At 34.0% G+C, this 126164-nt stretch overlaps 2 protein-coding genes across 13 annotated transcripts; both read left to right on the plus strand.

The window, feature by feature from the left end:
• Window positions 1-3538: 3538 nt before the first annotated feature.
• Window positions 3539-11950, plus strand: LOC143228131 (prohormone-1-like). Its single transcript, XM_076459447.1, has 3 exons — window positions 3539-3604; window positions 7883-8006; window positions 11635-11950. The coding sequence occupies exons 1-3, from the start codon at window positions 3555-3557 to the stop codon at window positions 11800-11802; spliced, it is 342 nt and encodes a 113-aa protein (XP_076315562.1). The 5' UTR covers window positions 3539-3554; the 3' UTR covers window positions 11803-11950.
• Window positions 11951-42865: 30915 nt separating this feature from the next.
• LOC143229669 (metabotropic glutamate receptor 3-like) lies at window positions 42866-105840 on the plus strand. Of its 12 annotated transcripts, none has more exons than XM_076462314.1 (10): window positions 42866-43061; window positions 71493-71570; window positions 79185-79392; window positions 79846-80172; window positions 81298-81410; window positions 84449-84645; window positions 85383-85919; window positions 89663-89782; window positions 92481-93659; window positions 101065-105840. In XM_076462314.1, the coding sequence occupies exons 3-10, from the start codon at window positions 79210-79212 to the stop codon at window positions 101283-101285; spliced, it is 2877 nt and encodes a 958-aa protein (XP_076318429.1). In that variant the 5' UTR covers window positions 42866-43061; window positions 71493-71570; window positions 79185-79209; the 3' UTR covers window positions 101286-105840. The 12 variants fall into 12 exon arrangements, with proteins under 12 accessions (XP_076318429.1, XP_076318432.1, XP_076318434.1 ...); XM_076462315.1 differs by lacking the exon at window positions 42866-43061 and adding an exon at window positions 43086-43228; XM_076462313.1 differs by lacking the exon at window positions 42866-43061 and adding an exon at window positions 55998-56120.
• Window positions 105841-126164: the final 20324 nt, after the last annotated feature.

Consider the following 126164-nt stretch of genomic DNA (forward strand, 5'->3'; position numbering starts at 1 on the left):
CGGTGGACACAGCAGATAGCATGATGTGGCTTTGCTATAAGAAAAACACAAACAAAGAAACACCCACTATTTCATTAAAGACTGAACGCTGCTTCGGCGCACTCGAAGAGATGTTGTTCTTAGTGCGCGGGAAAGGAGTGCAAAGAATGCTTATAACCTTCAGTACGTCTACTTTCTTTTTATCAAAGTGTCAATTAAGATCGCAAATGAAATATACTCGGGTGTAATGGAAAAGCATTTGGTGCTATTTGTATGAAAAGCCTCAGTATTGTGTATTTAATTAAAAACGCTTAGGTCCCGATTTTATAAAGAAATGTTTCGATAAAAAATGCAGGTATGGTAACAAAGAATGTTAATATCAACTCGATATAGTTATTTTCAATAGTTTTAGTTAAACGCTGTGACCATTCAGTTTCTTGTTATTACATAAGTTGAAACACAGTCTCATAATTCTCATCCATGTTTGTTTGTTTTGACTTTTGCCAAAAGCTATTCTAGTCATTTCTGTACTTTTCATTCTTAATTTTAAAGTTATAGGCGCGAGAGAAGGCAGTTGGTCAACACAATTCACCATCAACACTAGATCTACTTTAATCGAACAGTGGGATATGACTGCCACCGTAGTAACGTATTCATGGCTCCAAATTGTAGACCACGATTTTGTTTTTGTCGATATACTGGGGCTCCACGTAACCCCAGGTCTTCAGCCCAGAAAGTCAACCCTTGGGTCGCTCCTGGCCTTCTTACACGTCGACTAATTACAGAAAGAATTTGGTGTTTTGGGCCTAAGTATTACTTTATGCAACACATGAGCTAAGTCATAACGTCAAAGGCCTCAGTTGAAAAAATAGGTAACCCTAAGTTAGTGCTACTGCCCAGAAGGAAGACATCCACTCTCTAGGGAACTTCAGCTTACACTACTGCTTTTAATCGAATAGCGAGGTCTGAATGCTGCAGATATTGAGCGACCGTGCTTAGCCATCTCAACGTTACCTTGAATCTTTTGATTCGCAGCTTGGCACGCTACTTACATAGTCACATTTAGCTCGTTGACAATATAAATATTGTCCTGACCACTTTGTTTGTCTATTGTATCCCGGCTATCCTGAAGAGTCCTGATATTTGGCGACAGGCCTAGCCGGCTCTGATTATAGAATATATAGTGTGGGTGACATTTTCTTTATACATTCCTTTTAATTTCACTACAAAGTTCTGAGAAATCTTAATGTAGTCTTCTCGTGATGGAATTGCAGTTGTTTTTTTCTGTTTAGCAACAATAAAGCTTGTGGTTCGCAGGTTCTTCTAATGAGTTAATTAATTACAGTAGAAAATAACAGTAATAAATATTTAGTGTTAACATAAATAAATTGTATTGTGTTATTAATTCTTACCTTAATTCTAATTTGTAAACGACTCGTATAAAGTTGATAAAATCACAAGTTATTAACTCAACCCAGTTCACAGAGTAACTGTTGTTCGTATAATTTGCTAATGTAAATATCTTTGCAAGCACAATATTCCGCCCAGCCTGATGAGCCTGTAAGTGAGCGAAAGTTTGTTTTTCAGTAGTAGATATAGTTAATTTTGTGCGTTTGGCAAATTGTTATACATTTTTTTTACATTCACTCTCAAGTTCTTAAAATCTCATGGGCGTGTGATTTTGGCACTCTACTCTCAATTTGGGGCTCGAATATTCGAATACCATCATAGAACATGCTCGTCTTGGGATCGTTATAATGTGACGGTTTGTTTTATGAATTTTGCGCAAAGCTACACGCGGGATATCTGTGTTAGCCGTCCCTAATTTAGCAGTGTAAGACTAGAGGGAAGGCAGCTAGTCATCACCACCCACCGGGCTACTCTTTTACCAACGAATAGTGGGATTGACCGAAACTTTATAACGCCCCCACGGCTGAAAGGGCGAGCATGTTTGATGTGACGGGGATTCGAACCCGCAATCCTCGGATTACGAGTCGAGTGTCTTAATCACTTGCTCATGCCGGGCCATAATGTGACGGTACATTACATTTTTCGTTGTTAAATAATAGTTCATGATTTGGTAAAATGTTTTTTTGACTAACTGCCTTTTCTTTAAGCTACCAGATCCGGCATGGCCAAGCGTGTTAAGGCGTTCGATTTGTAATCCGAGGGTCGCGAGTTCGAATCCCGATCGCACCAAACATGTTCGCCCTTTCAGCCGTGGGGGCGTTATAATGTGACGGTCAATCCCTCTATTCGTTGGTAAAAAAGTAGCCCAAGAGTTGGCGGTGGGTGGTGATGACTAGCTGCTATATTAGGGACGTCTAGCGCAGATATCCCTCGAGTAGCTTTGCGTGAAATTTAAAACAAACAAACAAAACTCTAATCTACCACTTCAAAATTAAGGACGGCTATTGCAGACATTCCTCAAGTAGCTTTGAGTGAAATTTAGAATTTGTATTTCAGTTTTTTTAGTAATTAGTATAGAATATACCAGAAAATATAAACACAACATGTAAGAATTCTCAAAATAAAGCACATCTTTTTCCTACTGTAATAAACGTATTAAACACATTTACTAAACCGTTTTCTAATTTAGACAAAAAGTTACAGCAATAGTTACTTGCACTTCAAGATACATAGTTGTTCATTTTGCTTTGGGCCAAAACATCGTTAAAATAACTAATATACGTTTTGTTTGGGCAAAGTTAACCGCTTTTAGTTTAATTTTCTACTTCTTTTCTATTAATTTATTCTCCCAAAAGATTTATTTTCGAATCTAAAAGAAAAATAAATTGTAAATATTGGAAGTCAATATTTTACGTTGATAAAAATGGCTACAGTTTTTCTTAGTAGTCTTACACAGGCTATGTATATATATATATATATATACCTACACATGAAGTTATGTCTTATTAGCTTTCACCGAACGTAGTTTTCCTCTCTGACAGATTTCATAAATAGTAAAAGAGCAGATTTGGGATTTTGCAGAAAGTTTGTTCGCTTGTTGTTTTTTCTCAGCCTGTGACTTATATTCATCTCAGTCGCTGTGTTTATGTATTAATCGTAATGAATATTTTAGTGTAAACGAAACATTAGAACGGCTTTCTTTTACGACAACTTCCATTACGAACAACGTGACAGAAAAAGTTTTCCATAGATTCTGTTTCCTGGGTTTGTAGCATTTTCAGTAAGGCAAAAAGAATGAATAAAACTAGAGTATTATATCTTATCTTTAGGATATCTGTATAAGCTCAGACAATGAGGGTCTCCTTACAATAGTATACATGCTGCAAATGGTACCTGTACAAAAATCCTTGCACGGAAAGTTTGACTAGTTTAGACATTCCTACCACCAAGACGTTGGCTGCAGAAATATATCTACGTATCCTGACAACAAGTTGTAGGTTGTCAAGTGAATCTTACTGCGGCTGCGCAACACATTAAATCTGCAACAAATCATTTGCAAATGTCAGTAAATTCTTAAAGTGCTCGGTCACGTGACCACTTTATCTATCAGAGCATGCGTATTGCAGGAATTTGTTGTTCTAGTCAACTATTTAAACGTTGAATTCATGACAGTTCTCAAGATTGGAGATCGCGAAGTCACTAAAGAATTCTACAGGTAAGTTCTACATGTCTTTAAAAGTCATGTCTGTATTTTAAATACTTACAAGAGTAAGTCTCGACGTTGCAGTTATGTGTCATTCCTACTATAAAATTGTCTTAATTGATAAATATAGAACATTTGTAAAGAGAATGGTCATTTTTCCCTCAAAGCTTTTTTTCAAAGCGAGAAAATAAACGGTACACCATATTCCTTCTTCACACATAAAATTAGTTAATTAACATCGAACATAAGCTTACCATAAAATAACGAACCTATGCCAAGATAAAAAATTTGTTACTGATGAAGTTGTCAAAGAATACGAAATGATAAACGCTAACGAATTTATTCAATCTTTCATTTAATTTTATAACAAATAACAGCATTTTCTCAAAAATCTTTAGTTTAAAATACGTGCAAATTTAAATTATTAACATGACGTAAACTTAATAATTTTTCAAGATAAAACTTTGTAATTAAAATTTACTTTTAGAGGTTTTGATTTATCATGTATTTTAATGACATCTTGTATTTTAACACATGCCCCACAGTATTTTATCATTAAATTGGAAACACATATATTCCTTTAACCTGGAGATCTAAACCTAGTAGTAGAATTAAGGGGAAAAAACAGTTTAATTGATAATAATGGAAACTAAACGCTGTGATTTTGTAAAATAGTTTTATAAGATATCTTTCATTTTATTAAAAGAAAACTCAAGCATATTTTAAAAGATAAAAACAAACTATTAGGTTATTTATCCATAGGATCTTTTGTCCGTTTTAATTGACAAATTTTGGTATTAAACGAAAGACATGTTGAGTATTTACATGATTTTAATCAGAAATGGACAAATTAATAGTAACAAGAAAAAAAATCTGCAGTTTACATAATTCTTATGAGATATTTGACAGAATCATAACGATTTTTTTCCACTAAAATGCAGAATTTTTGAATACTTCCATACACGAGGAACAAATAAAGGAAATTAATTTAATATTGTTTAACATGCACAAGTTTTTATCTGAACAATAACGACACTATAAGATAATAAACGGTGTACCAATCCAATAACGCCACAGTTACGCAGCCGCGAGAGACTAAAACTCTAATGTCTAAAAATTATTTTTATTGGCTAAAATAATTAAACTTGTAAGTATTATTTTGTCGAAACTGTATCAGATATTTATCGGTGTGATCTTCAGGTAATAAACAGAGAAAAATTGCATGTGTAAAACATCTTAGCTCATTTAAACACTGTATTTTTGAGAATTAATATTAACCGAAACACAGACGTTTTCGACTGGGTTTTAATAGTAGCAAATTTCTAGCATAGTTTTGTTGCAGGTTTCTTCTGTTTACACAACATAATTTATTTTTCGTTTATAAGAACATTAGTTTAATTAAACGTGAACGAACGAAAACTAATTCTGAACAGTAGATGTTTAACATTATTTGTCAGTTTTCTCTATTTTTTCAGACTCAACTTTCAAAAATATTAATATGTTTCTATTTACAAATTTTGTTACTTCCAAGTTTGACCGTTCTATGGCAGGCTCAATACGGTTAATAAAGAGACAGATAAACATCAAAAACTACAACTAGCCTATTCAGTTAATTAATTACTATATGTCATTACAATCCAAGTAAAGTTCTTCGATTTTCGTGAACTTGCTGTCATACCATACTGAAGACACCAACTTGCTCTATGATTAATGCTTCTCAGGTTTAATGTCAAAACATGTTAGATATAACAAGCCATAATAAATACCTTTTGTCTACGAATTGCTTACAGTGACACTACCTGAAACAATAACCCACACTGTCTCTATTCTACGCTACAGATCTGGTTTTGACAGCTTTAGAAGACAAATCTGTTTACATTTGAAGCTAACTGATTTTGTGACGTTTTTTCGTGTGGTTACAAGTGGTAATAAATACAGATATAGAATGTCCGCTTTTGTTTGGTTTAGCTACGTACGATGTATATTACAGTAAACACCCGTACAAATTAGATTAAGAACTTAGAGTAAAACAAGTTTTGTAATGCAAGTAAATAACGGATTTGAAAAATAAATGTTTTTAAACGCTGAATAGTTTCAATTGGCTTTTCAGAAAGATTTCATAACGTGGGTTTAGAAATTCATCGACTAAAACTCTGTTAACTGGTTGTAACTGCGATATTGCTTTAATTAGTATGGTGAACTGTGATCTATGTTTTCTGATATAAAAAGAGCTTTGAAATGAAAACCATTTTACAGGGGACACTTTACATGCCTAGTATCACAAAACGTATATCGTAAAATAGTAAAGCCAGCAGTACTTTTCTTTGTTTTTAGTTCTAACTAAATAAAATACATTAACTGCTTGTTTTAAGTAAATAGAACCATAACGAATAGCGTCAGAAGAAAAATATAAATAAAAAGTACACGCTATTCTATGTAACGTTGCGAGTTTTTAGTGTGGAATTATTTTTATGAATTAAAGTTTCACTACTGCAGTAAATGTCCATTTTTATTCACTTTTCCAACTTTTATTCACACGAGATTCTTAAAATACACATTTTTCTTTATGCTTTAGAAGTAATTGTGGTACATTTCAACATTACATTATAAACAATCGAAGGTAAAACTCATTCCGACACAATATACGTATATATATATACATTCATTTATTATGAAAATATAAAACTATTTCTTTTCAGTACTGTTAACTACAATGAACATGCTTTGACATTACGTTAATCTGTGAATTTATTATTTTTTCTGGATGCCAGATTTGTGAACATATTTTTTCAACACATAAATCGACCTTTTTTTAAAATTAATAGTTCATATCAAAATTTATTGAAAGCTAAAATGAGAACTCTTTCTAGTAAGTTTTCTATAAACTATAAGTCCTTAAACTCGCTACTTATAAGTCAGCTGTGGATTTTAGTTTTCATTTTGCAAAAAGAACTGTGACCTTTTGATAAATTCACACACGTTTAAGTTATCAGTAAACGAGTACCTTTACGTTTCACTCATGGATTATCATCTTGCTGGTTAAGGGTTTCTCTTTGAGAGGTCAGTTTCTTGTTTAAAGTGTTAAAGAGTACTTATACGGCTACTAAAGTTCTCTCTATGAAAATTATCAAATTTGTGTTGCTTTGAAGTGATGTTTGTGGAGTACGAGTTTTGCTCGATAAAACTAATCTGTCAAACAATACACTTCATATGATTTACCAGTTTTAACTTATTATTGAGTGGACGGAAGCTGAGGATCGAATAAGTATTTACTAACTTGTTATGAATTTCAGTATTTAAATACTTAGAAAGAACCATTTTTCAGTTTATAAATCACAGGTGACATGCACCATTTTATTATCCCCTGTGAGTTAACACGAAACAGTCATTACGAGTTATTGAACATGAACTAGCCTATTAATCACTACCGGCTGTTTAACATGAAAAGTTTATCATCTGTTATAAGTTGTTTAACATGAAAATATCATTAACCACTTTAAGTTGTTTAACATGAAACTGTTTATAAACCACTACTGGTTCTTTACGTGGACCAGTTTATTAATCACTGCGGGTTTCAGCGTGAACCAATTTATTAACTACTACGGGTTGTTTAACATAAACCAGTTTACTAAAATCACTACGGAGACAAAAGCTTAACTGATAAGTCGAGAATAATAAATTGTTTTTAAGTTTAATACACTTCGAATTGCCATAAAAGTTTATGTAATTAGTATGCAAAACAAATGAGAGTTCAAAGCACGAATAAAATACATTGAACAAAGTAGAATGGAATGTGGTGCTAGTAGTAACAAAATGTAAAACAATACTTTATATCTGTTTATTAAGGAACACCAGCATTTTCGACAGTCTTTACTTGCCAGATGATCATCGTGTTTTAAGAAGAAACTTAAATGTGCTAGAACAATTACACTGCATTAGCTGCTCTCAGTTAGCTTTCCATTGAAGTGAGAAAGCCACTTTATCTCGTTGTCTTTGTCCACAAAATAGTTCAACAATGGGGAAGCTTATTGTTATAGCATTAACGCATGAACTGAATATAAACATATTTGTAGAATAAATCAATTAAGGGTTAAAATGTCAAAATCTCTAAAAGTAACAGATCAAGTATTTAACGAAGAAGATGATATTTTGTTGGTTTTGTAGTGGTTTAAAAAAAACCCAACTAAGTAACAGTTTGCGATCTGAGGAAGAGTAAACATATTTTTATTTAAACTTCTCAAACGTGAAACTTTTTATAGATATTTCAAAGAAACTTATCTGGTTTTACAGGTCAATTTTAGCAGACATGTTGAAAACAAATATTTTGTTCTTCTTGGCATTTTTACTTGTGGCTGTCTGCTCTGCCAAAACCCTGGAAGAAACGGAAAGACAGCTGTATCCTTCAGATCTTGATGTGAGATATGTTTTTACATTTGTTGCATTTGACTTATCTAGAATAATTGTGTATTTGTGAACAAATAGACAATAACTACACAGAACTTATGAAGTGCTTAACTGTAAGAAAAGGTTTTAGTGATATTTCAATGAATCATAAGGGCGTTTAAAAAATACAATTTGCGTTTTATTTTTTATTTTATTATAAACTAGTTTCGTGTAAGCAAACCACGAAATTGCATTTAACATACTGTAAATATGAAGGTTAACTATGATGGATGTTTGAAAACATATTACATTTGCATATGAAAATAATGTTAAAAATACAAATTTTAATTAGACGTAGTAATTATCTAATATAAGCCTTTATCATTAGCCAGTAAACAACATTTAGAAATTAAGAAAATCCTTACTTTCTAATAATGTTATGCTGTAATGCAACTAACTGAGTAATTCTTTACCAATATGCGTAACTTAAATAGAAAGTTATGTGTGGTGTTGAACAAAGTTTTTAAATCTAAGCATACACTAAAATATCAACTCTGATAGATGTAATGTAATACATTTTTGATTTTTAGATTTTATACCAGTTATGAAAATTAACAAGCTCTACTATTATATGTTGAACTAGGCTTTCATCAGCCTAGTCATTTGTTAGTCATATACAGCTGGTATCTCTGAATACAAGAGCTAAAAGATCAACTTGTAAATAGAAAAAGTTAATAAAAATCATTGAGGTACAAGTCATGTACTTCAGGCCCAGCATGGCCAGGTGGTTTAGGCGCTTCACTCGTAATCTGAGGGTCGTGGATTCGACTCTCCGTCACACTAAACATGCTTGCCCTTTCAACCGTGGGGTCGTTATGATGTGACGGTTAATCCAATTATTCTTTGGTAAAATAGTAGCCAAAGATTTGGCTGTGTGTGATGATGACTAGCCGCATTTTCTTTAGTCTTACACTGCTAAATTAGGGATGGTTAACGCAGATAGCTCTCGTGTAGCTTTGCGCGAAATTCAAAATAAACCAAACCCTGCAACGACGTGATTATCCAGTCTTCGTGCTGTTAAGTTTCATCAGTTTATCAAAGTCTGTTCATGAGTTACATACAAGCTTTATTAATTCCTACTTTTCGTTTTGTTCAGATATACATTTGTATTCTAAAACCGAACATCTTACGGTTGCATAGCTCAATGGTTCGATTAAAGAACCTTGGGTTCAGGAACAGCTGCCTTTAAATTAAAGTTCTTGACCAAAGGGAAAGAAGCAGCAACTGATGTCATAAGATCTTTGTTGGACTCTGAACCGAATAATTTGTCCGCATGTCACAGTTGAAAATGCAGAGTGTGTTAATGCAATGTGTCGCAATTCTTGGAGCTGCTTATCCGCAACATGAGACGCTAAACGCAATATCGCGTTCTGCCCACTTTTATTTACGAATAGCTAGAGAAGGTGATTTTTTTTCCTGCAGTGACAATATCCTGACAGGATACAGTCAAGATCTTTCATTTTGCGTCGTTTTTTGACGTAGTTTACATCATTCTAGTAATTTAAGACACATGAAACACGTTTAGATAATTGGTTGTTGTTGTTGTTTTTTAACTTTCCCAGCGAAATCTAAAATCATTTGTGATTAGCTCAAATGTAACGTTAGTATATATGTTTCTACTGGCCTTTTTAAAAGTAGGTTTTGTAATGTAACTTTAGTTTAAACTGAAACTTGGTGATCGTAGTGGACGTTTTAAGGATTGTTTTTGTACTTCAGTTTTAAACTGATATTTCACAATTCCGATGTTCACACTTACGTTTTGTAATGTAACTTTAGTTTAAACTGAAACTTAGTGATCGTAGTGGACGTTTTAAGGATTGTTTTTGTACTTCAGTTTTAAACTGATATTTCACAATTCCGATGTTCACACTTACGTTTTGTAATGTAACTTTAGTTTAAACTGAAACTTAGTGATCGTAGTGGACGTTTTAAGGATTGTTTTTGTACTTCAGTTTTAAACTGATATTTCACAATTCCAATGTTCACACTTACGTTTTGTAATGGATTTCTTTATATTAATAAGCTTGACGTGGTATATCGGTTAGTATGTTTGTACTGCACCAACTGCCGCAAAAACAACAACAAACAAAGAAACAAAAACTACGGTACTATTCTGTCAGACAAGTACTATTCTGTCAGACAAGAGCTATTCTGTCAGACAAGAGCTATTCTGTCAGATAAGAGTCGAACAGTAAGCGCTTGGTGCTGTTGAGTTAGATACATTAGGTTCTCTATTTGAAATTTAGAAAATATTATGCAGTAAAAGCTGTTTTTGTAACTTATGGCAAAAAAGTCTAAAAACAAAAGCAACTTCCATTAAAATATTTCACAAACAGATAAATAATAGAGGGGCGGAAATTTTACATTAATTAGAATGTTTCTAAATGATCTCTGACTTGTAGTTTTATATCTAATTTTTGAACTTGCTACCTTGGAGAATGGAAGAAGAAAAAGAGAATTATGGGATAATTAAACCTTAAATGTGACAGTTTACATTTACTATCTTAGATAAGTAATATTCTGTTAGTAAGGAAGCGAAACGATAGCCCTGGTGTGCTGATTAATTACAAATTCCTACTTAATCTACAATATATATATGTATAAACTATTATGCCGCTTAGAAAGTTAATATGGACGCATAAGGTTAAATGGAATTATATAAGTTCTAATCAGTTTATATAAATTAAAATGAAAAGCTATTAAAATATAAAATATCAAGTTATATTGCTTATTTTTTAACCTGCCTTGCTAATTTAAGCTTAATGTTCAATGTTTGACGTACCAGCTAGTGGTGGTTAATAGATTGCAGTGTAACTCTGTAAAGAACAAAACGAATTATTGCGTACATAATTGTAAGTAACAAACTTTTGGATTTCTGTAACAATTACTATTTAATTTTATTTGGATATCAACTTAATGAAATTGTTGTTACAAGCGCCTTAAAATGACGTGCGATAAAGTTAATTGAAGGAATGTCATTACGTAGATTTGATGGTTTAAGACAAAAATTACCATAGTGTTTTTAACAATAGCATCACTTTTAAATATCTGGAAGATCCTAGAAAGAAGGAAATAAACAAAAGGCTGTTTATTTATCATTCTCTAACATGTAATCAGAAACACAGCGTGATGTCCACAAGACGCACAGTTTGTTTCACAGTTGGTGCTTTTACAATTATCGTAGGTTGTTACTAATCTAGATAATACAAGGACGTAAAAAGAACTAATGTCAAAGCGGCATCGTAGTCTTAACAGAATTTATTTGGTCTATTTTTTTTGTTAGAGTTGTCAGTATTCATATAACATGTCTATAGCTGTAATAGGAATTCTATAAAGTTATTTAAGCTATGAAATGCTACATCTGCTCATGTAACCACACTTGGACATGAATGCTTGTTTTCTGAATCTTGAAAGTTTATAATTAAAATTCGAGGTTTGATGCCTTGTTGCGGACATAAATAAAATATGAAAAAAACACAACATTAATGTATGACTTACATAATTATTTCTCAACATTTAATGTGATTATATTATATTATATTTTTTCAGTCTTTGTATATAATTACACACTCAGTACACGAATATTTTTTTCTCAGTAGATGATGGAAGACGATGGCTCAGTGGACGCAGCACTCCTGAATTATCTGTTTGCTCGCCAGATGGTACATCGATTGCGAAATAATTTGGACGTCAGGGACCTCCAGAGAAAACGTTCTTATTGGAAACAGTGTGCTTTCAACGCTGTCTCCTGCTTTGGACGGAAATAATGCTGTTATGATACCGTTTTTCGTAACATTAGCTAGTTTTCAGGCACTAAGCCTACTGTATCACACTTTTCAATTGTATTCTTCTTTCGGTTAATTATGTAACTAACGTGGTTTAAAATTCAAATGTAGAATAAAGTTCTAAACTATACACTACTGTGTTTTCAAATTAATTTTTATTTTAATCACAACGATGCCATAATTAACTAAAACGATAAGTTTTCTTTTTTTACTTGGTTGCACAGTCTGACGAAAATGGAAAAAAATACATAAATATTTCCAATAATTGAGAAAATATTCGACAATTGTTTTTTATCTAATATATCTATGACATTTTGAACAGATTTACGTATATTAACGTAATAATTTGAACTCGTAAAGATGTTTCTCTCATAGAATTGTATGTTTTTATAGTACAATTGTGTATTTACTAACTAGAAGAATGGTACTTATCGATCATAGTTTTGTGGTCAAACTAAGGGAGGTCTTAAAATTATTGATACCTTGCTATACACAACAAAAAATGTTTAACTATTGTTCACTTTCTACTATGCAGTATAAAGGTATAAAAACTATTGACACTTTACTGTAGATGGTAAAAAAACTGTTTTTCTGAGCATGCATGATAAAGAACGTTTAAAACATTGTTGATACGTCATTCTACGTGGATAAAGAATGATTATAGTTTTTGTGAATGTAATATAGATGTGAGGCATGATTTTAAAAACATGGATGTTAATTCTTCCTTATTATAATCTTTATTACATTGTTATTAACCTGTTGACTGCCAACATTTCAGCTGCTACAATAAAACTCTAATGCTTCTTCATTTAGTAACTTTTTCGTGACGCCATTTTGGATCGAAAGTGAAACAATTTGTAAGTAGGTCAAATGCATGTATGGTGCTGACATCTAGCGTTGAAGTTATATATTATTGAGAACAAATTAACTCGTCCGTGGCACTGTGTTACCGATCAGCTTGGACGAATTATCTCGTCTACGGTTCTGAACAAGTTAAGAATAATAGGACCTTACCATATAAAATTACTAATTACTACAGGCTTAAATATATCAAATGAATATGTTATATTGAAAGTCTTAATCGTAAAAAATGTAAAGTATTCATTGGCAAAGACACTTCAGGGCTCTCCAGTGGCAGAGTGTTGTGTCTGTGGAGTTACAACCCTAGAAACCGTTTCCATACTTATGGTGGTCGGTGTATAAATATCCCACTTTCTAGTTTCGTGCTTAATTACAAACAAGGAAATTTATGTGTTTAGAACATTTGTTATTCACGTGTATATATATATATATATATAAACTAAATTTATACCGGGCCAGCAACATATACCACAGTATAAAACCTTATTATGAAAAATACAACTGCGTATGAGAGGTTTCTGCATTGTACTTCACAGATAATTTTGGGTGTCAAAATAATTTTGAAATGGTTTTACAAATACTTTAGTCTTGTTGTTGTTTGTAATTAAATACAAAGCTACACAATGGGCTATTTGTGCTCTGCCCACCACGGGTATCGAAACCCGATTTTTAGTTAACATGGTAGTGTTTTTAAAAATGGTTCTATACACTAACAACTTTACTGGTAATTCAGTAAAATTAAAGTATATATATATATATATATATTTATTTATTTTTATAGTATTTTTCACGTCAGACTTTGTAAGTTGAGTCATGATTATATTATAAGAGTTGCTACCAAATCCCAAGTATTCTATTAAAGTAAAACAAGAATTAGTCTAGTTACTTACGACACTTTCAGAGACTCAGTTGGTACTTTATAGTTAGAGACTGTTGAAGCCTATATGGATGAAGCGTCAATTACTTGTATATTCAAAAATTTAGGCCCCGCATGGCCAAGCGTGTTAAGGCGTGCGACTCGTAATCTGAGGGTCGCGGGTTCGCATCCCTGTCGCGCCAAACATGCTCGCCCTTTCAGCCCTGGGGGCGTTATAATGTTACGATCAATCCCACAATTCGTTGGTAAAAGAGTAGCTCAAAAGTTGGCGGTGGGTGGTGATAACTAGCTGCCTTCCCTCTAGTCTTACACTACTAAATTAGGGACGGCTAGCACAGATAGCCCTTGAGTAGCTTTGTGCGAATTTCAAAAACAAAAAATATTCAAGAATTTGGGTAGCACTATTGTTTGACATTCAATTTTTACAGACCGTTGGTCTTTTTATTTCTATTTAAGGTTTTACTTGCTTTTGGAGCTTTATTTTATTTTTAACTTGATTTATTTTAACCTGTTAAAGAATTTTACTTGTAGTTTTTATCAGTTGCTTTGCGCCAATCAGCCCTTTATTATTTGACTTGTCATCACAAATTCTTTATTCAACATGGATAACACTGCAACTGGGTGATTGGTTAAAAACATTAACAGCTTACAAGAACGTCTTACTATTACTTGTATAAACATTATATGACCTATTGAAATAACATTCAGACACGTTGTTGCCTTGGAGAAATTGCCTACAAAATTAAAATTTATTGAAATAAAAAGCACAGCTATCCCATGTACAGAGAAATATGAGATATCAAGTTGCATTTTAGCGAAATAAGGATGATGAATAGTTCTGTAGGTTTATACTACTAACTCTAAAATCAATAGGTTCACAAGAGTGCTCTCCCACTAGTACAGCGGTAAGTCTACGGATTTATATTGCTAAAATCAGGGGTTCGATTCCCCGAGGTGGGCTCATTAGATAGCCCGATGTGGCTTTGCTGTAAGAAAAGATATATTTCACCAGAGCTTAAAACTTTAAAGAATTTAACACAGACTCTAAGGCAAAGTTGAGGAAAGTTAAAAATGAGTGGGTCTATTTTTTTTACCTTTAATGGTCATCTTGAAACAATATTAAATATGTAGTAGTATTTTTCACTTCACTTGCATACTTTTAAATACTTAAAGGTTTGGTTTTAACGCTGAAAAATAACGGTTAATTGCAAGTATTTTTACGTATTTTTTACAGTGTATAAACTAGTAGTCAAAAAATTAGATGAAACAGATTTAAGTTCTTTACTTTGCGTTTCTTAGTGTTACATATAAAAAAAGAGTAAAAATTCACTACTTTCAACACTGTATGAAAGTGTAACGTTTAGGTCTCAGAAATACAACAAATTGTCAAAAAGATGAGTGCTTACAAAAAAAAATAAGGTGGAAATTTAAAATGTGTTGTTAGTAGCAGAAATTTCAAACTTGACATCCTGATTAAACAAAGAACAGCAAAATTAAAATCGAAATCTAGTAATCACTGAAATACAGAAGTAACACTTAGTTACTGCTTTAGACACCACAGTGGGACCTAATGACACAGGTATATAACAGGTAAAAGGAAATTTTCAGGACCTATAACAGTAAAATTTAGTAATAGTTCACGTCGTGAAAAATTGCTTCAAGACATGAACAAGAAGAAAATTTAAGGACGAAAGAAACAGAGTTTGCTAATGAAGAACATAATATATATGTAGATGAGCATTTATCACCGGTTTTAAAAGATTTATTTAATAAAGCGAGGATTATTAAAAATAAAACTGTATATTTTTATGATTTTATATAAATACAAGAGTATAATGACATTTCAGAGTAGATGAAATCTGATTTTCCTTGTTTAGTGGTTGCAGAAATATGTCTTACAAATGATGATTTAATATTTGATATTCAATGTTAATCTGCTTATGTTTTCATATAGGCAAGACAGAAAAGGCGAAGTCATTAGAATATATTAAAGAGGAAATATGTCAAAGTTTATTGATTTTAAATTGTGATGAAAAATTTATACTATTAAGAATAATTAACTGCAATTACGCTGTTTCTATAGACTCCAGTAGCACAGCGGTGCATCTGCGGACTTGCAACGCTAGAAACCTGGTTTTGATACCCGTGGTGGGTAGAGTACAGATAATTTATTGTGAAGCTTTGTGCTTGACTATAAACAAACACTTTTGGTACGACTAATGTTTTTATTATATGTTATTATATATATGATTTGTTATTTAATACAAAGCCGATTTTATATTCACAGATGCTACAGGTTTAGCTCATAATAATGAGGGTCTTAGATGAAATAATTAGCTTGTTATTACATGTGCTAAATTATTGGCTTAATGAAAGAGATTTGTTTCAAAAGACTAAATCCATACACAGTGATTAGCGATCTGGTACATGGATTCAAGGGCCCTGATTAGAATTCCCACGCCGAAAAAGTCATGTTTTGAATTTTAAAGCCATGACTGCGTTACAAGAGTGACTGCCAAATCACAACTATTTGATTAGAGTAATCCAAGAGTTAGTGGCGGTGTGATATTGAATAGGAGCTATCTTTTTAATCTGTTAGTTTGGTCTCAGAGAAAGCTAGTGTAGATATCTTTTGTGTAACTTTGCATGAATTTTCGAAATAATAAAACAAACGAACTTAATGTTATTATTCGCCATACTATTTCTTGTACAAATAAATTACTCAGAAAATGGTGGTATTTTTTACCAACATATATGTGGATACCGTAGTTTGGTTTTGTTGTTTGTTTAATTTTTTACGTTTCGCGCAAAGCTACACGAAGGCTATCTGCGCTAGCCGTCCCTAATTTACCAGTGTAAGATCAGAGAGAAAGTAGCTAGTCATCAGCATCCACTGCCAACTCTTGAGCTACTTTTTTTTACCAACGAATAGTGGGATTGACCGTCACATTATAGACCAGGCATGGCCAGATAATTAAGGCACTCATACGCCTAGAGTCGCGAGTTCGCATCAACGTAATGCCAAACATGCTCGCCCTTTCAGCCGTGGAGGCATTATAATGTCACGGTAAATCCTATTATTCGTTGGTAAAAGAATAGCACAAGAGAAGGCGGTAGGTGGTGATGACTAGTCGCCTTTCTTCTAGCCTTACACTGCTAAATTAGGGACGGCTAGCGCAGATAGCCATCGTGTAGCTTTGCGCGAAATTCAAAATCATATAAAACAAGCTAATAAGTCTCAAGGGTAAACAGGTATTGAACAAAATCCACCGTTAACTCCTGTGTTACTCTTATCATAAATAACGAGTTTTTAACGTCAGTCTTATAAAGAACCCACGGCCATTAAGTACTGAGCGCGTTTTTGCTACAAGGAGTTAACTACACATTCTCGAATTCGCAGTCCAGGCACGTTAACCACTAGGCTATGCCTGGCTCACAGAAACTAACAGTTATTCACTGAATCAGAGTTCTCATGCCTTTTTAGTCTGAGACCCCTTTTGTGAGGATGAACATTCAACTCCTTCCATTTGTCAGATTATTAAAAACCAACAAAATATAATTACCGTTATGATAAAAAAAAACAGAAGGCCGATACCGTAATACTATTCTAAAGATACTGCTTTGGTTTAGATTATTTCATGACTTTATAATAGTAAGCCACAGAAATATGTAGAATTCTAAAACAAAAGGAAGGCTGGCAGAGTAGTTAATGTGGCCACTCTCTTTGCGCTCCGTTTCCACAAAATATGCGCTCCGTAATTCTGGGTAGAGGATGCACTATAATTTAAGCGACAATCAAACCACGCTATTCTGCCAGACAATGTAAAGGTGTAACTACATTATATTAAAACGATGTTGAAGGTACTTCTCAGTAAGTCACATGAAAACATAGCTGATATAAAGTTGTGGTGGAACGGGCTGTATCAGAACAGCATTTCTTGCCATTTCTAAGTAGTACGGTGCCACTAAAAAATTGTTACTTTTAGTGAAAATACTTAAATATTTTCTAACACGCTTTCCAGTAGCTTAGCGATAAGTCAGAAGTCTTAGAACGCTGAAAAACTGGGTTTCGATACTCGTTGTGGGCACTGTATAACTAGTCTGTTGTGTTAACTTTGTACTTAGCAACAAACCTTTTTAGTGCAAAATATTTATACGCTCAAACTGTGAAGATGTGTTCGTATCAAGGTTATAGCATTTCCTAGTCACACAGGCACATCTAAAGTGTTCTCTTTAACTATTTAACTCAGATCCGTGTGGCAGGATGTCTCTTTCCATAAACGGGATTTTATTATTCTTGATACCAAGAGTATCAACCAGTTGCATTCCCAGTTCTGGTGACGAGTTTATAGGCTACAGTCAGCACGTGAAATCAATCAGTTCCTGGACACAGTTGATGTGCTGGTGTGCAGTAAGTGATGAATTCGCCTAAACTTTGGTGATGGATTTAAGGTCATGTGTGCAATGATGTTTCACAAAATATTTTATGCGTCGTGTAGACAGAAGAGTAACTAACTTTGGTCAGAATAATGAATGTTCTACAGCAGCGCCACCATGATCTTCCATTTCTTTAGTTTACCATTCAGTGTGAATTATGGTTCGAGAAGATGTATCATCGTGATTCCAACTAACTGCCGACCTAAATATATTTATATATATATATAACTCAAGAAGTGATGTACCGTGGGATCTCCAGCTTTATACTATGAGGGTACATGTCTGTTAGTAACTGACTGTGTGATATCTCAGAAGTTTGGAAACATAGTGTAAAGCTCAACTGTCAAAATAACATTTAATATCCGTCATTGTAACACTGAAATTCAATTTCAACTAACTATGTATTAAAGAGGCCCAGCATGGCCAGGTGGTTAATGAACTCGACTCGTAACCTGAGAGTCGCGGCCTCGAATTCCCGTTACGCTAAATATGCTCGCCCTTTCAGTCGTGGGGGCATTATAATGTGACGGCCAATCCCACTACTCGTTGGTAAAAGAATAGCCCAAGAGTTGGCGGTGGGTGGTGATGACTAACTGCCTTCCCTCTAGTCTTACATTGCTAAATTAGGGACAGGTAGCGCAGACAGCCCTCGTGCAGCTTCGCGCAAAATTCAAAACAAGCCAAACAAACCTCACCCTGCATATACAACTATTTTACGATTACAGTTTAGCTTGCCTATCTTATGAGTTTGTGGCATTATAATTTATTAGGTTGGAACTGTTTTTCGTCTTACTATCTCCAACACAGTTACACATATTTACACATAGATATACACATTCTGTGTGTGCATGTATGTGTATTGAAACACCAAAAAAATACATCACTCTTGTCCATCCCGTAAATAATTTTTATATCATATCACTAAAAGTACTTGGTTAAAATGTTTGTTTTTCAGACAACTCTCATGACCAGCAGAACGACTCAAACCACATGTTACTCATTCAGCTGACATATTATTGAGAGTTTCAGTTTAAAACATTTGCATGAAAGATACCTGAGAATAATTAACTACAAAATAAAGAACACTCAGTGTGTTTGATATAATAATTTCTCACGTATTATGTAATAAGAATTTTGAATTTTTTCGATGAAGGTTCACATTTCCTGTATTTTCTTTTCAACTGGGTTTTCTTAATAATATGAATAACTCTTTTTAAAATGTAGTCGAATTCCTGGCTTTGACTACTGTATATTTAATAAAGATCGTTGATACAGATTTGAGCCAGGTAACGTATACGTACCAGTCATAAAAACAGGCCTGTAAAGCCTGTGCAAACGAAATGAAATATTGGGCACAATCAATTACTAATTCCATATGAGCCAATTAAAAATGTGAGCTACATTGAAATTCCTCCATTACACGGTGTCATGAACAGGAAATTATTACCGGCCACAAGTACACAAGCAATAATATCTACTAGGGTGAACTAAAGTTAGCCATTTCGAAAAAAAAAATTCTACATTAAAAAAAGAAGAAAGAAAGCGAGGGAAAAAGTGAAATCTCGAGATAAGGTACAGATTAAATATTAACAGGCAGGATCTGATCGAAAATAAATTATATTACTTATTAATTTGAATTATATTAAACGACTGAGTGATTTTTGAAAAGGTTTTACGATACATATTATTTTCCAAAAAAAGAAACACCAATAAAAACACATTATTTATTGTAACGAAACTCACGATTTCGGTGCTCCTAAGCAAGATTGATTTATTCTCTCTATCGCCATCTTTAATATCAAGTCTCATTCTTAAGTACATAATAGCAGCTAATTTTTGAGTAACATGAAATCGATAATCTTAGAGTAAACATGGTTGCGTTTTCTAGACTCGAGGTGAACTTGTTTGCTTGTTTTTGAATTTCGCGCAAAGTTACTCTAGGGCTATCTGCACTAGCCGTCCTTAATTTACCAGTGAAAGACGAGAGGGAAGGCAGCTAGTCATCACTAACCACCGCCAACTCTTGGGCTACTTTTTTACCAACGAATAGTGGGATTACCGTTACATTATAATGCCCCCACGGCTGAAAGGGCGAGCATGTTTGGTGCGACCGGGATTCGAACCCGCGACTCTCGCATTACGAGTCGAACGCCTTAACACACTTGGCCATGCCAGGAAGCCGAGATGAAATAAAAAAGAAAAACGTAGTAAAAAATTGTAAATAGTCGTTGTTTATAAACGGTAAAACTAATTAGAATAAAATTATAAAATCAGTAGCATGCAAAATAATTAAAAAATCGATATTGTAACTTTTCTGTTATTTTACTTTCTTTGACACTATAGAATATATATCCATAAGTATTAAGAAATTAATAAGAAATTAATTATTAGTGTCTAATATTGTTGTTGTTTTAAGCACAAAGCTACACAATGGGCCATCTTTGCTCTGCCCACTACGGGTATCGAAAACTGGTTTTTAGCGTTGTAAGTCCGCAGACATACCTCTGAGCCACTGGGGTCATTACTACGAAAAGTTTCTATTGTGAGTTAGCGATAACTTCATGGACTTTCGACGCTAAAAAAACACACTGTTAGTAAACTGCTGTTAACCAATGAGTTACTTCGTTAAGAACTGAGGCTTTCAAATGAACACAATATCTTCTATTCACTTATCTAACCTCGATTTCTTAAAAAAACAAAGATTTAGTGAAAAGTCATTTTTAATAAAAAAAAGTATGTTATGGGCACATAATATATAAAATTGACTCATGACTTGAACAGAAATGTATCGATATGTTAGTGGAATGTTTAAACTTTTCGGATGCTCCAAGAAGAAAAAATGGATTCAAAATAGAATGACTTTAGTGCGTTGTTTATTTGTAAACAGATCTTAAACAGAAAACATGGATTTCCTAGTTTGTTATCTTTCTCACGTAAATGCTAAATTTGGTATAACTGTTGTGTTTTGTTCAACATAATAGTAGAGAATAAATAAGTGTGTGTGTGTTTTCTTATAGCAAAGCCAGAGCGGGCTATCTGCTGAATCCACCGAGGGGAATAAAGCCCCTGATTTTAGCGATGTAAATCGGTAGACTTACTGCTGTATCAGTGGGAGAGAATGAATAAGTATAATTAGTGCATATAAATCTCCATTCTCTCGTAACCTGCTTAATCTAGAGAAAGGTTGTAGCCATAAATATTGTTGTCTTCATATCAGACAATGAAAATGTTTTAAGTATTCATTTGAGTGCTGGTGCTATCTTTATATAAAACGTAACGAGCTTTCCTAGAAAACTCGTGTGTTCTTATCGTCAGATACCTTTTATATTTGTTTTGTTTGTTTATTTTGTTTTTTGAATTTCGCATAAAGCTACTCGAGGGCTATCTGTACTAACCGTCCCTAATTTAGCAGTGTAAGACTAGAGGGAAGGCAGCTAGTCATCACCACCCACCGCCAATTCTTGGGCTACTCTTTTACCAACGAATAGTGGGATTGACCGTCATATTATAACGCCCCCACGACTGAAAGGGCGAGCATGTTTGGCGCGACGGGGATGCGAACCCGCGACCCTCAGATTATGAGTCGCACGCCATAACACGCTTCGCCATGCCGGGCCATTTGTTTTGTTTCTGTCATCTGTATGTAGCTGGCTTCACGTGATGACCATTAGTGTTAACTCATCTTCTTTTAGCACTCCCACATCCCCTGGGTGTCAACCCACTAGAGATACATATGTTGACCCCTATCTCGTCAGACACACAAGAGGAAGTAATAATTTATTTTCGTTTTCAAGACGTTAGCATGGTTATCGCCATTCGCCATTGCTACTCTATCGACTCTGAAAAAGTCATCTCTGTATACCTACAAAAAGTGTCATTAGGGTTCAATACAATTTCGGAAGCTAAAGTTTCGACATCGTGTTCACGTGAGATTTGCTGAACAGCAGTCAACAATCCTTAAAGGCGGTGAAAATGTAAGACTGTTTAGGATCTCTTTGTTTGTTACTTTTCATTATTGGCACATTAGTATTTGGTTACCTAGTAACTGTACACACAGCGTTGTTGACACACACCCAACCATAGAGTCAAAGTAATAACTCCGGGTCTTCAGGTCTTCGCAGATTACCCCAGAGCGTCAATTTTCCTGCAATGCGTAATTTCAAATTACTTTGAATTTCTTTTTTCCTTTATTTGCACAGTTGCTCAACGCTATTTGTATTTATTTCATCAAAACGCTATATTAAAAGTGTTCCATAAAAAACACGTTTGTTCACTTTATTCTTTTCACACAAAGTTATAATTTATAAATCAGACTTATTTAAACAAAGTTATTTATCAAATGACAAAAAAAATCCTTAATTTGACGAATATGCTGCACATTATAAAATAAAAACACAAATACAAAAGAAATAAATGATTTTGAGAGTGTTTTTAAAATAAGGGTTTTAAATAAACGAACAAGAGCATTAAATTGTAATACCTCTAGTCCTCTTGAAGGGTTCGAAAGTAAATGGTTTAAACTTCAGTCATGTTCACAATACAAAGTACTTGGATCAGAAATTTTAGAAAAAGAAATGACATTTTCACATTGTTTTGATTTCTTTTGCGATGTTTAATATTCAACATATTTATATCGGTGAAGGTAAGCGTCAAGTTCTGGATATTAATTTAGTTGGCTCGAGCTTTAACGACGACAAAAGCAACAAAAACGGAATACTAGCTGAACCAGTTCGTGTTGGAATATTGTTAGGGCATTTAAGTAAAAATTTCCCTCCAGAAAAAAAAAAAACTGAAGCATTTTAGCTTTTTGATATTGTAAAAAAAAAAAAAAAAAAAGGAACGCAAGCGTGATTGGTCAATAATTTATGGTAAAGTACGAACACGTGAAGGTGCCATCTGCTACGGAAACACGAAATGAGTTATTTGCGAAACTGTAATGAGATTTTCACATTCTGTATAACTTAGGGGTGTGTGTGGAACAACTTAATATATATTATACATTCTATATCGTTGTTCATAGCAACAGACAGAAAGTTCTGGCTTAGCCCTCTATGTTTGTCATCTCTCCTGGTATTAGAAAAAAGCAAGTCGTTCGTGACGGAATGTTATAAAAAGCCTGGAGCAAATTAAATGGTAATACAACTGATGCGCTTCACAACTTTTGGATGAACGTAGTCACGTGGGACAGATTCAGTTTCAACGAAATAAGTTTCTCATTTGTATACTGCGCTAGTTATGTCAACTAACTACAGATATACTTGATATTAGTCCATATACACTGCACAAATATGGTTTTGTTCTAATCGAAGAAGTATCTGATATTAGTTCATACACACTGTATACACATGGCTTTGTTCTAATCGAAGAAGTATCTGATATTAGTTCATATACACTGTATACACATGGCTTTGTTCTAATCGAAGAAGTATCTGATATTAGTCCGTACACACTCTACAGATATGACTTCAACATAAATAAGGAAAGTACCTGATATTAGTATATACACTCTTTACAAATACTGCTTCAACTGGATCAGGTATTAGAGTATACATACTGTGGAGATATGATTTCAAATGCATCAGTAAAGTGTCTGATATTAGTCCATATATACTCCACAGATATGACATCAAATGAATCGGTAAAGTATCTGATATTAGTTCAAACACACTCTACAGATATGACATCAAATGAATCAAAGTATTTACTATTAGTCCAATGTGACATTAACCACAAATACTCCACGAATCAATATAACATCAACAATCCCGAACGTCTGTCTTATTTTAAAATTCAAATGAAATGTTTCATAGTTAACATTTTCTTTAGTCTGATATGTTCAGTATAGTTAAACAAAACCTTTACTGTTATAATATGCTGTTTATTTTCATTTTGAGTGAAATAATTATATAAAAATGGTCAAACAATTTGACGTATTTTGTAAACCATATGCCTTCGTCGTGATTTAAAACATATGCATCCAGCTGTGCATATGAAATCCTTATAGCGGTCGGTTCTCCTCATTAGCTTCCCACCCTTTAGTCTACATACTGATATACATCAAACAGTTACTGGAACAAGTTTCCTGTGGTCTGATGACGTTTCAGGATTCTGGATATAGTACATTGGGGATATCCTACTTTTCTGTCAAAACGCTTTGCTTCATACTACTTTTGAACACCCTATAACTTGACGACGCACGACTCTACACCATGCTTCATACTACTTTTGAACAGTCAAATGGTTTGACACCCTATAACTTGACGACGCATGGCTCTACATCATGCTTCATACTACTTTGGAACAGTCAAATGGTTTGACACCCTATAACTTGACGACGCACGACTCTACACCAAGTACAGAGTCTGAAGAAACCTTGATATTTTTCGAAAAGATTCATGCCAAAAACCCAACTTTTTATACAAGACGGGTTTGTATGTGTTCTTCAGCAAATAAATTCCCAAACTAATTTACACAGAGCAATATAATAATAAACTCATGTTTGTCTGAATATATCAAGTCACTTTTTAACTTGTAAGTAGTCAAATTCATATACAGGTGACTTCATTTGTCTCTTTGTATACGTGCTGTATATAATATCTTTCCGTATTAGTATACGTGCCAATGTATCATATCTTAAAATAGTTTAGCTTCATGTTTTTCTTTTTTTATTTATTGCCTCATTTTCTAATAAGCATTGTTAAGATGGATTACAAATACACTTAGTGCTGTCAAATTGATTAACTCATGTTACATTAAACATCTACATATGTAATTTGTATAACGAAATGAACATCATGGACAATTTACTAGAACAGTAAACAATTTTATCATATGCCTTTAGAAAGTTTGTGTAATTCAGTATTTCATCTGTCACAAGAGGACCAAAACATATAAAATGACAGATTATCACATCAAAGTATTATAAGTAGTGTCTGTAACCTTATATCTTTTTGTATTATACATTCACTGGTTCTCCTTGTACTCTATTAACTTCCGCAAAGAAACGTGGCATATTATTGATGAGGTTATTCATGTAGTCTACCATGATTTCATCTAAATTTGTCTCTAGAAGGCGCTGCACCTCAGCTACAGTAGATGATTTAGGGTCGTGATGAGTAATTTTTCCACTTATTTCTGCCCAACAATTATCAATGGGATTACAATCTGGAGATTTTAGTGACCATACCAATCTTGTAATGCCTCCTTGTCGCGACAATCCTCTGCAATATGTACATTATAGACAGTGGCATTGTAATCCTGAAACAAAGTTATTGCCAAACATTGTCCTAGCATATATCAGAAATTTCATCTCTATGTGATGCCTGAAAGAGGTGCCATTGGCATCTTCGTGGAGAATATAAAGGGCAGTTTTTCCACCATAATGAATAGCTGCCCAAACACGTACTGTACCACCTTCTGTGTGTTGTCTATGGGACAGACAGTCTTACCTCATCTGTTCTACAGACAAACAACGGACACAAAACTTAACACTAGTTATAACAAAGCGAAAACAGAATTCATCTGCAAATATGACATGTCGTCAGTGTCCAAGCTGTAAGTTAGTACGCTGTCAGGTAACGGCACTGAATTGTGGTTAATATCGCTTTTTCATATAACCCTTTTTGATAAATTTCCTTATTTGGTGAGTAACCTATTCACTGTTCTTGTGGATATCCTGAAATTAACTTATTCGCGCCATAAAATGTTGCACGACTCTTTCGACCTTGACGTGTTATCCTGATCAAAACACGGCTATCTCGGGTAGTAGTTTTTCGGCGTCTACCAGTAGACTTTCCTGGAACAAGTTTCCTGCGGTGCAATGACGTTTCAGGATTCTGGATACAGATAGTACTTTGGGGATATTATACTTTTCTGTCAATGCGTTTTGCTTCATACCACTTTTGGACAGTCAAATGGTTTAATACCCTATAACGTCTAGTACGTGACGACGCATGGCTCTTCGCAAAGTACAGAGCCTGAAGAAACTGTTGATCTTTTTCGAAAAGATTTATACCAAAAACCCAACCTTTTAAACAAGACAGGTTTATATGTGTTTTTAAGTGAACAAATTCTCAAACCAATTTACACAGAGCAGAGTAATAATTCGTATGTGTTTGTCTGATTATACGCTACCATTTATGCTACTCCTCGACTATTTAATCAATAATCTAGTCTTATTTATTTCCCTCCAGTCTGCCCCCCAGTGGCAAAGCGGTATGTCTGCGGACCTAATTCTAGAAACAAAGCTTTGATACCCGTGGTGGGCAGAGCACAGATAGCCTATTGTGTAGTTTTGTGCTTAATTTTAAACAAACAAAAAAAATAGAATCTCTAGTCTATCAGTTCAAAAATTAAAAACGTTTAGTACAGATAGCCCATATGCTTATTTGTTTGTTTTTGAGTTTTGCGTAAGCTATTTGCGCTAGCCGTCCCTAATTTTGCAGTGTAAGAAGGCAGCTAGTCATCACCACCTACCGCCAACTATTGGGCTACTCCCTTACGAACGAATAGTAAAATTGACCGTAACTTTATAACGCCCCCACAGTTGAAAGGCCTGACAGGGATTCGAACCCGGGAACCTGAGATTACGAGCTGAGTGCCTTAACCACCTGGCCATGCCGAGCCAGCCCATATGCATCTATAGTTCTATATTCTTAGAAATTAATATACAATTTCGTATACCCTACTTTTAAAAGTTTTTTCTTGTCTAAGGGTTTGAGGAATTGTTTTCTATCAAACCAAAAAAAAATCAGTCTTTACTTTGTTCCACGAGTCTTTGTTTAATAGATGTAAATCTCTGAAACATCATCATAATTGTGTTCTCTTTAAACTAATAAGTAAACATGAGCTTTCGATTATAGGAACGATAACAAGCAAGACAATTAAAAGAAGGATCAAATGAAAAAAGATTTAGATATTTTTGTCTCGTTAGTATAAAATATAAGAGAAATACTTACATGTTTACAAGTACCATACTTCTAGCGTAAATTTGAATGTATCAGATGTTAAAATAGTTTAACTTCATCTCTTTGTTGTTGTTTTTTCACCTCTTTCTCAGTGCTAGTAAATTTACGGACATACAAAGGTTAAATTTGTGGTTTGAATCCTCATGGTGGGCAGGGTGCTGATAGGACTACAATTTACCCTCCCACTACAATCAAGAAAACTCTAACACCCTTCCTCTACATACAATTTTGTTTTGTGTTGTTTTTACTGACCTACGTAAATATATTTGTCAATTAGCAAAATCATATTTTTGTGCTCATTTTATGAGATAAATTAACTTAAATAATACATTTACACTCACTCTTTGAAGACTATTTTAAGCTATTTGAAGCATCTACTTTGTCTCTCAGAACTTGAGTTTTGTTCTTGTTAAAATGCGATTTTTATTATATTAGTTTATTTTTTGCACTGGTTCGACATTAAAGAACGATATGTTAATACTGTTTCTTTGTTTATTTAATTATAAAGCTGCATTATGGGATACCTGTAGTATACTCACTACAGAAATCGAAACGTAAAATATAGCATTATAAAATGATCCACCGGGAGGGTAAGTTGTTACAGAATAAATAGCGATAGTTTTTATACTAACACAAATTAATCGATTTGTGGGATCCTAGTTATATTTAATAACATTAAAACACTAGTAGCTGGACTTTGATTTTCTTTAAAAGGTTAATATTTATATCGGCCTGGCATGGTCAGGTGGTTAAGGCACTCGATTCGTAATTCGAGAGTTGCGGGTTTGAATCCCCGTTACACCAAACATGCCCGCCCTTTTAACCGTGGGGGCATTATAATGTTACGGTCAATCCCACTATTCGTTGGTAAAAGAGTAGCCCAAGAGTTGGCAGTAGGTGGTGATGACTAGCTGCCTTCCATTTAGTCTTACACTGCTAAAGTAGGGACAACCAGCGTAGATAGCTCTCGTGTAGGTTTGCGCGAAATTCAAAACAAACCAAACCAATTTAGGTCAAACTTTGTCTTTAACTAATGCAACCAAATGCTCCTGTGTATCCATACTGATTAAGCTGTCTGTATAAACTCCACGCTTTAAGAAAATGTTTGACCTTATCGTAACAAAAATTGATTGGAAGTCTTATTTTCTGGTTCTCATAGTAACACTTAATAAATTCATTCATGCTTAAATTTAAGATCACTTTACATCAGTTTTAAGCTATATGACAATACATCTTCCTAATAATTTCTTATTTAATTTGGTCCGGTATATCCAGGTGGGTAAGGCGTTTGACTCGTAATTTTAGAGTCGCGGGTTCGAATCCCCGTCGCTTTTCAGGCATCAGGGCATTATAATGTGACGGTTAATTTCACTATTCTTTGGTAAAAGAGTAGCCCAATCTTACACAGCAAATTAGGGATGGCTAGCGCAGATAGCCCTTGCGTAGTTTTGCGCAATATTCAAAATAAGCCTATTTAATTTAGGTTGGAGCCTTTTCATAGGGTATTTCCTTGAAGGATGAACTACTCAATAGTTTTAAGATACATTCAATATTTATATCCTAGAATTTTTTTTTATCGTTAAGCACAAAGTTTTACAATAAGCCACCTGTGCTGTACTCACTACGGGTACTGAAACCTTGGTTTTCAGCGTTATAAGTCTTTGGAGTTACCTGTGAGTCATTATGGGACATGTACTAAAGATCGTGACTGCTTTAAGAAATCAAGTTATGATAAAAAAGATCGTTATACATGAATGATAAAACCCACCTAATTAAAAATAATCTCTGAAAATTCGTTAATTGTTCAAATTGTAACCCATCAATAACAACTACAAATTCAAATCTAGTTTTTCTGTTCGCAACCTGCATAGATAAATTTGTCTAAGTGTTTAAAATGTCGAAGTAAAATATTTTGCAGTCTTTTCTTTGACTTAAAAACATATCTGAACAAAAATGCATTAAACCGAAAACGGTACACTGATTGAAAAGGTTTCAGGGTACAAACTGTAATATGGAATTATTAAATGTACCCTAGGTTTTAGGGGCTGACTGCGGAAGTAGGACCCACATTGCGGTGGGGATATAACGTCTATCAGACATAATCTCTATTCGTCAGTCTCAAATAAATAAAGAGTAGCAATAGATATAGAAATGGTAGTACTTTATTTTCTTATTTCAATTAATTTTTCTTTTACTTTGGAAAGCAGTCACCTTCCCCAACTGTCTGCAAACAGTGAAGGGTGATATAGATGTGCAACGTTGTGGGCTTGAGCATCTACATCTCGCATTTCCTAATTTTTAATTTTCTTATGTAAGACAAGCGAATTGGAGGTTAACACTGATAGACGGTGTATCCCCACCGCAATCTTCGTCCTTATTCTTCAGATACCTCCAAAACCTAGGATACATTTTATAATCCCACGTTGTAGTTTGCACCCTAGGATCCTTTTTTAAAATATGCAGAGTATTTTGTTTCATGTTAATGTGTTTTGTTTGTGGGTTAAAATATATGGTTATAATATATATATACATTTATTGTAGAAGGAGAAATGTGTGACTGAAACTTTTTCATCTTCAGTGTAAAAAGAACGTGTTGCACCTCGACACTAATACTGCAAACACACTGCAACACTTGGAACAAGATAAGAAAATCAGAATCATGTGATTAACATAGAATAACACATAATTGCCAAGTTCAGAAGAGACATTGTGAAAATACTGCATTAAAACGGAAAAGCTGACAAAAGAAATGTTTCTTTTTTTCTTTTCAAGAACCATTTGATGAAGAAGACTCACGATAAAGTGAGTTTAATAATCAACTGGAATCATTTATATGAAAACAATTGTGCAACTTGCACTTTAGCATCTGATAACGGTGAAATAGTAAAAACAATTTTGAGTGTTGGTTTGCTTGTTTAGCACACAGATATATTATGGACACTATGTGCTCTTCCATCTTAAGTATCGAAACTCGATATTTGACCTAAAAAAGCCTTCCGGCTTATTGCTAAACCACCAAGAACGAGATTTGCAGTTTCTCCATTTTGGAGGCACGGCATGGCCAGGTGGTTAGGATGCTTGACGCGCAATCTGGGGTCACGAGTTCGAATCCCAAACATGCTCCCCTTTCAGTTGTGGGAGCGTTATAATGTGACTGTCAGTAGCACCATTCGCAGGTAAAAGAGTAGTTGACGGTGGGTGGTGATGACTAGCTGCCTTCCCTCTAGTCTTACACTGATAAATTAGGGACAGCTAGCGCAGATAACCTTCGTGTAGCTTTGCGCGAAATTCAAAAACAAACAAACAATTCTCCATTTTGAGTACAAGAAATAATGCTCAAATAATATAAACTCTCAAGAATTACGTTTCTAAAATAAAGAACTGTTAAACGAAAAGGTCGTAGATACAAAACTTAGTAAGGAAAAATAAATCGTTCACCCCAGCTCAATCTGTTTCAGAAAATACCCTTTCTTTGTATTCAGGTATTGACAGAAGAATAGCTTAAGGATGATCACTCGTAGAGTACGAACTTTTAGTTAAATTAATTTAAAAATCCAATAATATTAACCAAATAAACGTCCGGTAAAATCCGGTTTTTTAGTATGCAAGAGTATTAAAACCGAACTTATAAGATTAGATTAGGTAAATTTTTCCATTAAAATATAACAAAAACAAATATTTTATATTCACTAAGTAATGGAACCTCATGCATGAGTTAATTCAATTTGCTATGATTTGGATTTTTTTTTATTACCATTTGCATTTCTATGTATCCAATCATGTGTAAAATTAAGGTTACTAAAGCTTTCAAATTTAAGTGAGAAAGTATTGCCCCCCAGTGGCACAGCGGCATGTATGCGGACTCAAACCGCTAGAAACCGACTTTCGATACCCGTGATGAGCAGAGAACCCATTGTGTAGTTTTGTGCTTAGTTACAAACAAAGGAAAAACATTATATGTTAATTGAAATAACCATACGAAGCTAAAACCAAAATTATTCGAATGCTATATGTTAAAAAATCAAATATTAAACGGTTGACGTGATGTAAATATAAAAATTGCATTAAATTCAAAATTGCTTCAAGAACTCACATGGCGCATCATTCTTGTATCGGCAGTTGTTATTTATTCTCTTTTTTTTGGTATAAAAAAAGATCAACTCTGTTGTGTTCTAAAAATGTATGTGTTCATGAACATGTTTATGATATTTTAACCCCTTTTTTTCGACTGAGTGAACGTTGAAGAACTATTGAATATAAGCAGTCATATCGAATAGTAATGTAATAAAATACATACGGAATAGCAAGGTAATAAAATACATACGGAATAGCAAGGTAATAAAATACATATCGAATAGTAAGGTAATAAAATACATGCCGAATAGTAAGGTAATAAAATACATACCGAATAGTAAGGTAATAAAATATATATCGAATAGTAAGGTAATAAAATACATGCCGAATAGTAAGGTAATAAAATACATACCGAATAGTAAGGTAATAAAATACATGCCGAATAGTAAGGTAATAAAATACATGCCGAATAGTAAGGTAATAAAATACATACCGAATAGTAAGGTAATACAATACATGCCGAATAGTAAGGTAATATAATACATACCGAATAGTAAGGTAATAAAATACATGCCGAATAGTAAGGTAATAAAATACATACCGAATAGTAAGGTGATAAAATACATGCCGAATAGTAAGGTAATAAAATACATATCGAATAGTAAGGTTATAAAATACATATCGAATAATAAGATAATGAAATATACATCAGGGGGCACAGAAAGTACACTTTTATTTCGTTTGTTTGAGGAAAACATTTCTAAATAGATCTCAGCTCTTGTTTCATTATTCTATAATACTTTTAATAAAATTTGATGGTGGAATTTTTCTAAATACTTCCTTGACAAGCAGTATTCAGTACAAAATAGATTACAATAATATTTCAATTAATGGTTTTATGAAACTAGCTGAATATTTCGTCGAATGAATATTTATGTAAGTTACATATAGAAATAAAATGTAGTTATCTAAATGTTTAATAAATACATATCTGTAGAAGGTAAGGAGGGAGAAGAAATGTAAATACTACAAATTTTGCATTTATAATGACATTCATTTTCAGGTTATCCAACGACTTATTTCGTTAAGCCTAATTTCTTGGGATATACCAGTGAGGTTAGTGTTCTACATGACTATTGGCCCCCTAGGGGCACAGCGATATATCTGCGGACTTACAAAGTTTTGATAGTTATGGTGGGCAGAACACAGATAACCCATTGTGTAGCTTTGTTCTGTTAACTAACTAGCTACCTTTCCTCTTGAGTATTACCTTAAAGTTATGCTCAGATAGCTCTAAAACCAAGCAAACGATTTCAGTTTTACCTTATATATAAGATATTCATATTAAATTGTAAGCTCCTAATTTTTACAGTAATGCATTAATAAATTATACTGTGTGTATGGAAGTGAATACAGTTAGTTCATAAATAAAAGTTACTGTTCATTATACCAGGTGTTAGTAACCTTGATATAGTGGCGTCATCTATTGGAACATATTGAAGACCTTTTGCTTTTTGGCTGGAACGATTGTTAGTTTGGTTGTTTTTTGAATTTCGCGCAAAGCTACTCGAGGGCTATCGGCGCTAGACGTCCCTAATTTAGCAGTGTAAGACTAGAGGGAAGACAGCTAGTCATCACAACCCACCGCCAACTCTTGGGCTACTCTTTTACCAACGAAGAGTGAATTGATCGTCATATTATAACGCCTCCACGGTTGAAAGAGCAAGTATGTTTGGTGTGACGGGAATTCGAACCCGCAACCCTCGGATTACGAGTCGAGAGCCGTAACACGCTTGGCTATGCTGGACCTGGCTGGAACGAAATTAATTCCGTAATAAACACTTGAAGAAACGGATAATAAAGAGAATATGAATATCAACTGATATAATGTTTTTTAAATATATTTATAATATAAAATGCAAAATAAATAAAAAATCAAATCAAATAATTAATAATAATTTTAAAGAATATTTAAAATAATCGTTGATATTTACGTACATTAATAGCATATTTTTAACTTGTGAATAAGAATTTATCTTGAGCTTATAAGAATTATTTTGCGAAAATCACAAGTTTTTATTAATCTCGGAAAGAAATTAATTGTAATAATTACAAGGACTACTCGTGATTAATTTCAAGTAAAAAAAAAAATTGTTAACCCAAAACAAACTGAGAAAACATGTGTTGCTTGAAGTGCAGCATAACATTTGATATTTTACTACAAGATTTAAACGCATGTTTATTTAATTTAAGTTTGCATTTAATATTCCATAAAATGCAAGTGAAATCTATTTTCGAATAGATTTATATAGACGAAGAAATAAAAATATCAAAAACCTTGAATAGATGGAGCCACTTTGTTTTAGAGCTATTTATTATTTATTTATTTCGTTTGAAGTTAAGCACAAAGTTATACAATGTGTTTCCTGTGTTCTGTCCACTACGGTTATCGAAACCCAGATTTTAGCGTTGTAAGTCCACAGACATACAGCTGTACTACTGGGAGTATTTTTCTACAATAATTAATGTTTTCTTTTAAGAGAATAGAACGTTATTTACAATTATATTTAATATATATGTAAAAACTGCTCGTTTGGGTTGAGAAAATATTTTACCATGAGGAGCAAACAACGTTTCGACCTTCTTCTCAACCCAAACGAGCCGTTTTTACATATATATTTCTCTACAAGTGGGTTTTCTCGACATCACTGATAATTATATTTAATGTTTTATAACTTACAAAAGTACATTAGTTTTCGAGTAAATTACCTGTGAATAATTAATAAAGCCAAAACAAGGAATACCAATACCTCTTGAGAAATTTCTATTTAATTTTTTATCCAGGTGAGAACTAACTATAAATTCCTGCAATAAATCAGAAAGTAGATATCAAGTACAGGCTTGGCATGGCTTAGCGCGTTAAGGCGTGCGCTTCGTAATCTGAGGGTCGCGGGTTCGCGCCCGAGTCGCGCCAAAACATGCTCGCCCTCCCATCCGTGGGGACGTTATAATGTGCGGTCAATCCCACTATTCGTTGGGAAAAGAGTAGCCCAAAAGTTGGCGGTGGATGGTGAGACTAGCTGCCTTTCCTCTAGTCTTACACTGCTAAATTAGGTACGGCTAGCACAGATAGCCCTCGAGTTGCTTTGTGCGAAATTTCAAAAAACAAACAAACAGATATCAAGTATTTAAAAAAAAAAAACGAATTCACGAGTCTATAAAATGTTTTTATTGGAAAGGAGTGTTTGGACATTTGTAAGATTTGTAGTAATGTCTATCAGTGGCATATTATTGTGTTTGTAGAGATTTATGCTAACATTTACAAACATGTAAAGCTCTTTGGGCGGTGTGTTGCCAAATTCTGTCCAAATTCTTACCCTTTGGTTGTAACGCACATTTGTGCAACGCAGACAATTCTAAAACATATAAATCATTCTCTGCTACTTTCTCGTAAATCGGAATGATCGTTAAATTATTTTATTTTCATTGTGATTAATTTAACTTTAGAAATAATGTTTTGTTTGTTTTTTTTAATTTCGCGCAAAGCTACACGAGGGCTACCTGCGCTAGTCGTTAGTTGGATTGACCGTAACATTATCAACCCCCGCCAACTCTTGGCTACTCTTTACCAACGGGAGGGCGGCTGGGAGGGCGAACATGTTTGGTGCGACGGGGATTCGAAACCCCAACCCTTGGATTACGAGTCGAAATCCTTAACTCACTTGGCCATGCCGGGGCTAAAACTAGTGGAAATTAAAAGACAATTCTTAATGTAGATGCGTGTTTGTTCGTTTTGCTGTATTTTTATTTAGTAAAACCATATCAGGCTATCTGCTGTGTCCACAGAGGGAATTGAGCCATGCATTTTAGCATTGCAAATCCGTAAATTTCTTACTGTTCCAGAAGGGAGATGGGAGCAAATTGTGTGAAATTATATATATTGGTATTATAGTTACCTTAGAGCTGTATAGTTTGCCATAGATTTTTGTTCGAGTTTCAGCAAATTATTCCTTGAAGTAATACATATGCTTCAGTCCTCACTCACAAGTTATTATGTTTAAGTAAATATTATGAATATTTTGTCAAATTCTTTTGGCCCGGCATGATCAAGTGTGTTAAGGCGTTCGACTCGTAACCCGAGGGTTGCGGGTTCGAATCCCGGTCGCACCAAACATGCTCGCCCATTCAGCCGTGGGGGCGTTATAATGTTCGGTCAATCCCACTATTCGCTGGTAAAAGAGTAGCCCAAAAGTTGGCGGTGGGTGGTGAGACTAGCTGCCTCTCCTCTAGTCTTACACTGCTAAATTAGGGACGGCTAGCGCAGATAGCCTTCGAGTAGCTTTGCGCGAAATTCAAAAAAAAGATTAACTGTATTTTTGTAAAGACACATGTGGATCACGTTTCTGGAAATAAAAATTTGATACGAAGAGAAAACATGCAGACAGTTTAAAATATTTATATTAACTGCAAACCTATAACAATAATTATCACAAGTCATTACAGCTTGTACTACAAGATATATTACAAAAGACGATTCATCTTGTGGCTGATGTGTAACAGGGTTGTCCAAATGACCTTCGAGGCACAGTTCCAAACCTTTCAGAACTGGCTATCTAACTTTCTGGACAATAGAACGTGTAAAGTAGATGTGAATGGGGCCCATTCAGGGTCTTTTTACCTGAGGTAGGAGTCCCGCAGGGAGGGGTAGTTAGCCCTATATTATTTATCATGTATGTGAGTAATATGCCACTGTCGGACCTTAATTTTGGTTTTGCATCACAATTTGCTGACGATGTCGCGGTCTGGAAAAGCGCCCCCACTCCTTCAATAGCAGCAACAAACCTCCAACCAATCCTGAATAATTTAGAAGAAAACTGTCAAAAATATAGAATAAAAATAAATATTCCGAAAACCCAAGTAATATTATTCAGCAGATTAAATAAACTGAAAAAAGATCCACCAAAGTTATACATGAATGGATCACTTTTACAGACTGCTACTTCGGCTAAATTTCTAGGATTAACTTGTGATACCAAATTAACGTGGATACAGCATACAAACAATATCCTCATTGGAATCTGGAAAAGAGCAAATTATGCAAAAAGTCTGTTAGGAAAAAAGAAGGAAAATCACCCGATAATATAATTAATAAAAATCTACAAAACATACATTAGACCTATAATAGAATACGCATGTTCTACCTGGATAAGCATAACAAAAAAAACAATTACACAAACTACAAAAAATACAAAATTCAATTCTAACTTCAGTTTATAAAGTACCACTTAGTACTTCATGCACAAGTATGCAAACATAGAGACAATATCTGAAAGACTCTTGCATAATGCACTAAATTATTTTAATAAGGATTGGCATAAAAATGATTTAATGTGTGATCTCGACAGATCTACGTACATGATGAACATAGTCCTAAGTACCTCTCTCCTATGAAATATAAAACAAGCTGGCCACCAGACACTTAGAACTGGTATAATATTCGGAACTTTTTCTTCTTTTCTCCCGTTAAATATATAAAAATAGATTTAAAAAATATAAATAAAAATAGTAATGAAAAATAGAAGAAAATAAAAAGCATAAACCAAAAAATATATATAAAAGAAAAAATAAAAACATTTTAGAAAAGGCACATCAAGACAATACATGGACATTGTCCTGAAAAGGGCCGGAGTACTGTGGGTCACTCTGGCCCTAAAGCACTACAGCTACAACATAGTAGTAGCCGACATAAAAGTTAGAAGTGGAGGAAGAAGTCTCGTGCACCTGACCATCCTGGGTATCTAATATCCAACATACCCAAATACCCACAAAGAAGAAGCGATTACTCAGGCAGAAATAACATTGAGCTCGAACAAAATGTTGTTTGAATTTTAAAAATATAGCATCAAATTGGTAATAAGGTAAATATCTTGAATAACATGGTAAATATCTGATACTGAAGATATTTGAAGATACTGATACTCAAAAAGATCGTTATTGCAACAGACAAAAAATAATCTGTTTAATATCACAGAGAAAAATGTGACAAAATCTTATTGTTTAAATTTGGCTGAAAGTTTAAAACAGTACTGCGGATACTTCAAAGCATGAACTCTAACATTTGTGAAACTAATTAGATCTTATAACAATAAGAGTTATAAATTATGAACGAACTTGTTTTCTTCTCTTACGTTGTATATGATAAATAAACTGTGAACACAATATTACTGTGTTAATATGTCAGTATCATGGTGGTGGCAACGTTTTTTTTTTGCTTATGTTTTTTTTCTTTGTATTACAAAAACTGATCTATAATCAAAATGATTGCAAGTGTCTTTGATTTTAAACAGCCTACTGTAGTCTGGTTTGTTTCAGCCAGCTTGTGTCAGAGCTATCGGCTGTGTTCATCGAGGAGAATCGAACCCAGATTTTAGCGTCGTAAGTCCATAAAATTATTGCTGTCACACTAGGGGGAATTTGTTTCGGATAGGTATGCGTAGCTACATAAGGATTATCTTCACCAGTCGTAGCTAATTTTTAACTAATATCTAGAGTGAAAGTTGTTTGTCACCATTAAGATTTAACCATTATTCTCACAGCACAGTAACAGCCTCACTGTAGTAGGTACATTTTTACGGCAATCGGGCTCCAACCACGGACCATCGAATCCAAAGTCCCACAGGCTAACCATATGACCACTCTCGTTTGTCAACGTATTCCAACTGAACTTTAAACAATAAAAAGTGGAAACAATGACGTATGCATATATCAGAACGTGTATTGTATCGATTCGTTATTTTTAATCTTTTCAATCGTAGCCTAGATAAAGTCTATGCATACATCAGAACGTGTATTGTATCGAGTCGTTATGTTTAATCTTTTCAATCGTAGTCTAGATAAAGTCTACATGAAATAATTCAAAAAAGCTAAACAAATCTTTCAAATAATAGATTTTGTGATGTTTACAAACAAATTTTGACATCTGATGTTAAACGTTACAAACCTTAAACATCTCATGATGCATGTTAAGTTTAGATCTGTCCATTTGTTTGTTTGCAAGCGCAAACTGCAAAATGGATCATTTGTGATCTACCTACCACAGGTATCGAAACCCGTTTTTAGACCTTGCCGCTGAGTCACCAGAGGGCACTAAGTTTAAAAAGTTTGGATAAAACAAGTTTGCATCTTTCTAGTTAATCTTAACATACAATCTACTAAATCAAATATAACCTGTGTATTTGCTGAATCGAGTGTTCTGTTGTTGTTTTTTAGTTACAAATAATTCTCTTCGACATGGTTTTACCTGAAAAAAAACAAACCATTGAAGACAGCTACGTTTTATTTTACTTTTTGGAAAACCCAGCAGGAAGTGATGTGATACATTTGTGTTTCAGTGTAAGAAGAACAGACAAGCAAACAAAGAAGCACTGAGGAAGCCGCTGATTGGTTAATGTGATGCAATGGTCATCTGCACAAATACCATTTGAGAAAATAACCCTCATTTCTTCATAATCTTCTATTCACTAGGAAACATGTTGGTACTGCCGATCACAGACCAAGGTCTATTGATAGCACAACCTGTGGCTTCCTATTCACATCATTTTTAGACTCTTAACGATGAAGCTTTTCAACCTTAATACGTCATTTCAAGTGAAGCCTTTTAGTAGCAGTGAAAAGATACAAAGTGTCACGTGAACCGCAAAATTTTCAAATGATTTTACACAAACAGAACTTTTGGTTGTATACGTATGTGTAAATATCTATACCTTAAGAGCGCAGATATAAGAGAACCTACATAAACCCACATGTTTAAATACTGTGTCTTGCGTTTTTGGTTCAACTTGCGGCATATGCTCTAATAAGATTATTCGGTAGTTTAAGAGTTTCAAAGTAAATTTCGTAATTATACAGTAAGAGTAAAACAATTTTATGCGTAAAAGAAAAGCACAAAAAAACAACAACTAATATATAGAGAATACTCCGTAAAAGATACTGTTGAATAAACGTACACACAGAGCATTTTATAGTGAAATGTAATATTTATGAACGATATAATTGAATTGTAAATATAATAATTGTGGATATAATACATTATGTTCTGCAATTCAAATTCACTTTCAACATAATTCTTATGGAAAATAATACTAAATATCAAAATACTTATGCATATTTTCTGTGAGAAATGTTACATTTACTTACAAAATAGCCCATTATTTATCAATTACTTCTTCAAGACTCGTATCATACTCTAAAACTAACAGAATCAACAGAAAAAATCATCGGAAAATAAACCCTGTAACCCTTAATAAGTATGCAACTATTTCTGTTCTCATAGAACACCAAGAATACAGAAGGAAAGAAACTATTTCGTAAACTATCAAAAGATTTCGTTAGAAACCCTGCTTTGTTAAATATCGAAAGGTTGTTTTTTATAATGATACTTGTCATGGTTGTATTTTTTATCAGAAGCTCGAGCTCACCTGTCACCACACTCGCATAAAATAACTTATTCCTTATATTTTCGCGACTCAAAAGTATATGTGATGAACAATTTGACTTTAATGAAAAAACAGATTAAAGTAATATGTTCCTCAGATCTTTGCAGAAGAAAACCTGAACACTGTAGACGACACATCATACCCAATAATAATATCTTTAAACTTTACTTTAGGTATAAGTGGTTAAAGATTATTTCTTTCTCAGACAATATAATCAAGAACTGTTACTGCCTTGAAACCAATCAATTAACGAACATTTCATTCACAAAACCCCCAAGAAATCGTACATATTAAAGTCATTCCAGCACGAAAAGTTAAGAGAAAATATATCAGAGCCCGAGACACCCACAAGTCTTATTAACGCTTTCATTGTATCTTATTTGCAAACTCTTATAGACTGTCAAAAGTTCTAAGCTTCACCCTCGAAACAAACCAACCAAACAGTAGTGTAGAATATTTCATTTTCATTTCCAAATGCGTCATTTCCGATATTGTCTGCTTGAAGTGCAATGAACTCGAGACCGTTGTATTAAAACCGTAAGATCTCAGATGGACTCCTCAACTCTGCAGAAATTAAATGACACCAGCTATGATCTTGTCACGAAATACTTAACATTTTAAAACAGCGAGGTTTCAGATTTAAAAATAGTTTTGTTAATACGTCTCCCACACAAATGAATATAAAGAGAACGCGAGTAGTGACGTTTGAATCTTAAAGCACAAAATGTTTTATTCAGTATTTTCAACGTTAACGGTACTTTATGGATTGCAAGAGTTAGACGGCTACGTAAAAAAAAAAAAAAAAAAAGCACACAGAACGTAAACAATCGTTTCTAATTTTAAAGTGCTGTACAAACAAACCTCACTTACATGGGCTGATCTTAACCAATTTGTTGGATTTTATAGAATATTTTATACAGGAAATTTCCTGGTGTGCCGCTAGACCGCTCGCGAGATGAAGTGTAATTTTGCTTTTTGAATTACAGAAACAAATTGTAAGAAAGTCAAAATCTAAGAGAATATTTTTTGCTCATAGCAACTGAAAACTACGTTATGTTTCTTTCCAGATAGATGTGACGCAATCGTCGATAAACCGGCTGAGAACAGGTTTTTACTGCGAAAAGAACTATCCTTTTAATTCTATGTAAACTGCACAATGCACATGTTGTACTTTCATAGACTGAAACTTACATAAAGTTAATAATTACAGTGGCTTCATAATACTAGGTAAGACGAAACTGAAACAGACTGCATACGTCGTGTTGGTTTTCAATTATTAAATATCATTTTTTATCAACATAGAAAACCTGGCTTGTTCTTCTTCCCCAGCCAACTCCCAACCCACACGCATACACAATTTCTAAGGAAACCGATGACTATATACATAATGCTAACTAGGGCAAAACAAAGTTAGCGTACATAATTTCGTATTGGCATTAAATTCTTAAATGTAATCTCCATCAGAGTAGGAAATATTTAGTCCACTTTCTAGCTCTCCTCACAAAACAGGAGAAACCTCCTTCTGGACCGATGTAAAGTTTTTCAGGGCCAATTTTAGGGTATCAAGATATCCCTGTCGATAAACGAAACTGTAGGTTACTTTCATGGGCATATCGTGGGCATGGGCATAAAATACAGCCCGTCCCGCAAGTTTTCAAATACTTATAACGTTGTTATTTCATTCTGAAAAAAAAAGATATATTTTTTGTTATAACGAACTGTAATAACCAACGTGATTCTTTTCCTGTTTTTATTACATCATACGATGTGTATTTTGAATGTTTATGACAATTATTAGAGTATTATATATGTGTTTCAATTCGTTAGATTATCTGTAATTCGTATTCTGCTGAGAATGCCATGAAAATGAAGTACATGTATATTTCTCTTTTGATTTTTTTTCTAAATCAGTTTCTTCTAACTGATCAAAATTAATTAATCAATACAGAAATACTTACGTTAGGAGAGTATAACTGAAAGTAATACAAGAATACAATAAAAATGCCTAAATGGTGGCAACAAACATCACATGGAAAGAAACTTTATGTTAGTAAGAAACATTATTCGCCGTATATAAGTACGTTAACACGCATAAATAAACAAATACACTGTATAACATGAAAAGTAAATACAATCTTACTGAAGCTTACACAAAATGATGGATACGCAAGAAATGTGTTCACGAAAAAGTTAGAGTTTATTTTGAGGTGATTGGACTTTCTCGATTACAGTTAATAACCTATCAACAATTAACTTTTGTAATTATTAAATATACTTTCTCGACGTAACCTCATAAACATACAATGTATTTGTCGACATACTCTCTTCTTTGTATAACGTATTTCATTCATCTTTCCGTAAACTTCACCATAACAGTTTTGTAAAAGTAAGACGTAGCGTTACGAATTTAACTACTGACAACTACTCAAAATACATCAGATATCTGAAAAGCCGTCCACGATGACTGTCCGTGTGGTGAAGGTCAGTTCATTATGTTTAGTAAGAGGAATGTTTGTTTGTTTGGAATTAAACACCAGGCTATACAATGGGCTATCTGTGCTTTGCCCATCACGGGTATTGAAACAACTAAATAAATATACATCACATTGTTCTAAACCAGTTTTATTTGCAATTACCATTATTTAGCTATGTTGCGTCTTACCTATTGGAATTTATAACATATGCTTTTACAGTGGATAGGACATAACTTATGTCTAATTAGCTAACGTGTGCTCCACACAGTAGCTTAGCGAGAAGAAAGCTTCGTTCGATTGAGAACATTCATTGCATTAAGTGGTAGACTTCTAGTTAATTTTTATATTTATTGCCCATACAAATAATTCATAAAACGAATTAAGTGAAAACTTTTACGGTATATAATTTATTACGGTTGAAGGAAATTGCTTAGAAGGACTGAACTTATGGACTCAAGCAACAGTTTAAAAGATGAAACTTATAAATAATGAATCATTATTGAGTTAAGTACTCAACTGTCTACGATTTGAACACACAAGGCTTGAGGGCTACTCTACATAGTTGTTGGTATTTAGGTACACCGATGTCAAACAGATAAACCATTGTGTAGCTTTGTGCTTAATTCAAAAAAACAACAACAGATAAACCAAATTACACAAAAGGGTAGATTCAGAACTGCTAAGCACAGACTAAACAGACTACAAAGAAAGTGTATCTAATTATCTTTTACTTTCGTGGTAATCGGAAGATATTTGTACCGGATAGACTGTGACGCAATCATGAGAACAGTGGTCGATACCCATGTTTTAGTGCGATAAGAACATTCGTTTTAATTCTGAGTAAGTTACACAGTAATGATGTTGTAACTACAAAAAGTAAACGTAGGAGACATGATTATTATAATCTTATATAATGCTAACAAAGTCAAAACCCAGATACAGTGTATACTCTCTTACCAGGAATGCGCCAAGACCCTGTTTAAAGTATGAAACCCTGCAAGAAATAAGACGAAACATACATACTAGCTTCAGGCCAGGGGCGTATACAGGATGGCACGTAAGCATATCTCCCTATCCGTAACTCTATGCATAAATCCGGATTTGGACATATTCAGTTGAATATCTTGCTGTTTATTTATATAGCATGAATGTTTAACGTGCCCCTTGCAATAGTAGCCCAGTTTAAGTTCCCGTGCTGCTTGAGGCTTAAGAACAAAAGTTAAAGTAAGTAGGCTTTACCCCTCTAAAACAGTTATCATAACTTTACGACTTTAAGACATTCATATCGTTATTAGCCGAACATAAATGTAGAAAATAAAATTACTTGAATATGTCTGTGTAAAGATAAATGTTCAATACCAGTTACGAAAAGATGAAATACATCGCTATTTAAATTATTACATAGTCAATAAATAGTATGCAAACATTATTATACTTCATGCATTAAATAAAACACATTTTTGCCCTGTCACGTTGCGCATGCGTGCAGTCACCTTTCTCTCTAGTTTCTTCCATACTGTACGACATCGAGTTGAAATATTCCATTATTTTATCATACTTTTGCGCCCCCGCTAGTACAGCGGTATGTCTCCGGATTTGCAACGCTAAAATCAGGGGTTCGATTCCCCTCGGTGGGCTGAGCAGATAGCCCGATGTGGCTTTGCTATAAGAAAAACACACACACATCATAGTATTTTAGCAAACTATTCAGATAGTTGTAAAATATCATTAAACGGCTCGAAAATACTGTTTGTTTGTTTTTTGCCAATTTAAATCCTGTAGCATCACATGATTTATACTGTCAATCGTAAAATGTTATCTATGGTCAATGTTTTTTTTTTCTTAAATACGAACGAGTTTATCGCAAAAATCAAGTTATTCCAGTACCGAAACGGCTAAAACGTGAAAGGTGTCGAGCATTGCCAGTTAGAGAATTACTTGTTTGGTTCTAGAGAACTGTCTTTAGCGGTAATCTAAGTTGTTGACAAAGAAGCTTCAATACCAGTTTATTAGTCAAATGATTTAAGCGTCCATGAAAACGTCATCATCTTACAAGTATAACATTACATTTTGTTTTACTATATTTCAACTTACTACATGCTCACTTTGAATGGATCCCAAAACCAGGCCCAGCATGGCCAGGGATATAAGGCGCTTGACTCATGGTTTGAGGGTCGCGGATTAGAATCCCCGTCGCACCAAACATACTAACCTTTTCAGCCATGGGGGCGTTATAATGTGACGGTCAATCAATGAGTAGCCCAATAGTTGGCGATGGGTGATGATGATTAGCTGCCTTCCCTCTAGTCTTACACTGCTAAATTAGGGACGGCTAGTGCAAATAGCCCTCGTGTAGCTTTGCGCGAAATTCAAAAACAAACAAACAGGTAAACCAACGCCGCCAAAATGTTAAGATGCCCAATTTCTTATTAGAGGTTAATCTACAAACTAGAAATGTGTATTGAGTGAGATATGATTAAAATTCATTATGAAAGAGTGTATTTGTGTGTATTTTCTTATATCAAAGCCACATCGGTTTATCTGCTTAGTCCACCGGAAAGAGGAAGAAGGTAAAGTATTTGAAACCATAATTTGCGCATCCCGTTAATTGATACGTTCTGTAACGATTTTGTCACTTCATCGCAAATATTTTCGTTTCACAGAAATTTTTAACAAATCATTAACAAGTTAAATACAAGCCAACAAAGTCAACTTGATATCAGATAAGTGAAACCGAAGATGGAACAAGACGGTTAAGATGATCAGTGATTAGACGTAATACGGTCGAAAATGATTACCTTTTATTCATTTTGTACATTCTATATCCCACTTATGTTACTTTAATAAACGTGACATAGTATTTTACCTGTTTAATTATTAAAAAACAAACTCGTTTTCTTTCGAAGTTTTGGAAAAATACACGCTATGGGAAAGCATTTATTTGTTTTTATTCTTATAATTAATTTTTCAACCTAATATTGAACATATAAAGTGCCAGACAATAAGGCTACCTATTCCTATTTGCCAACGTCTTTAATTTAAAAAAAACGAAAATAAAATAAAAAAATACATCGTAGAATGAACGAATTCCGCAGCTTGTACTCTAGTCGCGTTCATAAAATAGTATAATAAAACAGAGTCACTGTCGCTAAACTATGGTCGTACGGGTACAAAAAAACAGATAACATTGTTCTTAATTCACCTGACCTAGTTAACACATTTTTAAAGCTTGAATTAAAATTGACCTGAAATTGTTCATTGTCTTGCCACCAGGTTCGTTGCTAAATTAGTGAATATGCCGAAAGGATGATCATAGCTTGTATTACTTTGACTATGACAATAAAAATAATCGCTACTAGAAGAAAAAAAAACCTTTCCTCTCTGAATAATAATACCAACATGTTACTTCATCCAACGCTTTGCCGTGTGAAAACATACGTGATGTTTTTAAACCGCTTTGGGCGTTGTGTTGCTTGCGCTATGGAAATGCGCTTTTAACTGTGTATAGAATATTATTGTCGGTTCATAATATGTGTACTATTATCACATAGTTATAATACTATACTATTATTTGACATATGTTACTTGAGTGAAATATAAATTAAAGAAAAAATACAGCTTACGCTTTACCACAAAATAAGTAAAATAAATTACACCTTCTGTTCATAAACTATAATATTGTAAGTTCCATTTATTCTTACCGTTTAATTTCTTACCGTATAATAGCGTATTTGGAAGAACGTGAGCTGCATTGACTCATTTGTGGAATTATAACACTAAAAACAGGGTTTCGATACTCGTGGTGAGTACAGCAGAGGTGGCCTATTGTGTAACTTTGTGTTCAACTACAAATAAGTAAAAATATTATATTTACTACAAATATTATAAAAAAATTACTCAATTACTTGTTAAGCACGCTGTTTCTCAAATCTCTAGACTTTTCTTTCTTTGCAATAATTTTTAAAAAAGTAGAGGAAACTCACTGTTCAGTTAATATAAGACAGCCTGTTAAACATACGATAATTAATCATTTTTTCTCGAAGTAATATCAGACAATACGTAACCTAGATGTAAGATTATGACAATTCGGCTGATCAGAAATAAAGCCTGTAATTACTTAATATTCGATTCTTACAGTGGTTTGGCGAAAAGTTTTACTGCTTATAATGCTTAAATTCAGGGTTCGATTTCTGCGATAAGCAAAATAAAATATAGTTAACCCATTGTACCTAAAAACAAACAAACTTCCAGTGGAAGTTTTTTAGCATTCAGTTCTCTTTTGCTAAACAACAATTAGCTGCACATATTTATCCGATAACTATATAAATAGCAAAATTCGTTTTGTGCAGTTTTGGAGACAAATAAAAGAAAAAAGAACATCAAAAATTAACACAAATACAAAATCCTAGTTTTAATCAGAGTTACATTCATGTTTTGATACACGTAGGCCTGTTGTCGTAAGTCATATATATATAAATTATGTCAATACACAACACCCACCCATACACATTATATACGTAGAAATAAACAGCTTGCATTGACCAAAATGATCTGGTCTTTATATACAGAGTTACTGGGAAGAGTGGGGGGGGGATGCCACTTGCTTACCCTTCTACTTCCCTGTCTTCTTCCATGTATTAAGTATTATCAGCATATTTCCATTTTTAGATAAAATTATTTCTTTCAAAAATAAATTATTTTTAAAGTGTGATCGATATATATTTATATATGTTGCAATTATTTATTTTGGTATTTTGTTTTAATTTTTAAGGCAGAGAAAAAGTAATTCAGGCTTTACTTTACAGCTATCAGTGAGAAAATGAAACTTTTTTTAACTTTTAAAATAAAATTCTGGGTTCCTCCAATTTAACGAGACCCATACTTATAACTTTAATTTAAACTGACCTGTACGTGTTCACTGTTCTGTAACCAGGTTCATGTTTGTTTTTTGTTTTGAATTTCGCGCAACACGGGACCGTGGTCCATGTATTGGATAGGCATGGGTATGACGTCATTAGAGGACACGGATTTAGTTACAGTGTCAGCTAGCTCGTTCCTGTGAATACTGATGTGGCTAGGTATCTAGGAAAATTGGATAGCAATAAAAGATAGATAAAATGGTCCAGCTCTTGTTCAATATTGACGCGAACAGGGTAAGAACTATCGTGAAGCGATTCTAGGGCTTCCAGAGAGCTAATAGTCTGTGTAAATAGTACAGTTGGTGTACTGCATAGGTTCTACGTGATCCAGGACAAGAGAAATGGCATACGACTCGGCAGTGTTGTTTTGAATTAAGCACAAAACTACACAAAGAGCTATCTGTGCTCTGACTACCACGGGTATCGAAACCCGGTTTTAGCGTTTTAAGTCCGCAGACATACAGCTGAGCCACTGGTGGGTACTCGGCAGTGAATACATAAACTATAAATAGGATCCCGTAAGCAATCACCAAATGACAACATGTCATGGTAGACCCACGGAGTCACCTGATTTCGAACCATCCATATATTCTGGAATAAAAGAATGGTTCGAAAGAGGTTGGGTAAAAAAAAAAGGTGTTACTTCCAATTGGGAGTGTCACCTTCTTTATATGACTTAAGAAAATATCACATTTGAAGATGGTAATAAATTATGGTGGAATGAGCAAATTACTGGGGAAAGCTGCGTTATCCAAGGATAGACCCAATTCATCAGTTGTGCCTTGATACAAAGGTCAAAAGAAGGAATTGCAGACAATCCATTCTGAAAGATCATGGTCCGCTGGTAAAAATCGAAGTTTGATAGCGTATTTATAGTGAAAGTTGCTAAAGGCGGGGAGGGTTATGGGACTCAGAGCACAAACTCTGGACTGGAAAAGTGCTGAAAGCCCCGGAAGGTAAATGGGTCCAACATTTTCAAGGCCAAGGTTCTGGCAGATTCATAGTACAGTTTGAATTGATTGAAGGCACGATGAATTTTGAGCGTAAAACAATGAACTGCTCCCTAAAAGGTAGAACAGAGGACACGGGTGATGTTCAGTGCTTTGACACGTATCTGATTTATGTGAGGAATGAAAGTAAGCCTATGGTGAAAAATAAACCCCAAGAACTTCGCCGCGAGGACAAAAGTAAGAACAATATCATTAAGATGGAATTCAGGATGGGGGATGTAGACCCCGTTAGTAGCAAGAAAAAAAGCTGAAAGTCTCCGCCCAAGACTTGATGGCTAAGAAAGCAAGGGTAGAGACAGAAATGCTGAAGAGATGAACAAAGTTCCCGCCGAGAGTATTGGCGATGCTCTATACATAAACAACTTTCTGGCCAATGAAGAGCAACATGGAAAGGGAATGGGAAGCATACCTCCTATTGATTTTCTAAATATTGTTCCATAAAAACAGCTTTCATAAAGACCCTTACTTGTGCTCGACAGGATTAATTTCACAACTAACGTCTCTTCTATCACCAGTTCAAGAAATACTAGTTGTGAGCTGAATCAAAAATTCCTTTTTTTTTATGTTTGACTTGTCAAGCACGGGCACGGGATCTCGGGAAAGAAATGAGGTTAGAAATAGTGAGATACCTGCTAAAGGTATCCCAGGCCTGTTTCTGAATCTTCTGTGCCAGATGGCAGGCTAGAGACTATAATAAACGAGGATACCGTGGGAAACGTTTCTAGATTTTAGGCAAAGAACAAACATCTGTTTGAACAATGCAAACGGTTACTGCTTCCATATAGTTAATAACAGATGATAAACTAATGACAACAGGATTAATTTCCAAGAGAAAAGTGAAAAAGAGCCTCTCGGCTTGGTCCAGCTTCCACCATGACACTCAGGTCAGCTGACATCGACCATGCTCAATCTCCCTCAAAACTGTAGGAAAATGATCTGCCTCACAGGTCATTGTCAACCCTCCAAGAGAAACGAGAGAAAAAATGAAGGGGAACAGATAATATATTAGTAGTAGTAAAAGATTGACTAGGCACATGAAAGTAGAGAAACCAGAACTGAAAAGAGAAAGGTCGTGATATAACAAAACAACCCCTCTCATCCATATTAGCACTACTCCAGAGGGGATTGTGTTCATTAAAATCTTCCAAGATTAAAAAGAGAGACGGCAACTATTCTAGCAGAGCATTAAAGTCTGATTAATTGCAAGTCTCTCCAGGAGATAGGTAGAGAGAGCAAACAGGGATGGTATGACCTAAGGAAATATGGATGGTTACAGTCTTGAAGGATGTATCGAGAGGTACAGAGAGAATGGTCACGCACCTCTTGACTAACTTTGGAGAGCCAGCAATCTCCTCTAATTCCTTCCAGATAAAACAAAGGAGACATTTGCTTTAAACGTTGACAAAAATGCATTATAATAAAATGAGGTACAGGTGCAGCATGGTGTGAAGACTACTGTCCAGTGTTCTAAATGTGGTCGCTTACCTATGAGCTATTTTATATTATTTTATTTTCATTAAGATTTGGAGGATTTATAATATAAATAATATATTTTTATAAATATATTTATAAATATATATAATATCCAATGTCCATCCACTGACTCCACCCACCATGGAGTTCTGCAAAGGGACGCACTACAATGGCAAACAAGAACATCACGTCAATGCTAGGGCTTCGTGAGCATTATGTCAGAACGCAAGTATTAGGTACAATGTCCATAACACCCATTTAAAATGACCAACACTAGTACTCAGCTGACCCTAGCCCAACAGAACCAGCTAAATGACCATGGGAGTCCACCCCAATGCTTTCTGTCTACAGGAATTCAAGGCCAAAGGAGTGTGATGCAGTGCTCCAGACACCACTCAACTACCAGTTCCTTCTCTTTATGGTCGCTAAGCACAGTGAAAACGTGGGTTGATGTTTGAGTCCCAAAAGAGGTAAACTGAAAATACAGAACTTTCCCTGAGATGTCTTCTCACCACGTACAGCCTCAAGGAACATTAAGCACTGTAAAATATGTTATGAAGAAATTGAAAGTGTATCACACAACCTCAACGTTGTCTAGGTTAGGTTGTTATAGAAAAGTCTGTGCTTGAAGAAGCAGAAGAATCACCAGAGAATCGATTGTGAAGTCACCAGTGATACTGAAGGAACTGCAGACTTCAATAGCAGCATCTGAAGTTACTGTACACATCTTGACAATATTACGTACCTCACAATGGAGAAATCACTACTGACAAAGATGTATATTGGATTGCGAATGGCCTATGCCTCTAAACATTTCAATAACCCAACAACATTGTGGCAGAAAGTTGTATGGTCAGATGAGGCTAAAATATACTTGGGAGAGAGAGGGGTTAAATGACAAATAGTATGTATGGTGGAAACCCAACATTGCTCATGACCTGGCAATTAAAGACATAACTGTTAAGCATGTTGGTGAGCCCTTAATGATGTGGAGATGTCTTTCTGCAGCTGGCACTTGAGAACTTGTACTTATTCAAGGTATCAAGGAGAATGGAAAATATTCACAAATGTTGGAGGTAAAGCTGAAGAAGTCAGCTGAAAAACTAAAACTCCGTAGAAGGTTTACAGTTCAAGAAGACAATGATCTCAAACACAGATCAAAGACAAGACATGGATGGATTCGAAGAAACAAAATTAAAGTCTTTGACTGGCTAATCCAATGCCCAGACCTAAAGCCACTCGAAAATCTGTAGAAAGACTTGAAAATTGCTGTGCATCAAAGATTTAATTTGAACTTTCAAGAATTGAGAATATCTACAAGTAGTAATAGCCAAAATATCTCCAGCATACTGCCAAAGCCTCAATTAAGTATTAACTGAATAATTATGTTATAGGTGAATATTTTTACAACACGTGTTTTCAATACTTTTTGTGTTATACTACTGAAGTGAGTAACCATGCACCTTTTTATTATTTCTAATAATTAGATACTAGTCTGAAATTAATGTGATAAGTATTTTTGGGCCTTTAAATTATGTCTTTCACAAGAAAATAATTAAAATTAATTACCAGGCAGAAGAGTAAAGATTTTTATAATATGTATTAATTAAGGCTGAAAACGTTATACGACAGCAATGAAGTAAGTACAAACATGTCATTTACTTGGTGGAGTTTCTTTTTCTAACATTAATCTTACTTTTGGCAGAAATGTAAATATTTATGATACTCATTTAACTGACAAATATTTCTTAAACAAATTCACTCAAACAGATATAGTTAGAATATCTTGATTAATTAATGATATTAAAGAAAAATTACCTTGTGTTTATCTTAGACCTCATGAGAGTGAGAAATGAGTGAGGATGTCAAGACAGCATGCATGTTACATTATTCGCCTTGCAGGTTAATTGAATATGTTAGATTAGAGTTCTAGAAGTTTGTTTGTTTGGAATTAAGTACAAAGCTACACAATGGGCTATCTGTGCTTTGCCCACCAAGGGTATCAAAACCAGGTTTCTAGCGGTTGAATCCCGCAGACATACCGCTGTGCTACTAGAAGTAGACATTAAGGAAGTAACGGGGAGTATGGGTAAATGGAGTGTTGTTATGATCACAGAACACGAACCGTTCATTGGAAACAACTTTGTTACTCTCAACACCAAAAGTCACTTTCGTTTGATTATCCATTTAAACGTATATCTGAAGTGGGAAGGAGAATTCTTGCGTTCCTGCCAAATGTCATGAAAAATGGCTCAACTGGTTCTTCATAATAACTTGCAGCTTAAGACACCAGAGAGACAAACAATTCTTCTAAAGGCACAGGGACAGATGTTCATAGCAATGAGCATTCATTCCAAGACAGTGTTGGTTTCCAACAAACTATTTATAGTTCCGTTTAAGACTAGAAAAATAGTCAAGTGCACTTATTTCAATACAAAATAGGCCCGGTATGGCCAGGTGGTTAAGGCACTCGACTCGCAATCCGAGGATCGCGGGTTCAAATCTCCGTCGCACCAAACATGCTCGCCCTTTCAGCCGTGGGGGCGATATTATGTAACGGTCAGTTCTACTATTCGTTGGTAAAAGAGTAGCCCAAGGGTTGGCGGTGGGTGATGATGACTATCTGCCTTCCCTCTAGTCCTACACTGCTAAATTAGAGACGGCTAGCGCAGATAGCTCTCGTGTAGCTTTGCGCGAAATTCAAACCAATCAATACAGAATATTTTATAGAACTATAACATAAAATGTTCTACAAGTGAAAATTATTATGAAAGAAATTATGAATTGATAAAACATATTTTAGGTCCACGCTCGCAAAAACATAGTACGGAAAAATTGTTGGTACATTTGTAATAGATAAAAGATAACTTAAAAGTTCACGTTAAATTAAAAGATTTAATACACATTTGTTTAATACAGTGTTGAAAAATCTATCGCATAATTATTGAATTCTACGATAACGTCGTTATTTATTGCATATTTAGAAATTTTCAAACTGCCCAACATGTGAGCTAAAATGTCGGCAATAGCCACATCTACTTTTAAACTACTGCCCAGAAGAAAGGTCCACAAGGAAGGCAGATAGATCGAAGCGACCTCTTTATGCAGCTCTTTAAACTCAATAACAGTACAGACTGTCACTTTTTAATGTTTTAACTGGTGCACAATGGTATCACCTTTCGAATCACGATCGAATCGCAGTGTGATTACTAAACACTAGGCTACACCGGTTCATTTATATGTTTAAAACCATCATAAGAAACATTGCAGTTTCTACAGTAACCTTCAAGCTCATTAAAAGCCAGAAATTAAGGGTAATTATTGGTTAAGATACTTGAAACAAATCAGCTTTTACCATTTTTTGATTACAGTTTCTCTGATAAGAAAATAACAACCGTATGACAATAAGTTATTTTAAACAGAACTCTTTGTTTTTGTATCAAATTTCTTTAAAACAAATAAATATTTTGGCATTATAAAACTAATAAGATTGTGTTCGACATTGTTTGGCCAATAGACCTCTATATAAAATAAAACTGTAAAGTTTTGTAATAAGAAAAATAAATCTCTTCACAGACTGAAACAAAAAAGAAAAGAAACGCAATCAACTTCTATAGCAGATGATAACATTTTCAAAGATTATGGGATGCATTTGTTTCTAACAAATCTTCATACGAAAAGACAAGATGAACTGTTTATTTAGAATTGTCGAACCAATTTAATTGACGAATATCTCTGTATAGTTATCTTTTGAAGTGATAGATCAGAGGGAAGGCAGCTAGCGAATAGCACCTACTAACAGTTCTTGGGACATTCTTGTTTGATCAAAATAATTGGAGTTGGGTGTCAATCTTGGAGCACACTTACGGCCCTAAAGTGCGGAGCTTATTTTTTTCGGCAACGGGACGCAAACAAGAAACCCTCAGCACGCTAATCTTAGATCACTCTTGGCCAGGAGTTGAGAGGCATTGCTTAGAATGAAGAACATTAAAAACATATTTACTTCAAACACACTTGTGAGACAAGGATTGTAAATGTGTTTATTATGTAAGAATAAAGCTAAAGAATCAAAGCAAATGTGTAATAAGCATAAGGATACCAAATGTGTAATAAGCATAAGAATGCCAAATGTGTAATAAGCATAAGGATGCCATATGTGTAATAAGCATAAGGATGCCAAATGTGTAATAAGCATAAGGATACCAAATGTGTAATAAGCATAAGGATACCAAAGCTGTTCTTACATTGTTAATAACCCGTTTATTTGTAAAACTTTCTAGTATACTCAGTTTAATGGGTCAAGCGTGTTTCTTGTGCTTAAAGGATTCTTTAATCACATCACGCCGTCAAGAAACCCACTCCGCACTTTGACGGTGAAATTCTACTAGCTACTTCGGGAAGAATAATGGAAACTTTTACGTCGCATATGCTAGATGTCTTCATTCTAATCTGTCGATTTAAAATAACAGAACAGTTAAGTGTAGGTGGATTATATGCAGCTTTACTCGAGATTCGAAAACAAAGAACTAAATTTGATTTAGCCATCTTTCGGCACTTTTGGGAACTAAAATTACGCCTTCTTCTCACATTGATTCGGTTTTTAGCGAGCGTTAACTAACAGGCTTTCGAGAAACATACTGGCGCGAAATAACCTCTCAATATGCTATAGATCTTTATAATATTTTATTTATTAAATGTCTGGCTCGAAGAGAAAGAAGATCACGTTTAGTCGAGGATGATAGTTACTGCTGTATGCTGTAACATAGTTGTTTACGTTACTTTGTTTTAGTGGTCACACATAAAGATAACCTCGAACTTTTATACTGAACCAGAAGGGTTGGCTGCAACTGACGTGAGGCATTCACTCTTCACAAGAATGATGCAATTTCACTCAAGGTACCCCAGAGTAATGTTCATGCAACACTTATAGGGATGACGTAACGTGTTCTATTATCGATCTATCTGGGCTGATGAGAGCTAAAATGGTTCTTAGTTGCATTCTTTCGCTAATCAATATTATACAGTACACTCTTGCTGATACGTTTTAAGTATAGTGGAAAGTCGAAATTATAGGAGATAATGAGAGAGAAGAATACAAATACACACGTGAGAAAATGACAAACACTTGAGAAGTATAACAAGCAAAACAAAACAATCACAAATGTGTAACCATGGAAACATTAATTAAAATTATATTAATTACACCTTTTTACATTGGACTTCTGCTCTGAAGTGAGGTTTTGTTTTTATGTTTGTAATTAAGTACGAAGATACGCAATGGGTTATCTGTGATCTACCCATCATCGGCATCGAAGCCTGGGTTCTAGAGTTTATAACTGTTCAAGCTATTGTGACTATAAATTCGTCACAGAATTAAGTTTTTCAGTTGGCCCCCTTACGTTGTTTTGTTTTTTGTTTGCTATTAAGCACAAATCAACACAAGGGGCTATCCGTGTTCCGTCCACCACGGGTATCGAAATGCAATTTCTAGCAGTATAAGCCTGCAAACATACCTCTGTGCTACTGCGGGACACGTAGTTTTAAAACCTTAAGTAAAGTTGAAAAATAGTCTGAAAGTCCCGTACATTGAAATATGTACATTAAATGTGCTACAGTTGGTAATTCAGAAGTATTTTATCTTCTCGCATTATTGACGTACAAAACACAATAGTTTATGGTAACGACATCTATAGCTGTTACTGGAAACTAGATCCGGCACTAGCGGTGTGTGTGGGGGAATGGCCCCTAATGAAAAGTCATAGTCCTTTAGTTTAATGCCGTCCATTAATCTAATTTTAGATTTATCTTCGATTTAGTTTCATTGTATTTATCATTGTCTCCCCCTCCCACATGAACTTAAGAAACACTGAATCTAAGACAGTTGGATAAATCTGAGTTTAAATCATTATTACATGTAGTGATGTCAAAGATCTGTGAAATTTCAGTACATTACAATAACCTTTACGGGATTTGTATTTACGACTAAAATATATAGTTAACTAACGGTTTGGTAGTGGCCGTCTAGAAAACAACTGAGCTCGGCATGGCCAGGTGGTTAAGGCACTCGACTCGTAATTCGAAGGTCGCGGGTTCGAATCGCCGTCAAACCAGACTAGCTGCCCCTTCAGCCGTGGGGACATTATAATTTGACGGTCAATCCAATTATTCGTTGGTAAAAGAGTAGCTCAAGAGTTGACGGTGGGTGGTGATGACTAACTGCGTTCCCTCTATTCTAGCACTGCTAAATTAGGGACGGCTAGCGCAGATCGCCCTTGAGTAGCTTTGCGCGAAATTCAAACAAAACAATCAGAAAAGAACAATAAAATAAATATGAAATAAGAATAATTAGAAAACCAGACATATTAGCGGATGTGATTGGCTTCTCCCTTTTTTCTCACGAACTAAACAAGGAGTTTAGATGACGTCATAGATCAGTTCAAAGCCCTTTTTCCAACAAAATGTTCTGATGAAAATAAGAACTTGATCTTCACACATACAAACATTTCCTGTGCACATGCACAAACTCTTGCCTGGAGTCTCAGCTTTCTGATAAGTCGACGGAAATCCTCTAATTCTCGAGTCTGTGGATGACAGTGAAGGTAATTCAAAGAATTAAATGTATTGTGCTATAGCTGTGTTCAGTGTCACTAATGGATGACTTTAGTACCACAAAACGACGGACTATGGCGCTTATGAATTGTTTCTCAGCAAACGGTATTTCTTAAAACATATAAATTTCTAGATTTGATTTTATATTTTAGCACTGCATATAAGTAGAATTAAGTCTTTCAAGACCATACGATTTTCGTTATTTATCCTCGATAAACCTTGTTTGCCCTTTTGCCTTTCCGTGTATTATTTTTAAAATGTATAAAGTTATATTTTTAATGCGTGATTTTGTTACTCTAAAGCTGTGTAAAAGTCAAATACGTGAAACGTCATTGCATACACATCAATCCGTACGTTATTCGTAATAATAGAGATTTGAGTCTTCCATTGAAATTATGGGATAGATATATAACATGAAACTAGTAACCAAGTACATTAGAAACCAGTGTCTATTTTGTCTTTGATCTGTATGTCAGTGTTTGAATATTGCATTAGTCTTCATACAGAATAATGTTGACAATATATTCTTACAATTAGTTTGTTTTTTTAGCAAAGTTACAATAAGTTACTTGCTGTGTCCCGAGCGGGAAATTAAACCCCGGATTATAGTGTTGCAAATCCATAGGCTTATTGCTGTCCCATCAATAAGGAACGATCTTAGAAAGATATGGATTGAATTTTTTTATAATTACTATGCGTTAGATTAAACCTTGTTCATGAGCATTCATTCTGTTACTGTATTTATTAATGATTAATTTGGTTATTTATTGTTTTTTTCTAGACGCATAGCTACAAACTAGACTATCTACACTCTGTAACACAGTGAGAAAACGAACACTGGATTTTAACGTTCTAATACCATATACGTACCGCTGATCCACAGAAGAACAAAGTAGTTATCAATGTTAACTGTTTAGTGCAAGCCAAAACTACAGAATAGCCTATCTATGCTTTGTCAATTGCCGGAAATCGAGCCTCAGATTTTAGCATTATAAATTTGTAAACTTACTGCTAACCAACCAGGAACTATTCAATGTAAGAGAAAATTCACCTCAATACACGTAAATAGTAAACAAAAAAATTCATTTTTTAAACTAATTTCTCTAATGCCATACTATAGTAAACGCAATGATTTAAAGGATTTGTTCATTTGTTTTTGATATTCGCGCAAAGCTACTCAAAAATTATCTGCGCTAGCCGGCCTTAATTTAGCAGTGTAAGACTAGAGGGAAGGCAGCTAGTCATCACTGTCCACCGCCAACTGTTGGGCTACTCTTTTACCAACGAATAATGGGATTGACCATCACATTATAACGCCCCCACGGCTGAAAGGGTGAACATGTTTGGTACGACGGGGATTTAAACCCGCGACCCTCAGATTACGAGTCGAACGCCCTAACCCACCTGGTCATGCCGGCCCCTTTACAGGAACACAAAAGTAAACAAATCACAAATATCTACTTACAAAATTAAATAATCACACACTATTAATTCACAGTGACTTAAAATTGGGGTCTACTTTTTTCGTTAAGCTGAAGTCGTTGGTATTCTAAAGAAACTGCTATGACTTATTCTGTAAATTGCATTTCATATATTATAGCATATTTTCTGTCGTTCTAAAAGATGAGTTATATTGCGGGATAAACATTAACGTTTAATTAAATATTATTAATCTGATTTTAAGTTGCAGATCATCTATAGAACATCAGCTTAATGGCATTTTCAACAACAATGTTAGTGTTTGTTTTGTAAGTTTCTGTATAGATCTTTAAAAACACCTACACGTAAGCAGTTAATAAAACTACACGATGCTGCATTTATGTTTATCATGTGTATCAAACCTTTATTTATACTATATAAGCCCTCAGACTTACCGCTGAGCTACTGGGAGAGAAAAAAGTCTGATAAATGGAATATAATCTGTTTTAAAATATTCTACAATGTATATAGTCTATACCGTAGAAAATTCCGTGTTGTAACTCAATAGCAACCAGCCATAATGGGTCACAATGTGATACATTCTTATCCAAATGCCTTATTAACTTCTGAGAAACAGATAGATGGGTGAAGAAAAAATAGCTATTTTAGCGTGATTATACTATCGAATTAAATAATCCAATAGTACTACTAAAACTCACGTTACTAAAACAATAATTATCATTTCGCTTCATTAGAATATAGGGCTGGATGTGGCCTAGTGGTTAGAGTGCTCGCAATGTTCACCTGAAGAGCACCGGACAAATCAGGGAAGAGTAAACCAAGTGCTAGTGACGTGTGTTGTTGACAAGCAGCTTATCAATTTAAAAGTAAAAACAGTCATGTACAAATGAACTTTGTACAACCTTACTCGAAAATTCTTAAACAAATAAAATCATTAGAATATTAAAAAATAATGAAAAGAAATTAATAATAATAAATTTCTCTTGGTACTTCTGCCGATCGTGTGTTATTTTAACACATAACGACTATAAAAGAATTTACGCAGGTTAAACGGAAAAATTTTACGAGCCAAATGACTGTATATAAAAAGTTTCCTCTAGAATATCGAACTGATCCTTAAACAGTTCAAAGACTAATTAGGGCGTTGGTGAGTTTCTAGATAAATGAAGATGCAGTTACACGAATACTATAAAAAGGAGCTCCTTGGTTCGAATCCCTTCACCAAACACGCTCACACTTTTAGCAGTCATAATACTACGGTCAATATTTTGTTTTAGAGCAAAACCACATTGAGCTGTCGTATCCACCTACAGGGAATCGAACTCCGGATCTTAGCTTCAGTTAAGAGTAACACAAGTGTTAGATTTGTTAGAAATTAGAGAGGAATTTCTTGAATTAAAAAATTAGCTGGTCTAGTTAAATATAAAGCTTAGTTGTTTTTAAAGTTTCTTTTTAAAAGGTTTTATTTATTAATATGCCTACTAGTGGCTCAGCAGTATGCCTTCGGACTTACAACGCTAAAAACCGGGTTTCGATACCACTTATAGGCAGAGCACAGATAGCCTATTGAGTAGCTTTATGCTTAATTCAAAATAACAAATTTATTAATATGTTAAATTTTATTATTTGATTGACTTTTTATATTTTCAGATCTATTTTCGTAATCTAAACTTTTCTTATAATTATCCATAGCTGATGAGCAACTGTGTTTTCAGGAAAAGGAAGTTAGCAAACAATTAACGTAAAATAACAAAAGATCAAGATTAACACCAAATATTACAGATTATAGTGACAATTATTTACATTAATATTTAGTTTGTTGAAATTGAGATTAGAGTCCAGAAAAATAATAGTTATATAGTGTACGGGCTGAATTACTCGTTGAAAGTAGGCGTAGAGTCTAGAGTAATGAAAATTATACAGTGAACTGCTTTTACTATCAGCTTTACTGCAACTTGTCCCACGCTGGTACAGCGGTAAGTTTTCGGATTTACAACGCTAAAATGAGGGGTTAGATTCTCCTCGGTGGACTCAGCAGATAACTCAATGTGGCTTTGCTATAAGAAAACACACACAAATGCAACTTATTTGTCTTATTACCATTGAAAGTCCAAGAGTTCATATATGGTATGACGTAACGTGAATAGTATTTATAGCGGATATGCGTTATATCATTAGAATAATTAGTAAATCTTAAATCTGCAATATAAGCATCCTCACTGCATTTTAAATGAGGACTTATTTATGGTTCCTCGTGATCTTAGTGACTAATGTATAACTGTTACACCGTTCTGTTAATTATCCTATTTAGAATTCTCACAAACTCGGTTATTTTCCAAGAAAGTTAGCTCGACCGAGTAAATACCGGATGATTATTGATCATTCTTTGATGCATGAATCCAGTACCTGGCGCCACCTATCATGTATTATATGATACTACACCCATAGATCGTACAATCTCCAATAGGCCCGCGCGCCGTTGAGTCACAACAGAACTTTTCGAGTGAAATGTGCTGACTCGTGTATACTTCGCTCAAAAGTCAGAGAAAGGAAGACGCAATTTACGCAGCGCCGGTTTCAGATGTTGGAGTGCGTTAAATTACCATATGTGCTATCGTAAAGTTAGAACATTAACTTTCGAAGAGCTTAAATACTTTAAATTATTTCTATAGAAAAATAGTTTGTTAGTAATAAACTTTCGATTGGAGGGTTTTTTTGCCACCGTATAGAAGTGAACCAGTTGACAACTGTTGCTCCAATGTAAGTATTTCTATTAAATATATTTGGTTTTAATTCCCCTCCCCCCCAATGAAAGGTGAATGATATTTTTTCTAGCAAAAGAAGTAGATGTAGGACTGCAATTCCGAATAAATACCATAATTTTGTGTTAATAAATTTCAGTAAGTACTAGTACTAAACATACTAATCGATCTAGTTAAAAACACCATCTGTTGTGCTATTAATTATGAATTCGTTACCAGTTCGTAGTATAATCAAGTGGGGTTGAAACAAGACTGCACACAATATTGAGAGTCGAAATGTCTATTAGTAGATGAATGTCGTCGTAGCAGACGTTTAGTTTTAAATATTTAGATATTTAATAATTGGCGAATAGTTTTTGTTCCAGACAACATTTGCACCACTATGTGTCGTTAAGTGATGAATTAATACTACGCATAACGCTAACTTGAGTTTTATCTGTTCTCATGGATAACAGTTTTGGATGTTACTAGAGTTTCTATCAATTCTCATGGATAACACTTAGTCTTGGATGTTACTAGAGCTTTATTTGTTGTCAAGGGTAACACTTAGTCTTGGCTGTCACTAGAGCTTTATTTGTTGTCATGGGTAACACTTAATCTTGACTATCACTGAGGATTTATCTGTTCTCATAGATAACTTTTAGTCTCGGCTGTCAGAAGAGCTTTATCTGTTGTCATGGGTACTTAGTCTTAGCTATCTCTAGATAATTAACTGATGTTTTAAAAATTCACTAGGTAGTTCACTAATATATTTAGGCAATGTCTAGTCCTGACTATCACTAGATAACTAATTAATGTTATAGATAACTCATAGTCTTACTAATACTAGATAACTAATTAAAGTTATAGACAAGTCCTAGTCTTGACTATCACTAAATGACCAACTAGTATTATAGCTTAATCCTTGCTACCACTGACTAATTAAATCATGTTATAAGTTAGAGATTAAGTCTAGTGTTTGACCTCACTGTATGGCTAATCACAGATAACACAGGTTTGGTTATTATTGGATCATTACTTCCGTCTTCTTTCTTGTCCGTTTATTAACAGGCTATTACGAAACAACCATTTTGCGTCCACAGTTTTGATGTGATAAATTGAATGCATTAGGTTTTAGAAAATCTAGTTATATTTTCTGCCAAAAAACGAAGAGTCGAGTGTCTGGTGTCTAAATATGTCTAGGAAGAAGTTTCAAATATTCATATCATCTGCTTTTGAAAATCCTAGCAATATGGAAATATTTATAACTGTTTACAACTAAATTAAGTTTAAAGTTTATGTTATCTCATGATTTCCAGAACGCAATTATCCACTTTCAAGGGAATCTTTTTTTCATAGTTGCGATTTTTCTGTAAAGACAATATAAAAAACAGACTGTATGTATTATACTTTTTTAAAGACTGGTACATACGTATATTTATTGAAACACGAGCGATAACACTAGCTTTTAAAGTAAGATTTTAATATGTTTATTTATATCTGGAGTGTAAAAGTTCAAGTACAGAATGCTTGAAACTCGTTCGCAAACCTGAATGTGAACCGAAAATCGATACATTCTCAGAAAAAATGATATATCTCTGTCATTATATTAAGAATCTATATCCATCAATGATAAAATAGTACCGGATGCTTTTACCTTAATTTAAAACAACAGTAAATAAAAGAAAAACAATATAAACCCGCCCCCCGCTAGTCCAGCGGTATGTCTCCGGATTTATCACACTAAAATCAGGGGTTCGATTCCTCTCGGTGGGCTGAGAATTTGTGCTCCAAGTTGGGGGTTGTGCGGTAGGCTAATAACCTACTCACGTAAAAATAACAAAAACCAACCTGTTCAGGAAACCGCAGCGTATGCGGCCATATGTTCCTTAAGGAATTTAGTATTATTATTATTATTAATATAAACCGAACAATGTAACTGAAATACATTTAATATTATAATTATTTCCAAAAGAGTTTTGTTTAAACTAGTAAATGGAAAAGGATCAGGTAAAAATTTAAAAGGTTAACAAACCATTTTTTCCGTCGTCAAATAATAATTACTGTTGCACCTTTAATGCTAGAATTACTGGTGATATTCTTGTGATCAAAGCAGATTTTGGACCAAATTTGTCTAAACTGTTATTATAGACGAACTTGTATGTGGGTTCATGACGTTCGTTAAAGCGTACTTAATAACCGACGAGTCACACAAAATGCAAGTAATTCCTGTAGTTACCACTGGGGTATGTTGTTCGTATTACATAGAAGATGGAATATTTCGTTCAGTTGTTTAAGTGTTCTACTGAACGGGAAAAACCGTAAAATGATTTAATGTTTGAACATGAGGACCTCTAGATAATAATTTGCGGGTTAATGGCCTTATTCGTAGCTTCGTTTTCGAACTATTACATTTACATAAAGGAAGATATTAAGGGGTACTCGAGAAACGGAGAGGACAAAGTTGTCCGAAGCATTTGAAACTTGTGATATCATATCCTGGTTTGGCAGGTATTCCTGACACGAATACAAATTACCTATCGTGACTCATTTCTTCTGAAAACACCGGTTTATAACTGGTCAGAACAACTAGAAAATATAAATTGTGTGCGTAGTTTCAGGCAAATAACTTACAGCCACATGTCAACTTCTGCACCTTAAAAAAATAAATTGTTGTTTTGACGATCCCTTTAGCGTCGTTTTTAAGCCTTTTTTATAATTTTGACATTACGAGTTTTTATTTCATCATTGTTTGTGAGTCACTTACTTCGGTGGATGTGCGTGGGTGAATGTTAACATGTTAAAAAGTCTTTAAAATGGTGCCAGTATTCTAAACTCTGTCCCCCCACACACACTGAAAACAAAACAATATTCAGCAAAACATTCTGTTCTGTGATAATAACTGTAATATTTGCTTCTTACTAAATAAAATGTAAAACATAATTTTAGGCAAACTAGTTTACTTCTTTCTGAAGGTTTAAGTTTTTGTCTCATTTGTTTGTCTCCCTGTTACTGGTCTCTCCAAATAAGGTTTGTTTGTTTTGAATTAAGCACAAAGCTACACAATGGGTTATCTGTGCTCTGCCCACCACGAGTATCGAAACCCGGTTTTTAGTGTGTAAGTCCGCAGGAATACCACTGTGCCACTAGGGGGCTTTCTAAATAAGGAATAAATGACATTGTTTTTAAATGACTTTGGTTTTATTTTCTTATTAAATGCGTTTTTGCTTTTCTTTTTGTTCTCTCACTCTATTCTTATTAGGCGTATTGTAAAACAAATACGTTATATTTTTGCAGGTGATTTGTTTTGACTGCCTTTAGTAGTTGAGGTACTGTACGTAATTTGACATTTCTTTTTACTTCGTTAATGTTAACAGTAGGTGTTAACAATTATAAACAGTTAAATAGTTACATTATACAATAAAACAATGTTTTACTGTTTTTTAACTGTTTTTAATTTTTAAAAGTGTATGAGGAATGTTTATAATGTTTATATTGATAGTAAATTACAACAAAGACTAGCAGAACGATAGCTTCAAGTTCCTTGTCTCGACCCTGCTTCTGAACGTAATCAAACATGAACCAACAGTAGATTCATCATCTACGGTTCTTCCCAAGATGCTTTGTTTGTTTGTTATTAAGCACAAAGGTACACAAAGGACGATCTGTACTCTGTCCACCAAGGGTATCGAAACCCTGTTTCTAGGAGACACACCGCTGTGCCTCTGGCGACTTTTCAATATGACAGTGATGTTCACAGATCCGTCTGTTTTGATTCACATATCAAGAAGTTTATAAAAGTATTATGAACCAGTATATAGATTCCTGTAAAATTAGAATTAAGATGACACTAACTTACTTATAATATCATATAATAATTTTAAAAACAAAGATTTATTTAAATAATAAATTGGTTTTCATCATACAGTCCAATGTTCTGTTGAAAAATGTAGTGTGTTCCCATGGTAAAAACCATTTCCTTATGTTTATAAATTGTGGTTGATCAATTACTATTATATCACTATAACATGCTTCAATAAACAGACATGGTCATAACGTTTTAATTTTTAAAATATTTACTTGCCCTATGATACTATTAATACAGTATATTATAAAAGTATTTATGTCAGTTATTAAATAAAAGGTAGTTTTCCTTTTACAAAATTCACTGGTGTTTTGATTAATGTATTTTATTGAAATGTGCTGTAAAATAACACGTGAAAAATCTATGTAACGTAACGAAATTATAAAATATGGGTTCCAGCTTGCATAATGATGGGTATGTGAGTTTATATTGTTGTCGGGTTTCTAAGGTTTTGCGGGTTTAATAACACTGAATTACATACAAAGTTCTTATTTTAATTTGTTTTGTACATGAATTGTGAAATTGTTACATATCATAGTTAGAATGATACAGAATACTGTCAAAGCTCGTATCTAATTGGACATATAAGGCTGTTTGATATTATAAAAGTTTATATTGAAGCAAACATGTAAGAGTGTTTGATGTCATTAAAAGCTTTATGTTATAAAACTTTATATTTGTGTATATTTTATAAAGTCCTTGGTATTATCAAAGTTCGTATTCGGGTATAGATGTAACAATGATTGTTATTATTAAAGCTTGTATTTGTTTGGGTTTGTGTATGACGGACCGTAGGAAGTTGCTAAAATTATTTTAGAATTGTGCCTGTTCGTGAAAACTTTGATTTATAGCTCTTATTAAAACTCTCGCTTAGTATTCAAAGAACACAGCAAAGAGTTTCATCTCTACAATGTTTATTTATCCAAACTGTCATTTCATTCAGTGCAAACAGAGGGAGTACTGTCCATTTCTCTTCATCAAAGCTATTTTTAAATAGTATATGAGAATTCTGGAATAGAACATCTTTGTAATTTGCAAGGCAAGTTTTTAAAAAACTATGTGATTAATAAAGTACATTTGAAGTTAATTTAAAGGAAGGAATTTGCTGGAATTATTAACAGCAAAAAGTGTTAAATTACACGAATTTAAGTTAAGCAGCAGGGTTTTCTTGATGCGGGCGTGAGTTGGTTCTCTGGTTGAGCCCTAAATTTTAGATCTGGCGAACCGGATTCAAATCGATATGATTCTATAAAACATACACGTACAATAAAAGCTGTGAAACTCACTTTATAAATCGCCCGTTACAGTTAAGCTCACACAAAATCTAACTTCACTTTTACTTTCACTAACTAATTTACTTGTACTAACTTGGTCGTATATATATTTATATATATTCCCGACAGAGGCCTAAAACTTTATACAAACTATAAGACAATATAATTTAACAATACTTATTTAAAGCACATGAAAAAATTCAAAAGGCTCAAGTAACGTGAAATCAACAATTGAACTATGCAACAAATAATTTGTAGACAGTTAGGTAAACAAACTTCCCATAACTATCGCTTCTAAAAATAACTTACTTTAACACTCGCACAATATAAATTTAATAATACTCTCGTATTAATCTTAAAATAAACAGCTGTGTATATCTAACAATGGTCCTGACTACCTTCTGTTCTATTGGTCATTAGTTCAAGATAAGGGAAGGAAGCAATAGCTTAGCCATGAATAGAAAATATTGTATGTGTTGAATGACATCCGTGACAACATTATATCATTAACAAAGCATATGGTGTTTTGCAATAAATTAAAATAAAAGATAAAACAACCAAAATCGTAATAAAAATATAAATCTTTCTTCAAGTGTACAAAACAATAAACGACTACAAATCTTCTATAGTGATGACTATGTCAGGTAGGTAAAAACAACATCAGTGTTGTATAGCTTACAAAACAAGAACATCACAAAGATTAAGTCACAGGCAAAAATAACATCTTTTAGTGATGGTATGTGTGCTACCAATGAGAATGATGTACGTAACGTTTACAAATAGCATTTTCAAATAAAGGATCGTTAAGTTTAAATGCTTTATTAACTCACTACAAATGTCTAGTTATTTACGTTGAAAATATTCCTGTCTCCTTTCAGTTTTTTAGCTTATCTATATTGTATCAGAAAGAGAAATCACGATGTTTATTTTAGCTTTTTTTAGTATCTGAATTTTCTCTTTGAAAAAAATGAAAATGTCACAGCGTTTTTTTATTCAGTACCTATGTTTATGTCATTTAACCGTACTAAGTAAAAAAGATAAATATTTTGAGTGAAATTAAATAAAAAGAAGGTTATAATTTACTTGAATTAATATTTCAGTATTATTTGTATAATAAATCAACGTGGTAACATTTCGGTTTATGAGTATTCAGTAGTTACATTTCTGTGTTGAATCATACCAAGTGTAGTACTTGCCCCACAAGCAATGTGTTTGTTTGTTGTTGTTTTGCAGTATTCTGCGTGCCATTTTAACCTAATTCTCTAAATACTCGCTGTAATTAGGCAATTTTAAAGTAGAGTAGACTCAGTGAAGCTTATGGTAAAACACTTGCTCATAAATTTGGTAGCTTCCACTAACACTCTCAGTAAGTAGCTACAGCAACCATATAATGCATGCACTTCGAGCGTGAACAACAGATCGTTTTAGAGCACGTGGGAAGTAGCCTATCATCAAGCGCTCCGAAACTGATTGTGGGCAGTTTTCGAAAGAAATCAATTAGTGATTGAGCCTTAGAATAATGCCCTGTTTTTTTATCAGAGCTTCAGTTTCTTGTGTTTTAGAAAATCAAATAAAGTAGAACATTTCTTTAAAATATTTTTTTTAAAATCGGAAGTAATTCTTTACCTAGCCTAAATATTTAATTTATAAAAGTCGGATGAAAATGGTTAATCATTGTATTATACTACGTTAGAATTTGTTCTTTCAAAAATTTGGACAATTCTTCCGGAAAAGAAAGTTCAGAAAAGTTCTTTCAAAAAATAAATGGCCCGACATGGCCAAGTGGGTTAAGGCGTTCGACTCGCATTCTGAAAGTCACGGGTTCGAATTCCCATCGCACCAAACATACTCGCCCTTTCAGCCGTTGGAGCGTTATAATGTGATGGTCATTCCCACTATTTGTTGGTAAAAGAGTAGCCTAAAAGTTGGCGGTGGGTGGTGATGACTAGCTGCCTTCCCTCTAGTCTTACACTGCTAAATTAGGGACGGCTAGTGCAGATAGTTCTTGAGTAAATTTTGTATTTACAACCTGATCATAATCCAGGATCAGATACTCTGCTTTGGATAGAGCTTACTGTGGAGTTTTGTGCAAAACAAAGAAAACGAAAATTTGTGCGTTATAAAAATGGATTCTGTAACTTTTATTTTAAAAATCATTTAACATGAATTCATCGTAAACAACCAGAATTCACTGTCAAGAGAGAGAGAGAAGAATCCACGCAGTTTAAACATATTCAGATGCGTCAGAGAAGATTTTAAAACATCCAAATTTAACCAATCTCCTACTCCGCTATACCACATCCAAATTTAACCAATCTCCTACTCCGCTATACCACATCCAAATTTAACCAATCTCTTACTCCGCTATACCACATCCAAATTTAACCAATCTCTTACTCCGCTATACCACATCCAAATTTAACCAATCTCCTACTCCGCTATACCACATCCAAATTTAACCAATCTCCTACTCCGCTATACCACATCCAAATTTAACCAATCTCTTACTCCGCTATACCACATCCAAATTTAACCAATCTCTTACTCAGCTATACCACATCCAATTTAACTACCTCTTACTCCGCTATACCACATCCAATTTAACCACCTCCTACTCTGCTATACTACGTCCAATTTAACTAATCTCCTACTCCGCTATACCACGTCCAATTTAACTAATCTCTTACTCCGCTATACCACATCCAATTTAACAAATCTCTTACTCCTCCTATACCACATACAATTTAACTAATCTCCTACTCTGCTATACTACATCCAATTTAACTAATCTCTTACTCCGCTATACCACATCCAATTTAACTAATCTCTTACTCCGCTATACCACATCCAATTTAACTAATCTCCTACTCTGCTATACCACATCCAATTTAACTAATCTCCTACTCCATATACCACATCCAATTTAACTAATCTCTTGCTTGCTATACCACATCCAATTTAACTAATCTTTACTCTGCTATACCACATCCACATTTAACCAATCTCTTACTCCGCTATACCACATCCAAATTTAACTAATCTCCTACTCCGCTATACTACATCCAAATTTAACTAATCTCCTACTCCGCTATACTACATCCAATTTAACTAATCTCTTACTCCATATACTACATCCAATTTAACTAATTCTTTACTCTGCTATACTACATCCAATTTAACTAATCTCCTACTCATGCTATACCACATCCAATTTAACTAATCTCCTACTCTGCTATACCACATCCAATTTAACTAATCTCTTACTCTGCTATACCACATCCAAATTTAACTAATCTCTACTCTCCTATACTACCACATACAATTTAACTAATCTCTACTCCGCTATACCACATCCAATTTAACTAATCTCTTACTCTGCTATACCACATCCAATTTAACTAATCTCTTACTCTGCTATACCACATCCAATTTTAACTAATTCTTACTCCTGCTATACCACATCCAATTTAACCAATCTCCTACTCTGCTATACTACATCCAAATTTAACTAATCTCCTACTCTGCTATACCACATCCAATTTAACTAATCTCTTACTCTGCTATACCACATCCAATTTTAACTATTCTCCTACTCCGCTATACCACATCCAATTTTAACTAATCTCCTACTCTGCTATACCACATCCAATTTTAACTAATCTCTTACTCCGCTATATACACATCCAATTTAACTAATCTCTTACTCTGCTATACTACATCCAATTTTAACTAATCTCCTACTCCGCTATACCACATCCAATTTTAACTAATCTCCTACTCCGCTATACTACATCCAATTTAACCATCTCTTACTCGCTATACCACATCCAATTTAACTAATCTCTTACTCCGCTATACCACATCTAATTTAACTAATTCTTACTCCATATACTACATCCAATTTAACTAATCTCCTACTCCGCTATACCACATCCAATTTTAACTAATCTCCTACTCTGCTATACCACGTCCAATTTTAACTAATTCTACTCTGCTATACCACATCCAATTTAATAAATCTCTTACTCTCTCTATACCACATACAAATTTAACTTCATCTCCTACTCCGCTATACCACATCCAATTTAACCAATCTCTTACTCGCTATACCACATCCAATTTAACTAATCTCTTGCTCCGCTATACCACATCCAATTTAACTAATCTCCTACTCGCTATACCACATCCAATTTAACCAATCTCCTACTCCGCTATACCACATCCAATTTAACCAATCTCCTACTCCCGCTATACCACATCCAAATTTAACCAATCTCTTACTCCGCTATACCACATCCAAATTTAACCAATCTCTTACTCCGCTATACCACATCCAAATTTAACCAATCTCCTACTCCGCTATACCACATCCAAATTTAACCAATCTCCTACTCCGCTATACCACATCCAAATTTAACCAGTCTCTTACTCCGCTATACCACGTCCAAATTTAACCAATCTCCTACTCCGCTATACCACATCCAAATTTAACCAATCTCCTACTCCGCTATACCAACATTTCTCTTGATATTAATAGACATTTAAACAACTTTTTAAAATTATGTCTTGACGTTGGTATTGTGTTTATCCCAATTAATATCTCAAGGAAAGAAATATATAAAATTAGCTTACAAAGCTTTCAACAGCATATGGCTTAACTGCATCAACATGCAAAAGGGTCATGTGTTTCCATAAGCTGAGAATGTATTATACGAGAGTCGTCAGACATCTCAAGACAATATAACCTGCTCACTGCGGGGTATGATTATTTCTGTTGTCATTGGTTTGGTAGCGTTATTTTTGTCGATCAAAATTATTCAAACCTGAATTCATACAAATGATAGGAAAATATTTAGTTGTAGATAAAAGTAAATATTGGAAAGACTTGATTACTCATATGATGATTTTTATCTGTTTATCCCCTTCTTGTTCATGTGCTTTGTGGCATTGCTATCCTCTCATTGTATTTCACTGTTGCAAAATGTTTTTCCTTAGTTGCATCATATTGAAAAACATAAGTAGAGGTTTAAAACTAAAACCACAGATTACCGATAAATAATGAGTTAATTGAATTTTAAAATTATAGAAGTAATCTAAGCAGCCTTATATTCCTCATAAAAACCGGTTCGATTCCCCTCAGTGGATACAGTAGATAGTGCAATGTGACTTTGTTGTAAGAAAACGCACGCAGTCTCGTAAGTAAATTATTATGAGCAAAAAATATTTTATAGTAAAACTAACATTGAAATTAATAGAATGTTATTCATGAGATTACTAAGAAAAAATAGAAAATGTATTAAATTTTTAGAATAGTTCCAATAATATATGTTGTTTTAAAGCATTATTATAAACTTTATTAGACTATTACAAATTGTTGTAATAGCTTAAAAATAGATCATTTAGGTGAATTAATATTTTTTATATATATATTAAATTTATGTAACACGAACTGACAGTTAAGAAATTAAGAAAAATATAAATATTTATAAAGTGAAAAGGCTGATTGCAAACCATAATATTAATAAGTTAATACCAATAATAGCATATTCAGCTAGTATTTATAGGATAATGTAGCATATGAAGTGAAATTATCTAAATAACTGTTATATTATCATTGACATAAACATTTTTGAAAAAGTGGTTAAAGAAAGATTTTTAACATTTTTGAATTCAATAAACTATTTCTTCATTTTTAACAATGGGCTTATAGAAAGTTTTAATACAAGGTATACACGACATAAGAATATTAATAAGTTAAAAGAATCAAGTAATTATGATAATATAACATATAAATATATATATATATATGTTTTTTAGGAATAGCAAAGGCTTCTGTTACAAGTTTGCAGGAATTATAAAAATGGAATTTATTGATTTTATATATAAATAGATATACAAAGATTGATTATTATTTAATATCAGATATATCTCAGGAATGTTGTATAATTAGCTCTTCAGTTGTAAGCAGCCTTATTTGGAATGTGTTTACAAGACATTGCATCATGTAATCTACTAGCTACTAATATCGATTTTACACAAACAGAAAGTTACACCATTTTCAAGTGAAGCGCACAATGAAGCCAATAACATTCTTCATTAAATAGAATCCGTATTTTCTTGTATTATTTCATTTATATTTTTCTTTAACTTATTCTAGATATGACCACTTTGGTTCATCTACTATTTTTCACCAATTGATTTCCTATGTTAAGCAATAGCTGGACTGCACCATAAGGTAAGATAAAAGAATATATTGGCTTTAATACTGAAATGCTGAAGGTGGTTATACGATTTGTTTTATCACGTAATTTTCGACGTGGTAACTTTCTCGTCAAAGAATAGTTTGTTCCAAAAACATTTGTAATGTCGTGTACATGTTTGGATTCCTCTATTATGTATTCATTTTCTTTGTCATGAACATTATCTTCAATTAAGGTCAAACTGTCATTCTCAATAACATCCATATTGTCATTTTCATCATATACAACTTCATCAGTGATAATCCCAACATTCACACTGTAATTCAGCCATGATAGAGTTCTTTTACCGTTTCTTGTATTATTAGTACTTGCTAATAGTGTCTGGTTGTTTTCCTCCGTGTCTTTGACCCAATTTAGCATAAATTTATAACCCATCACACTCCCAACCAAAATGAGAGCATGATACGTATTTTCAACATATAAGCCTTTTATATTTGTAAGATAAAGACTCCATTTTGAGATAGAATTGTACGTTTTTAAAGCCTTTGAGGCACTTCAGCAAATTAGGTCCATCAATTTGGAGCAGCCAGCGGTCCAGTGTAGCTAAAAATAGGTCAAATAGTTTGATGATACTCAAAAAAGGAAACCAGAAAAAAAAAACTGTTTTCGCAATGATTTTTTTTCCTGGCCAATATGGGTCAACTTAATTTGCAGATAGGCCTGGCATGGCCGAGCACTTAAGGCGTGCGACTCGAAATCCGAGGGTCGCGGGTTCGCGCCCGCGTCGCGAACATGCTCGCCCTCCCAGCCGTGGGGGCGTTATAATGTAACGGTCAATCCCACTATTCGTTGGTATAAGAGTAGCCCAAGAGTTGGTGGTGGGTGGTGATGACTAGCTTTCCCTCTAGTCTTACACTACTAAATTAGGGACGGCTCGGTGCAGCGGGCTAACAACCTACTCACTTAAACACCTGTTGAAGAATCCGCAAGCGATTGCGGCCCTATGTTCTTGATGGAATCTAATGGTGATAACTAACTAACTAACTAATTTGCAGGTACAGACAGTGTTATAAAATTAAAATAATAGTTAAAAATAATCCACTATATTATAGAATTTGTAAATGTAAGGTGGTAAAAATATTAATTTTACTTCTATAAAATTTAGAATATTTTCTTTATCTTGGAATAACAATATATTATAGATTTAATTGTAAAGAACTAATTATAGCAATGGAAAAGAAATTAAAATGTATATTAAGATTTTATTATTTTAAAATCAAGGCTTTTTTTTGGTTTATTTATTTTGTATTTCGCTCAAAGCAACACGAGGGTCATCTGCTCTAGCAGTCTCTAATTTAACATTGTAAGAATAGAGGAAAATCAGATAGTTATCACCACCCACCGCCAACTCTTAGGCTACTCTTTTACCAACGAAGAGTGGGATTGACCGTGACATTATAACGCCCCCACAACTGAAAAGGTGAACATGTTTTGTGTGACGGGATTCAAACCCACGACCCTCAGATTGCGTGTTGAATACCTTAACCATCTGGTTTTTTTGTTGTTAATCACAAAGCTACACAGTTGGTTTTCTGCGTTGTGTTCAATACGACGTTCGAAACCTACTTTTCAGTGGTGATTCTCTCGAACTTTCTGCTGAACCACTGTGGGGATATTATAAAAAAAAAAAAACCTGTTAACGTTATCAAAGTCAATTTAAAAGTAATAAGTATATTACCATCATATTTTGGTTCAGCTATGTAGATCGGAGCATAGCAATTTCATATACTGTATAGATCACATATCTTTGTACAAACTTTTGGAAACGTCGAAAATAATACATTTATAGATTTATATCTCCTGTGTAAAAACCATAATTTTTTAGACTTAATTTCTTAAAAATTAGTTTCCAAATCTTGAGAATCATATAATTCTTTGAAACAAAACACTTCATAGTTTTCCTTTCTATAGAAAAGGAGGCCTTTCGAAGGTTTTTCTTCCTTGCTTGAAAAGAAGCCCTTGGAACAATTTTTGCATCCCCGTAACGTTCGTAACGTTCATGCTTGCTTCAAAAGAAACCAATAACACCGATTTTATTAAATTACATTTCTCGATTTAGTTTACTTATTGCTTAAGTCCGACGAACGTAATATTTCTGGGAACACAAGTTATGTGATCTGTACCAAATACTTTTCTGTCTAATGACTTTGTGGAATTAGTTCTAATAAGAATGTAATCTATTGATAACTATTAAGCTAGACGGAAACTTTAATTTAGAAGTCAATTGAATTTGAATATCTATCAAATGTTTTATGTATTAACAAGATTGATACACACAATTTTCTTTCTTAACACAAACGTATTTTAGTATAAAAAATAAAATTTATAATAACGGTTATTACTAAGAGGTGTTACAAATAATTATTTATATACAATTTTTTTTTAAACTTACAAACAGTATCAGTCTTCTTTCTGGTCTGTAACTGAATGTTGTATCAACGGTGTCCAGGTCCATGATGAGCAAATTAATTTTCAGTTGATATTGTTACACCTTGTTTAAGCTAGTTAGCTGTCTTTTCTTGGCTCGCCTCACATCCTGTACAAGCTGACTTTTTCCGACGAACATACATAATTAATATCTTCATAGAAATACTAATGTCCGTAGTTAATTCACTGAAGTTAAACAGGTTGCAATGTTTGAAATCTATAAACGTTCCTGGTCAAGTATCTGTGATTTTTACGATTAATAAGCGCTTATCACAATTATAGCTTCTGAGCCTTATAGTATATTGATCGTAGCGACCATGTGTTTGTGTTTTTCTTATAGCAAAGCCACATCAGGCTATCTGCTCAGCCCACCGAGGGGAATCGAACCCCTGATTTTAGCGTTGTAAATCCGGAGACATACCGCGTCGGTTTATATACTTTATGGCAATATTCTCGAATATTCAACAATATTCGAAGATATGCTAGTGTTTTTTAAAAACATATATTATGGTTCTTATACTAGAGAATCTTCTACAAATTTAGAGAACAGGTGGAACTTGCATAATACACACTCAACAATATACGTCACATACATCAAATTGAAACAAACACAGATATTAAAATAAGTGCACAACAGCAAATCTGTTATACCCCTTCTTAGTGAATAAAAAATTAGCAATAGACAATGTTAACAAAAATATTATATGCATATATATACATTGCGAACAATACATTAAATATAATACATAGTCAAACAATTATACAACTTTAAAAATCATTTCAGTATATAACGCAATGAATACATATATACCTTATGATCGTGAAAGTGTTTAAACACAAATGTTCTATTTTTGGCCAAACACAATCAATAATCACATGACTGATGTGGTCTTCGACAGCTGGGATAGGTTTCGAAGGAGCAACGGAAATTTTTCTGTTTAGGTTTTCCAACTAATTGATTGACATGTATGACAAATTTTACAAAACTGACTTAATTTTTGGCCCAAAGAAATGTTTCATAATTTTGTCACATGTTTTGTTTGATACCAAAATGACCTTTCATGAGAACTTCATGGGTAACTTTCAATATTTCAGAACGATGTGCTTTGGAAACAAACTACAGCCCAGTTCTCTGAAGCTGGGATATTTGATGGTTTCCATTTTCTCGTGAGAATATCATTTTTGAAAAAATGATTATTTGGAGCTTTTTCCCTTTCATCTTTTAAAATGCATATTTAAATAGTGGTAAAATATGCAGATTTTTTTCTCGCTCAGCAGTCAATTTACTTTCAGCAAACGAAACTTCACCAGATGAACCAGATCCTTCATGTTCATCAATGTCTCTCACCAGTAAATTGTTAGATATCTGTTCCGTCCAAAAATGTCTGAGAGAAATCTATAATATCGTCGTTTGAACAAGTGTCCATCATTTGTTTTGGGCTTAGTATCTTCGCCCAAGCTCGGGTCACAGTGCAAGATAAAAATACATCTGGATTCTCCTTGACCTCAATACCATCCTTAGATGAAACAGTAAACAGCTCGACATCCATCTTGGATTCGGCAACAACCTTTCCCCCAGCCAAATAATTTCCTAATAATAATGACACACCCTTAACTGGCAAAGTAGGCCTTATTCCAACCACAACTAGTCCCTAAAGTAGGTCTGATGTTAGATGAATGTCATAAAGAGGAGTATTAGCGATGCCACTCTCAACACCCTGAACAATAACAGACTGACCAGTAGTAGAACTCAAATCTAAAGACAATACACTTTCTAACAACAATGATTGAGTCACTTCAGTATCGTGTAAAATAGTACAATACGTGTGGGTATGGAATTAGCAGCAGTGTCATCTGTCAAAGACACAAAACCAACAGACACAGAAGGTCTAAATTTCCCCCTAATTACTTCAGCCTTTTTATCAATGGCCAAATCAATAACATCTGGTGATCCGGTAAAATTACATCCATATGTGGACACGAACACATTGGGATTGCCTCCTTTTATTTTTTATTTTACAAACTTTAACAATCAGAGATAGCATGACCAGGTTTTCACAAAAGTGATTTTGATGAAGCTTTATTCTGAACGTCTGAAGATTTCGAACTAGAGGAGATGGATGTTTTATAAGAATCTTCAACTTTAGAGGACTGAACAGATACATGTTTTTGATGAGATTGTTAGAATTTCTTTTAACGAAAAGTGGTTTCATGTGTTAAAGTGTAATCATTGGAAAAAGTAATTGCTTTCTGTAGTGTTTCAACTTTCTTTTCATCCAAATAAGTTTTGAGGTCATAATTTGTACAATGTTTAAATTCTTCAATTAGACATAATTGTCTTAACATGTCGAAACTATTGTTACTGTACATAAAATTACAACATCGATCAAAAGAAACCCCTCTTTTTCATGGGTGAATTCCTTATAAATTTGATTAATTTGTTTGCAATAACCTCGAAACCTGTGACGATAAGCTTCTGGTACAGACTCGTATGCTTTGAGAATAGCTGCTTTAACTGTATCCAAATCAATACAATTGTCCAGAAACAAGCAGCAAAAGCGTCTCGTGCTTTACCAGTTAAAAGACTCTTTAATAATGATGACCACTTCTCGGTGGGTCACTCTATGGTTTAGACAACTTTATTAAAATTTTGGAAGTATTTATTAACCTTATTTTCATTAAATGGTAGTACTTTAATATATAACTTGAGTTCAAAGTTGTCATTTTGTCTTGCTCGATCGTAGCTGAGTCTAATTACTATTTATTTCAACCTAAGTTCCTTTTTGGCTTTAATACAAACTTGTTTTTTCTCTTTTTCTGCTGTGATAAGTGCTTGCTCAGGCTCGATTTTTCTTTTAGTTTTAACTGGATTTTTGATTTATTTTTATCACTAACCTGATTGGCTAGTAGAGACACTAGAGTATTCCCCTAATGTTTTTTCAGATGAATCATTATCTAAACAAAGGCAGATATTAAAATAAATTCAAAACAGCAAAGCATTTACAGCCTTTAGAAATGATCAACATGTGAATTAATTCTATTGTTGTGACGTGTTAACGTTCTAGTTATAATTCTCTGTGAAAGCTTAATACATGAATAAGATGATATCTTACCTCTAATTCTCCAGTGGGTATGGACATATCTTAAATGCAGCTCTCGTATGTTCAGATACAGTAGACCTTAAAGAAATGCTTTTAATAACACAAAATATAATAACTTGTTTGTTTTAAAATGTTCGTATAATGTTTTACACGAGGCTAAATACATATAGTAGTCTTTAATTTTAAACTGGTAAACTAGAGAGAAGAAAGGCATTCAATGGCACCGCCACCGTCTTCTGGGCTACTATTATCTGCTCAAATAGTTGGACTAGACCATCATTGTTTAGCACATCCGGGATCTCACAGCAACTAGACAATTCCTTACCCACCTAAATATGAGTAATATGGTGGTGTTATATACTTTCCATAGTAGAATTATGTATTTAATCATTCGTTGCTTTAAACCTTTCTATTATTTACATGAAGGTCAAACTCCCCTTTTCTATATGTCTATTTTTGTGTTTTTATTTATTAAATATTAAGAGGACGTTGGAGAAAATTAAGACCATTGAATACATTTATAAAATCTCCCAATCTCAGCTACTTATCGAACCTCTTTGTGCATTGAACACATATTAATCGACCTTAGAATATCCAATTTAAGTTTAAGCAACGTTTACATTGATGCACTAATCACTGGAAGTTGAAAAACATGACCTGATAACCAACGAGAATAATTCTACCTTGCAGGTAAATGTCTGACATTCTTAAAACGTCACATAACATGACTGCAAAATGATCTGCAAGTCGTGAAAATGGTACAAAAGATCTCTAAGCTGTCCTTTTTATTCTTGGTTCACAAGTCTGTTTCATACCTATAAAGATACATACAGAATGAATTTTGATGATCGAAACCTACAGGATAGGACTATAATTAGAATGGGTGGGGCCTAGTGGTTATCATGCCGAGACTGCAAATTCAAAGATTCTCATAGTTCGCGTCCCATAGCTTCAAGAAACGTGCGTGATAGTATTATAAGAGTACGAGCAATTCCTACTATTCATCTACACAAGTGTATTTTAAGAGTTGCGGGTATCTATTGGCTAGTTTATTACTTCAAACGTATATGGTACTTGACGCAATATTTTCATTATCATAGAACAGTAACTGCTAAATAGAGAAATAATGCTAGTAGATGTATGAAAATTATTAACTGAATCAATACAGTGTTTTTAAGATTTTGAATTAATTGGTAATTAATTTGTAACTGCATCATTACCCCAGGTTGTTAATTTTGATTCATCTACAAGCTTATGATCTTCTATAGTTTTTAAGCAAATTAAAACTGAAAAAATATTGTGATAAAAAGATAATTTTTTAATCCTTGTGGCCTGATGAATGTACATAAACCCGAAAGTCGGCATAACAGCAAACTGATGTATGTGAAACTAATAACATGCTTTACATTGGTTTATTTTGAATTTTGCGCAAAGCTACGCTAGCTGTCCCTAATTCAGCAGTTTAAGTTCTGGTTCGTTTTGAATTTCACACAAATCTACTCGAGGAATATATGCGCTAGCCGTCCCTAGTATAGCAATCTAAGACTAGAGGGAAGGCAACTAGTCATCACCACCCACTGCCAACTCTTGAGCTATTCATTTATCAACGATAGTGGAATTTATCGTAACTTTATAACGTCCCCACGGCTGAGAAGGCGATCATGTTTGTTGTGACGGGGGTTCGAACCTGCGACCATCGGATTATGAGTCGAGTGCCTTAACCACCAGGTCAAGAGTAGAGGGAAGGCAGTTAACTACTTATCATCATCCGCCACACACTTCTGGTCATTTAACAATGAATAGTGGGAGTGAACGTCACATTACATCACCCCTACGAGTGAAAAGGCTCACCATTTTGCATCTCGACAACATTGAATAAATTTAACTCCAAAGGTTTTTCTTATTTTAATCGTAAGAGGTACCAACTGTGGATGTTTGTAAAACATTGCACCTAAAGAAAAGTTCTTAGAATGTTTATATCAAAAATTAAATCAATGTTTTCCTTCGCTATTGCAATGAATATTTGATTGAGTTCATTACAAACGATTTATGTTCTTTCAGTTTTTGTAGATTCCACTATAAAATCATGTGGTCAGAAGATAATGTCAAGCTGTTATTCTTCATTGTTTTTTTAAACACTTCCCGTCGCTTTGCTCATACAACATGGCCGGTCTACAGAGGCATGAACATTTCTGGGGACATTATGCTTGGAGCTTTGTTCCCAATTCACGAGCGAAGCAACCGCAGCCACGAATGTGGTCGATTACAGGTAATTTATTATAAGAGTGATTTATTGCGTTGCTTTTTGTTGTACACAATTATCATCACACTTAGATCCATAAACTTTCGTGCTGTTATTCAGTAAACTCCAATGAGATAGTAACAGTACACAAGTTCGTGTACTCGTTTAACTGTAAAATAGCCGTTAAAGCTACGGATGTTCCAAAGTAACTTTCAGTTCTTCATTTTTTTTAAATTACACTTTTCTGTTTTACAACTAAGCTACAGTAACTGGTAGTGGACATAAAATACAAAATGTTAAAACAAGTGTCACAGTCAGATTTAATTTTGTAGTGGAAGATGATATATAGGCTGTTACTGTTACTGTACCAATGTGGGATACCAACAAGTTTAAAACAATTAAATTGTTATTAGCTTTAATTTACTGAATTGTTCGCTGACGTTCTAACGTATTAATTTCTGTGAATTAATAAATAAACAGGAAGAAGGGTTACAACAGTTAGAGGCTCTTCTCTTCACTATCAAGAAAATAAATGAAAATCCAAAGTTGTTACCGGGGGTTAAGCTGGGCGTTGTCGCTCTTGACAGCTGCGACAGTACCACTTATGCCCTAGAACAGAGCTTAGACTTCATCAAAGGTTTTATAGCAAGGACTAACAGCCATGAACAACAGTTTATGTGCCAAGACGGCTCGGTGCCCGAGTTCGGCGATGGAAGCTTCGATCGTGTAGTCGGAATAATTGGTGGACAGTCCAGCTCTGTGTCCATCCAGCTCGCCAATATTCTTCGTCTCTTCAAAGTTCCTCAGGTATCAGACTCTTTAGGTTGATTTGTATAGTCTACGTAATACATAACCAGGTACGCAATGTATATTACGTATACATGTACGTACAAAACATCGAGAAAAACCAACTGGAAGTGGGACACAAAACACCATAAGAACAGTGACTATTATATAAATACATTAAACATGTTGAAAGGAATATAAAACCATCTGGATTGTAAAATCTCGAAAATTTTCCAAAATTATAATCCTTGAGTTACATAACTGCAATAACAGTACCCAAAAACGATAGGAATAACTTGTCTTATGAATATCTCTCAGACGGATGTAAGGACCCAGTAAACTTAAAAAAATAAATTCAGTGAGAGGTTGGGGCCCACGGAGGTACTTGAACTCACAATTTACCTGTTCACTGTCTATACACTAAAACATATTTGTAACCAATAATGGTTTTGACCTTGCTCACAACCCTGGACGATAAAACATGTTGGGGGGGGGGAGCACAGACGATTGGAGAACCATATTTACTATGTTAACAGTGGCTATTGAATTCACAACTGAAACAAAAAGTTCCCATGGTAGTTATAGGTGCCGTATCCACATTCAAAGAGTTACTTCATTAAAGATTCAAAATTGGGGGGCACCCGTCTCCCCTCTAATTTCGCAACCTATGATATTATGACTTGTCGTATTGGTTTAATTGACATTAAGTTTCTGGTTTTATTAAGCTGATTGTGGATAACATAAATACATTATATTTAGGATGTGAGCAATTTACGATGTTGACTTGGAAACTCGTACAATTTACTGTTTAAATTACTGGTGGAAATAGAGTCAAATGTAAGTGTAATATTGCACTTAGTTCAGGCACGTACAAATTACTATTGTTTAATTTGAGATTGTGGTCTTACTTTAGAATAATTTCAACAACTGTTTTTGTACAAAAACTTCCATATGGCATTATTTGCTGTTTTCACGTTTCACATTTCAACTGATTGTAACAATTAATGTTCTTGTGAAATAACAATATAGTTTTAGAGCTCTGCTTTTGTAGTGAAATGGGTTTCTTGTTAAAATCATTCATACATACACCTGTGATTCGTTAATTATGGTTGGAGATTTCTTATAAAATGTGTTTTACTTTCACAGGTTAGTTACCAGTCAACAAGCCCAACGCTAAGCAACAAAGAAAAGTACAGCTACTTTTTTCGTACAGTGCCCTCTGATGTCAATCAAGCTCATGCTATTTTGAAGCTTTTAAAGTAAGTATTTAATTTTAACGATTTCCAGAAAGAAAAAGCTATATTTTTCTGCGAAGTGATACTTGAGTGTGTTTGGCAAATAACCAAACGTGTCTGCATATTGGAGTCAACGAAGCTGTTTTCACTCTAAAAGTATGTTTAATATCAGAATTTCATTTATGTTATACAATGGTGCACGAATCTGAAGGGTTTTCCTCTTTAAAGTATTTTGGCATATGGCATTTTCAATATAATGTCATCTTATGCGACACGTGGTCTAAAGGCCACGCTAGTATTCAGATATAGCTAGCTCTAATTAATAACTATTGACCAGATAAACGTCAGTCAGACAGTCTGCAACAACTACTGAAATAATGTTATTTCTTTTGACAGAACAACAGAATTGTCACAATAATAACCCACCAAAAAATAATGAACACGTTCCGTGGTATATTACAGTCCGAACCTTGGATCTTCCTATCAACAACCTATAACCATTAAGCCATATGTGACAGACTCTTCGAATTTGAAGGGAAATATAAGAAAATAACCAAAAAATTAAATATTCTTGACTTTATACGATGTAAATACTAGGCAATTTATAATCCACGATTATTATCGCTAAAAAATAAATGCGAAAGACTGCTCATTTGTAAGCCCTCGTGTAGCTTCGCGCGAAATTCAAAAACGAACAAACAGAACTGTTCATTTAGTGCTAATATCCTTCATGTTTTCTTTCTACAGCTGTAAGACACATAGTAAAACTTTACTATTAAATCGAAGATTTGTTATTATTTTACATTTTAATAATGAGCAAATCAAAGAAAGTAACTTCTAAACGTGTTTAAATCATTTACAATTCTTATAAGAATTATTTAAATAGAGTGAGATTCCGGGAACCTTTTAAACCAGATCAGTACTGAATTGGTACATTTATGTAAATATATGCAATATTGGTAATAAACATGAAAAGGACGAGGAAAAACACTTAAAACGTTACTACAGGAATGTCACCCTTTCTTGTGTGAAAAAGAAATGCACCAGAATACAGCAGTGTGACAATATGTGATTGATTGTCATCCATCCAACCTGAAAACGATATTCTTATAATTCATCCACGAAGCACGTAAAGTCTTTTGTTTTGTTTTGAATGTCGCACAAAGCTACTCGAGGGCTATCTGTGCTAACCGTCCCTAATTTAGCAGTGTAAGACTAGAGGGAAGGCAGCTAGTCATCACCACCCACCGCCAACTCTTGGGTTACTCTTTTACCAACGAATAGTGGATTGACCGTCACATTATAACGCCCCACGGCTGAAAGGGCGAGAATGTTTGGCGCGACGGGGATGCGAACCCGCGACCCTCAAATTACGAGTCGCACGCCTTAACACGCTTGGCCAAACCGGGCCGATCACGTACAGTCAAACTTATGACATGATACTCCACGCGAAAAATGGCGGTAAGACGCCATATTTCATTAGGAACTTTAAACAAGTTTTTGAAAAATATACGTGAAACTGGCAATACATTATTAAAAATACAAGTTATCGAGGTAGAAAATCGAACACTCTCGAAAGTGATGATAGATATTTCAGTGTAGATTCCTTGTGAGGTATAGATCTTTCACACTATTTTGCTGTGTATAGAAGTGTATATATTATCTCGAGAATATTAAGGTAAACGATTAAGGTTAAAACTGGTATTATACCACGAACAGTGTGCACTTTGTGGTTCAATCCGAAAATATTCGTTTTATCTGAATAGAATGATACCGGAGTCAATTTACAATACCTGCAGTGAAACACGGTAAGGGACAGTGAAAGTTTGGGACTGTATCTCAGTTAATAATGTCTGCAGTGTATCGAAAATTGATGGTACCCTGACTGCTGAAACGTATATGCAGATTCTGATTCATTTTAGATTGATTACATCCATTCAGCCTGAAGGTGTTACATTTATAATACAGTCATGGCTTTATTACTATATGAAACGTGTAGGAGTTAAAGTTTCAGGAACATTTCTAATCGGATAAGGATTGACCTTTCAGTAAGACAATGATATCAAGCTGTTATAAAATATAGTGAGCGATACCTTAATATATTAACGAAGCTTACAGCCTTAACGTCGACTGTATAGCCCCGATATGAACATTCTTGAAACTGTATAGCCTTGTATGGAATAATAGGCGACTAATTCAGTTTGACTGAATTGTGGGGAATAACACAATACACTTGGATCAATATTGCATAAACTTACATTGATACACTGTGCGACAGCATGAAAACAATGTAATGCTCTGTTTAAAGGAAAATATTCGTACACGAAATACAAGCGTATTGCACAACTTATTCGCCTCCATCTTGTATTTTCTATTATAATTCCTGTACTGTTAACAAATTCACTACACTATCTAGATGCCATTTCTCATTACTTTTGTCTCGTGTATTTGGATCATTTGAGTGCTTCCTTATTTATATCCATTATCATAATGTATATATATATATATATATATATAGTTTTCTATATCTGATTCTAATGGGTTTAAAACTTTGAGTTTGTTCTATACAGTTACCTTTTATAATTTTATATTCTAATAAACGAAATTCATTTACGAAAAAAGCAAAAATGCACGTTTTTACATCATTATTTATTAGTTGAAATGGATCATCTTAACATTATAAAACTGGGGTCACCTTAACATTATAAAACTGGGATCACCTTAACATTATAAAACTGGGGTCACCTTAACATTATAAAACTGGGGTCACCTTAACATTATAAAACTGGGATCATCTTAACATTATAAAACTGGGATCACCTTAACATTATAAAACTGGGATCACCTTAACATTATAAAACTGGGATCATCTTAACATTATAAAACTGGGATCACCTTAACATTATAAAACTGGGATCACCTTAACATTATAAAACTGGGAACACCTTAACATTATAAAACTGGGATCACCTTAACATTATAAAACTGGGATCACCTTAACATTATAAAACTGTATAATTCTCCTCTCTATGCAACCACACCCATTTATCTTCTTTTTTTAGAAAATATAGGTGGACCTATGTCTCCATTGTTTACTCCAACACCGACTACGGTAACAAAGGCTATGAAAAATTACAAGACTTGGCACCGACATACAATATCTGTTTTTCCAATCCTCAGAGCATCAATGTTGACCACTTCAATGACTACGATTACGACACAGTTATTCGAAATCTCAGACAGAAAACGAACGCTAGAGGTAGGTCACAAACATCAGTGACAATTTTGATAAAACTCGGAAGAAGAATTATAAAAAAAATCAAATCCTTTTTTCTATTTATTTTCGTGGTTTTTCTATATTTCAAAATACCTTGTACGTATATTTACAGTATTCAGGATTACCACATGTAATAACTTTATCACGCACGAATTACAGCTTATTTAAAAGTGTAATATTTTTTGATAAATTACAGATAAGTTGTTTTTGTTTGTAACTTGTTTACCACGTGTTAATTTAATGCAATGCTTTTCTGTAAAAAGGTTTTATTTATAGTTTACAACGATTCTCGTTTATCACACTTGACTTATTAACTAGAGACTATGACGCTTTACATAGTTAATTATAAAACGATCTCTTAATACACTAACTATAAATAAATATGTTTATTTTGAGTTGTATATAATTCCCTAAAGCAAGTAAAATTTAAATATATTCATTCGCCGAAAAGTATCGCTGTTATATGGACTACAATTTATAAACAGCTTTCTTTCAGTGTCTGTAATTTATTTTGTGATTTCAAATAATGTAATACACTTTTATGCTCACTGATATGTGTGTGTAAATATATTAATAGGCTAACACTCGAATGACTTTAGACCTCTTTTGCTGAAGAATAAATAATTAATTGAAAATCTCTGCTATTATTACAGTGTTTCACCTAATCTCGCTAAGTGTGTAACTTCTAAATGCTAAGTAACATCATCTTATAACTCTAGTGGTTGTGGTGTTTGCTGATAAACGTACCACAAGAAACTTAATGACAGCAGCTACAAGATTAGGGATCACCAAACGATTCGTGTGGATCGGGAGCGACGGCTGGAGTGGGCGAAACAGTGTTGTCGAAAACAACGAGGAAGTTTTGGAAGGGGCCATAACAATTTCTCCTTTGGTACGATCTCTAAGTGGGTTTGACCAATATTTTACCAGTCTGACACCAGAGAACAACAAGGAAAATCCTTGGTTTGTTGAATTCTGGGAAGAATACTTTCAATGTCAATATCAAGCTTTGCAAGACACAAAATGGAGTTACAAGTATCATCATTGGTGCTCACGTAACGAGAAGATCTCGCAGGATAACGGCTACACACAAACTCCGGCCTTACATTTCGTGCGGGACGCTGTTTACGCCTTTGCTCATGCGCTGAACGATCTGCATAAGGACGAATGTGGCGGTAAAGTAGGTCTTTGTGAATCTATGCGACGGATAGAAGGTGCAGTTCTGAAAAGGTATCTTCAATACGTAAGATTTACAGGTAAATTTTTGTTGTTTGGTTTGAAACTTTCGTTGTATTTTAACTGCTTTGTAGATACAGGGCAATGAATAATCGATTTTGACTTTTGAAACCTTGTGTAGTATCCTAGAGTTAATATTCACATAACATTTAACTAAATTTTTATGAAATATATGATTTCTGTGAAGTTCATACAATGCTACGTCGAAGGTCGCGGGTTCGAATCCCTGTCACATTAAACGTGCTCGCCTTTTCAGCCGTGGGGGCGTTATAACGTTAAGGTAAATCATACTATTCGTTGGTAAAAGAGTAGCCCAAGAGTTAGCCGTGGGTGGTGATGACTAGATGCCTTCCCTCTAGTCTTACACTGCTAAATTAGGGATGGCAAGCGCAGATAGCCCTCGTGTAGCTTTGCGCGAAATTCAAAAACAAACAAACAATGCTACGTATTTTCAAATAGGAAAGGTGACGATTAACGTTTTATAGATTAACTTCCAGACATTTACCTAGAGATTATAGAATGATGAACCATCCACTTTGACAATTAAATAAAATATAGGAACAACGAAGATAAACAATTGATGTTTGCAGTATAATGGAAGCTAATGCCTCAGGTTTCTCTATGTTAGATGGCGGCGCCGTAAGTCGACCTCAACATGGGCAACGTTCATTGTTCCAAGGATGTTCAGACAATAATCAATCTTCGCCTACACACGTGCCAGTATCTCCGGAGTTATCGTTTCAATTGCGTTGCTTTGCTCGTGCTAGTTTCTGTCATATACTGTCGACAACACTAGTGGGAAGGAGCTTAGAACATCAGTCTCCTACAATTATTTATCTGGAGTGGTTCCTATATATGTGCAGTTAAATTAAGAAGGTGACGCAATAATATGTAATCACCCTGTATAATATTCTACAGGTAAAGTTGTTGAATATTTTGTTTGTTGTTAAGTCCAAAAGTACACAGTGGACTTCGCCCACTGATACCCAATTTTTTAACGTCATAAGTCCAGAGATTTGCCACTGAACCACGGAGAACTTTTTTTTTACTGGTGTTTCATTTATATAAAGCTACACAATGTTTTTTTTTTTTACACTTTGTTCACCACAGGTAATCGAGTCCCAGTTTGTAGCGTTATATTTCCGTAAACATGAAGTTCTGCCGATAAAGCCTAAAAATTAAGATATGTTCCTCAAGTTATTTAGTTTCTGTAGAATACTGTAGTGCGATTTTGTATTTTTCAGGTATTGTTCAAAAGCTTGTCTTTCTGCAGTAATTTGCGTTCCAGACTGTTCATCCGAAAGTTTAGTTCAAGTCGTATTCCCATAAAATCGGGCTCTATACTTTGAGACTGCGAAGCAATTATAAGACTGGCGATCTAATTCCAATATTTGATAACAGTTAGCAGCGGAGTTTGTTAAGTAATGGTCTATCAGTTCAGACAGTGCAGTTTTGAGAATAATATCAGAAAACAAACAAACAATGGAATGTATTTGCTATATATGTCTCCACAATTCATTGTTTAGGATATGATTTATTTTATGTGTATCATGCTTTGATTAAAACTTCAGTTCACTTATTTTGCAGCTAAATTTAAAATCAGAGTCTATGGCACCTTGACGATAACCGTATTATCATAACATTAAGGATGTATTTTTCTTTAAAAATTATATTTTGAAAGGTTAGTTTGTGAGTTTATTTCATATCATAATCAATTCATATTCGTTAAATACTGGAATTTACAGTTAAAATGTAAAGTTTGCTTTCGATAATGCCCAGGAAAATGTTTGCTCTTTTACTTGTCATTCAAACATGTTTCTTCAATTGAATGTATCGTTAAAAATGGTAAATACATAGACGTCGGCCAAAAAATATTTTCTAAAAAAAATGTATTATTTATAATGTTTAGGTGAACAGCTGTTTAAGGTCCACTCCATCTCCGTATGGATACACTTTCTCAGTTATTCAGTTTTCTTTGTTCGTTTGATTTGTTATTTTACCTGTGTTTTACTTAAATTGTTTATTGAATGTCTAAGTGGCCGTGAAAGCTAAAATAAAGTTGTTACTTGCTCGTTACAGTGGATATAAAATGCATAAATAAATACAAATCCAAGATATAATCAGTAATTTCTGATAGACTTTGTATAAGTTATTGCTGTTATATAATTTCTTTTCATGTTACTTAAGTGTTATATGCGCTATCTGTCCCTAGTTTTAAACTTACTAAGTAGATTAAACGCAAGTAATCAACAATACCTACCGCTAACTTCTGGACTTCTCTTGTGGGATTGATTCGACTTTCACTTTTATAGCACATACGCAATCCCAAAGTGCAGAACTTTTTTTAACAATGGCATGAGAAACATATGATAGTCCCCCCCCATATTACGTACTGACTTCTTAGTAGTAGCACCTTCACTTACATCTGTTTCCACACTCCTTGAATCCTGCGTTTAATAAACGTATGTACTGAGGGGTATATTTTAAAAATCTTCTCTTCACGAAACTAAAGTTTATGTGTCACAGTTATGAGCACCCAGCTACAGCTACAGCAATTTTCACTTTTAACGGGGCGTATTTATATTTTTAGAATCATACAGAATGTATGGATATCGCTTATTGCTAGTTTTGCTTTAGGATTAGATTCTACTGTATATTATATTTGGTGTTATGTGTTTATATATATATATTTGTTTGAAAGAAGTGAAGGCTTTTGAATGGTTAAAGAAAAAGTTATAATGCCTTTTTTGCACAGCAGTTTAACATTTTTAACGCTGAAAGGCATTTTAATTTGATAAAATACACATAACTATTATAGCCTGGATTAATTTGATAAAATACACATAACTATTATAACCTGGATTTATTTGATAAAATACAGATAACTATTATAGCCTGGATTTATTTGATAAAATACACATAACTATTATAACCTGGATTTATTTGATAAAATACACATAACTATTATAGCCTGGATTAATTTGATAAAATACACATAACTATTATAGCCTGGATTAATTTGATAAAATACACATAACTATTATAGCCTGGATTAATTTGATAAAATACACATAACTATTATAGCCTGGATTAATTTGATAAAATACACATAACTATTATAGCCTGGATTAATTTGATAAAATACACATAACTATTATAGCCTGGATTTATTTTCATCCATTACTTGTCATCAAACGTTAACCACTAGCTTAGAGGCGAACGTTCGATTTGTCTTCAAACATGTTAAACAAATAGCGAGTTTCTTAAAAGTTTCCAGTTGAATTACGTTATGATACATAAACCTTAAACCTTTCTAAACATATATTTACACTTACAATATAAGGGACAAAGATTTAACTATACATTTTTTAAAAAATCACATAACTTTGCAAGATCTTAAGGAAAAAAGGTTAAATTAATTACACGAATATTATCTAAGTACAGTGGGTTATTAATGTTAAGATATGTTGCTTATCATGTGTTTATCCCACCTTAGAGAAAAATTAATTATATGATAATGAACGTTGTGAAAGAATATATTTCTCTCTAATTTATCCGAATAAAATTTAAAAGTATAGTACAGCCACTGGAATATATCATTGGCGAAATTATAATACAAGTCAGTGTTTTAAAATGTGGGCTTCTTTCTGTGTGATATGCAGTGTCATGTTAACTTCTAACATTACTATTTACAGTTACTGGAGTTCTGTTGCGTTATTATTGTTGTCTGTTTGTTTTTAATGTTTATCTTTCAAATATTTAGATGAAAATGGGAAAACATTCAGTTTTCTCCCAAGTGGCGATGCTCCCCCTAGATATAGTGTTATCAACTTCCACAACAGGTCAGACGGTTACAAGTGGACTAATGTCGGCCATTATATTCGTAAGTGTTGGCTAAAATAAGCTTCGTATGTGAGTAAACATTTGGTTTAGTTACACAAACACTAGAAAATGTTGTTCTGTTATTTAGATGTATGCTTAATAGTTATTGATAAAATACATGAACCGCAGTTCTTCCCTGAGATATCCAAGAAACAGTCCCCATAAACACTATGACATTTATTCGAAGTTCGTTCCGCCCCTGAATAGGTTTATATATGGCATATACCTGTTCTCTGCTATTATGTTATGTGTTTTAATAAGCGTACTCAATGTAATGTTATACAAATCTAATTCTATATGCATATAATTGGGATATAGTTAGTTTAGAAAATCCTAAACAAAAAAGTATTGAAAATGTACCTTAAAAGCTCATGTACGTGTAATAATTTGAAATGTGAATGTTACAAGATGTTGTAAATAACACAAATGAATACACTACATAAAGAATATTACCAAGGGTTAATGAATATACTTCTAAATCTTAAGCTCAATGAACATAAAGAAAAAATATACATTTTGCGTTGTTAGGCTCAACCACTTGAGTAGGGCTTCGAAAGATGAAAATAAGAAAAGGGAAAATAAAATAAAAAACTTTTTTAACATTTAATAGAAAAAATGTGAACACTATGAAATTAGCCTAAATACTGGCTGGTCAAAAGTTTAAGACCACACTGAAACGAAGCGTTAATCGGTAAACACGTAAAGAAATTTAGTTATTTGTGTTCAAGCATTAGCGTTGTCAATCTTTCCCACTGACACCTCTTGTGTTACATTGGGTAAAAATATGGCAGAAATGTCGAGTTGTAAAAGCAAGTCCTCTCTCAACGTCCATCGCTGGTGAGATTATGCGTAGTAAAACTGCTGTTGCAAATTTCTTAAAAGACCCTGAGTGATACGGAAGGAGAATTTCATGTGGTCAACCCAAGAAAATTTCGCCGGCGTTGAGCAGGAATATTCGACGGATTGTTCGGCAAGAAAACAGCCGATCGTCGAACCAGATTAAGGCCCTTACAGACGCAGAATGCAGCTCAAGAACAATAAGACGGCATCTACGAGAGAAAGGCTTTAAAAACCGTAAACATCTTCAAAGGCCACGCCTCCTTCCACTCCACGAAACATTTTGGTTAAACTTTGCTGAGTAGCACCAAACATGGGACGTAGAAAAGTGGACGGAGGTTTTGTTCTCTGATGAGAAAAAAATTAACATGGATGGTCCAGATGGTTTCCAACGTTACTGGCACGATAAGGATATCCCACCGGAGACATTTTCTACACGACACAGTAGAGGAGGTTCCATCATGATCTGGGATGTTTTCGCCTTTCATGGAACAGTGGAACTTCAGGTTATACAGGGGCGTCAAACAGCAGCTGGCTACATTGGCATGTTGGAGAGAGCATCCTTATTGACTGAAGGCCCTCGCTTGTGTGGAAATGACTGGATTTTTCAGCAAGACAATGCTGCAATCCACAATGCCCGCAGGACAAAGAACTTTTTTTATGGCGAATAACGTGATTCTTTTGGATCATGCAGCGTGTTCGCCCGAACGTAACCCCATTGTAAATGTTTGGGGGTGGATGGCAAAGGAAGGCTATAGAAATGGACGTCAGTTCCACACAGTGCATGATCTTCGTGAAGTCATCTTTACCACTTGGAATAACATTCCAGCCAGCCTTCTGCAAACGCTTATATCGACCATGCCAAAGCGAATGTTTGAAGTTATTCGCAATGACGGCTGTGAAACTTACTACTGAGATCTCTTGTTGGGCATTTCCTTTCCTGTTTATGACTTCTTTTTGGTATGGTCTTAAACTTTTGACCAGCTGGTATTTAGGCTAACTTTATAGTGTTCACATTTTCCCTATTAAATGCTTAAAAGTTTATTTTTATTTTCCCTTTTCTTATTTTCATCTTTCGAAGCTCTACTCAAATAAGTGGTTGAGTCTAACAACGCAAAGTGCATATGTTTTCTTTATGTTCATTGGCCTTAAGATTTTAGCCAGCAGTGTATTACGAGTTTCGTGTTTTAAATCCCTTGTTAAGTCCTAGATATGTGTGTTATTTACTGAATTACATTTATTTTGGAAGTAATTTAGTTCAATTTTTTTATACATGCATCTACCATGAAGTTTATAGTATTAAGTAATTAATTTTCTTTAAATGTATTTCCAGTAAGATGTATAAAAAAGTTAAAACACACGCGTCCTTCTAAAAGGATTCGACTTGTCTTTTGAGAATTAATTATATAAACATTATCTAAGTAATTTATTTTCAAACATAAGAAAAAAACACGTGAAGCCTAGCGTATTTTAACTTCAGCATAAATGATTAACAATTGTATGAATGCCAACACGTGTGTAAAAGACCCCGCTGGTACAGTTTATGGAGTTACAACGCTGAAATCGGATCCCCTCAGTGGACTCAGCAAATAGCCCGATGTGGCTTTGACATAAGAAAACACAAAGATACACGTGCGTAAAGATACGATTCAAATATCAAAATGCACCAAAATATATTATTCAAGTTTTTACATTCGACTTTTAGACAAAAGCTATACAGATTCCTCGAGAAGGTAATGTTAAAAATATTTTAACTTTAAACTGTATCTGTAAATAGCTTATGTTATTATGTTTCCTGTTCTTCCTTTTCTATACTAGCTTTGCTAACTGCATACTAACTCATGAATGCCTTTTTAATAAAGCATTAACGTTTTTGCGTCCTGAAGTAGGAGAAAAAGGGGAAGTGAGCCTCGAGTTACGCGAGAATGAACTGAGATTTAAACAAGGAGAACCAGAGTTTCCACGATCTTTCTGCAGTGAACCATGTCGTCCAGGACAGAGAAAACTACAGGGAGAAGGTGACACATGTTGCTGGCTGTGCACAGATTGTGGAGAGTACCAATACCTCAAGAATGAATACATCTGTATAGACTGTCCTTGGGGCACTTTACCAAGTGCTTCGAAAGCTTATTGTTTGCCGATTCCCGAAGAGTTCTTGAACTTCACCAATCCCTGGGCGATTGGAACAATGGGATTTGCTGGACTTGGCATTCTGGCGACCATCTTCACGTCTTTGGTGTTTTGGGCAAATGGAGACACACCAATTATCAAAGCTGCTGGTAGGGAGCTCAGTTACCTTTTGCTGTTTGGTATCTTTCTTTCTTATTGTATGACTTTTGTCATTGTGACTAAACCGACACCCTTGTCCTGTGGTCTGACACGTTTCTTCTTGGGTTTCTGCTATACACTGTGTTATGCTTCTATTGTCACTAAAACCAATCGGATTGCAAGAATATTTAATCAACGTAGCCATAGACCATGCCAAAAACCTCGTTATACCAGTCCACGTTCTCAGCTAGTTATCACAGCTATCTTGGTCTCAGTAGAAGTCGTTATTACTATTATCTGGTTGTTGTACGACCAGCCAACAGTTAGTTACATTTATCCAACTCGACGGGAAAACATTTTAATCTGCAATGGTTCTGATAAGGTCTCTTACCTAGTTGGCCTTATTTATCCATTTATACTGATTGGTTTCTGTACAATCTACGCCTTCAAAACAAGAAAGTGCCCAGATGGGTTCAATGAAGCCCGCTACTTGACCTTTACAAACTACACGACTTGCGTTATTTGGCTGGCGTTCCTTCCTTTGTTCGTTCTCAGCACCAGTACCACCATTAGAGCAGTCACCCTGAGCTTCTTGTTCAGTTTAAGCGGAAGTGTTCAGTTAGCTTGTCTCTTTGCACCCAAGGTTTACATTGCTTTGCTGAGACCAGAAAAGAACACCAAAGAAAACGTCATGTCTCCCCATAATAAGAGCGCTAGTCATGGACAAAGTTCATCATGTGGACAGCTGGCACCAACACTTCTTATAAATGGAGGTAAACCTTCGTATTCTTTAGATGTTCATAGTGTAATATGAAATTTAATAATTTTATGGTTTTCTTTGCTGTGTTGTACCTCTTATTTCTATTGTAAAAAATGATATTTATTTTAATATGTTTTAATACATTTATTCTTATAAACTTCAGCTCACTTTATCTATGACACCATTTACATTTCATGTATACTAGTTATGAAGTATATATTTAAATTAAATTTGTTTCATTTAATTTTCCATCGTCGGACATATACTAGCGCACCGGTCGAATTATTCTTGAGTAGACAGATTACGTCCCATTGCTTAAAATATACTACGCTTTGCAATGAGGAGTCATGAGTTCGTTAAATGAGTGGCAGTCAAATCCTACTATTCCGCTAGAGTTCCCAAGGGTAGCTAGCCGTCCCTAATTTAGCAGTGTAAGACTAGAGGGAAGGCAGCTAGTCATCACCACCCACCGCCAACTCTTGGGCTACTCTTTTACCAACGAATAGTGGGATTGACCGTCACATTATAACGCCCCCACGGCTGAGAGGGCGAGCATGTTTGGCGCGACTCGGGCGCGAACCCGCGACCCTCAGATTACGAAGCGCACGCCTTAACGCGCTAGGCCATGCCAGGCCCCAACCATAAGACACAAGACCAGACTTTTTACCGTAATATCCAATTCTAAAGACACTTTTGTGTTGAGTTAATGAGATATTGTAATTTATTTTTAAAGTTTATCGTTTCTGTGGTTAAATTATTTTTCTTTTGTAGATTTATTTTTGAAAGTTTAAAACTTCATTAGATCTTAGTTATGTTTGTTGTTGTTTCTCATATATCTTTACTGACAAGTTTTACTCCTTTTTATTGAATTATACCTATCCAAACAGATATTTATATATTTAAAAAAGTATATATATTTTAGTATTTATTTTGTATTTTTAACCATTTTATCAAAATTACAATGATAAATATTTCACATGACTAGTAAAATCAAAACAGAATACAGTTGTAATAATCGGGATATGCTTAAATACATGTAAGTTTCACGTGCTCTGTGAAAAAAATGCACTTTCATTTTGGCGCAATTTGCAACTACCGGTTCTGAAAGATTTCGCATTCAATGAACATGATTTGCTATTTTGGTAATCGCATCAATTTGGGTCATACCTCTATTAACTAGCGTGCAGAATAACACACTATGAATGATGTTGAATTCATAGAAGATGAGCAAAAAGAGGCAGATTTTCTATGTATGCATTCATTGAATTCATGTTGGCAAATCTGTGAATCAGACATTTTGTTTCTAGTGTATATATTCCAACCTTATACCACTTATAATTACCACAACGTGACCATAGTTTTAAGCATTTCCAATTCACAGCTTAGGGACTCAACATGTGACTTCAGGGCAGACTATGAAGTGATTAAAAGTGATCAAGTGTTAAGACACAATTTTTAATCATTGTTCGAAACAACCTGCAATTATAACACAGCTCATTTGGACGTCAGTTGAGGCCAACTAGATTTTTCTGTTTCTCCAAAGAGGAGCCAAAATCTCATGTCTTTACCTATGGGTCTGTAGAACCAGAAATCAATGATCTTACTGGTGAAATTTGGTAACCCAGTGGTTCAGCCAAACGTCTGGGGGCTTGTAACGATAAAAACTGAGTTTTGATACCGGTATTGGACATAGAACAGATAACCCATTGCATAACTCTGTGCTTAAGATATGTTGAGCCTTATTACTGGTAGCACTGTTTTCCATGATTGTTCAGTTAAGATGTAAAGATGCATGACAATGAACAGACTAACAGATGCTTTGGAGTTTCCATGCGACGAGTCTGATGTTGAATCAAATACTAATATTGTATTAGAACCACATATATGACCTCTACGAGTGTAGTCAGGTCCTGGTGTAGGATCACGTTCTGTGTCATATAACCTGAATACTAGTGTATACACAAGTCATGATGTACACATCAGATTAATGTCCAGCCCTAACTGATGTCAACAATTTTGTTTTTGCGTCAGGTTGTTAATAGATTGATCAGAAATATATCCTACAAATGCTAAGACATAATCAACTCTCGGGAGGAGGGGGGCAAGCTGAAAAGTGATTTTATACAGGTTCATTATTATACAGGTTCATTAAGAGATTCACACTTTTTTATCATTAAAAATTTGTGCTCTTAAAATAAACTTCAATTTCTACTCAGCTGCTCGCATGTAGAAGAATGTTTATCGATACAATATTTCCCATTTGATTGTTTTTAGTAGTGTATATATAATATACCAAACCCCTTTCGTCTGGAATTATGAATAATACTTTATTTATTTAATATTCTTCTACTTCGACATGCGTTAAGAGGAAGCTAATAAAATATTACAGTTTGACCTTGTTTCATCAAACTGTCTCTTACTTTTTACTCCTATGACAGCTAACAAATACGTCCTGTCAAATAGCAGCTTCTTCTAGCTGAATAACGAGTAAATAACATGTATGTTTGAGTGTAAGCTTTTCTTATAGCATCGGGTTATCTGCTAAGTCCACCGAGGGGAGCCGAAACCCTGATTTTGGCATTGTAAGTCCGTAGACACACCGCTGTACCTGCGGGGAACGACAGTTAGCAGCAGTGTCTCATTAAGTAACAAACAGATAGCAGCGTCTCATACAATAACAGACGACTAGTAGCTTTTAATAGTATAACAAACGACTAGCAGCTTCTCATTGAATAATAGACAGCTAACAACTTCTTCTCATTAAATAAGAGACAGCTAACAACTTCTTCTCATTGAATAATAGACAGCTAACAACTTCTTCTCATTGAATAATAGACAGCTAACAACTTCTTCTCATTCAATAACAGACGGCTAACAACTTATTATTATTAAATAACAGACAGATAACAACTTATTATTATTAAATAACAGACAGCTAACAACTTATTATTATTAAATAACAGACAGCTGCAACTTCTTCTCATTAAATAACAGACAGCTAACAACTTATTATTATTAAATAACAGACAGCTAACAACTTATTATTATTAAATAACAGACAGCTAACAACTTATTATTATTAAATAACAGACAGCTGCAACTTCTTCTCATTAAATAACAGACAGCTAACAACTTATTATTATTAAATAACAGACAGCTAACAACTTATTATTATTAAATAACAGACAGCTGCAACTTCTTCTCATTAAATAACAGACAGCTAACAACTTATTATTATTAAATAACAGACAGCTAACAACTTATTATTATTAAATAACAGACAGCTGCAACTTCTTCTCATTAAATAACAGACAGCTAACAACTTATTATTATTAAATAACAGACAGCTAACAACTTATTATTATTAAATAACAGACAGCTAACAACTTATTATTATTAAATAACAGACAGCTGCAACTTCTTCTCATTAAATAACAGACAGCTAACAACTTATTATTATTAAATAACAGACAGCTAACAACTTATTATTATTAAATAACAGACAGCTGCAACTTCTTCTCATTAAATAACAGACAGCTAACAACTTATTATTATTAAATAACAGACAGCTGCAACTTCTTCTCATTAAATAACAGACAGCTAACAACTTCTTCTTATTAAATAACAGACAGCTAACAACTTCTCATTAAATAACAGACAGCTACAGCTTCTTCATTAAATAACAGACAGCTAGCAGCTGCTCATTAAATAACAGACAGCTTGCAGATTATTTTCATTGAATGATAGACAAGCTACCAGCGTCTCTGTGAATGACAGCTAAAGAAACTGTTTCTTGTCATTAGAGAAAGCTAAGCAAGAAGTTGTTTATCTCATTCTGTCAGATTGGTCGCTCAGCGTTTACTGATTCTGTTTATATCTCAGTGTCACACTGAGTATTTGCTGAAGTCGCTTATCTTTGTGTTATACTGCGCGAAATGATTCCTTTAACATGACACCGGATTTTGATTACATCCAACAGTATAGTACAGAAAAATTACTATTTTCAGTTAACACTCACATCATCGTGACACAGAGACATGAATGACTTCAGTAAACGCTGAAAACAACTTGACACAGAAGAATAATAAGCATTCAAACCAATGTGACACATAGTAGAAACACTTAGTTTAACTGGGTCACACTCTGACGTCTGTTACACTTTATAAGGTCAAATCATCTGTTCTTTACGCAATCAGTCCAGTACTTGATGACGCAGTTTTTCGTGGTATGAGACGTATTCCATTTACATTTCACTATTAGAAAACTTTGAGTAGATGGCTCAGTAACCATTTTGTACAACGATGTATCATGGACATTCAATACCATTTATGCTTTAAAAAATGGCGAGTTTATTGTTCTCAGTTGTAGATCAAATCCAAGCAATTACATAGTACCTCATGCAAAATATACTTTGTATAATAATGAGTTTTTTTTTCAAATTTGTATGTTTGTTTGTTTTTTTAATTTCGCGCAGAGCTACACGAGGGTTATCTGCGCTAGCCGTCCCTAATTTAGCAGGGACTAGATGGAAGGCAGGCAGTCATCACCACTCACTGCCAACTCTTAAGCTACTCTTTTACCAACGAATAATGAGATTTACCGCCACATAATAACGCCCCCACAGCTGAAAGGGCAAGCATGTTTGGTTTGACGGGGATTCGAACCCGCAACCCTCAGATTACGAGTCGAGTGTCTTCAACACCTAGCCCTTAAAATGTCAACTTTCCCTGTCGGGAATCGAATCCGGGCCTCCTAGGTGAGATCCAAGTATCCTAACTACTAGACCACATAGGATGTATGTTTGTCTGTAAAACAAAATCTATCTTTGCACTTTTAATCTTAAGCTTAAACAGTTTTAGAATTTAGAACAGAAACTGAGTATATCAATAACCCAACATCAACAAGTTTTCCTCTTAAAATTGCACCTCCTTTTAAAATTTCGAATCTTGGGTTTGATAATCAATACCCTTCACATTTTAAGATTAAACACAACTAGGATTTCAAAATAATTCTTAATTGAACTGTGATAAATTAAACCTGTCTCAAGATTTGTTATAAGAAGTTAAAAACAAAACATTGTCGCATTATTCTATAAATGAATTACTAAGCTCGTACAAGATCAAAGAGCTTTCGGACAAGTTCACACATTATTTCTTTTGCTTGGTTACATAATAAACACTTCTATCTTTAGTGATTCTGATCCCACACTACCCGACCCTTCTGCTTTTATCCGGTGTATTTTCTGTTTAAAGAATGTGACAGAAAAAGCAGGCACTTGTTGGCTTTCTTCGACGAAACGTGGTCTTTATTTTAGTTTGTTTTCCGAAAGTTTAATTTCCGTTTCTCTTGTTTATTGAAACTAGAGCTTCAAAAGAACACTGGGTTCGCTCTTTTGTTTGCGAAAACCGTCCATACTTATAAAGCAATCAATCACTTTATAGAACAAGTTTGATTATAGATACAGGGTAATTGTAAATGAAAAAAAATAATTGTACCAAAAATTTCTTGACCTAAAGCAACAAATTTTCACCAGAAATATATTTCAAATCAAGTTTTACCTGGGAAAGTTTCAACACGTCACAGGATATTATATTATGGTATTATGTGCAACGCTTTTACTTCACTTTACCTTCCCTGTTTTAACAATAAGTGACTTCAATAAAATACATTTTAGTGTACAAGATACTTAGAGGATCAACTAATGCCGTCTAGAACAGGTAATGTTTACAGTTTAAGGATGTGCTTACTCAGAATGACTGAAACCTTTGACAGATTTTGTAACATCCACTCAGTTGTTTCGCATCTTTCTTTTCTTCTTTGGATGGTGACTATATACAGGGGTAGAACAAGATACTAACAACTGTGGTATTCTTTTTCAGGTTTTGTTGTAATGTAAAAGTGTCATATAGAAAGAATCCTTTCAACAAACATATTTGCCCTTTTGGTAGAGTGAAAGTTATAATGTAACCGTCAATCCAAGTATCCATTAGTAATGTGTAGCCTAAGAGCTTGCGGTGGGTGGTGTTTACTAGCTGTATTTTTCTAGTATAACATTTCACAGTTAGGACGGCTAGTCCAAAATTTCTCGAGCAGCTTTGCCCTAAATTCAACAAACATACACATCTGGATAACCTCACTAATGTTATTATATCATTGTAAATGTTTTTTTTATAATTCTTTCATAATGCCCTCAGTGGCTCAGTGACAAGTGTGCAGGCTTACGACACTAGTGTTTGGGTTTCGTTACCTGGGACAGTCTTAGCACAGATAGCCCACTGTGTAATCATTGACTTTGCGCTCAAAACAAACCAAAAAAACGTAATTTGGTAAAATAAAAACTAGTTATAGAAATGAACATCTAATGAAGAGTTTGTATTATACGTTCTCGACTATTCGTAAGAAAATCTATCTACCTTTTCATTACAGTGTTAACCATTTGCTGTTTCTTCCCTATAAATGTTTGATGTTGTCACTGACTAGCTTTTTTTAATAATTCGCACGACAGAAATAAATTTTAAAGAGTATCATTTACGAGTCAGGCGTGACTAGATTACCCATACTGTGAATCACGAGTTCATGGCTCGCGTTCCATTGTTACAAAATTGTGTTTCCTGTTTTGGGGTACGTTGATGCACTATAATAGTGACAGTCAAGTCCCATTACTTGGCTAGAAAACATAACCCTTTGTGCAGCTTTGTACAAAAGTTCTAAAATAATGCCCCCCGCTAGTACAGCGGTATGTCTCCGGATTTACAACGCTAAAATCAGGGGTTCGATTGCCCTCGGTGGGCTGAGCAGATAGCCCTTTGTGGCTTTGCTATACGAAAAACACACAAACACACATCTAAAATAATGCAGATTTAAGGGCTGGCATGACCAGGTGGCTAAGGCACTCGACTCGTAATCCGAGGGTCGCTGGTTCGAATCCCACTCCCTCCAAATATGCTCACCCTTTCAGCTTTGCTGTCGTTATAATGTAACGGTCAATCCTTCTAAAGAGTAGTCGGAGAATTGGCTGACGAGATTACCCATCTTACACTGCTAAATAAGGGACGGCCGGCGAGCTCTGCGCAAAATTTTAAAAATAAACTAGATTGCAAAATTTTAAAAATAAACTAGATTGAAATAAATATTTTGAATTAAGTTTACTCTTAGTTACTACCTTGTTGTTCTACTTAAAAAATATTGTTGGTCAGTAAATAATATATAAGTTAGTGTTCAATGTTCAGAAATTAATATGTGAAACTTTTAATACAGTTGTTCTATAAACATTTAAAGCTTGATTTTGTTTTTTTATTTCTGATAATTTTAATCAGTTATAATTTTCCAGCGGTTCATGGTGTATGAGTAAACAATAAGAAATCATGTATAATTTTTAAACATGATAATTAATTAATTTTATCTATTTTATCCCCTAGGATACGCCACTGGCAACATCTCTGGATTTTATAATAACAAACTTTCTATGGAAAATGCACTTCCAGTACAAGTAACTTCTTCACACCTGGTTGCAACAATGCCAAACCTTATACTTTCCAGTCAAGAAGACACGCAAAAGATTTCAGTGACAAGCAGCCCCACCGCGACATCTTGTGGCGATAACAATAATAGTATAATTATTCAGAATAAAACTTTATAATATTGAGTCTTCAAACTGAAGATATAAAACTTAGTTTACGGGACCAGTTACCACAATATAAATTAAAAGCACAGTCACCGTTTTGTGGTAAAAAGAAATACCTGTAAAACATATCTCTAAACGCAACAACATTAAGAATTTGTGTGTGTGGCCGTTTTCCTTATAAACATTCGTTCGGAATCTAGTCGCTTGAAACTAAGTAACGTCATTTTGGCCATGAAAGAATAGAAGTATCTTCATTGCCATAATAAGAATGATAAAACATTTGTTTATGTTTGTGCTGAATGTACGGTGTTTAAGTAATGTTTTTTCGACTAGTTTTTCTATCTTGGTACTTTCATACAGGTTTCATGTTGTTGTTTTGTTTTTTTACGCTGACGCAGTTAGCATACTCACCTAGGAATATTTTCTCGAAAGTGTCATTGTAATTACACTATGGTCCTATTCACAGTTACATTATTGACTATCCTTCAAGTAAAAACTGGTGAACACAGTTTGTTTTTTTTTACTATCGTAATATAAGTTCTGGGAACTACTACTATTATACAAAGATAACACCACCGAAACAATGAACGTTGTATATATCTTATCAATTAGAAACATAATAATTATTAGGTACCGTAGTATTTAACAGTAGAGATCGACACATTTTCCAAATAATTCACTCTCCGAAAAACCACCCTATTGAATTCCAAAGCGAAAAACTGACCGTTCAAAATATTGGTTTCTATATATTATGCACAGATGCACTAAAAATACACTAAGAAGGTCGTTATATTTTTGGTAAAACAATTTAAAAAATTTCTAGAACACCAACTTTTTCGTCTATTACCTACCTGATCAGATCAGTGGGGCTAACCCCTAGACAGCTAGGTCGATTGCACAAGATATCCCAAACTTACTTGACTGGTCTGTGGGTATTCGCTTTTAAAATTCCGATAAATATATATAGAACGTTTTACAAATGTTAAATATATTATGCACTTACGTAAATATCTGTCCAACCCAGTTCAACCCAACTTATGGTGCTACATACACTATGTAACATAAATTTTGTTCCTGGATAGTATGCGTTATTTTTTAATTGTTAATGTTATAAAAGTACAGAAAATGGCCATTATTTTCTTCAAACTTTGCTTTTGTGACCTGGATAATGAAATTTAGAAATTAACCTATTTTATATGTAAAAACGGGCAAATTTGCACATTTTCATTTACATAAGGTCTGAATAAAACAACATATGAATCAAGATTTACATGTGTTCATACTAAAGTTATATAAAAACGTTTAGAAGTGGGTAGATTTTCGAGATTTGCGACTGTAATGTAAATCACTTTCACGTATCAGCCCCCAAATATAGTCTCTCATCATATTTTCGTTATATGCTTCCAGGTCACAAAAGCAAGCCCCCCCAGTGGCTCAGCGGTATGTCTGCGGACTTATAACGCTAAAAATCGGGTTTCAATACCCGTGGTGGGCAGAGCATAGAGAGCCAATTGTGTAGCTTTGTGCTTAATTCAAAACAACAACACAAAACCAAAGTTTGAAGAGAAAATAGGTTTTTTCTACTTACTTTAGGCATAAGCAATTGGGAAATAACACTTTCTGCCCAGGAAAAGAAAAGTAAAAATTTTTTTTACATAGTGATATCGATGGACAGACACGTGACAGTCTCTTAATGGAAAATATATATTTTATACACGTATAACTTTAAAAGTAAACAGGCAAGAGTATTAAAAACATGTATTCTAAAATGAGGTAGAGAACCTCCTATCAAAAGTAATGAAACAAGAATTAAACCCACAATCACAAATTTATTAAATGTAATCCCAACTTTGACAGCTTTGTGAACTTATCTGTAAGCCAAAGTGAGGATAACAATTTATAAATTTGTGGTTGTAATATTAATTCTTCTGAACGTTATAGCTATCAGGAATGTGGCTATACTGTAAGTTCACAGATGTTCTGTCTATATCGTGAACATATACAAACTAAACAAATAAAAAATAGTACTCGGATAGGTTATAATACGATTTTCAATCCCTGCTTTGGTTGGTAGACTTAAACTGCTTTATTTAGTTATATGGATTACAATTTCTATCCAACTAACAACACTTTACTTGTTTGTTTACTTTTTTTATTGCAGTATTTATTTTGTTATGGGTAGTTAGTTATTATAACAATTCTACGAATAATCAGAGATCTCTATTTTCGGTTAAATTTTTAATGTTTTACGATTTATATTTATCAGTTGTTTTAATACATCAAACTGTGTCTTAGTGCAGTTAATTTTAAAAACTGGTTGGTATCAAGAGCTCTGTCTCTACCTGGGTTCTTGTAGGAGACCTTACTCGAAGTGTTGCTCTACTGAAAACAGTCGGAGCTAAATCAGGTTACGAACATTTATTGTATCATAATACTAAACAGGAGTATTGATGAAGGAGAGCTTAGAGCTGGTTCATTTATGAGTAATACTAAAAGGTACGTCTATTTTCTTCAAGATATTTTAAACTATAAATATCTATATTGAAAGTGAGTTTACTGTATATATTTGAACACAAGTAATATATTATTATTGTGTACAGGTGTGAGCGGTGGTTAGACGGAGTGTTGATATTATTTCTTTAAATAACTTGAATCTCATTTCAAGAATATCGAGATGTCTATGGCGTGTAAAAATATATTTATATTTAATTTGTTCATTTATTTAAGATGTTAACTTCAAAATCATTGGTACCCTTTCGTTATTTAAACAACTTATCGTACACAAGGTATTGCGGGATGCATTTGTTCTGGTATCAATTTTTGTTAGTTATTTCAATAATTCTGTTTATGTTCTTTTCAAAGAAAGGAGTACCAGGTATAAACCATAAGTTACCTTCCAAGGGCATTCTAAAGTGAGATAACAAAGTTTCATGTATTTAATGTTATATAGCCTTTAAAATGTATTGTTCTTAATGCACAGTTTAACTAACAGTCTCGTTTTGAGTTTACTTACTGATAAACTATATTGTGTTACAATGTACAGCGTTTACAGCAAGTAAGGTTAGTTTTTAGAACAGGCACGACGTTTCGATCATTGGTACTTGTCGCATCTGTTATAAAAATTAGTTTTACTTATTATAAAAAAGATGCAACTTGTAATAAAATACTGTAACTAAAGCTATACAAAACTTTTCGACATATCTTTAAAAGAGTGACATTTTCATTTAAAATAGTATCAAATTTTAAAGAGTTAGTGCTTATCGTTGAATGAAATTGTTAGGTGATTGGTGTGTATATGTGTATATAAATGTCCATAGATTTAATGATTCAGTGGAGATCTCAACAAAGTTTGAAACAGCAATGCTCGAATACCTTAAACATGTATTGACTGTGAAGAAAACTGACTCAAATTTTGTGTCCTGCAGAATATCCAATGATTCTGCTTTTGTTGTACATTCCATGATAAACTTTGCACGACTGTGATGTAATAAACCTTAAAATTTCTTATAAATTTTCTGTTTAAAATTTACGTTTTTAAATATATCCTTATTAGTTAGATTATGTACTAACAAACAGCAATCATTTTATTTCTAGAATCGAATCGTGGTAGATTCGTTTTGGTTTTGTTAGTATTAATGAGTATTTAAAGTCCAGAGTAAACTAGTAATTGTCAATGGATAACTCACAGCTGTGACGATACGGAATAGGCTGTTCAAAATAAATGGCTGTTGGCTTATTAATCTAAACGCATGGCTTCACGTGGGTGTTTTAAAGTAAATACGTTAAGTAAATTCACATTCTGATGTTCAGGAAATTAAGCCGGTATTTGTCTACAAAATCTACCTCACGATTCCCTGGCTAAAACAAACAGATTGTATGATTAGTATTATGATCTCTTTATAAGATGGAAATGTCTCAGCAGATAAAGAATTCTAGGGTTAAAAGTGTGAAAATACAGTTACAGGTTTGGTGATAGTTGTGTAAATTATGTTCTAGAACTTCGACATTAATTAAAAAAGACGAAATTTAACAACATATGTTTGACCTCAAAGATTAAAATTAGTATCAAACTCATACATTCTAAGTTTGTTTAATGGAAAACTGTGTACGATGCATTAAAGAACTATCAAAAACCTAAACATTCAGAATGTATGAGTTTGATAGTTGTTATGGAAGTTTTGAACAATGTTATAGCTACTTGATGCATCCCAAACGACTCGTCCTGACAATTCCCCAATTCTATTTGTTACCGCCTACTTAGATATTCTTCATAATGTTAGTGTTCTAAAACATTGCGGTATCTGTGGAGTTCAGTGTAGTACGTTCTGGCTATTAGTTATCCAAGTGTTTTAGAATGAATTACGATCAATACCCTCTGAATAATTATCAGGTAGCCATCTTTATAAAATTTGTACAATAGCAGGACCTACTGAATGAAATGGCTCTTTTAGAATCTGATAAAAATGGGTTATTATAATTTGTGAATTAGTGTTGAGCTCACGCGTGAAATTATTTTAACGTGCGTGTATAAAATTCTTTAACAATGTGAATAAAGTTGGATATACCTCTCTACACACTGCAGTGTTAAATTACACGATGTTTTATATCATTATGAGTTTGAATATAATTATTGTTATTATCAATTAACTACATCTTTCACTTTAGTGTCATGAAGTGTAATAAGATAAGGTAAACTCAACTCTGTCAAATGTAATGTCTTATTTCATTGCACTGTGATATATCACGCCATTTACTGTTTCTTGAAGTATTTTAATATTGACTGATACATTTCCCAGTGTGATAAAAATAGTAAACTAAGTAGCCGCTAAAGACAGGGCCTATATCACGTGTTAGAAAATACTGCGTTCATAAATAATATATTTAGTAATATGTAAATATTAATTTCGCGCAAAGTTACACGAGGGCTATCTGCGCTAGCCGTCCCTAATTTAACAGTGTAAAACTACAGGGAAGGCAGCTAGTCATCATCACCCACCGCCAACTCTTGGGCTACTCTTTTACCAACGAATAGGGGGATTGACCATAACATTATAACGCCCCCACAGCTGAAAGGGCAAGCATGTTTGGTGTGACGGGGATTCGAACCCGCGACCCTCAGATTACGAGTCGAACGCCTTAACCCTCCTGGCCATGTCCGGCCGCTTTAAAACAAAATACCTCTTGATGTGCCATTAATGAATGCATATTACGATTTATACAGATTTTCAATTTAAGAACATACGCTAGCATGTTTGTTTTTTGCCATATTTGTTATATTTTGTCCATACTTTCTATGAACAATGCTTCACTACATTTAATTAGACGTATTTGAAAGGCTGCTGTTTTCTTGTTTTGAATTAAGCACAAAGCTACACAATGGGCTATATGTGCTCTTCCCACACCGGGTATCGAAAGCCGGTTTTTAGCGTTGTAAGTCCGCAGACATGCCGCTGAGCCACTGGGGGGCGTTTCTGAAAGTAATCCAGTTTTAATTTCCTGTTAAATTTCATTATGTATTTAAAAAACGGGTTATCTCAAAATAAAACAGCCATTTAGAGATGCATAACTGTTTTCGTATGAACAAGTCATGAAGGAACTACGGGTCAACCTATTCGGACTGTGAATAAGATATTCATGGTTCGTGTCCCAACGACGCACTCCGCACTTTGAAGTTATGAAAACGCTGTAGGAATGGCAAATCCCAGTTATTCTATCAAACAAAAGTATCTCAAGATTTGACAACGACTAACGTTAACTAGTTATCTTCTATCTAGTCCATTACTATCAAATTAAAGTTGGTTATGCGCAGATAGCCCTTTTGTTGCTTTTACTCAAGTTTCTGAAACAAGCTTTGCATGAAACATGGTATAAAAACACACGGTATATATTACTTGTCTGTTTAAAACATTATTCGTTACAATTTATATTAAATGTTGTTCTTAAGAGAATAATATTTTTTCCTGTGACTTGATGAACGTCATTATAATGAAGTTTCTGTTTTTGATAGCTTTACAGTTTTGTTGTCACAAAATGAAGCAGGTTGCAGTAAGTTGACGTAATATAAAACACGATCTATGAAAAAACCAGAAAATTAAGTTTTATGTCACTCTAAGCCTTGTACTGTAGTCTGATCGTGTCCATACTCCCATCTTACTGTTTATTGGATACATTTACAAGTTTATTTGGTCGATTTAATGTTAAGCAGAAAGCTACACAGTCGGGTGTCTGTGCTGTGTCCACTACGAGTTTCTAAACGCAGTTTTTGTGTTATAAGCCTTCATATTTAATATTAAATCACTGTAAGATGGCATTTACAACTTTAACTGTTGTTACAACTTATGATTTATCTCGAATGAGTTTCCATTTTATTATGTCACGTATTACAATTTGAAATAGCCTTAAACTGAGTTAAATTGTAATTTAAATAAAAAAAATAATTAAACTTCGATATTTGCCAACAAGATTGATGCAAGTTTTTTACTTAACACAAATATATTTTAATATACTAAAAATAATACAATCTATAATAACGATTATTACAGATAATGATTTATATACAAAAGTTTTCGAAACTTACAAACGGTATAGTCTTCTATCCGATTCGGAACTTCCTTGATATCTTATTGAGGGTTCACGATGAGCGAATTAATTTTGACTTGATATAAACACAATTCACTTAACGGGGAGTTAGCTATCTCCAGTTGATCACACGCGAGTTTTTCACCACTGAAGTTATATAATACCTTCATAGAAATACTAATGCCAATGTTAATCCGCTGAGGTTAAACAATTTGCAATGTTCTAAATCTATAAACGTTCCTGGACAAGCATCTGTAGTTTCCCGATTAATAATCGTCAACTATAGTTATAGCTTCCGAGGTTACTAATAGTACTGCTATTATACTAATAGTACTACTAGTATACTAATTATAACAAACCAACAATATAACTGTCTCCACATTGTGTTGGTTACCTTTTATGAGCTTTAGAGGAGAGTTTCTAGAAATTTCAGCTAAGGCAATACTGGCAATCACTAGTATTTACTTACACACAGAGTATATTGTTGATTCTTACACTCGAGAATCTTTCAAAACTTTAGTAAATAGGCGAGAATTTTGCAATACAGATTTAATAATGTAAGTTAGACGCATTTATAAATATGTATATTTAACTGAATCAAATATCGATATTAAAAGAGATACGTAACATTAAGTCCATTACACTATGAAAAGAATTAATCCTCAATAGCCGAGGTACTTGAAATTATTTTACGTCTTATTAGGGTAAATTAATCTTTGAGCTTTTTTTATTTTATTACTTATATTTTTATGCGCCAGCAATACCAAGCGTGGGGTGCGCGTGTACCTGACTCGATTTATTATTCATCAAGATCTCTGCCAATCTACCTTCAAATGGACATTTTTTAGATAGAATTAGAGTAAATTATGATAATATTTAAAATATCAATGAGATCTTGGGCGTGATCAAATACATCAATCTAAAGGGTTTGACCTCCTGAGTCCAAAACTGTAATTAGATATCAAATCAATCAAGAGGTGTCGGAGCTATGAGCTAAGAGTTTGTACTGTAAAACCTCAGAGCAATTCTATGAGCCGTTTTGCCGCTGCTAAAAATCAAGTGTGCTATAAAAACATAAATTCAGTATAATTACAATTTCAATTATGTTTTTTCTTCTTCTATTATTAGCCGTGTCTTTCTGTTTCGATATTTAAACATCGTTTTGCATATCTTACTTAACTCTCTATTTCTTTTATTTTTTTACATTGAAATCGATATTCACAGTTGAAGACATAACTTGTTTGTTAACATATCGCATGGTTGGGAAAACAAATTATAAATCAAACGCTTTATGCACTATTTTCACCCATATCTGTTCGTTTCTCGTGTTTCACCATTTTTCAGCGTACGAACCACCCAGTTTAAAGACATACTGCATATATAACAGCGTTTCAAAGAAGCTTTGTTTTTCACCAACCAGCTTACTCAACGAGTTCTGGTATTAAATGAAAGGCCTCTCAGGCAGTGACTTGTCAGAAACAAAATATCAATCTCAAATGCTATCTTCACATACTTCTGGTTTAGAACTCTCTAGAAACACAAACGGCTAAAATTCTATCACTTGTCAAAAAGTATGCCAGAGTTTTAACTTTGTTTTAATGATTTGCTCATTTGGTAGATTAATGTAGACTGAATACATCTGACGTTCCACAAAACTGTGGTCAACAGCTGCTGGTGATTGAAAGAGAGAATATACTATTGGACACGGAATATAAAATGGATCACATTGAATCACGACAGATCGATCTTTTTAACAGCAGTCATGATTCGACTCTCTCCGACTGTACTATATGAAGAATATTAAAGAAACTGGAATAATAAGGAAGTTGGCCGAACAATTCTTACGTGGTACATAAACAACAAAGCATCTTCCTTGTGTTTAGAAGAACATTCGGTCATGTATGACTAGACAAAGTAGTTTAATTGTGTTTAGAGTACAAACACAGACAATGTATTACTGGAAACCTGTATTTGTTTTGCATTGTGTTTCATTCTCTTCTGAATTTAAAGTAGGTAGGTAAAAATGTGCAGAAAACAGCATGCTAGTGTATTCTACATGTAAGCCGGAGATGTTATAATTACTAATAACATCTGAGCAAAAGAAACTAACAACGTAGACCAGAATGAAAAAATCTATGAAATAATGAAACCAATTCCGTTAATCAGACTTATCAGGTTTCCACAGCTTCATACTTTAATAAACAATAACCTTAAATGCGTGAGAAACATTCTTGTGGCTGTGGTTGTTGTGTTCTTTGATTCCTTCAAGATGGCAAATAACATTCAGAGAACCTGAATAACGTTTTCTATCCTTCGAGCTACACAGTACTACATTTCCAACTTAATGAAAAAATACTAATATAAAATCATAGTACTAGAATTTACTACACTGTGTAGATTTTATTCAAAGGAGACGCCAGTGATTGGAGTCACTGGATCTTAATACGACACTGAATATCGAATTCGCCATTTTACTTTTTTAACTCGGCTACAGATTAAATTTCGCAAGAAACGTTGTATAATGAAAGAAGATACATCTTTTGGCGGCTTATATGGTATTATCACTGTGAAAAGTGTTTACCTTAATATTCGGTACAGCGCATAAATAATGTTACTGTCTTTCAAGACGAGGGCTTGGCATGGCCTAGCGCGTTAAGGCGTGCGCTTCGTAATCTGAGGGTCGCGGGTTCGCGCCCGAGTCGCGCTAAACATGCTCACCCTCCCAACCTTGAGGGTGTTATAATGTGACGGTCAATCCCACTTTTCGTTGGTAAAAGAGTAGCCCAAGAGTTGGCGGTGGGTGGTGATGACTAGTTGCCTTCTCTCTAGTCTTACACTGCTAAATTAGGGACGGCTAGCACAGATAGCCCTCGAGTAGCTTTGTGCGAAATTCCAAAACAAACTTTCAAGACGTGAATAAAAAGCTGTTTAAAAAATGTTATATTTATGATATAAAAATTCAGAAGAATAACAAATTGAAACAAAATGTGTTTATATATTAAGATGATTCATTATTTTTATTCTATTTTCTTGAGGATAAATTAATAGAAAAACTGGATCGGAATAACATAAGTCTTGTCATACAACTGGTTTAAGTAAACGTTTAGTTATATGTATTGCGCATGTCTTCAAGGTAATTCCGTTGATGAATTCAAAATCTTCAACCTTACGTACTCATGGACTAAACAGCCAGGCCAGAAATCCCTACGTCTCTTATAACATGAGAAGTGGAAGCAAAGCCTCCAGTTGTAAGAATAGAAATGAAGGATTTAAGGGATTTACACAGCAAGTTTTACCACCGGATACATGATAAAACAAAATTGGTTATTTTATGAAACCAAACACGAAATCAGAAAAAAATAATTTTAACTTTAACCTAAACTTCTCTAAGAAGTTAATTCACACACATTTAAACTTGTGTACTTGGTTGGTTGATTTGGAGCAAAGCCATATTGGGCTATCTGCTGTGTTCATCGCTAGGAATCGAAATCCAGGATTCAGTGTTGTAAGTCTGTAAACTAACCGCTGTCCTGTAAACTTAGATACGTGCACAATGACAAATTACGCTCTTTGAGTTTTTGCTAACGTATTACATAGTTATTGAACAAATGAGTGTTTAAGTATTGAATTCATCTTATGAATTGTTTGTTTTGTTTGTTTTTGAATTTTGCGCAAAGCTACACGAGGGCTATCTGCGCTAGCCTTCCCTAATTTAGCTGTGTAAGAGTAGAGGGAAGGAAGCTAGTCATCACAACCCACCGCCCACTCTTGGGCTACTCTTTTACCAACGAATAGTGGGATTGACCGTAGCATATAACGCCCCCATAGCTGAAAGGACGAGCATGTTTAGTGTGATGGGGATTCGAACCCGCGACCTTCGTATTACGATTCGAACGCCTTAACCCACCTGGCCATGCCGGGCCCAGTAATTTCTCATACGCATTATATGTAAATATCATAGGTATGGTAGTATTTATAGTAGGAATGAGGCGGGCCAGCTGTCTTGTTAATAATACTTGCATGCTCAGACACGAAACAAACCAATATATTTTTATTACACCAGTAAAAATTAATTTTTGTGTTTCAAACTACAAGCTTACACTCTCTACTTAATGGTACTTTTTATTATATTCTTTTCTAACTTCCCCGAGTTCCTCGATTTTCAGTGTTGTTATTTGTCTTCCTTTCAAGCGTGAAGGCTCCAAGCACGTTCCTTGAAAGTCTTCTGGAAAATCGTAATAAAACATCCACAACAGTTGACGATCACATATTAAAGGATTACCTGTTAATAATAAAGTGTTTCAGCACCAAACACGTAAAAGAGATACATTTTAATTAATAACACATTCTAGTTTGGATTTTCGCCGAATCTAAAAATAATTTCAAATCAATAAAATGCAGTATTATTCTGTTCCAAAGCATAAAATTTATTTTATCGAAATGATTTTAATAAACAATAGATTTTTATTCAAACTTGTTATGCAGTTAAAAATCAGAAATAAAGAAGGCCACAAACAATTTACCAACAATCATAAATGTATATCAACATCAATCATCTGATCTAAACTCCTTTTGCGACGTGTTATAGTGTGAGTTTATTTTATAAATTGTTTGTTTTGAATTTCGCGCAAAGCTACTCGAGAGCTATCTGCGCTAGTCGTCCGTAATTTAGCAGTGTAAAACTAGAGGGAAGGCAGCTAGTCATCACCACCCACCACCAACTCTTGGGCTACCTTTTACCAACAAATAGTGGGATTGACCGAAACAATATAAAGCCCCCACGACTAAAAGGGGCGAGCATGTTTGGCGCGAAGGGGATTACGAGTCCAACGCCTTAACTACCTGGCCATGCTGGCCTTATTTTATGAATGCGGATAAAATTACAATATTGTTTTTACTAGTTTCATGAGACATAAAAAGACAAAATGTTGATGTTATACTATTCTTATAAAACGTCTGATAATATTTTATGTATATATATATTACATGTGAGAGAATGAACATAAATATAAACTAAGACACGATGATGCTAAAGAATTATCAGTTATAAGATAGTTTTATAAGAAAAGAAATTCAGCTGTCTATTATATTAGCCCAATAATAAGCCGATAGGCCCGGCGTGTCCAGGTGGTTAAGGTGCTCGATTCGTGAACTGAGGGTCCAGGATTCGAATCCCCGTCACATTAAACATGTTCGCCCTTTCAGTCGTGGGGGCGCTATAATGTGACGGTCAATCCCACTATTTGTAGGTAAATAAGTAACCAAGAGTTGGCGGTGGGTGGTGATGACTAGCTGCCTTTCCTCTAGTCTTACACTTCTAAATTAGGGTCAGCTAGCGAAGATAGCACTCGTGTAACTTTGGCGAAATTCAAAACTAAGCCGATAAGTATAGCGTGTACATTGTTACAATTTTCTGTTGTCTTATTTACAAGACTGTAACAACGTACACGCTACATGAGTCGTTTAATTGTAATCATAACAATATGCAAGGCGACTTTTCCCATTACAGATTAAAAACACTCTATGGTAATAATTATCAACATTTTAACGTTCTGTATTTTTGTACTTAGTCTTTTACGAATTTGAAACCAATTTTATGCAAGCATTGCCCTGTATATATTACCTTAAACTATTTATATAACAAGACACTCATTGAAGTTTTCCATCAACTTGATGAAAGCTAATAAAGTGTTCCACGGCTGCGAGCCGTGCATGGCCTAGTTTTCAGAGTATCGGGCTGTAGTTTGTTTGTTTGGTTTTTGAATTTCGCGCAAAGCTATTCGAGAGCTATCTGCGCTAGCCGTCCCTAATTTAGCAGTGTAAGACTAGAGGAAAGGCAGGTAGTCATCACCATCCACCGCCAATTCTTGGGCTACTCTTTTACCAACAAATAGTGGGATTGACCGCACATTATAACGCCCCACAGCTGAAAGGGCGAGCATGTTTGGTGCGACCGGGATTCGAACCTGCGACCTTCAGATTACGAGTCGAACGCCTTAACCCACCTGGCCATGCCGGGCCCGGGCTGTAGTTCGAAAGGTTTATGGTTTACATTCCATTGCTGCAAAAAAAAATATCGCGTTGTACATCTTGTGGCCGTGCGTACATCATAAGAGTAACAGTCAAATCCATTATTCGATTAGAATGGCCCAAAAGGTATGTGTGGGTGGGTGACATTGATTAACTACAGTCCCATGAGTGGATCAGTCCAAAATTAACGATGGCTTGTGTATATAGCCTTTTTGTCGTTTTGCGCGAAATTCAACACACAACAAAATAAAACATGCTGCGTGAATAATCGACGCTAGAAAAACAGGAGCGCGGATTACACGTGAAGGAAGTACTGTCGCTAAATATTATCGTTTTTGTTTTATTGCTGCTAAATGTACCTTGATAATTATGTGTTAAATAACTATTAAAAATATCAAATACATAACTATACCACTCAAAATTAGCGTAGTTAGCTGTTTCCATATGGGCATCCAGGTCGCCTCTTCCATTACAGATATATTGTTTTCCATAAGATTAACATTTGTCATGGCAGTCATATCGTAAAAGATGTTCTTTGGGAGATCCGTGATCTTATTGTGGCTGGAATAAAGAATTTGATATTTTTTAACGAAGATATCCTCAGGAAACTGATAATAATATGACTTAATTGAAAAAAAAACCAAACATTTAGGAGATACGGTATTGTGCAAAAAGTATTAGGACAAGTTTATAAGACTAATTCTTCAATGTCATTACAGAATGTGAAACTCAATACTTTGATAATGTTTTCCTGATCCCTGTTGGCAACTAAATTAACCAGGGTGAGAATACATATTAGTCCTTAGAATTCCGATATACGTATACCATAGGCATGCATTTTATATGGGATTTTGCTTGAATCAATACACTCATCAAATTTAGGGTTTGAAATAAACGTTATGGTATCCCATGCAGTGTCTTAACAATATAGAAATAAACTAATATATGGTACCTTTATATGCTAAAATACAAAAATCAATTTAATAACACTCCACAAATGAATTTTGAAAAACAAGTGTTAACATTATGTAATAAATTCCGTTTTCATGATACGGCCCAAAAAAATTGTAGAGAAGTGTTAGTAGAGCAGAGAATTCGCGTAAAAGGAATTGTTTCAGACTTGAAATGTTCCCCAAACACTGTCAAGTACGACCTAGGACGTGAGACCGAGACAGGTAATTTAAAAATAGGAAAGAAAGAGGCAGAACATCTAATTTCAACGATACTGATGTTAAGTATCTTCGTTTATGCAGCCAGTTAAAGAGTGACCTCAAGCTTGAGATAAATGACCATGTACCAAATTACAGAAGTGTCCAGATCTGCTGTATAAAGAAGACTTAACGAGAATGGAATATTTGGTTATGTTGAAGTTTACAAACCTTTACTTCGACCTCTAAATATTGTCAAGAGACTGAGAGTTGCTAAGAAATACAAAACTGGACAGTTGATGATTAGATAAAGGGTGTTATGGACAGTTGAATTCAAGTTTGCAAGATTTGGTTCAAAGCGTAGGTTTTAAGTCCGGCGGAAGAAAAGTGAAAACTACTTACCTCTATACATAGCATTTAAAATGAAGCATAGGAGGGCAGTGTCTTAATTTATGGGGTGTTTTCCTGCTGAGGCGACAGGAGATATTTGCAAAATAGTTGAAATAACGGACTGGAGCAAATACCTTCAGATACCGATCCGTCATGGTATAACCAGTAATTTGTGTATTATTGGTAAATGATTCTACTACCAAGAAGATAACGACCCCAAACACTCATCCAACCTATGCAGAAATTACTTAGTTAAGAAAGAAGCTGCTGGAGTCATTCAAATGATACTACAGCCCCAACAGAGCTTCTACCTCAACCCAGTTGAGCAGATCTGGGAATTGATAGATCAGAAACTCGTCCAATCAAAAGTTACTTTCAAAGAAAATTTATGAGAGTGTATTACAAATATTTGGAGTAAAATCTCAAATGGTACTTTGATTAAATATGTTGCAACAATGCCTGAAAGACTGTTTGCCGTAAATAAAGCAAAAGGATAACGTACAAAATATTAACTGTTTGCAGAACGCAAGCACTTCCACTGAGTTTTCGTTGTACTAAATATGAATATTAATACAATTTTGATGTTTAACCTATGATTTACCTTCCACTGTTCTGTGAAAGTAGCCTGAAATATAAATTTTGACTTCGTCCTTTTGACGAATATAAATTTTGACTTTTGTACAGTACAGTATAATTACGAGTACTATGTTACTAAATGTTTGAGAGTAGCTAGTTTATCTATGATTATATGTTGATTATTTTGTACTCCTAACACCAGTGTACACAATTTGCTCTGAGGAAACAGCAACAGCGAATTATAGTTACTTTATCTGATATAGTAAATCGTATTTTCATTTCACCTTGAATGGACAAACACTGGAACTTCTCTGAGTACAAATGGATTATCAAATATTCTGAATATTATAGTAGCAATTTTAAAAACGATCATGGGCTGCCTTCACATAACAGGTAATTACCACTTCTAAAAAAGACATCTTTAGAAAATATCACTATGATAGTATTAATTTCTTAAACACTCTTGTCTGGCACGTTTGAAATTCAGACAAATTTCAATTACAAGATGTTTTACGTTAAAAATAGCATTATTATTATGTATTAACCCACTGAAATAGTTGTCATTTTAATTATAATCTGATTTTATTAATTATTTTATGAATTTAACTTGATTTTCTTTAAAATTGCGCATATCAATGCGATTAAAACAGTAAAAAATAATTGTCTTTGTTTATAGAATAGATAATTTTAAACATAATGCAAAATTTCATACCTTAGATCAAGAAGCTGCAGCGTATTGCTTTCAGAAGGTAGCATTGATCGATCAACAAATTTTATCATATTTCCAGAGAGACTTAACGTTTTCAGATTAAGCAGATCTAAAAATGAGTCTGAGTTTATTGAGTTGATATTATTTTGGGATAAGCCAAGCCCAGTAAGAAGCGTACAGCCATTGACAAAATGCCTATTAATTCTTCTAATATAAGCACCATATATAAACAAATACTCTAATTTAGTAAAATGACTGAATGAAATTTTTCCAATTCCTTCTTTAAACGAGTCAAAGAAAGTAATAGTTTGAATCGTATCAGAATTTGAGGCTAAGAAAGGAATATCTTCTACTTGAAGAGTAATCAAATTAACATTGACTAGCTCCAAACTCCTAAACCTTATATCTTCAAAAATATTCTTCGGTATTCTTCTAAATCTGGAATTTTCTATCTTAATTTCATAAACTGGTCCAAAATCTCTCAAAACGTGCTGCAGATGGCGAATTTCTTCAATTGATGAGAGGTTAGAACAATGTATATTCAAAACCGAAAGAGTAGAAGAACAGTAACATGGTTTGACCTCTTCCGCTTGTGGACAAACACCTGGTGTTTCAAATTTATAAGGTGTGTGAGTTACGACATTCCCTTTTCCTATTTTGTCTGTACTAGACGATTCAGGTTTGTTTTTCACAATGGAGTCATAGTCTATTTTTGTAACATCCTTTACAATTTTTGTATAAACACATTCATGCCTTATAATCTGATTCTGCTCTTCTTTCACCATAATAACATCATCATTTTCGATAATTTCATAATAAACATGTTTTATCGATTTATTCATAGTTTGGTCGGTATAACTATCACCACCTGTCTTTACTTTGCTTGGAACATCGTCTTTATTTTTCATAAACAAATCATTATCGACCCAATTTTGGGGAGTTTGAACAATACTATTTTTATTATTCGGAACTTCAGTATCCTTTATCAAAGCAGGATCGTTACCTTCCGCAATTATTTCAGTAGAGTCACAGTTCTTTTTCAGAGTCAGAGTGTCTTCTGCATTGATCATTGTAGAATAGTGATTATTTGAACGATAGGGCAGATTTTCATCATCTTTTAATTCAGATTTATGATTATCTAAGTGAATAACATTTTTTTCTGTTATTTTACAGGTGGTGATTATAGTATAGATTCTATGAAATGTCAGACTAAACAGGATAACTATAACCCCTGCGTAACTTCTCATATTGCACCTGCAATGAAACAAAAAACGCCCTGTTAGTTTATCACCTCTCACTTCATGCACAACCAGGATATGACTAATTTATTAGTCAAGCTTAATAGATCCAGATAGGAAATAAAGAAACGACAAATAAACGTATGTATGATACTGGGTATCATTTAATTTCAATGTTTAAAAAACCAAAACACAGTTAAGCATATATAATGATATAAACTTCATAATAGTCTGATATATACAAAACTTTCTTTCTTTTTCTTATTATTTTTGTAACAAATATCATTAACTTATTCGTACTAGTTTTTCACTGCCTACTTTTTGTTTTTGTTACTTTTATAACGCTACGATCAGATGTTTATGATTTTCTTTTTTATAAAAGTCATTATGAACTGAGTTCATGATTTTGAATTAATCAGTAAATTAGCCATGTCCTGATATAGATAGTAATAATTATCCAAATATTATCAACTGTTCATGACAACTATTTACTGTTTTCGATGCTTTTATCCTATTAAACAACATTCTCAGCTCATTTAAACGTTAAGTACCTAACATATATTCTACGTACAAAACTGGAGAAAATGGAAAATCTCTTTAACTTAATAACATCCAAATCAACATATACAACACTTTTTATCAAAAAATAAAAATTTATTCAATATTTTATAGTCGTTTTGGCAGTTTTTTCTACATTTCTGTAAAATAAACCTTGTATCCATGTCGGAGTAGTCACCTTACAGAATGTTCTAATAAACAGTTCTCCATTAATTTTATCAAAACCCTAATGTGTAAATCTAATTCTAACAATACTGAACCTCCAAAGAAAAAATATACTGTACATAAATACGCATTAAGGCTGATAATACTGGTTGCTGTATTTAGGTAAACTAGATATATATTTATATATAAATACCTATTGCTACTCGGATGTTTCCCATGATCATATGTAAATACCTGGTGCATTTAATACCACTTACATTGGCAAAAACAATACGTCAACTACACTTGCGAACCCACGAACACATAAAAGTACAGAGCATAAATGAAAATAACTCTCAATCTCTCTAGAATCATAAACTCGTACATAGAATGAAAATACAAATTAGCCCATTTTTATTTAAAATTTGAAAATCTCACCTAAATTATCAAATAATGAACTTCTAGTTAAATAGAGTCTATGCATTATAAATGAGTTCCCAATTGTAGGTAATAACACAACTTCGCTTAAGTTTGTTCTGAGTAACTTGTAAAATTCCGCTAAAAACCCGAGATATTATAACATTTGCCACGATCTATATCTATACTAAAAACATTGTAATTTATTTATTTAAATAACTTTGTAATTTAATTTTTAGAAACAATTAAACAACATAAGTTCAGTAATGAAAAGTGGACGCAAACATCTTTTGTAGATATCTATTATGGTTGTAAGCCGGACCTCAAAGATGGGTAAAATGTCCATTCTAATTCACAAAAATTGCACTTGGAAATAAATGCAGGATTTAGCAACTGCGTTTACGTTCACTTAAACAGTGGATTTAAATGCTTGTGGTAGAAATGAAGAAGATCAACTTTAGGGACGTTATAAAGTTATGGTCAGCCCCACTATTCGTTGGTAAAAGAGTAGCCCATGAATTGGTTGTGAGTGATGCCAACTAACTGTATTCTATCTCGTCTATCAGTGCTAAATTATAGAAGGCTAGCGCAGAATGCTCTCGTGTATTTTTGCGCGAAATTTGAAACAAAAACCAAACCGTCTGCCAGTGTATTTTTGAACGGGATTAATGTGAACAAGTTACGTATAATTCCCTATAGATGGCAGCACGTTATAACTGATAATGTCATGAGAGTGAACATATTACCACACTTTTCCGTAGCTTTAATAATTTAGAAACGAATAATTATTACAACTCAGCCAGATTCTTCCTTTATTTGCAGTAACTGGAGAATAACAGAGTAAACAACAGTGAAATATATTACCGATTTAAATTTGGATTTTCTCTATGTGAATGGATTTGAAGGAAGAAGCACAGTGCACACAGCGTGTGATAAAGTGTAAAATAATTGTAAAATTTGATAATCGAAAAGATCCTGTTTATTTAAGAAAAGGAAATGAATGAACAGAGGGAATAAATATCGCTACTAGTTTAGATCACGATTTATTTCACTGAAAAACTTGCCGTTCACCTATTCAGGTTAAGGAGTAAGGCACTATATACAAGATTATAAAGTGTTATATCTATAAGTGTGAATGTATTATCCATATCACTGATGGTAATTCCAAAAGAAAAATAAGATATTATATATATTCATGGTATCATCTTCTACTTCTTTACCAGTGGAAAAGATCAGTATCTTTCAAACAAGAAAGTGCACCTAACATCATAAGGAAATGGTTCAACAGATGCTAAGAACGACCTTTCGTTCCCAACACTTTTTGATAAACGTTTAATTTTGAAAACTATGATACTACCAGAACCTAGTTTCAGTGAAAACTTTTGAAAATTGTATGTGAACATTGAAATGTACTCCTGACTACATAAAAAAAAGAAAGTACTAATTATGTTTATCTGCTACACATGTTATAGTGGTGTTCAGGTATTTGTATTTAAAATTCCAACGAAATCCATGCACTCGTCATAAAACCACTATAGGTTATCCTAACACTACTAAAACATAAACACATCTGTTATCTACATGTAGACACGACGGCCAATATAACTCTTTAAGAAGCCAAGGGCTATTTGCGCCAGCTGTCCTTAATTCTGAAGTACTTTATTTATACATGGATGCCTGCTGGCATCCATAATTTCGAGGTAGCCCCAACCACTAACTCTTATGGTACACTTTAACAACTAATAACTGGATTTCCATCATGTTATGACACTCCCACGATTGAATGAGTGAGAAGATTTAGGGTCAGTGTTTGAATCCGTGCTCAACAGATCACGAATCGACTGTCCTAATAATCAGACTATGATAAGTCTTAAACCTTTTGGCAAATATATTAAATACAGTTTAATAATACAAATAATACCCTTGAACAAGGACAGGAGTTAATTTTAATAGCGTTATCTCAATGTACATTTGAACGATAAAACAAATATACTTTTCCTATACATATATAAACATACGATACTGACGTTGTCATTTCATGCGTCAAATTTAAAAGGTATATATTTTCCCTACACTTCTTCATGTTTTTTTTTCAATTTTATTTTAAGACTTTGGAGTTTGCACCCACCCATATATTAAACATAATGTTGTAATACTTTAGCTTACAGTTCCCCAATTTTTTGTGTTTCGCAAATACGTATTTATAAATTTACTATTTCGTAAATGATGCATTTTGTTATCAATAATTACGCTTCTCACTTTAAGTGTGGATATACGTGCTTGTATACATTACATATAAGAGGGTATATTATATAGTCTTGTACTTTAACCACATGATTTTTCAATTACTGCATCGATAACTGCTTTAATTACTGTTACACAAAGGACAAAAACAAGGATAATTATCTTCAGTTATTGGAAAAGAAAAATAATGTATTATCTTCATACATACCTGTGCATAAAAACGAGCATAACTCTATTGAGTTATCCGAGAAGAAAGTGTCATGCCTTATATTTAGCTAATTATATTACAGATCAAATAATACTAATAATCTATTTTAGTTGGCAAATAATAAAGAGCAGTTTCACAAAATATAAAAAGAGTAAAATTACAACACAGCAGTACAACATTCGTCAGCATCATGTGTTTACTGGACTCCCACAATAGCCTTCAGGGTAATGGTCAAGCTGTGAAGATCCAACAGATGGCATATTTTGTTCTCACCACTGCTTTCTTGGTTTAGGCAAGCTAAAAACCAAAATTTCTTAATTTCTTCAAAACAATTTTTGAATCTCCATGCCTCAGCCATCCTTGTCAAATGCACAGGTCTGCGAGTATAAACTCCAAAAAATTGTTTTCGTTTTAAGAACGGATTTTCCATAATTCAGCTACGAAGATTTCGAAAATAATATTCATTTGTTCTACCCCAAAAACATTTTTTATAAATCGGGAAGAAAAAAACTCTTACTTTGATTAATTTAATGTTTTGCTTATCACAGTGAACATTTTTATTTTGTTTGTAAACAAAAATACAAACAAACTAAAAAAAAGGAAGAACATTGATGTCAAACGAATATGGATTTTTTATTCTTCCTGATTTTTTTTGTGTGAAATTTAAGTCTTTTAGTCTCAAAAGTACGTATTGTGGTCCTTTTTTTATGTATTGCATTATGATATTTTTTGAAAGCTCTGAACGTGATGGAGAAAAATGGATATAATTTTCTCATTCATTGTACAGAAGTTACTGTAGAACGTATAAAAATTTCAAGACAATAAAACCATCTCGGACCTGTGTTATGTATGACCCAAGTCTCTGTCCTTCTTGCTACTTGTGGCTGTAAGTATCACCTGAAGATGGGGAGATGCTGATTTGGTGCTGAACAATAGTAGTCAGTGTAATTTTCAAGATCCAGTTTGTTGGAGGTTGGTAGCTGATAAGAAAAACATTTGGGCAATAATAATACACTAGCATCGAAGTCGAGGCTCCAAGGTTTATATCAAATGAGGTTGAAAATCAAGTCATTGTAAATTGCCCAATTAATATTTTCATTGATTGAACCGACAGAGTTGAACCTTCTCAATGCTTGTATGAGTTTTGTGAACTTTAATTTCAGGAAGAGTTTCTGAAATTTCGGCATAAAATGACCCTGTAAAAGGTGAATACAAATTTTTTAATCGTAGTATTTGATTACTGAACCCCTGTGATTGGACACTGTTGATTTTTTATAATATCCAGCGACCTTAATTAGCTCTGACGAGGGGGGGGGGTGCTACATTTAATATCGAAGTTGTTATCCATGGCTGAACTGGTGTGTGAGTGTCGCTGACTTATCTTTTGGTTGTTTAGAGAATGTAGAAATACTCAGAGTCAGAGGAACTCGGATTGTCTACAAAGACTCAAGAGATAACTCATTTATCGCTTTTACAAAAACCTAAATATTTAACTGGTAATTTAATAACTCGCCTTCATACACTGGTTCCTCATCAGCTGAACAGAGCACCAGATAAACGTCAGGTGTTTTGTGGATGGCACATGCGGTAGGTCTCTAAGTCACCTAGATTTCTGAAAACAAAACTCTCGGAATAGTTTTTTTCCTTCCATGACATTGAGTCAAACGGGTAATCAGGTAAGAGAGAATGTGAAACAACAATTGGTTAGTTGAATAAACAAGATAACCAAAGGTCTCAAAGATTGATTCCTCCATAGAAAAATTTGGTATTGAAGATATGTAGCCAGCCACCTGTATTTTTATTAATGAGAAATTCAGCTAATAGGATAACTACAACTATCTGTTCTGAAACCTACTTTAAGACACAGTGTTACATTTATGACTCTGATCAATTGTCATTTCTACAGCCTTACGCTATGTAGTGCCTTTAGTAAATGAATCCCTCGTAGCTATAAACATCCAAATGCACCAAACGCCACTGGGTCTCACGCTTGGCCAACACATAATTTGGTATCCAGTATTGCTATTTACATGACAACAGTTTCCTTCCACCACCTGGTTGTTATATGAAAATAACCCGGATCCAGTAAGAAAGAATAGGAGATAAAACTGTGAATAATTATTCGTACACATATAACTAAAGTAGGCTAATCTCCATACAAGTGTGAACCTCTTACTTTTAACCATGGGAAACCATTAGCACAGACATTTGACTTTCACTAGACTTCTTTCGAGTACGTATTTAATGAGGCTGAAGTGGCTTCAAGAAATCGCCATGCTGGTGAATTTTCTACCTCAGGTCATTGTCACAGTCTACTCTATCATTTGTTTTAAACTGCACCTTGTACAGAAAAATACTAACAAAATATTCAGCAAAGCGACATGTTTGTGAAATATTTCATGCAAATTTTGTGCATCGCTAAAAATATTAAATCATAAAAGAATAAAACTCTGGGTACACATACTGGTTTGATATACAGTTACTCTCTACAGGCCCGGCATGGCCAGATGGTTAGGGCGCTCGATTCGTAATCTGAGAGTCGTGGGTTCGAATTCCCGTCACACCAAACATGCTCGCCCTTTCCGCCGTGAGGGCACTATAATGTGATGGTCAATCCTACTATTCGTTGGTAAAAGTGTAGCCCAAGTGGGTGGTGATAACTAGCTGCCTTTCCTCTAGTCTTACACTGCTAGATTAGGGATGGCTAGCGCAGATTTACCTTGTGTAGCTTTGCGCGAAATTAAAAAAACAAACAAATAAAACAATACTCTCTACAGACGAATTCATCTGATCATAAATATTTCAGTTCAATATAATTGAGAATATCCTTAACTAATATTACAGAAAATATCGAATAAAATAATGTTTTTCACCAAATGTAGTGTAAACTCACATTTTATTATGGATTTCTTTAACAAAACTCCACTACCTGCCAAACATTTCAGTGTCAAAACTGAAACATTCACTAACAGTTATTAAGGAAAATGTCGAATATATTCTTTCTTTTGATAATGTTTCACATACCAAAAATAATAGTTTACTTTATATCTCAAGATCTTGAAGTTCAGGGTAAATAACTTAATTTCATTCGTATGTTGCTTGATAACTGCTTTCTCTGAATAATTGATTTATTCATGCTATAAAGCACTCATAAGTGACTTTATGCAATATTTACGTACATGTGGTCGTTTGCTATTAATTAAGCCTAAACTATACAAATGGGTATCTGTGAAACATGAAAGACCCAGCAAAGGAGCGAAAGTATTTCAAGCTAGTGCGGACTAGTACCGTTAGGTAGAACACCTCCAACTGGTGCACCATTACCATGGTAACCAAAGCACAATAAATCCACCAGTAATTTGAGTACTGCTATATACTAGTCAACTTGGAGCACGATGGTGGTAAAACAAAATACGCTGCCTAGTTACCTAATGGATGAATATTTGCTGTAACTTCCTATCAATGCTATAAGTGTCGCTACCAGTTTAGTGGTCAGTTTTGATATCATTTCTTTAAGTGGTATGTTCAATCGTTTATTGGCTGCTCCTTTTTTCAAAGTGATTATGATAAGGTACCATGAATTTTTGTCACAACACACCAATAAGCTACAGCAGTTAAGAAAGTTACACTCGATAATAACCAATACTAGCTTGAGGATGGCAACCCTGTTTTTTTGGAACAGACCTTTACTTTACAGAACCAATAGCTTCTTTATGAAAACTAGTTTAACAGTAGTTTCTTGTCATCATGTCATGTATTTGGTACAGCTGTATCAAGCATCATTATTTATGCTAATTGTTTAAACTAACACCACAAGTCTCTGAATTTTGTAATTAGGAGAATTTCATAAAAATTAACAAACTTCTGCTTAAAAGCTGGTAGTGAATAATGAATAATAACCATCAACCCGTATGATGCTTCTGAAATCTTGAGCTAGAAATGGCTAATATAGTTTTGTTGGCTTAATGATTACTTACGCGCATGTGCTTTCACCATATGTTTTTCCTGCTCTAAATCAGCTGTCTTTAATTCGAATGACAAAAAGTAAAAATGGTTCAATTTTACTCTTAGCTACAGTAAAGTTTTCAGACAGGTAGCTCACGTGACGTTTTGCGTAGACGTGTGCCAAAAGTTTCGTCAAAGTTGAGTGATTTTTTTAAAATAACTTTGCATGTGTGGTTTATACTTTAACAACTTTAACACTTAAAGAAATCAACATATTGAACTAACAAGTCACTATTAAGTACTTATTTTTACTATCTATGTTAATTTCAACTTAATATATATTTAGAAATGCATGTAACATATATCGTTAAATGTGTATTGCAAAAGACCAGCCTGTTCTCTAAATTTGTTGAAGATTCTAGAGCGTAAGAATCAACAATGTATATATCTACGTAAATACTAGTATTGTTGAGCTAACTGAACTTTCTAGAACCTCGCCTTAAAGTTTATAAATTGCAACAAGAGGAGACACAGATTAATATTACTGTTGATTTGTTACTTATTAATCGGAAAACTACAGATACTTGACCAAGAACGTTTATAGATTTAAACATTACAAACCTTGTAACTTCAGTTAATTGATTTCGAATATTAATATTTCTATGAGTGCATTAGACATTGTCGTCGGTGAAAATTTACATAAGCTCA

This window comes from Tachypleus tridentatus, chromosome 10, assembly GCF_004210375.1.
Source record: "Tachypleus tridentatus isolate NWPU-2018 chromosome 10, ASM421037v1, whole genome shotgun sequence".
In the NCBI taxonomy this organism is placed as follows: domain Eukaryota; kingdom Metazoa; phylum Arthropoda; class Merostomata; order Xiphosura; family Limulidae; genus Tachypleus; species Tachypleus tridentatus.

Bases quoted from the DNA above. Each gene is read 5' to 3' on its own strand.
- LOC143228131 (XM_076459447.1), top strand. From the start codon at position 3,555: ATGACAGTTCTCAAGATTGGAGATCGCGAAGTCACTAAAGAATTCTAC. The intron at 3,605-7,882 runs GTAAGTTCTACA...CTGGTTTTACAG, and splicing joins GTCACTAAAGAATTCTACAG to GTCAATTTTAGCAGACATGT. The intron at 8,007-11,634 runs GTGAGATATGTT...TTTTCTCAGTAG, and splicing joins TGTATCCTTCAGATCTTGAT to ATGATGGAAGACGATGGCTC.
- LOC143229669 (XM_076462314.1), top strand. From the start codon at position 79,210: ATGTGGTCAGAAGATAATGTCAAGCTGTTATTCTTCATTGTTTTTTTA. The intron at 79,393-79,845 runs GTAATTTATTAT...ATAAATAAACAG, and splicing joins ACGAATGTGGTCGATTACAG to GAAGAAGGGTTACAACAGTT. The intron at 81,411-84,448 runs GTAAGTATTTAA...TTCTTTTTTTAG, and splicing joins GCTATTTTGAAGCTTTTAAA to AAAATATAGGTGGACCTATG.